Source organism: Hevea brasiliensis, chromosome 17, assembly GCF_030052815.1.
Source record: "Hevea brasiliensis isolate MT/VB/25A 57/8 chromosome 17, ASM3005281v1, whole genome shotgun sequence".
In the NCBI taxonomy this organism is placed as follows: domain Eukaryota; kingdom Viridiplantae; phylum Streptophyta; class Magnoliopsida; order Malpighiales; family Euphorbiaceae; genus Hevea; species Hevea brasiliensis.
In genome coordinates this window covers 43,076,619-43,220,797 of record NC_079509.1, presented here as the reverse complement: position 1 = coordinate 43,220,797, position 144,179 = coordinate 43,076,619, and the positions used below count along the sequence as shown (strand labels likewise).

The following is a 144,179-nucleotide window of genomic DNA, read 5'->3' as shown; positions in this document are numbered from 1 at the left end:
AACAAATCTAGATTATTGGATGTACAATATAAGTTAAATTTATATTTAAAGTGCTTAAATATGAATTTAATTAATGAGAAATTAATTAATAAAGATTAATTAATTGATTTATATTTGATATAAATTGATTAGAAGAAGAGAAATAATTATTTTGGATTGAGAACTCAAAATCAAGACACAGGGGCATTTTGGTCATTTCATAGGGTGACATGTGGCACCATGAGATGGTAACACATGGCATTACACGTAAGCTTTCCAAATATCTTTTAATCATGTAAGATGATTAAAATTAAGATTAAATATAGGTTTGACACTTGGCACAATGTGATTGGGTCAATTAAACCTGGAGCCAATCAGAAGGTGACATGTGGCAAGAGTTTTAAGTGGTGACCTAGCTATATAAGAGAAAGGATGAAAAGAAAAATACCTAGCTGCTCTTTGTTTCATTGGTGCCTCCCCAAAGCACCTCTCCCTTTCATCTTCTTCATCTCCCATCAATTCAAAGAGACTTCCCAACAATCTCTTGAATTAAAAATACTAGAAATTGTTTCTAGTGGCCTGTTTACATCTTTAATCTCTTAAAAGGCAAAACTTGATTTTCTAATTAATAGGAAAAGCTTTAGAAGCTGTTCAAGGGCTATCATAGGTGAACTTGGTGTGGACAAGATAGAGGGACAACATCTGGTGTCCTAAAGACGCATCTCAAAGGTATAAATACGCTGTAGTGCATCAAGAGATTAGTGTATTTGTTCTTGATCTTATCTATAGTTCTAAAATTAATCTGATTAATTCTAAAATCTTAAATGGCAAATACAGATCCAAAAACATATTAAAAGAGTTTTAATATGTTGTTTATCATTGAAATCAAATAGGTAAAAATAAATCTTGCATGATGCATATGATCCTAGATGAAAAGTTTTGAATTTAATAGTATAAACTTGTGTTTTTCATGCTTCCCCTCCTTCAATTTGATGGGTAATCACATGTTGAAATCGGGAACCTTGATGTATATGAACAATTTGGGCAGCCTTATGGTGAAATTGGAAGGGTTTAAATTCATGAAAGGTTTGTTGAATTATGGTACTAAAAGTGGCAGCATATGTATATGATTTAGTAGAGAATGAATATGTAATTTGATGATGAAAGTTATGTGTAATGGTTAGGAGTATTATGTGTATATGTTATTATAAATGGACTTTGTAATTTAAGAATTGTATTTGGTGTATTTAAAGTCATTATATTCTGCCAAAGTGACTATAAAATGAAATGATAAATGGTTATGGTATGATACAAATGCAGAATTTGGTTTGGGAATGAAGTATGGTTAGTTGAATGTGTGAATGGTTAAGGCTTCAAAAATGTGTTAAAGGCAGTATGTGTTTTAGGCTATAAATGGAATTGTGTGACTCCAATTGGTATGAGGCTAATTGGAGGTGAAACAAGGCACAAAATGTGCCAACATTCATGAAGAAAGCCTACCTAAATTCTATCCAGAAAGTGACATGAGAATTGACCAAATCCGGATTAGTGACTTTGCAAACTTGAAAATTGACCATTTGAACAGCAGTCAGTATTTTGGCCATAACTCACTCAAAACATGTCCAAATGATCTGAAATTTATACCATGAATAGCTTAGAAATAGATCTACAAATCTTATGAGGACACCAAAACCCAGAAATGACCATAAGCAAGTCAAAATGCTTGCACAAGTTCGGGTATAAAAACTGCCAGAACCGGAAATGACCTAAAAATGACCTAAGTTTGCCATTTTAGTGCAATCTGTCCAACAATAGTAAAATGACCATAACTTGGCCTAGTAAACTCCAAATGACCTAAAATTTGTGGCAAAAGTTCACTAAGACATAGACCTACAAGTTTGTAATTCAGACCAGAACCCGAAAATCGAGGGAACTAGGTCATCCGGCTAGGTCAAAACAGCATACCAAAATCTGATAAATTGTAATAAAATGCAATACACTTTAAAATGAAATTAGTAACATATACCAACACTTGAGGACTATAAAATGTGACATATTGGTAACATTAAAATTAATTCACCTAGTATGCATTAAAGGTCAACATTATAGGTTGACTAATGAAAGGAGTAATATCAATAAAATTTAATTATGGAACCTTATGATTAGAAACAATTTAACTGAGTACTGAAACACTTTAAATTTTGTGTTTCAGTTGAAAAGGATTGTCACACCCTATGCCTCCGTAAGATGTAACATGATCCCGTAGTATACCTAATGAATTACCAAACTTTGTATACTGATAATCCATTAAATATACTATAAGGAATTTTAAACCTTTTCATATTTCTTTTTACAGTGGTGAGCACTTTTGACATGTGTTAAGAGATTTTTTTATCAAAGTTAAATTACATATTAGGTCTGAAATAGCCACAAATTTTATAAAAATTTCAGCAGAGCGCCGTCTATATTTGGAGCAAAACAGTTCTTCAAAAACCTGTAGAAAACACTTCCAATATATTTGTTTCTGTCCGAAACTCCAATATGGCTCAACACAAATCAATTTTCTCAAAAATAAGTCAAACTCAGTTCAACATCACTTTCAGTAGTTTCAAAAATAGAATGCAAAATGACTAAGTATTTCAAAGCTGAGATAAGCAAATTATAGTACAACATTTTTATAGGCCAAAATAATTTATAACTTTAGTTTACAACTGCTCAAGACCAAGTATAATATATACATACAGTGCACATACGTTACAATAATAATTACAAGGAAGTGGTATACTCAATATACCCGGCAAAGTCCCAAAAGCATAGTATAAGCAACCTACTCTGCTGCTTTATGTAACACCCCTCACCCGTCTACAGTGTAGCCGAGCAAGGCGTGCTACACGGCGTGCCAAAGCACCTGATCTTATCTGATTTCATTATAGTTCTAGATTTACTTGTTCAAAAACTTTATCTGAGGTTTAGGCTATTTTTACTTTTATCAAAATCTGACTAATTTGGAAAATTCAAAAATTTCAATGCTAATCCAGGAGAGTACTGGCAGTAATTTTGACTAACAGTTCTTCTGAACCTGCCAAAAACAATTTCAATATATACTCAAATTCACAACTCAGAATCAGTCTCAAAATTTTTCATACTCAATCTCAATCAGAATCATCATGATCAGATACCTAACTCATATATCAAAATTCTTACATTTTATTATTTTGCATAATTTGCCAACTAATTAAATAAATTTGTCAAGTACAGGATGTACAAATAATTTACATTATACTTAGAATGAACAAAATACATAACATGTATAAATATGAGCCCTATCTACATGCATTGCTGAGGAGGTGACAACCTTCAATTCTTCTGACACTTCTGCAGATCCGACTCCAAAAATCTCGATGATACCATCTGGTTTTACCTTCAGTACCTGCGCGAGGATGCAATTCCATCGCGCTAAGCATTTCTGCTTAGTGGTGCAATAGTATAACAAGAAATAATATATACAATTAAAGAAAGAAATAAATCATAATTCAGATACTCAAGAATCAATTTAATTTGGTATGGTATTTCTAGTATCAACGATCTTATATATTAGTTTGTTCCTCTTTGGAAGTGCTTAGTTTATAACTTTTCAGTAATACTACCCATTATACAAATTATTCTCACTGTATTGTATTTCAAGTCTCTACGGTTCTGCAATTTATATTTTTGTTATATTTCTTTTGCTAATTTCTTTTACTCATTCATTCTATACTTCATGTAATTGTACTAAAATTTCATTATACTTAACTTAACTTAGCTTCCCGAATTGAATAATGTTTTAAATGACTGCCCATATAGCCTATACACTGACCAGACTGGATAAACGGATATACTAGCACTGGGTACCTAGTACCTCGGGCCGTCACACCATCGGTCACAAAGTATCTCCCGGTGTGCAAACAGTGTGGCTAAAAGGCCATATAATCAATCAAGCATTAAGCCGAGGATAATAACACAAACTGTATAGCAATAGGCTATTAAACTCATAGTATGGCATAATAAGCCATAAAACACAGTATGACGTAAAGTCATTTATAGAACAGCTGTCAGAATCCTATTGGCATGCCAACCTATCCAAACTAGTCAACTAGGCAAACTAGGGCATATTACAAGATTAAATATTTATTTCTTTATTTTCAGGGTTTGCTGGTCATTACACAATTCACTAGTCAATGAAAATATTGACCTTTTTATACATCATGGATAAGTTGATTCAAGTATCAACATGTCACAATTTGCATTTCAATATGCTACTAATATAGTGCAATTTACCATTTTTACAAGTTGGCATTCATTGCCAAATTGCTTCAAGCATCATTGTATGTAAATGTCAAATTCTCAATTTTTGTGTGCTAGATTGGTCTAGCTTAAAGTCCTATTTCTCTTGGTTTTTAGCTTCTGGTCAAAGAAGCAAAATTGTAGCTCTATGTCTCATTGCACATGAGGAAAAATTTCAGGTCATTCCGAGTTGTATAGACCAAGTTATGGTCAATTTACTAAAGTTGGACAGATTGCACCTTTAGTGCAAAATTTGGTCAATTTCTCAATTTTTGTGTGCTATTTCTCTTGGCACTATCCCCTTCAATTCATTTCATTAGTCAACCTACAATGTTGACCCTTGATGCACTCTACGTGAGTCAATTCTAATGTTACCAATATGTCACATTTTATAGCCCTTTAGTGTTGGTATAAGTTACCAATTTCATTTCCAAGTGTATTGCATTTTATTGCAATTTACCGGATTTTGGTGTACTATTTTGACCTAGCCAGACGACCTAGTTCCCTCAGTTTTTGGGTTTTGGTCCAAACTATAAACTTGTAGGTCTATGTCTTATGGAACGCGGGGCAAAATTTCAGGTCATTCTGAGTTATGTAGACCAAGTTATGGTCATTTTACTATTGCTGGTCAAAATGTATCAAAATTGGTCACTTTAGGTCATTTTAGGTCATTTTAGGTTCGGCCAGTTTTTTGACCCGAACTTGTGAAAGCTTTTTGACTTGCTTATGGTCATTTCTGGGCTTGGGTGTCTTCATAAGACTTGTAGATATAGGTCTTAACTATTCATGGTCAAAATTTCAGGTCAATTGGACCTGCTTTGAGTGAGTTATGGCCTAAACACTAACTGCTGCCCAAATGGTCAGTTTTCAGGCCTTAAATGCACTAATCCGGATTTGGTCACTTTTTAAGGTCAGTTTCTAGGCAGAATTTTGGCAACATTTCTACATGAAAGTTGGCCTATTTGGTGTCTACTTTCACCCCCTATCGGCCGCATACCAATTGGGTTCACAGTTTGGCACTTATGGCCTAATTTATGTGCTGCCTTCAATACACAACCTGCACAAAGTTCATACACTCCCAATTTAATGCTCCTTCTCCTCCTCATTACTACAATATTCAATCAACAACACTTCCATACATCTATTGTACACAATTCCAGAAACAATTCTTGGCAGAATGTTCAAGTGCTCAATGCACACAATTCATCATTAAGTTCAACATTCACTTCCACCAAAATTCAACATACTTCAATGTCAATATTACACATACACTTCAACATTTTCATACTTCAATGTCACTTACACTTGCTGCCCAAAATTTAAGATTAGCATATACCATTAATAATCACATGTTCACGCACAAATTCATGCTATTAGGGGCTGCCAAACATGGCAGTTTGCTCAAGGCATCAAGGTTCCATTTCACACCCTTAATTTAAACACTACATGCACATACTTAAATACAAACTTACTACAACTTTCATTTAAATTAATCAACCTTCATTTTCATTCATTAGAAGTAAAAATAACTCAAGCTCAACAAGGGTTCATGGCTGCCCAAAATGAAGCAACAACACAAATCTCCAATAATTGTTTCAAACCATAATTTAAATTTCTCAATTTCAATCAATTCAAGTCTTATCACTTCCCATACATATACCCATATCAAACATCATCTTTAAACTTATCTACATCCTTTAAACACATCAAAATCCCATGATTGTCTTGGCTGCCAAAATGAAGGGCTCACCAAATATACATTAATTTACTCAATTTCTTCACAAATCAACTCACCCAAAGCTCAAAACAAGATCTAATGAAAGAAAATGGGGAGATTAAGTACTAACCTCAACTTGGGCTTGATTAAACTTCACCAAAACTCCTCTTTCTTGCTTCCTACATGCTGCCCATGATGTGTAGACCAAGTTTAATGAAGATACTTGCATGGAATCATGGCTTGATCAATGGTGCATGAAGGCTTGTATATGGGGCAGCCATGGATGAAGCTTGGAGAACTTGAATTCGGCCATGGGTGTTTGGATAAAGAAATGGAAGGCTTTTGGGTCATGAATTCTGTCCACTTAAGTATTTATACCCTCCACTAATGTAGATTAATGAATATAATATTTACCACTCACTTTAGGTTAATATTAGAATAATTAAACTTATGGTTATTTTAATCATGTCCCCATAATTTCTTTTAATTACATTATGTATAAAACTTCTTATTTTCATGACATTTTCAAATTTTAATACTACTTATTTTTCATGGATATTTAGGTCAAAGATCAACTCTAGGTGTCAATTGACCAAAATACCCCACTTCAGGTTATATTCCCGATTTTTCGGTAACACCGATTTTTGTTTGTTTCTTGAATTTTCGTTTTTCTTTGTACTAATTTATTAATTTTTCTTTAATAATTCTAGTGTCAATTATATTTCAATATACCTTTACTTACGTCCCGAAATTAAATTCCGAGGGTTCCCTGCGGTCCTGGGGTCGGCAACGGCCTTCCCAGTGCGGTCACCCATCGCTGCGGTGCCGGCTCGTTTAACTTAGTTTCATTTTCTCTCTTTCATTTTTCTTTAATTTTTCTTGTATTTTCTTTTTATTTATTTCATCATTATATATCTGTTCACTATCATCGAAGTGTAGTTCCAGACATCCTAACTTTCCTGGACTGTTATTTGACTATTGGAGCAATAGAATGTACAGAACACGTACAGTGGGGATGTTACAACTCTTCCCCTCTAAATAAAAATTTCGTCCTCGAAATTTACCTGATGTGAAGAGCTAAGGGAACTGTTGTCTCATTGTCTCCTCGCTCTCGCATGTTGCCTCTTCCGTGTTGTGGTGTCTCCATAGAATTTTCACTAGTGGAATTGTCTTATTTCTAAGCTCTTTTACCTCTCGTGCCAAGATTTTAATTGGTTCTTCTTCATATGTCAGGTCAGGTTGTACCACAATTTCTTCTGCTGAGATGACATGTGAAAGATCTGATCTGTATCTTCTGAGCATCGAGACATGGAATACATTATGTATCTTGTCTAGCTTAGGTGGTAAGGCTAATCTGTAGGCTACTGGTCCCACGCGTTCAATAACTTCATATGGGCCAATAAACCTAGGGCTTAATTTTCCCTTTTTTCTTGAATCTCAACACTTTCTTCCACGGTGATACTCTGAGAAATACTTTCTCGCCAACTTCATACTCAATGTCCTTTCTTTTCAAGTCAGCATAAGATTTCTGTCGGTCTGAGGCAATTTTCAAATTGGCCTTTATCAGTATCACTTTTTCCTTTGTCTGTTTTATCAGGTCTGGCTCCACTAGCTTATCTTCACCCAACTCAGTCCAACATACAAGTGTTCTGCATTTTCTCCCATATAGTGCTTCATAGGGTGCCATTTGTATGCTAGCTTGATAGCTATTATTGTATGCAAATTCTGCCAGTGGAAGGTATCTGTCCCAACTTCCCTCAAACTCAATAACACAACTTCTCAGCATATCCTCGAGGACCTATCACATATGTTCGGTTATTATTATCATTATCAATTCAATTATTATTTACAATAACTCAATGAGTTTCAAAATTTACCTGGATTATTCTTTCTGACTGTCCATCCGTCTGAGGATGAAAAGCCGTACTAAAATGGAGTTGTGTGCCCAAGGATTCTTGTAATTTCTTCCAAAATCTAGATGTAAACCTCGGGTCTCTATCAGATATAATGGAAAATGGAATTCCATGTAGTCTAACTATCTCACTGATGTACAATTCTGCTAGCTTTTCCAGTGAATAGTCAGTTCTAACTGATAGAAAATGTGCTGATTTGGTCAACCTATCCACAATCACCCATACTGCATCATGCTTCTTCTGAGTGAGAGGTAGACCACTGACAAAGTCCATAGTGACTTGGTCCCATTTCCATTCAGGTATGTTTATGGGCTGTAACAAACCTGATGGAACTTGATGTTCTGCTTTGACTTGCTAACATGTCAAGCATCTAGTTACATAGTCAACTATGTCCATCTTCATACCTAGCCACCAGTATCAGAGTTTCAGGTCATGGTACATTTTTGTGCTTTCTGGGTGCATAGCATACACACTGTTATGTGCTTCTTTTAGAATACTGGTTTTCAATTCTTTATCATCTTGAACACACACTCTTTCTTTATAGTATAGGCACCCATTTTCTTTCACTTCATATTCAGTTTCCTTCCCCTCAGTGATTTTGCCCATAACAGCCATTAATTTCCCATCTGTCTTCTGCCCATCCTGTATCTGTTGTAACAGATTCGGCTTCACTTGCAACTCAGCCAAAATAACTCCATCAATGGAAGGTATCTATTCTTGCTTCCGGAGAGAGCATCAATACAATTTCTAAATGTATTCTCAAATACCTACATCATTCCTTTCTGTCAAAAATATTAAAATACTGATAAGACTCCATATCAATGTCCAGATATCTTCATCCTCAAGGTGTTCTTTCTAATTTATAGCCATACTAGATTCTCTAAGCTCATAGCAATTTTTGTGGTAATGGTAGTCCACATTAGTGTAACCGAGTCACTTACTCTAGCTACCTTAGAAGTGTAGTCTTTCGATAGGCTAGTTCTGAAGTTTTAAATTTCTGACTAGAATTTTCACATTTATTTCCCGTAATAGTACTCTATTCGGGCGTAACTGTATCAAATTATAGATTACTTACAAATATTCTTAGTTTATTGTACCATGAGGAAGCACGTAGCTCTATACAATAATCCCATGTTGGTACTATAATCTGCAGCTTACAATACAAACATCGAGAATGTTACATAGTCACTACGTTATAACCTCATGATCTAGGTTTTCTACTTCTTTTTCTAATACCCTCTGCGACTCTGAGTCCATATCTTAACTTTGAATAATCAAAAGTAAACAGATCTGCATAGTGTCACCTCGACTCTTATAAATGCAATGCATGTATGCACACTAGTTCTTTCCACTTATCTTTGCCTAGGAACGCCTAAACCGTGCTCTGATACCACTAAATGTAACACCCCTCACCCGTCTACAGTGTAGCCGAGCAAGACGTGCTACACGGCGTGCCGGAGCACCTGATCTTATCTAATTTCATTATAGTTCTAGATTTACTTGTTCAAAAACTTTATCTGAGGTTTAGGCTATTTTTACTTTTATTAAAATCTGACTAATTTGGAAAATTCAAAAATTTCAATGCTAATCCAGGAGAGTACTGGCAGTAATTTTGACTAATAGTTCTTCTGAACCTGCCAAAAACAATTTCAATATATACTCAAATTCACAACTCAGAATTAGTCTCAAAATTTTTCATACTCAATCTCAATCAGAATCATCATGATCAGATACTTAACTCATATATCAAAATTCTTACATTTTATTATTTTGCATAATTTGCCAACTAATTACATAAATTTGTCAAGTACAGGATGTACAAATAATTTACATTATATTTAGAATGAACAAAATACATAACATGTATAAATATGAGCCCTATCTACATGCATTGCTGAGGAGGTGACAAACTTCAATTCTTCTGACACTTTTGCAGATCTGGACTCCAAAAATCTCAGTCGACAGTCTACTGGTTTTACCTTCAGTACCTGCGCGAGGAAGCAATTCCATCGCGCTAAGCATTTCTGCTTAGTGGTGCAATAGTATAACAAGAAATAATATATACAATTAAAGAAAGAAATAAATCATAATTCAGATACTCAAGAATCAATTTAATTTGGTATGTTATTTCTAGTATCAACGATCTTATATATTAGTTTGTTCCTCTTTGGAAGTGCTTAGTTTATAACTTTTCAGTAATACTACCCATTATACAAATTATTCTCACTGTATTGTATTTCAAGTCTCTACGGTTCTGCAATTTATATTTTTGTTATGTTTCTTTTGCTAATTTCTTTTACTCATTCATTCTATACTTCATGTAATTGTACTAAAATTTCATTATACTTAATTTAACTTAGCTTGAATAATGTTTTAAATGACTGCCCATATAGCCTATACACTGACCAGACTGGATAAATGGATATACTAGCACTGGGTACCTAGTACCTCGGGCCGTCACACCATCGGTCACAAAGTATCTCCCGGTGTGCAAACAGTGTGGCTAAAAGGCCATATAATCAATCAGGCATTAAGCCGAGGATAATAACACAAACTGTATAGCAATAGGCTATTAAACTCATAGTATGGCATAATAAGCCATAAAACACAGTATGACGTAAAGTCATTTACAGAACAGCTGTCAGAATCCTATTGGCATGCCAACCTATCCAAACTAGTCAACTAGGCAAACTAGGGCATATTACAAGATTAAATATTTATTTCTTTATTTTCAGGGTTTGCTGGTCATTACACAATTCACTGGTCAATGAAAATATTGACCTTTTTATACATCATGGATAAGTTGATTCTAGTATCAACATGTCACAATTTGCATTTCAATATGCTGCCAATATAGTGCAATTTACCATTTTTACAAGTTGGCATTCATTGCCAAATTGCTTCAAGCATCATTGTATGTAAATGTCAAATTCTCAATTTTTGTGTGCTAGATTAGTCTAGCTTAAAGTCCTATTTCCCTTGGTTTTTAGCTTCTGGTCAAAGAAGCAAAATTGTAGCTCTATGTCTCGTTGCACACTGGGAAAAATTTCAGGTCATTCCGAGTTGTATAGACCAAGTTATGGTCAATTTACTAAAGTTGGACAGATTGCACCTTTAGTGCAAAATTTGGTCAATTTCTCAATTTTTGTGTGCTATTTCTCTTGGCACTATCCCCTTCAATTTATTTCATTAGTCAACCTACAATGTTGACCCTTGATGCACTCTACGTGATTCAATTCTAATGTTACCAATATGTCACATTTTATAGCCCTTTAGTGTTGGTATAAGTTACCAATTTCATTTCCAAGTGTATTGCATTTTATTGCAATTTACCGGATTTTGGTGTACTATTTTGACCTAGCCAGACGACCTAGTTCCCTCAGTTTTTGGGTTTTGGTCCAAACTATAAACTTGTTGGTCTATGTCTTATGGAACGCGGGGCAAAATTTCAGGTCATTCTGAGTTATGTAGACCAAGTTATGGTCATTTTACTATTGCTGGTCAAAATGTATCAAAATTGGTCACTTTAGGTCATTTTAGGTCATTTTAGGTTCGGCCAGTTTTTGGACCCGAATTTGTGCAAGCTTTTTGACTTGCTTATGGTCATTTCTGGGCTTGGGTGTCTTCATAAGACTTGTAGATATAGGTCTTAACTATTCATGGTCAAAATTTCAGGTCAATTGGACCTGTTTTGAGTGAGTTATGGCCTAAACACTAACTGCTGCCCAAATGGTCAGTTTTCAGGCCTTAAATGCACTAATCCGGATTTGGTCACTTTTTAAGGTCAGTTTCTAGGCAGAATTTTGGCAACATTTCTACATGAAAGTTGAACTATTTGGTGTCTAGTTTCACCCCCTATTGGCCTCATACCAATTGGGTTCACAGTTTGGCACTTATGGCCTAATTTATGTGCTGCCTTCAATACACAACCTGCACAAAGTTCATACACTCCCAATTTAATGTTCCTTCTGCTCCTCATTACTAAAATATTCAATCAACAACACTTCCATACATCTATTGTACACAATTCCAGCAACAATTCTGGGCAGAATTTTCAAGTGCTCAATGCACACAATTCATCATTAATTTCAACGTTCACTTCCACCAAAATTTAACATACTTCAATGTCAATATTACACATACACTTCAACATTTTCATACTTCAATGTCACTTACACTTGCTGCCCAAAATTTAAGATTAGCATATACCATTAATAATCACATGTTCACACACAAATTCATGCTATTAGGGGCTGCCAAACATGGCAGTTTGCTCAAGGCATCAAGGTTCCATTTCACACCCTTAATTTAAACACTACATGCACATACTTAAATACAAACTTACTACAACTTTCATTTGAATTAATCAATCTTCATTTTCATTCATTAGAAGTAAAAATAACTCAAGCTCAACAAGGGTTCATGGCTGCCCAAAATGAAGCAACAACACAAATCTCCAATAATTGTTTCAAACCATAATTTAAATTTCTCAATTTCAATCAATTCAAGTCCTATCACTTCCCATACATATACCCATATCAAACATCATCTTTAAACTCATCTACATCATTTAAACACATCAAAATCCCATGAATGCCTTGGCTGCCAAAATGAAGGGCTCACCAAATATACATTAATTTACTCAATTTCTTCACAAATCAACTCACCCAAAGCTCAAAACAAGATCTAATGAAAGAAAATGGGGAGATTAAGCACTAACCTCAACTTGGGCTTGATTAAACTTCGCCAAAAATCCTCTTTCTTGCTTCCTACATGCTGCCCATGATGTGTAGACCAAGTTTAATGAAGATACTTGCATGGAATCATGGCTTGATCAATGGTGCATGAAGGCTTGTATATGGGGCGGCCATGGATGAAGCTTGGAGAACTTGAATTCGGCCATGGGTGTTTGGATAAAGAAATGGAAGGCTTTTGGGTCATGAATTCTATCCACTTAAGTATTTATACCCTCCACTAATGTAGATTAATGAATATAATATTTACCACTCACTTTAAGTTAATATTAGAATAATTAAACTTATGGTTATTTTAATCATGTCCCCATAATTTCTTTTAATTACATTATGTATAAAACTTCTTATTTTCATGACATTTTAAAATTTTAATACTACTTATTTTTCATGGATATTTAGGTCAAAGATCAACTCTAGGTGTCAATTGACCAAAATACCCCACTTCGGGTTATATTTCCAATTTTTCGGTAACACCGATTTTTGTCTGTTTCTTGATTTTTCGTTTTTCTTTGTACTAATTTATTAATTTTTCTTTAATAATTCTAGTGTCAATTATATTTCAATATACCTTTACTTATGTCCCGAAATTAAATTTCGAGGGTTCCTCATGATCTGGCCTGAACGGCCTTCCCAAAGGTGTCACCCATCGCCATGTACTGCTTTAACTTAGTTTCATTTTCTCTCTTTTATTTTTCTTTAATTTTTCTTGTATTTTCTTTTTATTTATTTCATCATTCTATGTCTGTTCACTATCACCGAAGTGTAGTTCCAGACATCCTAACTTTCCTGGACTGTTATTTGACTACTGGAGCAATAGAATGTACAAAACACGTACAGTGAGGATGTTACACTTTATCTGTCTGTCTACCTACGACAACAATAAAAAAGCTATCGCTGAGTAGAATTTACTCAGTGGTGCACAATAACAATTTAAAATGTGGTATATAAAAAATTTATTGACAATTTATAATACAAATAATTCACAATTTCTTATCACAATTTTCAAAGCTCATATAACACAAATTTGATCAAACAATTAAATAACACAGTGTTGCCAATCAATAACACAACTTAGGCCATGACACAAACTTTTTCGTGTTAGTAGTATGCCCTAGAGCATATCATTTAGTATGTATCTTGTACATATTTTTATTAATAAAAGTCATTTTCACTTTTTCGTTTACATAATATATTTATGTGTAATAGAAAAGGTCCATTGATATTTTATTAGAAATATTATTCTTAAGTTGTTAAGAATATGAGTGACAATATTTCTAGCACAAAGTATCATAAATAGGTTCACAATTGAGGATACTTCATAATAAGGACATGACTTATCCAGAAAGATTGTATTCATGTTTGTTCCCAAGTTATTTATATGAGATATAAATAAGATAGAATGGTGAGTCTCATGCCATATAACAAACATGATAGGCACTTATAAATGATAAGTAGGCCGGACCAGTGACACTTATGACAAGCACATGGAGTTTACTCTTGTCAATGTTTTGTCATAAATCATATCAGTGCATATAATCTTTAGACCTGAGATAGCACAGTTATCTTGTATATAGGTAGTTTGAGTTTAATACTGCTTTCATACTTGTACTGTGTATGGGTATATGGGCATGTGTTGGCTCCTACTAGTTATATATGGAGGTAGGTGTTGATCAAGATGGAATCTGTTCCTCTAAGTAAATAGAGATAAAATCCTATGTTCATTTAATTGTTCTTGATGTTTCAAGTTCCGAGACAGGACAGATAGATTTATTCATAAAAGAGTTTCTGATGAGAAAATCTTTTTAATCAAGAACTGGAATTAAAAGAGAACATAATATTCATAGCAAATGGAGTTTGACATAAACCATGACTCCAGCTTGAGTTGAGATTTTGTAACAGAGAGATTCTAGTGCATGGTAACATATGATTATAGGTTCATTTAAGGTAAACCTTATTAGTAATTGGGTGGCCATGGCATGCTATGCTAGGCGTTAACCATGGTCTATGAGGTTCATAAAATGATTTAGAGAAATCATTTATGGTAAGAAAGAGTTCTGATGATATTAAGAATTGATATCATGTCTCATTGCCAATTAGTGATGAGCCTAGTAAGTCACACACATACACAAGTTATCACATATTTAAATATGATTTAATTAATTAATTAAAGAGTTTAATTGATTAATTAAATAGGTTTGGTTTGCAATTAAATTGCAAAGTCCCTATCATGACTTGAAACCAAATTTAAATTATTGGATGTGTAGTATAAGTTAAATTTATATTTAAAGTGTTTAAATATGAATTTAATTAATAAAAAATTAATTAATAGAGATTAATTAATTAATTTATATTTGATATAAATTAGAAGAAGAAAAATAATTATTTTGGGTTAAGAACTCAAAATTAAGACACAGGGGCATTTTGGTCATTTCATAGTGTGACACGTGGCACCATGAGATGGTGACACATGGGATTACACATAAGCTTGCCAAATGTTTTTTAATCATGTAAGATGATTAAAATCAAGATTAAATATAGGTTTGACACTTGGCACAATGTGATTAGGTCACTTAAACCTAGAGCTAATCAAAGGGTGACATGTGGCAAGGGTTTAATGTGTTAACCTAGCTATATAAGTGTTGTTATGAAAAAGAAAAACAACCAGTAGCCACTCCTCTCCTTTGTCACGCCATTTTGAGGCTCTCCATCTATTCTTCTTCATCTCTCATTAATTCAAAGAGATTAGCCATCAATCTCTTGAATTAAGAACACTAGAAATTGTTTCTAGTGTCCTGTTTACATCTCTAATCTCTTAAAAGGCAGAACTTGAATTTCTAATTAATAGAAAAAGCTTTAGAAGTTGTTCAAGGGCTGCCATAGGTGTTCTTGGTGTGGACAAGCTAGAGGGACAACATTTGGTGTCCTGAAGACAAATCTCAAAGGCGCAGACACACTGTAGTGCATCAAGAGGTTAGTGTAATCGTTCTTGATTTAATCTAGGGTTCTAAAATTAATCTGATTAATTTTAAAATCTTAAATGGAAAATACAGATCCAAAAACATATTAAAAGAGTTTTAATATGTTGTTTATCATTGAAATCAAATAGATAAAAATAAACTTGTGTATAAACTTGAATTCAATGGTATAAACTTATGTTTTTCACGCTTCCGTTCCTTCATTCCGAACATGCCGTGTTGTACATCACGACAAGGCAAACTCACCCCATTAATCAAAATCAATGAGGGAGGTGGCTAGCTAGCTAATGAGAAATCATCCATACTCACCTCAGACTGGCAAGTCAAAGAGGGAGGAATATAGTGTACTTATCAAAGCACTTTTAGGCGTTACGTATCGCCGTCCCTGCAAGCTCCTGGGTAGAGAGTCATGCTTCACCACAGTTCATGCATGAGAGTTCCCAAGGATCGTAGGCGTTACGTATCGCCATCCCTACTTTGTTCTGATACCACTAAACACATTTTATCTCAAAATTTCTATTTACAAAGTAGGTAACACAATAATTCTCAAATAAAATTCCCAAACCCAAAACAATAAAAAATTATTCATAACTCATTTCTCCAAATAAAGTTTTTAGTAAAAACAGTGAATATAAAAAGTATTGTGCACAGACCTGGTTTGAGTCGCCTCTAGGCCTTGACTCAATGTTCCTTATGCTTTTCAATATCCTTTTCAGCTGAAACACATATTTTAAAGTATTTCAGTACTCAGTTAAATTGTTTCTAATAATAAAATCCAATATCTACTTTTCTTAGTACTATTCCCTTCAATTCATTTCATTAGTCAACCTATAATGTTGACCTTTGATGCACTCTAAGTAAATAAATTTTAATGTTATCAATATATCACATTTTTTATTTCAATATTCTACCAATATAGTACAATTTACCATTTTTACAAGTTGGCATTCATTGCCAAATTATTTCAAGCCTCATTGTATGTAAATGTCAAGTTCTCAATTTTTGTGTGCTAGATTGATCTAGCTTAAAGTCTTATTTCTCTTAGTTTTTAGCTTCTGGTCAAAGAAGCAAAATTGTAGCTCTATGTCTTATTACACTTGAGGCAAAATTTCAGGTCATTTTGAGTTGTATAGACCAAGATATGGTCAATTTACTAAAGCTAGACAGATTGCACCTTTAGTGCAAATTTTGGTCAATTTTAGGTTACTTTTAGTTCTGGCAGTTTTGGTATCCGAAATTGTGCAAGCTATTTGACTTGGTTCTGGCCATTTCTGGGCTTTGATGTCTTCATAAGAATTGTAGCTCTATGTTTAAGCTATCCATGGTAAATATTTTAGGTTATTTGGACCTGTTTTGAGTGAGTTATGTTCATCCTAATGACTACTATTTATATGATTAAAAATCTGAGCTTGCACTTACCAATTCCGGATTTGATCATTTTAAAGGTTAGTTTCTAGGCAGAATTTTGGCAACATTTCTATATGAAAGTTGGCCTATTTGGTGTCTAGTTTAACCCTCCATTAGCCTCATACCAATTGGGTTTACAATTTTGCACTTATGACCTAGTTTAGGTGCTGCCAACATACACAACCTGTATTTGAACATTACACTTCCAATTTTGACAATCCTCCTCCTCCCAATACTTCAACATTTAATCATGACACTTCTATATATATTGTACACAATTCCAACAAGCATTTTGGGTAGAACACTCAAGTGCTCAATGCACACAATACACCATTAATGTTTAATAATTACTTTAACCCAAATTCAATGTACATCAACACTTATATTACACATACACTTCCATGGCAATTACACAAACTGCCCACCATTCAACACCATCATATTTTATTAATAAATTTCATAAACTCACACATAAATTCATGATATTTAAGGCTGCCCAACATGGCAGTTTACTAAAGAATCAAAGTCCCACTTTTAAATCCTTACTTCAAACACATTCAATCAATTTCTAGCACAAGTATTTTCATCAATCCAAGTGTAACCCTCATTTGCTTACTTATCAACATCCCAAAACATCAATTAAATTCATGATATAATTAATCTCACATGTTCTCATGGCTGCCCAAAATGAAGCAACAATACAAATCCCCATTTCAAAAGCTCAATCACAAGTTACACAAGAGATTAACTTACTAGCATCACAAATTACTTTAATCCACACTAATTCCAATCAAATACCATCAATTACATATAAGAATAATTCACTTACCTTCCCTTTTCATGGCTGCTAAGAATTACACACACCAAATACTCACTCAATTCCTTAAATTTTTCAACCAAACTACTCACCATAACCTCAATACAAACTTTAATTAAGCAAGGGAAGAAAAACTAACACTAACCTTAATTTGAGCTTTAACAAACTTCACTAAAACTCTTTCTTTTTACTCCCAATACACTGCCCATGATGTGTAGACTAAGTTTAATGAAGGAACTTATTAAAATCAAGGCTTGAAGATGGGTAGATGAAGGCTTACATGAAACGACCATGGGAGGAGAGCTTGGAAGAACATTTGGCCATGGAAGAACTTGAGAAAGTAATTCGGCAAAGTGAAAAAAATGAGGGAGAAAGTGAATTTGCATGTTGTCCACTTGGTTTTATATGTCCACTAATCCCACATAGTGGAGCACTAACCATAAATTAATGATTTAATTACTTAAAGTTCCATAATTTGCACATTTGCCTCATTTCTTCCACTATTTATATAATGTACCTTATTTTTATTTTTTATAACATTTTCAAAGTGTAATTCCACTTATTTTTAATGGACATTGAGGTCAAAAGTCAACTCTAGGTGTCAATTGACCAAAATGCCCCTCTTCAGGTCAAGTTTAGACTTTTTCGGTAATACCGATTTACTCCTTGTACCATTGATTTTTTTAATTTTTGTTTTTCATTTATACTAACTTACTAATTTTTCATTGACATTTTCAATGTCAATTACACCTCAGTATACCTTTAATTATGTCTCCAAAATATTTTTTCGAGTTCCCTGCGGTCTAGGGCTAGTCAACGGTCCTCGCCGTAACTTCCCAGTGCGGTCACCCATTGCTATGGGTTTGGCTCGTTTAACTTAGTCACATTTTATCTCTTTTATTTTTCCTTAATGTTTCTTGTATTTTCTTTTTATTTATTTCATCATTTTATGTATGTTTACTATCACCAAAGTGTAGTTCTAAACATTTCGACTTTCCAGGATAGACATTAGCCGTCGGAACAGTAGGACGTACAAACTACGAAAATGAGGATGTTACAAGGATATTGAAGAGCATAAGGAACATTGATTCAAGGCCAAGAGGTGACTCATCCAAGGTTTGTGCACAATACTTTTTATATTCACTGCTTTTACTAGAAAATTTATTTGGAGAATTGAGTTATAAATAATTTTTTATTATTTTAACTTTGGGAATTTTATTTGGAAATTATTGTGTTGCCTACTTTGTAAATGAAAATTTTGAGATAAAATATGATTTGTGGCTTGTATGAAATATTTAAATATGGTGATTTGGAATTGTTTTGATTCATACTTGGCATGACAAGATTACCATGTTCCTCCTTCATTTATGGGGTGAGTAAGACTATATTCCTCCCTCTTTGACTTGCCAGTCTGAGGTGGGTATGTATGAGTTCTCATTAGTGGGGTGAGTATGCCTTGTCGTGGTATATAACACAGCATGTTTAGAAAAGTTTGTGTCATGACCTAAGTTGTGTTATTGATTGGCAACACTGTGTTATTCAATTGTTTGATCAAATTTGTGTTATATAAGCTTTGAAAAATTGTGAACTATTTGAATTGTAAATTTTCAATAAAAGTTTTATATATCGCATTTTAAATTGTTATTGTGTACCACTGAGTAAATTTTACTCAGCGATAGCTTTTTCATTACTGTCGCAGGTAGACAGATGGACAGAGCAACAGAGTAGGCTGCTTGTGCTATATTTTGAGATTTCGCCGGGTATATTGAGTATGCCATATTTTTGTAATTTTTGTTGTAATGTATGTGAACTGTATGTATATATTATACTGGTCTTGAGCAGTTGTAAACTAAAATTGTAAATTATTTTGGCCTATAAAAATATTGTGATATATTTCTCTTATCTTAGCTTTTGGAAACACTGGAAAATTTATGTTGAATTGAGTTGACAAATGTTGAGAAATTTATTGTGTTGAACTATTATTGGAGTTTGGGATTGAAGAAATATATTGAAAGTGTTTTTTACAGGTTTTTGAAGAAACTGTTTTATTCAAAATACAGACAGCACTCTGCCAAAATTTTTACAGAAATTATTGATACTTCAGATTTGTTAATTGGTTCACTTCAGATAAAAAAAAAAATTATACCTGTTAAAAGTGCTCACCACTATAAAAAGAAATAAAAAAAGATTTAAAATCCCTTGTAGTGTATTTAATGAGTTATCAGTAGGCGAAGTTTGGTAATTCATTAGGTATACTACGGGATAATGTTATGCCTTACGGAGGGGTAAGGTATGACATGTTTTAGTGGTATCAAAGCCTTGTTTTTAAATTCTGTTTTGACCTGTAATTTGAATATTCTTTCTTCATAGTACAACTGCTTAATGTCATGGTTTGATACATACAGTACATTACATTATAAATATGCACTAACAGGAGGAAATCTCCTTATGTTATTTGTTCAAGAGGTATAATATCCTCTAATTAACTATGGAAGAAGGGGACCGTTCAGTCGATCAATCAGTAGAGGCTAAGGTACAAGGGGAAGCCCTAGCCTTTCAAAATGTGAGTGGATCAGCTGCACTAATCCCCTCAATACCACAGTTCCCTGCTCAATTTGCTCAGCAGATGGGTGTGATGTTCCAACAGATGGCTGGTAACATGCCCACTCAAGCCCCACTACAGACACCAGTAGTACAACCACAGCCTTCAGCTAGGCAGTTTGACAAGTTGATTAAATATGGGGCTACTAAGTTCAAGGGGATAGTGGATCCGCTAGAGGCAGAACAATGGTTGGAAAGGATGGAAAGAGTTTTTAGGAAGCTGCACAGCACCAATGAGCTGAAGTTTGAATACTCGGTCTCACTTTTACAAGGGGATGCATATGACTGGTGGAAAACTATTCTCCACATTTTGGTGGAACCTCCAGTGCTGACATGGGATGACTTTCTCAGAGAGTTCAGACAAAAAAATATGTCCCAGATGTTTATGTGGACCAGAAGCTATGGAGTTCTTAAGCCTGAAGCAAAGGAACAGAACAGTGGCAGAATATGAGAGAAACTTTTCTCGATTGAGTCATTATGCAGGAAGCCTGCTTACCACTCCTAGAGACAGATTTAAACATTTTAAGGCTGGGTTAAGGCCTAGTCTAAGAATGCAAGATGTGGGATTCTGACACTAGAATTTCTCAGAGCTAATAATGCAAGCCCTAGAATTCGAAAGAATCGAGAATGAAGAAACAGTTGAAAAGGGTACAGAAGAAAAAGAGAAAATTAGAAAGACTACTGATCAAGTTCCTAATAGTGGGTCAGGAAAGAGAAAGCACTTTGGAGGATCTAGCTCACGCGAATCGGGTAGAGATAGATCTTCTGGACAGAAACCACCACAATCGGATCAGCAAACTCAGTAGAAACCCAGAAATATGCTGTCGGATCGACTTTGTGAAACTTGTGGTAAACTACATAGTGGGTTATGTTATAGAGCCATAGGAGCATGTTTTAATTGTGGAGAGACTGGTCATTTTGCTAAGGATTGTATAAATCCATGCCGTTTTGGATCATTTACTACACCAGAGGGATCAGCCCAAGTTTCTACCCCAAGGAGTTCACCATCAGTTAGTAGAGGCAGAGGTAGAGGTAGGGGTAGTACACTTGGAAGTCAGAGTACTGTGAATCAGCTTGAACAAGGTGATTCTTCAGCTAGAATATACACTATACGACAGAGGGAAGAGGCTGAGACTTCTGACATTGTTGCTGGTATTTTCTCAATTTTTAACTAAGATATATATATGCATTGTTTGACCCGGGGTCTGCATACTTTTATGTTAGTGCCAGCATTGTTTGCCTTCCTACTATCCCTCTTATAAAAATAAATTTTGATATGTTAGTGACTAGTCTTTTTGGAATTATTTTTGGAAGAATTTGCTAGCGAAAGATATTTCTTAGAATACAATAAATTATTGAAAATCGATAGATAAAAGAGTTGTGGAAGTAAAAATTTGAACAGTTGATTCAGATGTAACAAATAAATATTACGAATATGAGTAAGATTGTTAACTAGAATGGTCAGAGGACCAATGATTAGATAAATAATTTTAACATGACCTCAATGGTCATTCAATAAGGAAACATGAATCGAAATATTAGACAGAAAAATAGTAAGAGAAGATTGGTGTTATACAAACAAATTAAATATTGTATTAGATTGTTAAAAGTCTTATACAAATTCAAAGGAAGGAAGAATATACGATCATATAAAAAGGAGAAAATAAATGTATGACGATTGTACGACGACTGTTGGGTAAAATTTTGCGGACGAAATTTATTTTAAAGGGGGGAAAATTGTAACACCCCTATGTTCGGTAGTGTGTTCTACTGTTTCGGTGACCAGTGTCTATCTGGACAGCTAGAATGCTTGAAACTACACTTAATTGTTAGTGAGAAGATATGAAATAATAAAATACAATAGAGAAAAAGACAAGTAAAATAAAGAAAAAATAAAAGAGAGAAAATGTAACTAAGTTAAATGAGCCAAAAATCGTAGCGATGGGTGATCGCATCGGGAAGTTGCGACGTGGACCATTGACTAGCTCTGGACCGCGGGAAACCCTGGGAAATATTTTTAAGACTTAAATAAACTTCTATTGAAGTATAAATGATATTAGAAATATCAAAGAAAAATTAATTAATTAGTACAAAAAAAAAATGAAAAATCGAGAAATCGATAAAAATCGGTGTTACCAAAAAATCGGGAGTACAACCCGAATAGGGGCACTTTGGTCATTTGACACCTAGAATTGGCTTTTGACCTAAATGTCAATGAAAAATAAATAGTATTACATTTGGAAAATCTAATGAAAAATGGAATTAAAGATAAAAATGTAATTTAAGAGAAATTAAGGTCAAAATTGCAATTATTGAAACCTTAGAATATAATATAATTAAAGTATGTTTAGTGGAGCACTAAGTGGACACATAAATACTTAAAATGAGGACAGATTTCCCCACTCACTTCATCATCCTCACTAAGCTCTCTCATGGCTGAAAATGGTTTCTCTCAAACTCTCCCATGGCCGTTTCATGCAAAGTCCTCATCTACCATGATTCAAGCCATGATTCCTATAAGTGTCTTCATTAAAAGTGGTCTACACACCTTGGGCAGCCTTTAGGGAACAAGAAAGAAGAGATTTAGTGGAGATTTGAGGAAGTCCACAAGAGGTAAGTAACCATTTCTTCTTTCTTTCTTTGTTAAAGCTTGTGTGGGTGTTGTGGTGAGTTGATTTGTGGAAGAAATGTTGAGGTTTGATGAGTTTTTGAAGTGTACCATTTTGGGCAGCCACAGAAGTGAAAGGTAAGTGGTTTGTTCTTATATGAATTTGATGGGTAATGAAGTTAATTAGAGTTCTTAAATGTATAAGAGTTTGATTTTTATGTATATGTGTGAATTGTGAATGTAAAGTGAGATCACATGTTGAAATTGGGAAGCTTGATGTATATGAACAATTTGGGCAGCCTTATGGTGAAGTTGGAAGGGTTTAAATTCATGAAAGGTTTGTTGAATTATGGTACTAAAAGTGGCAGCATATGAATTTAGTAGAGAATGAATATGTAATTTGATGATGGAAGTTATGTGTAATGGTTAGGAGTATTATGTGTATATGTTATTATAAATGGACTTTGTAATTTAAGATTTGTATTTGGTGTATTTAAAGTCATTATATTCTGCCAAAGTGACTATAAAATGAAGTGATAAATGGTTGTGGTATGATACAAATGCAGAATTTGGTTTGGGAATGAAGTATGGTTAGTTGAATGTGTGAATGGTTAAGGCTTCAAAAATGTGTTAAGGGCAGTATGTGTTTTAGGCTATAAATGGAATTGAGTGACTCCAATTGGTATGAGGCTAATTGGAGATGAAACTAGGCACAAAATGTGCCAACTTTTATGAAGAAAGCCTACCTAAATTCTGTCCAAAAAGTGGCATGAGAATTGACCAAATCCGGATTACTGACTTTGCAAACCTGAAAATTGACCATTTGAACAGCAGTCAGTATTTTGGCCATAACTCACTCAAAACAGGTCCAAATGACCTGAAATTTATACCATTGATAGCTTAGACATAGAGCTACAAATCTTGTGAAGACACTAAAACCCAGAAATGACCATAAGCAAGTCAAAATGCTTGCAAAACTTAGGGTATAAAAACTGCCAGAACCGGAAATGACCTAAGTTTGCCATTTTATTGCAATCTGTCTAGCAATAGTAAAATGACATAACTTGGTCTAGTAAACTCCAAATGACCTAAAATTTATGAAAAAAATTTCACTAAGACATAGACTTACAAGTTTGTAATTGGGACCAGAACCCGAAAACTGAGGGAACTAGGTCATCTGGCTAGGTTAATATAGCATACCAAAATCCGATAATTTGCAATAAAATGCAATACACTTTAAAATGAAATTGGTAACATATACCAACACTTGAGGACCATAAAATGTGACATTGGTAACATTAAAATTAATGCACCTAGTATGCATTAAAGGTCAACATTATAGGTTGACTAATGAAAGGAGTAATATCAATAAAATTTAATTATGGAACCTTATGATTAGAAACAATTTAACTGAGTACTGAAACACTTTAAATTGTGTGTTTTAGTTGAGAAGGATATTGAATAGTGATACACTTGAATTGTATAGATATTTTTAAGCATATTTGTATTCTAAATCATAGCATTTAGACAAGTATTTTCATGCATAATAGTTGATTTTTCATTAGTTTTCATAAATTCAATTGCCAAGCCCTTAATTCCATGTTTTTTGCATTATTTCAGGTGTTTTGGTGAAGCCCCAAAGGATGGATGTGCAAAGGAAAGCCTGGAGAGGTAAAAAGACAAAAAAGAATTGTTGTTGATACAAAATACACAGGTCGTGTAAACCAAGCACTAGACCCGTGTAACTCCCTGCCAGAAGAAAGCCAAGAGAATCGATGAGAAACACAAAGTACACAGGTCGTGTAAGTAGACCCATGTAAATCTCTGCCGAGCACAAGCTTGAAGAACCTTATGGGAACAAAAGTACACGACCCATGTACTCAGGCTCGTGTAGTTGGCACAGACCCATGTAACTTTCTGTGCCAAAACAAGACCACGTGATTCTCCTCCAGCAATTTACATGGCCCTACTTTGCAGGAACCGTGTAGTGACACACGGGCCGTGTACTATGCTACAGCCTATTTTTTGACTCAAATTCCTCTCCTGTTTTCTGGTTCGAATGAGACTCCTAAAGCCTTTCGGACTCAAAATGACCTAACCCTATGGCAACCAATATAAATAGAAAAGAAAACACCAGGAAAGAGGGCGGCCACTGTCGTCAGGAATGCTGCTGAAGGTTGTTGTTGTCGTGCTCTACATTAGTACCAAAAGAAGTCTTTCAGCTGAAGCTCCATAAGATCAAAGCTGAAACTCTCTTTGGTTCCTTCGTTTCTTCTCCTTAGACAGAATTTTATTACTTTATTTCTTTTGCATAACTCACTTTTTTTATTATTTTTACTTTTTGTCATGATATTTGCTGAACTCACCATGAGTGAGTAGTTTTCTTATTCTGGATTTGGGAGAGTAGCTCTTGTAATTATTATTATGGATGAACACTGAGTTTTATTGATTGGATTTGAGATTTGTTTCTTGATTTAATTTCTTGTGATCTTAATGCATGCTATGTGTTGGTACCCACTTAGTTATGATTATAGATGTTAACTGAAGGACTGAAAGGTGAAGATTAACATTAGAAAATCGAGATCTTAAACCAAGGAATTCTGACCTAGACATAGGTTGATACCTTTGTGGAACCTAAAAATTGGTCAAATGTCTTAAAGGATTTTAATTGATTTGATCACCACGAAAGTAGGGTTCGAGTTAATTAGAATACACCCTAGATGCCTTGAGAGAGGATCTAGGATAGCTTAGGACTGATTTCCATCAAGGAAAATGACCCTTAATTCAGTAAATAAATGAGATAACATCCCTAGTATGATTAAAGTGTGAAATCTTAATTCCAAAATTGCTTCAAATAAATCATTTCGTTTTAAGTTTACCATTTTATTATTTAAAGTTAACAAACTTTATTCCCTAAGTATTCGATAGCCTAGACAGTCAAGATTTCTGTGTAGATTGGTACTTGCTAAACAAAAATTCCTCGTGGGAACGATACTCTACTTATCACTTTATTACTTGTTAGCGATACATGCACTTGTGGTAATTGCAAAATAGCGAAACAAGTTTTTGGCGTCGTTGTTGAGGAATTTTGTTTTTAGTAATATTAAGCGATAGGCGATTTAGCTGATTTAGGCAATTATATTTATTATTTTATTTTATTTTATTGGTTGTATTTCTTTTCTTTTCTCTCAGGTACCCGATCTGGTATATGACCAGAACAAAGCCAGAAGAAATTTTGGACTGTGATCCAAAAATAGACAGAACTCTGAAAGCCATCAGAAAGGAAAGGAAACATTAAGAGCACGATCAAGGAGATCCCAAAATCCCAACCATGGTCGATAATAATGACAGACCAAGACTCTTGAGAGATTACGGAGCTCCATCTGTCCAAGGATTTCAGCCCAGTGTCACTAGACCCACAGTGGAAGCCAACAACTTTGAATTAAAACCAGTATGGCTCCAAATGATTCAACAAACCCAGTTTGCAGGTTCACCAACAGAGGACCCACACTACCACCTCTAGTGTTTTCTTGCCTTATGTGATACATTCAAGATGAATGGAGTGTCTGATCAAGCAATTCCCATTCTCCCTTCGAGATAGGGCAAGGAAGTGGTTACTTTCTCAACCTGCTGGAACATTCACTACCTAGGAAAACCTCTCTCAAGCTTTTCTAGTAAGATATTTCCCACCTGCAAAGACTGCAAAGCTGAGACTTGAACTCAACACCTTCAGACAAAAGGAGGGAGAATCACTCTATGACACATGGGAAAGATATAAAGACTTACAAAGGGAATGTCCACACCATGGCATAGAAGATTGGCTATTAGTGCAAAATTTCTATAATGGATTACTACCCTCTACAAGGAGCATAGTTGATTCAGCTGCAGAGGGTGATCTAATGGAGAAAACAGTGCCATAAGCACTTGAACTCCTAGAAAGGATTGCATACCATAACTATGAGTGGTCAAACGAAAGAGGAAATGCAAGAAGAACTGCAGGAGTCCTGGAAGTAGATGCCCTGAGCAGGATAAATGCCCAGTTTGATCAGCTCACAAAGAAACTCGAAAGAATGCAAGCCAACACAGTTGGTACAAATAGTCAACATGAAAGCAGCTACAAAGGAGGGTACATGAATTCAGAATACTATAATTTCAACGAACCTATAGAACATATGAACTATGTGAATAATGGAGGAAACTTCAACCAGGGGCAGCCAAACAATCCGTATTCAAATACTTACAACCCTGAATGGAAAAACCACCCAAACTTCTCATGGTCCAGTCCGCAGAACCAGCCAATAAATAAGCAACAAGGGTACAAACCTCCACCACCCCCTGGATTTCAGAACAGAGGTCAGAACCTTGCACAGCCATCACTACCTCTCCAACCTCAATAACCTGAATCGAAAATAACCATGGAAACCATGATGAAAGGATTCCTAGTAGCTCAACAACAACAAACTGAATTGATTAAACAGCTGACTTCCAGAATGGACCAACTTGCTACCCAAAATAAGATGCTAGAGAATCAAATTGCTCAGCAGGCAAGTTCTTCAAGTAAGGCTACTGACAAACTTCCAAGTCAACCAGAAATGAACCCAAGGGAGCATTGTAAGGCAGTTGCACTGAGGAGTGGGAAAACTCTATTACAACCAGAGGTAGAATCGACAGAGGAAACCATAGAAAAATCTAAAGACCAAGCAGAGAAAAAGGAGGAAAAAGCTAAGAAAGATCAAGAAGAGGAAGCAAGGAAGATAAAGAAATTACCAGAACCATACCAGCCTCCTTTACCTTTTCCCCAGAGATTTCACAAAGTCAAATTGGACAAGCAGTTTGGGAATTTTTCGGAAGTTTTACAGAAACTTTACATTAACATCCCCTTCACTGAAGCACTTTTTCAGATGCCATCTTATGCCAAATTTCTTAAGGAAATTCTGTCAAAGAAAAGTAAGCTAGAGGACTATGGAACAGTAGCTCTAACAGAGGAATGCAGTGCCATTCTGCAAAACAAACTGCCTCTAAAGTTGAAGGATCCAGGAAGCTTCTCCATACCCTGTATCATTGGTAACAAGAAAATTGACAAGGCCCTCTGCGATCTTGGAGCAAGCGACAGCCTAATGCCTCTATCAATATGCAAAAAGCTGGAAATTGGGGAACTGAAACCCACAACAATCTCATTACAATTTGCTGATTGATCCATTAAATATCCTGGAGGGATGCTTGAAAACATCCCTATCAAAGTGGGCAAATTCTTCATTCCAGTAGACTTTGTTGTCCTTGAGATGGAAGAAGATGTCCAAATTCCCATCATCTTGGGAAGACCATTCTTGGCAACTGTCGGAGCCATCATAGACGTCAAAAATGGACGATTAACCCTCAAGATAGGAGAAGAAGAAGTGGAGTTCAACTTGTTCAACACAATGAAACACAAATTTGAACTTGATGAATGCTTCAAGGTTGACATAATTAACGAACAAGATAAAGAGGAATTTCATAAGACACATCCTAAAGATCCTCTTGAAGCATGTATTGTGCACAGCCACACAATGGATGATGAAAATACTGAAATAGCAGCATATGCACAATAGTTGGCAGCTCCTCCAACCCTACCTTTAGCTAAGGCTTCTGAGATGGAGGATTTAAAGGAGGAACAAACCGAAGGTAAGCTCCAGGAAAATGCCGAACAGGTAGAGCTTAAACCTCTCTCGTCTTTGTTAAGGTATGCATTTCTAGACTTAAATTCTAAATATCCTGTTACAATCAATGCTAGCCTGTCTAAGTTAGAAGAGGAAAAATTGTTAAGAGAACTTAGGATCCATAGCAAAGCATTAGGGTATAAAATAGAAGACCTGAAGGGAATCAACCCTTCGATTTGCATGCATAGGATACCCATGGAAGAAAACAGTAAACCCACAATCGAACACCAGAGAAGACTTAACCCAAACATGAAAGAGGTAATCAAGAAAGAAATTTTAAAACTTCTAGATGCAGGTATCATATACCCAATTTCTAATAGTAAATGGGTTAGTCCAGTACATATAGTTCCTAAGAAAGGTAGGACAATTGTTATCCATAATGCAAGCAATAAACTAATCCCTATTAGAGTAGTCACTGGTTGGCGAATGTGCATAGATTATAGAAAATTGAATGGTGCCACTACAAAAGGCCATTTCCCCCTCCCCTTCATTGACCAAATGCTAGAAAGATTAGCGAAACACTCTTATTTCTGTTACCTGGATGGGTATTCGGGATTCTTTCAAATTCCTATTCACCCAGAAGACCAAGAAAAGACAACATTCACTATAGAACATTGGCATATAGGAGAATACCTTTTGGTCTTTGTAATGCCCCTGCTACCTTTCAAAGATGCATGATGGCTATCTTTTCTTATTATATTGAAGATATTATGGAAGTTTTTATGGATGATTTTTCTGTCTATGGAACTACTTTTTATGATTGCCTGGCTAATTTATCTAAGGTGTTGCAAAGATGTGAAGAATCAAACCTAGTCCTAAATTGGGAAAAATGCCACTTTATGGTAAGGGAAGGTATAGTTTTGGGACATTTGATATCAGAAAGAGGAATTAAAGTAGATAAGGCGAAAATTGAGATCATTGAAAGCATACCACCACCAACATCAGTCAAGGGAGTGTAAAGCTTTTTGAGACATGCAGGATTTTACAGAAGATTTATCAAAGACTTTTCCAAAATAGTAGATTTGTCAAGGAGTTTTCCAAAATAGCTAAGCCACTTACTAACTTGTTAAACCAAGATGTTCCCTTTGATTTTGATGAAAATTGTCTTGTCTCCTTTAACAGAATCAAAGAGGCCATGATATCAGCACCAATAATGCAGCCACCAAATTGGGAGCTACCATTCGAGGTTATGTGCGACGCGAGCGATTTTGCAGTTGGAGCAGTGCTCGGGCAAAGAAAAGATAAAAAGCTCCATTCTATTTCTTATGCTAGCAAGACACTCGATGATGCACAAATCAATTATGCTACCACAGAAAAGGAATTCCTAGCAGTGGTATTTGTAATGGACAAATTTAGATCTTACCTCATCGGGTCAAAAGTCATTGTATTCACAAACCATGTTGCAATCCGGTACCTTATGAACAAAAAAGAAGCAAAACCAAGACTGATTCGATGGATTCTACTCCTGCAAGAATTTGACCTTGAAATAAAGGACAAAAAGGGATCTGAAAATTTAGTAGCTAACCATCTTTCTAGACTAAAACTGGAGTACATGGAAGATTTCGAAGATTTTCCAATTGACAATTCATTTCCTGATGAGCAATTTCTCCAAAGCTCCATGGTACGTTGACTTTGTTAATTTTCTTGTATGCAGGGTACTACCTCCAAACATGACTTATCAGCAAAGAAAAAAAATTCCTACATAATGTGAGATATTACTTATGGGAAGAACTACTACTGTACAAGAGATGTAATGATGGGCTGATAAGAAGGTGCATACCAGAGAAAGATATGGAAAATATCATTTATTACTACTATTCATCACTATATGGAGGACATTTAGGCACTTCAAAAACCACAGCCAAGATTTTACAAGCAGGGTTTTGCTGGCCACATTTATTTAAGAAAGTAAGATCCTTTGTGCTAGTTTGTGATCAATGCCAAGGAACAGGTAACAGTTCAAAAAGGAATGAAATGCCATTGCATGGCATACTTGAGATAGAATTGTTTGATGTATGGGGAATAGACTTCATGGGACCATTTCCCTCTTCCCATGGAAACAAGTATATCCTAGGTGGAGTTGATTATGTGTCAAAATGGGTAGAAGCTATTGCAACGCCAACCAACAATGCAAGAGTGGTCATCAAGTTCCTTAAGAAGAACATCTTCACAAGATTTGGCACACCACAAGAGATAATCAATGATGGAGGAAGCCACTTCTGCAACCAACAATTCGAAACACTACTGAAAAGGTATGGAGTGACTCACATGGTGGCCACACCTTATCATCCTCAAACCAGTGGTCAAGTAGAAATATCAAACAGGGAACTAAAGCAGATTTTGGAGAAAACTGTAAATAAATCCAGGAAAGACTAGTGCATGAAGCTAGATGATGCACTATGGGCATACCGCACTGCATATAAAACCCCAATTGGCACAACACCCTTCCGACTGATTTATGGAAAATCATGCCATCTCCCTGTTGAAATTGAGCATAAAGCCTACTAGACAATTCAGCTACTAAACTTTGACCTCAAGGCTGCTGGTGAAAAAAGGCGCTTACAACTAAATGAGCTGGAAGAAATCTGACAAGATGCATACGAAAATGCCAAAATCTTTAAGGATAAAACCAAAAGATGGCATGACAGGTGCATAGCAAGGAAAAAGATAAAAAAAGAAAAAAAAAAAGGAGATCTTGTCCTCTTATTCAACTCTAGATTGAAACTCTTTCCAGGGAAGCTGAAATCAAGATGGTCTGGACCTTTCAAGGTCACCCAAGTCTTCCCACATAGAGCAGTAGAGGTATGGAGCGAAACCTTAGGTGCATTCAAGGTAAATGGGTAGAGGCTGAAGCCTTACTTTCAAGGAGAACCCATAGAAACAGGAGTAAATTACACTCTCAGTCCTCCTACTGATAAACCATAAACAAGCGAAGTCCAGCTAAAGACTATAAACAAGCGCTCTTTGGGAGGCAACCCAAAACTTTTTTGAACTTTTCTTCTTTTCTTTTTATTCAATATTAAATTTTTATTTCGTACTCATTAGCATTTCATTTTGTAGGATTCTTAAAAAGGGCAATAGAGATCAAAAGAGGAAGGGAATCACCAAGTCAAAACCACAAAAGGGAAAATTGAACAAAACCGGGGAAGTAAATCTACTGTTAATCTTTGCATCCATTTCATATGTTAAAATTATAAACTTTTCATTTACCAAAGATTTGAGAAACCAAAAACTTACACAGGTCGTGTACTGATAGTACACACCCCGTGTAACTTTCTGGAAGTCTATAAATTTCATGCAATCTCAATCCTTTGGGAGGCAGAAAATTACACGGGTCCATATCCCAAATTACACGGACCGCGTAATGTCTCTAGCAGAATAACTGAGAGACAGAAAGTTACACGGGGCTTCTTGAATTTTACATGGGCCGGGTAACATATCCAATAAAGAAATCAGAGAGATAGAAAGTTACACGAGTCCCATAGCTAATTTACACGGGCCGTGTACTACGATAGATTTCAAAAATTCCAAGCAGAAATTTATACGGCCCTACATGTCAAGACCCGTGTAGTGATACACGACCCGTGTATCTCATCACAGATGTGACTCCTGGGGCATGAAATGCGTGAAACGAAGAGTCTTAATGGCTTTTTAAATACACCCCTAGCATTAAAACCCTTCATAAACACAAAACCCTTCATCTACTCCCTTCCTAGCCTATAAAAACCTCTCAAATCTCATCTTCTTTCACCAAAATCATACTCTTCTTCTCCCCAAAAACACACCCATGGCTCCTGCAAAGAGATCTGTAAGAAGAATCGGCTCTTCTTCATGACAAAGAGGAGAATCCTCACCTTCTCCACCCTAGCCTCCAACCCAATGCCCAAGAACAAGGGAAGCCACTCAACAACCATCTCAACAAGCCCCACCACCGCCACAACCACAGCCACAACCCACTCAACAACCCTAAATCTCTATTCCTTGGGGATTTTGAGATGATGCCCACAAAGCAATGTGCACCCGACTTCATTCACGAAAAATATCCTCCATCAAATACATAGATTTTTCACTTTTAGAGCAAATTGTGTTGCAAGAAGAAATCAATGGGCTACTTGATAGCATTGGGTGGACAAGGTTCGCCTAACTCTAATTTCCGGCCTACAAAGACACAACACTGGAATTTTTGGGCATCTTCAAGGCTAACTTATGGCCCACCGACAAGGAAGACAAGGGCAGAATTGAGTTTCGCCTACTTGGTGTAGACCGGGTAATGAATATGGACAAGTTCAACGCCATCTTCTGCTTTGACAGTACCGACCACCAAGAAATCCCAAGGAACCGATGCTGTACAATAACATCAACTTTTGGGATTCCATTGCACCAAACACAGAGCTCTACAACTCTAGCAAATCTGAATCAATGAGCATCACTAGTCCGACATTGCGATACATGCATCGGTTTGCCGCCCACACCATAATGGGCCGTGGCGACAGCCTCGGTGTTGTCAATGCCAGTGAATTATTTTTCCTATGGTGCATGGTCACTGGGCAGCGGTGCAGCACTGGCTTTTTCCTGTGTAACCATCTCCGATGCCTTTGCCATCAGCCTACTAGGCACATAGTGCTTGGAGGCCTTGTCACCACCATTGTCCTCGACTTTGGCTTTGTTCCAGGACATCACAGACTGCGCTTTGTTACTGGAATATCGATAATTGATCAGACTATTTGCATATCCATGGGGATATGTAAGAAGGTGGGCAACAAATGCTACTTAGTGGATGCCGAAGAAAACACCATCCCTTAGAGAGACGAGGCAAGGGAGGGACCCAGTGAGACTTCACAACCCTAAGAAGAAAGGCAAGAGAGGATGTTCGAAGAGTCCCCTGTCCGAGTGCTTCCATACACACCACACCAATAGACCCAGTCCTTGCATACCTGCAGTGCATGGAGACCATAATATACGGAGGGATGCGAGCTATCGAGGACAACCTCCAGGCAGCACATAACAAGCTGGACATTCTAATGGACAAACTAAATGAGGAGGATGAGGAGGAAGAGGAGCAAGGATCACCATCATCATCATCAGAGGCCTTTTAAAGATAGGACTATAGGATATGATCTTCATTGTAATATCTTACATGCCCTAGTCCTAACTTAAAACCATAGGTCTCTTTTATTTGCTTTATGTTCAAAAATTTTCCATGTTTAATAAATATTATGCTTCCTTAAAATTGTTGTATGCATCATCCAATCTTGCACATTATATTGACATCGAGGACAATGTCTGATTTGAGTTTGGGGGGGGCTACATTTGCACTTGCATATCATTACATGCAAATCATTGCATTATTTAAATTCAGCTACATTATTCATGTGTATCAAATTCAGCTACATGAAAATTTTTGGATTGTAAATTGTGAAACTTAGCACTATAATTGGACTCCACGGGATAGAGGAATGAACGTATCTAGATGGGCAAAAAGGGATTCTAACATGTTGTTTGTGAAGAAGCTAATCTCTTTTATGGAACTAGGCTGGCTAAACCTCTTCATAACTCTTAATTTATCACATTAAACTTACAAAATTAGGAGAACAAATTTTGAAATACAAGCAAACTCAAAAATTGCTTCACTAACTCTAAAACATATCTCTCAGACCTATCAAGGTGAAATCCTAGCATACGTTTAATGAAGAGATGATTAAGGCATTCTTTGATATAACCTAACTAAGCTTTAGCCACCCTTAATTAAAATATATCCCTTGTAGCCAACTTGAAGCCTATATTTATCCCTTAGAATTTATTGCTTACCCATATTATTTACCTAGCCCCTAACCTAAATACCTACCATACCCTTTGAGGAAGCAAAATGCATAAAGAAAATGAAGAGAGGATGTGGAACTCAAGAAAGAATGCGAGTGTGCAATTGATTTGAAAAAAACAATTGCCTTTCCAACCCAGCAAAAGCAATGAGTTTGGGGGAGAGGACAAAACAAAAAGGAAAAAAAAAGAAAAGAAGTCCCAAGATAAGTGTCATGGAAGCATGCTTAACAGTATAAAAAGCTAAAAGCCCTTCCTTTCCATACAAATTATGTAGAAATAAACTCAGTATACTTAGATTTTATGCATACATTTGCATTCCCTAAAATCCTTTCATTGGCAGCCAAGTCATTACCCCCTTAGCCCCATCACAACCCTTTTAAAGACCTTTTGATCTTTTGAAAAGCGCATGCTACACTAGTGGAGATAGAAATTTGAGATATGCATATGGAGTTAGAATTGAAACACTTCATCTCAATTACTTACGAAAGAGGCAGAATTGGTGGAGTTAGTGTTTCTTAATTCTACCCCAATAAAACAGGTTATTTGTGGCTTATTAATGGTCTTGTATAGAGGAATAATTAGTCGAAACACCATAAAATGAGGTGGAGTTCCAAACAGGCAGCTGTTAGAACCCTTATGCCTTGAAAGAGGGAAATCAGTATGAAGGTTGGAGGAGTTCAATTTCATGCTTATTAAATAGATGGTTGTATTCCTAAGTATCCCCTGAAATATGCTTTAAACCAAAGTTTTGTTTTGCTTGAGGACAAGCAAAAGTTTGAGTTTTGGGGTATTTGATACACTTGAATTGTATACATGTTTTTAAGCACATTTGTATTCTAAATCATAGCATTTAGACAAGTACTTTCATGCATAATAGTTGATTTCATTAGTTTTCATAAATTCTATTGCCAAGCCCTTAATTCCATGTTTTCTGCATTATTTTAGGTGTTTTGGTGAAGCCCCAAATGATGGATGTGCAAAGGAAAGCCTGGAGAGGTAAAAAGACAAAGAATTGCTACTGATACAAAGTACACGGGTCGTGTAAACCAAGCACCAGACCCGTGTAACTCCCTTCCAGAAGAAAGCCAAGAGAATCGATGAGAAACACAAAGTACACAGGTCGTGTAAGTAGACCCGTGTAAGTCTGCAAGGACCCGTGTAAGTCTTTGCCGGGCGCAAGCTTGAAGAACTTTATGGGAACAAAAGTACACGGCCCGTGTAGTTGGCACAAACTCGTGTAACTTTCTGTGCCAAAATAAGACCACGCGATTCTCCTCCAGCAAGTTACATGGCCCTACTTTGAGAGACCCGTATAGTGACACACGGGCCGTGTACTATGCTATAGCTTGTTTTCTGACTCGAATTCCCCTCCTATTTTCGGGTTCTAACAAGACTCCTAAAGCCTTTTGGACTCAAAATGACCTAACCCTAGGGCAACTAATATAAATAGAAAAGAAAACACTGGGAAAGAGGGCGGCCACTATCATCAGGAATGCTGTTGAAGGTTGCTGTTGTCGTGCTCTACTTCAGTACCAAAAGAAGTCTTTCAGCTGAAGCTCCATAAGATCAAAGCTGAAACTCTCTTTGGTTCCTTCGTTTCATCTCCTTAGACAGAATTTTATTATTTTATTTCTTTTGCATAACTCTCCCTTTTTATTGTTTTTACTTTTTGTCATGACATTTGCTGAACTCATCATGAGTGAGTATTTTTTTTATTCTGGATTTGGGAGAGTAGCTCTTGTAATTATTATTATGGATGAACACTGAGTTTTATTTATTGGATTTGAGATTCATTTCTTGATTTAATTTCTTGTGATCTTAATGCATGCTATGTGTTGGTACCCACTTAGCTATGATTATAGATGTTAATTGAAGGACTGAAAGGTGAAGATTAACATTAGAAATTCGAGATCTTAAACCTAGGAATTCTGACCTAGACATAGGCTGATACCTTTGTGGAACCTAAAAATTAGTCAAAGGTCTTAAAGGATTTTAATTGATTTGATCACCACGAAAGTAGGGTTCGAGTTAATTAGAATACACCCTAGATGCCTTGAGAGAGGATTTAAGATAGCTTAGGACTGATTTCCATCAAGGAAAACGATCCACAATTCAGTAAATAAATGAGATAACATCCCTAGTATGATTCAAGTGTGAAATCTTAATTCCAGAATTGCTTCAAATAAATCATTTCGTTTTAAGTTTACCATTTTAGTATTTAAAGTTAACAAACTTGATTCCCTAAGTATTCGATAGCCTAGACAGTCAAGATTTCTATGTAGATTGGTACTTGCTAAACAAAAATTCCTCGTGGGAACGATACTCTACTTATCACTTTATTACTTGTTAGCAATACGTGCACCTGCGGTAATTGCAAAATAGTGAAACAAAGAGCATAAGAAACATTGAGTCAAGGCCAAGAGGCGACTCATCCGAGGTCTGTGCATAATACTTTTTATATTCACTGCTTTTACCAGAAAATTTATTTGGAAAATTGAGTTATGAATAATTTTTTATTGTTTAACTTTGGGAATTTTATTTGGAAATTATTGTGTTGCCTACTTTGTAAGTGGAAATTTTGAGATAAAATATGATTTATGGCTTGTATGAAATATTTAAATATGGTGATTTGGAATTGTTTTGATTCATACTTGGTATGACAATATTACTATGTTCCTCCTCCATTTATGGGGTGAGTAAAACTATATTCCTCCCTCTTTGACTTGTCAGTCTGAGGTGAGTATGGATGAGTTCTCATTAGCTAGCTAGCCATCTCCCTCATTGATTTCGATTAGTTGGGTGAGTATGCCTTGTCGTGGTGTACAACACGGCATGTTCGAAAAAGTTTGTGTCATGACCTAAGTTGTGTTATTGATTGGCAACACTGTGTTATTCAATTATTTGATCAAATTTGTGTTATGTGAGCTTTGAAAAATTATGAATTGTTTGAATTGTAAATTGTCAATAAAAGTTTTATATACCGTATTTTAAATTGTTATTGTGCACCACTGAGTAAATTTTACTCAGCAATAGTTTTTCATTACTGTCGCAGGTAGACAGACAGACAGAGCAACAGAGTAGGCTGCTTGTGCTACATTTTGAGATTTCACCGGGTATATTTAGTATACCATATTTTTGTAATTTTTGTTGTAATGTATGTGTACTGTATATATATATTGTACTGGTCTTGAGCAGCTAAAAACTGAAATTATAAATTATTTTGGCCTGTAAAAATATTGTGACATATTTCTCTTATCTCAGCTTTTGGAAACACTGGAAATTTGATGTTAAATTGAGTTGACAAATGTTGAGAAATTTATTGTGTTGAACTATTATTGGAGTTTGGGATTGAAGAAATATATTGGAAGTGCTTTTTACAAGTTTTTGAAGAACTGTTTTATTCAAAATACAGATGGCACTCTGCCAAAATTTTTACAGAAATTATTGATACTTCATATTTGTTAATTGGTTCACTTCAAATTAAAAAAAAAAAATTATACCTATCAAAAGTGCTCACCAGTGTAAAAAGAAATAAGAAAACGTTTAAAATCCCTTGTAGTGTATTTAATGAGTTATCAGTAGGCGAAGTTTGGTAATTCATTAGGTATGCTACGGGATCATATTATGCCTTACGGAGGGGTAAGGTGTGACATTTGCCACAAGGTTTGTATACCCCTTTACCTACCCCTAGTGATCCTTGGGTTCATTTGTTTATGGATTTTGTGTTAGGATTACCTAGGTCTAAATAAGGCCATGATTCAATTTTTGTTGTTGTTGACAGGTTTTCCAAAATGGCACATTTTATTCCATGCCATAAAACTGATGATGTTACAAATGTTGCAAATTTATTCTTTAGAGATATTGTTAGGTTGCATGGCATACCCAAGAGTTTAGTTAGTGATAGAGATGTTAAATTCCTTTAGTCATTTTTGGAAGGTTTTGTGGGGAAAATTGGGCACCAAATTGTTATTTTCCACCACTAGTCACCCACAAACCGATGGTCAAACTAAAGTAGTAAATAAAACACTAACTACTCTTTTGCATGCTATGGTTAAGCAAAATTTGAAGTCATGGAAAGATTGCATTCCACTTGTTAAATTTGCATACAATAGAAATGTGCATTCTTCTACTAGCTATTCTCCATTTAAAATTGTGTATGGTTTTAATCCTTTAACTCCTTTGGATCTTTTACCTTTGCCTGTGAATGAGCTTGCTAGTTTAGATGGAAAAAGAAAAGCAGAATTGATGAAGAAAATCCATGAACAAGCCAAGCTTCAAATTGAAAAGAAAAATGAAAAATATGATAGTCAAGCCAACAAAGGAAGGAAGAAAGTTACATTTCAACTTGGAGATTGGGTATGGGTTCACTTGCGCAAAGAGAGGTTTCCCTCTCGAAGGAAATCAAAATTATAACCAAGATGTGATGGGCCTTTCCAAGTGTTGACCAAAATTAATGATAATGCCTACAAAATAAACTTGCTCGGTGAGTATAATGTCAGTGCCACCTTTAGTGTTGCTAATTTATCTCCTTGTGTTGATGCAGAAACAGATTCGAGGATGAATCTTTTGAAGAGGAGGGGAATGATGAGAATCAAGCTACATCCATGCCCAAGGATTTCATCCAAGGGCCAATTACTAGAGCTAGAGCTAAATCACTTCAGAATTTAATTTGTGAATTCTTAAGGAGTAAGGATTATAAGCTGAAATGGCATGAAGAAAATTGTAAAGGATTAAATTTGGTGAAAATTAAGCTTGGAAGTGAGCAAGTGCTATTAGGTTACATGGAATAACCTGTGGACATGCATGCACCAGATCCAACCCATGTACATGCATCTGTTCCACACACATGATGAGTGAAATATGCTGCTGGCACCTTTTTGAAGCATCTTTTTGAAGGAATATTCCTCGCTGTTATAACTTGTGACACCCCTTACTCGTCTACAGTGTAGCCGAGTAAGATAGGCCACGCAGTGTACCGAAACACCCTATTTTAATTCAATTATTTTTTTTATTCTTCATAATTTATTTTTTTCATAGTTATGAAGTACAATTTATGAAATATAATTCATTTAAGTCATTTATTGAAATTATAATTTAATTGAGGTTCCGAAAATTTTATAGAAAATTCGGTAGAGTACCGGCTAAAAATGGAAAAATAGTTCTTCGAAACCTGTGAAAAACACTTCCAATAATCATTTCCAATCATTCTAAAACTCCAATAACCATCAACATGGTCTCAACATTAGCAATCATTTCAAGTTCTCAACATTAATCCACAATTTCATTCAAATTCAAAATCAACTAAAATTTTATGAAGATATTCTAAAATTATATTAATTAACAAAATTCTTCAAAATATGTACATCAACATATGATTACATAAATTTACTATTTACATGAGTTCATAATTTACAAATCACAAACTACTACCTATTACAAAATGCAAAAACATAATTTCAAAAGGGGCCTAAAGGTCCTACCACTAATGCACTGTAGATGAGAGGTGACTCTGACTCTAGGCAGATCTGTGACCTCACCCAGTCTGTGGTCTGCTGGGCTCTCTGTCTGTCTCTCCAGAACCTACGCATGGCAAAAAGCGACGCGCTAAGCAATAATGCTTACTGGTGCCAATAATAAAATAAAAAAAACTAATAAAAAAAATAAATATGCAGTTAGTATATTGATGTCTCATGCAGACAAATTTTTAATAATTATTGGTAGTCTTATTTATTTGGTACTTTTTATATTCATTATTTCATTAAATTTATCAACTTTCATTTTTGGTTGTCCAAGTAACCCATACTAGATGACTGGACTGGATAAACGGGTAAACTGGCACTAGGTATCTAGTACCTCGGGCCATCACACCATCGATTACATATGCATCTTCCGGTGTGCAACAGAACAGCTAATAAGCTGTAATAACATTAGGCACAAGGCCAAGCATCAACACAATGTCAGAATGGCTAATAGCCATGAAATCACAGAATGGCATAATGCCATGTGCAGTACTACTAACTAAACCCTATTGGCATGCCAACCTATCCAAACCAATCTTGCAAGGTGTACTAGGGCATGTTACTATTCATTTCATTAGTCAACTAAAATGTTGACTTTTGCATGGACAATAGGTACATTGGTTCTAATACTCCCAACATACCACATTTTGCATTCTAAAATTGTTGGTATTAGTTACCAATACCATTTCTAAGCTTAGTGCTAGTTGTTAAAAATTTTCAGATTTCAAGCCTTATGTTTACTGTTTGTCTTCATGAAAGTTGTTCCTTATTTTGTCTAGTTACATTTCCTTTTTTGAATCACTCCATTTGGAGTTTTGTAGCTCAAGTTATGGCCTAAACACCATAACTGGCCAGATTGGATAGAATCCAAAATTTTGGGCAAAACTGGTTCTGCTAGATTTGGTAACCTAAGTTTGGTTTATGATTTGACTAGGTTATGATCAGAATTTGGATTTGTGTTCTTCATGAAAGTTGTAGGTCTATATCTCAGTTTTATGTTGGTAAAATTTCAGTTCAATTGGACCTTTCTACATTGAGTTATGACCAAATGAATAAACACTATTCATTTGGTCATTTTGCCCAGGCAGAATGCAAGTCACCCGGATTGGGGCAATTTTTAGGTCAACTTGGTTTGGTTTTTTGGGCAAGGTTTCTATACCAAAGTTGTGCCATTATGTGTCTATTTTCATGTCCAATTGTCTTTGCACCAATTGAACCTACATAACCCAAGTTATAGCTACCCAAATAGGCTGGACTCACATCTAGACCTACAGATCACACAAGGCAGCTCAGCCAAACTCAAATCCCAAGCTACAACTCACTTCAATTCTTCATCATACATAGCCAAATGGTCACTAATTGACATTTAAACTTTCATTCACCATCACATGAACAAGATCTAAGTTTTTGTGTCCAAACCCTAGCTCCAATTCAAGGTTGACACAACACATGTCAATTAGGCATACTAATCCATTTCAAGTTTATGTCTACACATCAACACCATTTATAAGCCATTTAAAATCGATCAAAACCATCAACTACCACTCCAATAAAGCTAGCCAAAATTCCATTCTCAATTTCACACATGATTTAACTCAATTTCTTAATTATTTGTTCATATTCAAACTAAATTTTAAGGAATAAACAAGATTAAGTAATTAACATGCACTAACCTCTTTTGATCTCTCTTCCAAGTTCCCAAATCTCCCTTTTTCCTTCTTCTTTTTTCTAGCTAGATGTTGTTTAAGGTGTGAGGAAGAGGTTTTGTGAAGCAAGATTAAAATCATATGGTGGTTTATTAAGGAATTCTAGTGAGAAGTTTTGATCAACAATGGTGGAAGGAGTGAGAGGAAGGAGCACGGTTGAAATGGGAAGAGAATTGCAGAATTTGTGTTTTTTTTTTTACTTCATTTTAGTCGTATTTATCTCATTTTAATTGGCTTGTCAATTTCTAATTGGTGGGAAGCTTTTTAATGATGTCATCCTATGCCATAAATCTAATTTAATTCCATTTTCTTTTTCTTTTCTTTTCTACTCAATTTCAATTTAATTTGTAGCAATATTTATTCATATTTTATGTCATAATAATTATTTACTTAACTGGACAAGTCGGCCAAAAATCATCTCTGAAGACGAAATGACCAAAATGCCCTCCGATTGGCTTAACAGACCAAAATTGTCTGTACCGATTGAAAAATTATTTTAAGCATTTTCTTGGCATTTTAATGCCATAGAAACCTCCATGACTCTTCTCTGAAGTCCCAAAAATAATTTATGAATTTTCTCTCGGGTCTAGGGCTCCTAGTTGCAAGAACCGTAACTTCCCACCGGGTTACCTATCGCTAGGGCACTGGCTCATTTAACTTGGTTGTATTTTATTTCTAAAATTTTTCTTATTAATATTTGAGTTAATTATGGTTCCTCACTTTAGTTTAAATATTTTTTCGGACGTTCTAGCTGTCTAGATCGACACTAGTCACCGGAACAGTAGAATGTGTGGAGTTGCTACAGGGAGGGTGTTACATAACTATCTCTCTTTTGGACTTAAATGTACTTATTGCTACTGTATTAAGTTTGCTTTTTGTTGGGACTTTTCAGTCTTTTGGTAGATTAATTTTTGTTTGGACTTAAAGCTCCTTGCAACTATTACTAAAGTAGGAATATTTTTATCTTTAGCTTTGGGGCCAAGAGGCTATAAATACAAGTGTAATGAGAGAGGTGGAGGACACACTTTGAATATTAATGAAAGATTGTTTCTACTCCATTAGTGAGTAAATTGGCTATTGCCTTTGTTCTTGTGAAGCTCATTAACTTGCTGAGGTTTCTATCTTACAGTTTTAGTGTGTATAATATTCTTGGTTTCTTCATTCTCCATATGAATTAGGCCAAGGATCTCATTTCTAATATTTTCTTTGAATTATACATCAATCTGATTGTGCTGGTTCAAAGAATCCAATTCGTACAGCTTGAATTTGGTTTTTTCCATTTTGAGTTCATTGTTTATTGAATATGAGTTTCAAGTTGCTCATTACTTGATGTTCATATCCAAACAGCTCAAGGATTCAATTCCATCTGATACTATTCTTTGAATTGCACATCACTTTTGTGCTGGTTTAAAGAATCAAATTCATACATCTTGATTTAGTGCTTTCCATATAACCTTTAATTCTTGAATGTGGGTTTTCAAGTTACCAATTACTTGAGGGTTTACATCATGATGGATAAGTTAAATTTTGAGACTTATGTTTATTATATCTTTAAATACATTATTCTATAAACAGAGTTTACGTTTGCAAAATTAATGATATCACTAAAAATAATTTTAGATATTATAATAAATGCATAATTTTTTCTAGCAATGTCATTTATGACACGTATTTTATACATGTACTAAATAAATTACAAAGAAATAAAAATAAAAAATGGTCATGTGCCACATCCTAGACGCCTCCTCTGTCCTGCATGACGCAACGCATCAGCCCACCTCCCATGTCTACGATGTTCTCCTTGATCTTCATGTTCATCAACATCCTATGTCAACATCAGTAGAAGTTCTAGTCCAGTTTGCTGCATGCTTGAAGATGGACCTGCCTCATTCTGCATTGAACCACATTCATAATGTCCAAAGAGTCCCCCCCCGGATGCAAAAGTCTCAAGCCTAGATCATGAGGTATAAAATACATTTCTAAAGCTTTTGCAGCATTGAATCCATATCGTGATGTCGAAGGTACATCTGTGTATGGTTGAGAGAAAGGAGCAAACATTGCATCGAATGGTGTCCTCTCATGTTGAGTTAGAATGAACTCAAATGATGTCCTTTCTTATTGTATTGTATGATGTGAGGACGAAGGCATCCACTATTCAGAAGGGCCTAGCATGGATGGACTAGGGGTCCAATCCGTGTACTACCTTTGTAAATATTCAATAAATGTTGGAATGGATGTTGACGAACCATCTTTGGGAAATTGGGTAAGAGGTTGTGCCCTAGCATCAAAACTATCGAAGGGATGGTAAAAAATAGGGTGTGGCACCACTTCAGTTATTGGTGTTGTAGACAGATGAGATGGCTCCCTTTGTCTTGCTTGTCCACCCCTACGCCTTCTCTGTTGTTACTGCGATTGCACAATCAGTGGATCTTCTAACAACTCCTCAAAAACACGTGCTGGTGGGGCCGGATCTGGATATGGTGGTCGTTGATTAATAAGACGCTTCTCCTCCTCCAGGGCTCGTAGCATGTTTAGGACTAATCTTTTACTATATGTAATATTTTGTACGGACGGATCTTCCAATGTAATAAGCAATTCTTCCAGGCCATCCTTCTGTGAAACATAATGTTGAATATAATAAAATTACACACTTAATTTATTACTTAATAACCAAATACACTATTAAAGAAACAAAGGTAAAAATGATACTTTACCACAGAACCTATAGCAGCTCCTGTTACTGAGATCCATCATCTAAACACGCAGCGATACCACCCCATGTACTGCAAATGATGGTGGAGTGGCCTCATTGTTAGTAGTATGCCCTAAAGCATATCATTTAGTATGTATCTTGTACATGTTTTATTAATAATAAAGGCAATTTCACTTTTTCATTTACATAATATATTTATGTGTAATAGAAAAGGTCCATTGATATTTTATTAGAAATTTTATTCTTAAGTTGTTAAGAATATGAGTGGCAGTATTTCTAGCACAAAGTATCATAAATTGGTTCACAATCGAGGATACTTCACAATAAGGACATGACTTATCCAGAAAGACTGTAATCATGTTTGTTCCCATGTTATTTATACGAGATGTAAATAAGATGGAATGGTGAGTCTCATGTCGTATAACAAACATGATAGGCACTTATGCATGATAAGTAGGCCGAACTAGTGACATTTATGACAAGCACACGGAGTTTACTCTTGTTAATGCATTGTCATAAATCATATCAGTGCATACAATCTTTAAACCCGAGATAACACAGTTATCTTGTATATAGGTGGTTTGAGTTTGATATTGCTTTCATACCTGTACTGTGTATGGGTATATGGGCATGTGTTGGCTCCTACTAGTTATATATGGAGGTAGGTGTTGATCAAGATGGAATATGTTACCCTAAGTAAATAGGGATAAAATCCTATGTTCATGTAATTGTTCTTAATGTTTTAAGTTCTTGGCCAAGACAGACAGATTTAATCAAAAAAGAGTTTCTGACGAGAAAATCTTTTTAATCAAGAATTAGAATTAAAAGAGAACATAATATTCATAGCAAATGGGGTTTGACATAAACCATGACTCCAGCTCGAATTGGGATTTTGTAACAGAGAGATTCTAGTGCATGGTAGCATATGATTATAGGTTCATTTAAGGTATTCCTTATTACTGATTGGGTGGCCATGGCATGCTATGCTAGGTGTTAACCATGGTCTATGAGGTGCCTAAAATGATTTAGAGAAATCATTTATGGTAAGAAAAGTTTCTGATGATATTAAGAGTTGATATTATATCTTATTGCCAATTAGTGATGAGCGTAGTGAGTCACACACATACACAAGCAATCACCAAGTTAAATGTAATTTAATTAATTAATTAAAAAGTTTAATTGATTAATTAAGTAGTTTAATTGATTAATTAAATAGGTTTGGTTTGCAATAAGATTGCAAAGTCCCTAGCATGGCTTGAAACCAAATCTAGGTTATTGGATATATAGTATAAGTTAAATTTATATTTAAAGTGTTTAAATATAAATTTAATAATGAGAAATTAATTAATAGAGATTAATTAATTATTTTATATTTGATATAAATTGATTAGAAGAGAAGAAATAATTATTTTGAGTTGAGAACTCAAAATTAAAACACAAGGGTAATTTGGTCATTTCATAGGGTGGTGACACATGGCACCATGGGATAGTGATTCATGGAACCATATAAGCTTGCCATTTGTCTTCCAATTATGTAAGATGATCAAAGTTAAGATTAAATCTAGCTTTGATACTTGGCTTAATGTGATTAAGTCAATTAAAATTCAAGATGCAATCAGGTGATGACATGTGGCAAGGGTTTTAAGTGATGACCTAATTATAAAAGGGAAAAAATGAAAAATAAAAATATACATTCTGATTTTTCTAAAGAGGTGCCTCCACTCATAAAGCTCTCTTCCTCTCTTCTTCTTCTTCTCTCATTAATTCAAAGAGAATTGTCCATATTCTCTTGAATTAAAATTGCTAGAAATTATTTCTAGTGTCCTATATGTTAGTAGTATGCCCTAAAGCGAATCATTTAGTATGTATCTTGCACATCTTTTATTAATAAAATACATTTTCACTTTTCCGTTTACATAATATATTTATGTGTTATAGAAAAGGTCCATTGATATTTTATTAGAAATTCTATTCTTAAGTTGTTAAGAATATGAGTGATAGTATTTCTAGTACAAAGTATCATAAATAGGTTCACAGTCGAGGATACTTCACAACAAGGACATGACTTATCCAGAAAGATTGTAATCATGTTTGTTCCCAAGTTATTTATATGAGATGTAAATAAGATGGAATTGTGAGTCTCATGCCATATAACAAACATGATAGGCACTTATACATGATAAATAGGCCGAACCAGTGACACTTATGACAAGCACATGGAGTTTACTCTTGTCAATGCATTATCATAAATCATATCAGTGCATATAATCTTTAGACCTGAGATAGCACAATTATCTTATATATAGGTGGTTTGAGTTTGATACTGCTTTCATACTTGTACTGTGTATGGGTATATGGACATGTGTTGGCTCCTACTAGTTATATATGGAGGTAGGTGTTGATTAAGATGGAATCTATTCCTCTAAATAAATAGGGGTAAAATCCTATGTTCATTTAATTGTTCTTGATGTTTCAAGTTCCTGGCCATGACAGATAGATTTAATCAAAAAAGAGTTTCTGATGAAAAAAATCTTTTAATCAATAATTGGAATTAAAAGAGAACATAATATTCATAGCAAATGGGGTTTGACATAAACCATAACTCCAGCTCGAATTGGGATTTTGTAACAAAAAAATTCTAGTGCATGGTAACATATGATTATAGGTTCATTTAAGGTAAACCTTATTACTGATTGGGTGGCCATGGCATGCTATGCTAGGTGTTAACCATGGTCTATGAGGTGCATAAAATGATTTAGAGAAATCATTTATGGTAAGAAAGAGTTCTGATGATATTAAGAGTTGATATCATGTCTCATTACCAATTAGTGATGAGCCTAGTAAGTCACACACATACACAAGTAATCACCAAAATAAATAGGATTTAATTAATTAATTAAAGAGTTTAATTGATTAATTAAATAGGTTTAGTTTGCAATTAGATTGCAAAGTCCCTAGCATGGCTTGAAACCAAATCTAGGTTATTGGATGTATAGTATAAGTTAAGTTTATATTTAAAGTGCTTAAATATGAATTTAATTAATAATAAATTAATTAATAGAGATTAATTAATTAATTTATATTTGATATAAATTGATAAGAAGAAGAGAAATAATTATTTTGGATTGAGAACTCAAAATTAAGACACAAGGGTATTTTGGTTATTTCACAGGGTGACATGTGGTACCATGAGATGGTAACACATGGCACTACCCATAAGCTTGACAAATGTCTTTTAATCATGTAAGATGATTAAAATTAAGATTAAATATAGGTTTGACTGTAACACCCCTATGTTCGGTAGTGCGTTCTACTGTTCTGGTGACCAGTGTTGTCCGAACAGCTAGGATGCCTAGAACAACACTTAGAGATGAGTGAGGAGACATAAAATAATGAAATAAAAGAAAATAAAATACAAGAAAAACAAAGAAAAAATAATAGCAATGAAATGTAACCAAGTTAAACGAGCCGAGAACCCCAGCCATGGGTGACCGCACCGAGAAGTTGCGGCGTGGACCGTTGACTAGCCCTAGACCGCGAGGAATCCTAGAACATATTTTTTAAGACTTAAATGAACATCTATTGAAGTATAAATATTATTAAAAATATCAAGGAAAAATTAATTAATTAGTACAAAGAAAAACGAGAAATAGAGAAAACGACAAAACTCGGTGTTACCGAAAAATCGAGAATGCAATCCGAACAGGGGCATTGGGGTCATTTGACACCCCGAGTTGTCTTTTGACCTAAATGTCCATTAAAAATAAATGATATTACCCTTGGTAAATGTCATGAAAAATTAAATTGGAGGTACCTAATTCAAATAGCAAAAGATAGGAGCTTAATGTGAGAATTTGGAACTTTAGAATAAATAAATATTTAACCCTCACTTAGTGCTCCACTTACTCCACTTAAGTGGACTACTACACCTTCATTTGGATAGAAACTTCATCTTCTTCAACCCTCCCAAAAAAATCAACCGAAAATTTTCTTGAGAAAATCCTCCATGGCCGTCTATGCCCAAGCTTCCATTTCCCATGATCCAAGCCATTTTTCCACTTGATTCCTTCACTAAAATTGTTCTACACAACTTGGGTAGTAGATAGGCAGTAAGAAAATCAAGTTTTGGTAAGGTTTTGAAGAGTTTCAAAAGTGGTAAGTATGTATTTTTGATGCTTGTTTCATTAAACTTTGTATGGATGTTATGGGTAGTTGAATTGTGGAAGGATTTTTGAAGTTTGATGAGTTAAGGGAGAGGTATATTTTTGGCAGCCATGGAAGTTCAATAAGGGCAGTTTATCTTTGCATGTAAATGGTAGATTAAAGTGTTGATGTAAGTATTTATGTGTGTAGGAATAAATTAGATCATATATACTAGATATATGTGATAGTACACTTGAGTTTGGAAGCTTGGAAGTTAATTGAAAGGGATGTACAATTAGGCAAACTTGAAGTGTGAACCAAAATGTGTTGTTTCATGGTTTGGTTTATGGAATTATATTGTTGAATTATAGTGCTTGTTATGGCAGCTTGTATATGTGTATAAAGGTTTGAGTTTGAACATGTAAATGAGCTTGTCATGTGGTTAAATTTTTGTAATTTGAACTTGAAAAATTCTGGACAATAATGTGCATATTGAGTGTGGTTATAAGCTGCCAAAATGACCAAAATGTGTTGCTAAATGTGTTTATATTATGGTACAAAACAGAAATGGCATGAAGAAAGTGACTTGGTAAGTGTTGAATGTGTCCTTTGGTATGTGATGAAGAGTATGTTGCAGGGCAGTGTGTGTTTTGGCTTAGAACCTTAAGTGTGTGACTCCAATTGGTATGAGACCAATTGGAGGTGAAACTAGGCACAAAATGTGCCAACTTTTATGAAGGAAACTTACCAAAATTCTGCTTGGAAGGTAACTTGAAAAATGACCAAATCCGGATTAGTGCATTGAAAGCCTGAAAATTGACCATTTGGGCAGCAGTTAATGTTTTGGCCATAACTCACTCAAAACAGGTCCAATTGACCTAAAATTTTTACCATGAATATTTAAGACCTATATCTACAACTCTTATGAAGACACCAACACCCAGAAATGACCATAAGCAAGTCAAATAGCTTGCACAAGTTCGGATCCAAAAACTGGCCGAACCAAAAGTGACCTAAAAATGACTTAAAGTGACCATTTTGATGCATTCTATCCAGCATTGGTAAATTGACTATAACTTGGTCTACATAACTCAGAATGACCTGAAATTTTGCCCTACTTGCAATAAGACATAGACCTACAAGTTTGTAATTTTGACCAAAACCCGAAACTGAGGGAACTAGGTCATCCGGCTAGTTCAAATTAGTATACCGGAATCTGACAAATTGCAATAAAATGCACTATACATGAAAAAGAATTGGGTAACATGTACCAACACTGAAAGGCTATTAAATATGACACATTGGTAACATTAAAACCTAATTCACCTAAATTGCATCGAGGGTCAACATCTTAGGTTGACTAAGGAAATAATAGTATTCAATAAATTAATTATTAAGCATTATCGTTAGAGACAGTTTAAATGAATACTGAAACACTTCAAATTATGTGTTTCAGTTGGCAAAGACTCAGGGAAGGGGAAAGAAACACTGAGTCAATGCCAAGAGATAGTTATCAGAGGTTTGTGCACAACTAGTTTTAACTGATTTTGTTCTAAATATTTCATATGATTAAATGAAATATTTTTCTTATGTATTATGTTTAACAAGCATTGGATTTAATTCAATGATTATTGAAATTGTTATAGTATGTATGAATTTAGCTTTGTGAAATGGTGTTTCCATAAGTATTAAGCATTGTTGTGAATTGAATAAATTATGTTTTGGAAAATTTTGATAGAACATGTTTTGAATTGTGATGGGTAATTTACATGGAAAAATGCAAATTTATGATTTGAATTGTGATGAGCATAAAAATTATTGGATATTGGAATTGACTTTGAATCGAATTGTATTGTAATTTATGCTCACTAAAAGGATTATGATATTGTCGCAAGGTGTTTTGCGGTCGCCTGGACGAACCCTCACCGAAGTGGGAAAGAGTGAGGAGTCGCCACTTTAATTTTTAGGGAAATTAAAGAAAACCATTTGTGAAATGCAAATTAAAATGAAACCACTTCAAATACAGAGATTCTAGGTTCGGGGTCCGTAAACGGGTGGGAAAGGTGTTAGGCACCCCACCTCGTCCCTCAATGAGGGTCAGCAGATTTAACCTTACGTTCTTTATAAATTAGAATCGATAGTTAGGGGGGTTCGAATGGAAATGTTAACCCTTTTGATAAAAAGGAATATTTGATTTTTTACTAATTCGGATTACCCAGATACATAAGTAAATGAGACAACCTTAGTGAATTGGTGTTGTGTTGCGGTTTTCGTTTGTGGGATTACTTTGCATATTTGTTAGAATTCGATTTGAGAATCAGATAAGAACTCTCCTCCAATCTCTTTTAGATTAAAATTTCGATTGGAGATCGAATATGAACTCTCCTCCGATCTCTTTTCGATATTTATGAGAATTTTTAGTGAGAATCGGATAAGAACTCTCCTCCAATCTCTTTTAAATATTTATTAAAATTTTGGATTGAGAATCGGATAAGAACTCTCCTCTGATCTCTTTTAGATATTTATTAAAATTTTTGGTTGAGAATCGGATAAGAACTCTCCTCCGATCTCTTTTATTTGCATGGGAGTCGGATAAGGATTTTTTCGACCTCTTAAAATTTGATTACAGCTACACATCATAAGAGCCTAAGATTAAGGGTTTTGGCATCCGACGATGCCGGGGGCCTGAATGAGGCTTCTTTTAACTCATTGGTACCTCATGACTATATAGGGGACATCATACTGAATTTGACCGACCTCCTATGTGATCGCCTTACTAATACCTTCTGGCAGGCAATATTTGTTCTATTTCATTTGCTAATTTGAAATTCAATTTTATTCTGACACTCCACCTTACCCAGTCACCTTCTCGAGCTAGTCTAGTGGTTCGACTTCATAACTCTTTGATTTATTATCAGAAAGTTTATAAAAAAAAAAACTCTTATGTTAAGATACTGCTTCCAACATTTTATCAAACTACCTATACGTTACCCGTAACCCGAACACCCGTGTTAGGAGATAAATAAAGATCGAGAATAAATGAATAATGAATAACATGAACTATTGTATCAAAAGATAAACTCATGAGAATAACTACCTACGAGGGACCTTCTGACATAAGACAAACTTTAACGAAAATTATGAGCATTAATAAAAAGAAAATAAAGACGAACACTGGATAAAGCAACGGTTCAAACACTCACCTACAGGAAGTTGAACCTATTAAACTAACTATGGAGTCGCGAATGTTGCAGAGTTTCGGGCTAATAGTCTGGGGACTAATGCTTGCCTTGAAATGACGAATGCCCAGTTAGCATATAATCGAACCGGAATGATAGTGAATGAGATTGAAATCAGAAAATAAAAGTGAATATAAAGGTAGTGAAAACAGAACTGAAACTTAAAAAAAAAAGGGTATCACTGAGCAACGAACAAACTGAAAATCAGGAGTTCCAGTGTTCAACACTTCTTCAGAGAAAATACTTGAGAAAACTGGTTTCTAAAGTCTTTTCTAGTTTAAAAATAGCAGAATAGCGAAACTGAATTAATTTTCAGAGCTTTTCCATTATAATTAACCCCCTTTTCTTCCTTCCCCTTTGAACAGTTTTCATGCAGGTATTTATAGGGACTGGGTGCTCCCTATGAAGGGTCAGGATTTATTTTGAGGGAGATGGAAGGTTTAGATTTTGAAGGACATGATCTGACATTTGGGAATTAAAGAGAATCAGAATGAACGGCTGAGATCCTTTTCAGAAATTTTGCCCTTTTTCCCTTCTAATCTGATGGTTCCAAATTTTCTTATCCAGGGCGATCCAAGGGCTGGGAATAGAAGGCACCGGTCTTGTCGTCTTGTTCTTTGATCCAAGGGCTCTGGACTTGTCTTTACAAGCAGGATCAACGGTGGAGATTGGGATGTACAGCACTATCATGACATACTCTAGCACCTGTCAGTAATGTGGGTGATTCTGAGGCGTGCTGTGGAGATTTCGTCTGCAACGCTTTAACTACCTCGGCTCTGATTATGACGATAGTTAACGGAAGTTGTCTTATTCCCTTTGTCTTCCGACCTCCCCTCCCTTCTGATCTTTCTAACACAATCCTTTTCCGATCTCTCCTGCTGGGCTCCCCTCTTCCGACCTCTCCTATTCCGATCTTCTCCTTTATTCGGTCCGATTAGTCAAAGCAATTATTCCTCCGATTTCCGAGGCATCCTCTTCGTTTTCTGCTTGCAATAAATGCTTAGACTTTCCCTATATATATACCTTCAACGGGAAACCCCTCCGCATTTGATTTTCTCCTCTTTCCTTCCCACATTTCCTATTCTAACCGCTCCGGCAATAATCCCGGCCATGATAGTTGCTTTTGATCTTTTTCCGATTGTCCTCTTCATTCCTCAACTAAAAATTTACGATCCCGGTGATCGAAGAATTATGATAACCTTATTTGATGACAGTGAGAGAACCGGACTAATTTACCGACCTGGATCGAGGACTTCGATCATGTCGATCTCGAATCGTTCGACCGATATAATTGGCGAACTGATTTCGGGTGAGAAGACTGCTAATATTCCCCTTAACATCGGTGACTGTCCCTTGAAGTTCATTTGGCTCCTTACCACATTGGCGTCCCGACTACAGCTCGGTTCTGGTCGATGACAGTTGAGATGACTCTCCATCCTCATGAGAGTCATAATCACCCCATCTGAGCTGTACGTTTATCAGTTGTCTATGGCCGGACAAATCTTTTGATTTAGCCACGAAACTAGGCTTTGACATAGGCCTTTATTAGATAGGATGTTCCATCGATCTCTAAAGATCGCCCTTTGATGTAATCAGACCTTTAACGTAATCCGATCTCTAAAGATCGCCCAAATGATGTAATCAGACCTTTAATGTAATCTGATCTCTAGAGATCGCCCCAAATGATGTAATCCGACCTTTTCAGAAATAAAATTTTATTTTGACAACTATCATTTTTATTATTATTGCATTGATTATTTTTCGATCTCTGATGTGTTTATCCGATCCGGTTCCTAACTAAACAGCCCTTGACCGATCCGCACTTCCAAACATTCGCCTTAATTCACTGATCTCTAACTAGCCGTTCTCTCCTTATAATGGAATTTCTGGAATATTCATGAGACGTGTCAGAAAAAGCTGGCGAATCCTGCTAACCGATGCGCCGCTTGGGACACCATGAGCATTAAATGCTCAGACTAGTATAAATAGGGGATGAGTCCGCCAGTTGTTCCCTTATGTCATTTTCAGCCTTTTGCGAGTGATTCCAAAATCCTCTCATTCTTTCAAGTTCTTCCGACACCGATCACACTCCGGTAAGGGTTTTGATCTTTCTTTTAGTTTAAATTTCCTCTTTTCTTTGAAAATGAGCGGCGCCGAGGGTCAGAGAGCGGCAAGCCCCCCTTCTATTTAGGTTTCGTGGTCGTCAGATGAGGTAGAGGTAATCGGAACAAGTGGGCGATCTGAACCCCCTAGGACCTCCATTCCAACCCACGATCAAGCAGCATCCTCGAGGCAAACACATTCTTCAGGGAGAGAAAATCTTCACATGGATGAGCTGCCATCAATCCTTCAAGAAACCGACCTGCAGTCGTTCAGTCAAGAGTATAACATTCAGCCCGATTCGTACAAACTCATTAAGTGTCACGGCGATCTTCGAGCTGATCACTTCTTTTAAAAGAATGATATGATCATGGTATACGAAGAGCGACTAAAAGCCGGGCTGTGGTTCCCTCTTGATGACTTCTTCAAGGAAGTTTTGAAATTTCACCAAGTGTGCATAGCCCAAGTTCACCCGAACTCATGGTGGATCTTAGTGGCCTTCAGAGGCCTTTGTTGAGCCAAAGGATTCAGTCCAACGGCGAAGGTATTTGCCGAGCTACATAGGCTGACTCGCCGAAAGGACGATGAGTACTGGTTCTTTTAGGCAAAGCCACATTGCGGGCTCTTTACCGATCTGCCCTCCTCCCTGAAGAATTGGAAGAATCAGAAGAATCGCTTCTTTATTCTGAGGAGTAAAATTTCGAACGGCTTTGAGGGTTTCCCCCGTAGCCGGCTACACCAAGGCCCGTTAATTCCGAAGAGCATCACCTTAAATAGAGAAGATGGCCTAATGGTGATAGAACTGAAAGATCAAGCAGCCAGACAGAAATTCTCTTGTTTAGATGCAGTGACAGCTGAACTGCATCATTGGACTATGCAGCTGGTCACCGGCCAAGAACGCGGGCTTCAGCTCTCTGACCTTGGCTTTGGTACTTTCTACATCTCTGAACTTTGGGCCTTAGTGATCTCACTGACCTTTTCTTTGTGCAGGTATGGCGAGCGACGAGGCTTCTAAAGAGAGCCGGAAGCGAAAAAGAGAGGTCTCCCGGAAAGTGCCGGAGATGAAGCGGGCCGAGCTGCTTCAGATGCCCAGGCATGATCCTGGGGAAATGCAAGGAGGCTCGTCTCAACCCTCGAGGCAGCCGATCCTCGACGTAGAAGTAGTTCAGTCTCCTCCTCGTCAAGAAGAGCTGCCACCACCCCCTCCAGTTGCTTCGAGTGCGGAAGGGGGTCCTTCCCAACCACGTGTGAGGACCCTTTCCCGCGGCGCCCAAATCTTGATCCACTCGCTGGAGAAGAACCGCACTGTTTGAGAGAACCCGGGTTTTGCTAAGGTCTTGGGGTCCTCCATCTGCCTTCGGGAGGATCGAGATAGGCTAACCCCGAACAGCCTCGATGATATTCTGACGCAAACCATGAGCCTGAGCTTGGAGACTCTGGTGAACCAACATATTATCCGGGAGAAGGCTCACCGCTTGAGGCAGGATGTCGAGAAGGTGGGTCAGGAAGCTGCTTCCCTCCGATCTCAACTTTCGTCCGCCCAAAACTACATATCTGAAATTGAAGAGCGGATGAAATTTTATAAGGATAAGCTGGCCGAGCAGGCTCATGTTCTTGAAGAGGTTCGGGAGCTCCGAGCTGCTAAAGTTGCTCGCCTCACTGAGGAGCTTAAAGAAAAAGAAGAAGAGGCAGTGCGAGGGAGGCCGGTGCTTATGTGAATGCTCATGGGGATCTCTTGGCCGAGCTCAGGAAGCGATATCCCGAGGAGGACTTCTCTTGGATGGTGGATCTGGCTCCCCAGGATGAAGGTGAGGATAGCGAGGAGGAGGCTGAAGGTGAGAGAGGAAGCGAACAAAATGTAGAACAGGCTGGGGGTGATCCTCCGGCCGAATGACTTGTATAAATTTTAATTTGAAATAAAATGAAGCTCCCCTTTTTGTTCAATGAATAGATGGGATCGGAAAGTATCTGAATTGCATAAGCACTTGATTGTTTGAACATATTATGAAAACTAAAAGTGATTATTAATCCAAGTGTAAAAGGTCGGAAAACACTATAAGCATGAGATCGGCTGAGAACAAATGCTAAACGGGACTTGGTTAAAATTGGAAATTTGATTTGAACACTTAAGATCAGAAATCATCATTAAACCGGATTGGAACCTTAACTTTATTAGTCGATTATCCCTAAACTTTTAAATGGGAGATCGGCAATAAGACTGGTGGCACAAAAGCCTAATGTTGGTTCAATCTCGTTTGACAAGAGAGATCAAAAATATAATTGACTGGTCAGGGAACTTGGCAATTGGTTTGAGAGATCGGTGAGGCTTTAAATGATATGGGGACTTAGTATTGATTCGATTCCTTTTGAGGAGAGATCGGAAATGTGATTGGCTGGCAAAGGGAGACTCAGTGCAGGGGATCAGCTTCAAATTTTATTGATTTCGGGGATCAGCCAAAATATGGTGTCGTCAGCTGCCCCTCTTTACATAATTCCTACTGAAAAAAAATTTCCGTGTAGGGATTATGTAAAGATTCAGACCCATATTTTGGACAATTAAAATTTGAAATTTGAAATTAAAGTCAGGAAACTAAAACCCACCTGGGTCGGCACCCTGAGGTTGATAACAGGAAATTAAAATGCTAGAAAATTAAAATCAACTTAGATCAAGGAACCAGAGGTTGATTAACAGGAAATTTAAAATGCAGGAAAATTAAAATCAACTTAGATCAAGGAACCAGAGGTTGATTAACAAGAAATTTAAAATGCAGGAAAATTAAAATCAACTTAGATCAAGGAACCAGAGGTTGATTAACAGGAAATTTAAATGCAGGAAAATTAAAATCAACTTAGATCAAGGAACCAGAGGTTGATTGACAAGAAATTTAAAATGCAGAAAAATTAAAATCAATTTAGATCAAGGAACCAGAGGTTAATTATGTAGGAAAATTAAAATCAACTTACAAAGCAAGTCTAATCTCGACACGAGGAGTTCCTCCACGATGAAGTGTACTTAACAGGATCCCGAAGGCCAATGATTAATGGAGGACGATTTACAAGACTTGACCTACGACCTCATTTCTTCGGATGCCCCTTTTCTGTTCTCGACTTTCTTCTTATTTTGTGAAAAGCGCCCTTGCGGGTTTTCACTTTCCTTTCGCCCATTTGACTAGAAGCGCCTTTCCAGGTTTTCACCTCTAGTTTTTTTTTTTTTTTTTTTTAGGCCATTTCCTGCAAATCTCATAGCAAAGTACGTGAGGTTATCAATTTCCAAATCCTAATCTTATGGCAAAATTTTGAGTGATTAATAGCGCATTAGATAAAGAGATTGAAGAAGGACAATATTAAAGAGTGAGTATATGGGAAAGATAAAAGCAAAGAGACAAACACGAAGAAAGTATGACTTTATTATGGTTTTAAGAAACAAATGTACAGTTTCAAAGAAAAAGGGTACAAGGATAGATCTCACATATTCCTTGTAGTTAGCTTTGAAGTCTCTTAACTGCTATTATTTCAAGTACTCTGAAGCCTCATGCCATGACGGTTTATTTCCATCCTCGGTTTCATGCCCCGTTCCTTATTTCTCCCTTTTGGTTCTTGGGATGCCCTTTCGGGTTTTCACCCCTAGATTTTTTTTTTACTCGCTCTTTCAGGACGCCCTTTCGGGTTTTCATCCCTCACTCATTTTACAGAAAGTGCCCTTCCAGGGTTTTTGCCTTCTTTCGCACATTTTGCTAGGAGCGCTCTTTCAGGTTTTCACCCCTACCCCATTTTTTTTTTTTTTTAGGCATAGTATCTTTTGACAGTGTCGGCATTCACAGGTCTTGGAAATTCTTCACCGTCCATGTGGGTTAAGATTAATGCCCCACCAGAAAATGCTTTTTTAACCACATAGGGTCCTTCGTAGGTTGGTAACCATTTTCCCCGGGGATCGTTTTGATTCAGAAGCACCTTCTTCAGGACTAGGTCCCCTAGTTGAAATTCACGTGGGCGAACCCCTTTGTTAAACGCCCTGGCCATTCTTCTTTGGTATAACTGCCTGTGACAAGCCACCGCTAGCCTTTTCTCATCTAACAAATTTAATTGGTCCAACCTTGACTGAATCCATTCCGACTCATCAATCCCTGATTCTTTTAGAATTCTTAGAGAAGGAATTTCTACCTCAATAGGTAGTACAGCTTCCATCCCGTAAACCAGCGAGTATGGGGTTGCCCTAGTTGATGTCCTTACAAAAGTTCGGTATGCGTGAAGGGCGTAGGGAAGCATATCATGCCAATCCTTGTAAGTGACTGTCATTTTCCAGATTATTCTCTTGAGATTTTTTTTTGCAGTTTCCACTGCTCCATTCATCTGGGGACAGTATGGTGAGGAATTGAGATGTCGGATTTTGTATTGATCACATAATCTTTGGATCTTCGGACCATTCAAATTCTTGGCATTGTCAGTGACGATTTCATTGGGGAGGCCATGTCGGCAGATGATATTATTTCTGAGGAATTTGAGAAATGTGTTCTGTGTAATATAAGCATATGATGTCGCTTCGACCCATTTAGCAAAGTAATCAATAGCCACCAGGATAAATCTATGCCCATTGGATGCCTTAGGGTTGATGGGACCAATCACATCGATGCCCCACATTGCGAAAGGCCATGGTGAAACGAGGTAGAACAATTGGTTAGGCGGAACATTTATCGGATCCGCGTAGATTTGACACTTATGGCACTTTTGAAAATACTCGACGCAATCCTTTTCCATGGTAGTTTAAAAATATCCCCGTCTCATGATTTGCTTAGCCATCATATGCCCATTTACATGGGTTGCACAATTTCCCTCATGAGTCTCGAAAAGGATTCTCTTTGCTTCTTTTGCATCCACACATCTCAACAATTCGCTATTGGAGCTCCTTTTGTATAGAGTTTCTCCACTGGGGAAGTATCCCAATGCTAATCTCCGAATCATCCTCTTTTTGTTTTTGCTCGCCCCTGAGGGGAATTCTCTGGTTCTGATGTAAAGTAAGATGTCATGGTACCAAGGTTTACCATCAGGTTCTTCTTCGATCATGAAGTAGTATGCCGGCTCACTCCTTGCTTTAATCTTTAATACCTGAGTCGTCTACCCTTCTTCCATGTGAGCCATAATAGCCAGGGTGGCTAAGGCATCTACAAATTGATTCTTGTTTCGACTAAAGTGAGTGAAAGAGATTTCTTCAAACTTCTTAATCAGCTCCAGTAAGTACTTCTAATATGGGATTAGCTTCGGATCCTTAGTTTGCCATTCTCCCTTGACTTGATAAATGATTAGGGCTGAGTCTCCATATACCTCCAACTTCCTGACTTTCATTTCGATAGCAGCCTGTAAACCCATCACACAAGCTTCGTATTCTGCAACGTTGTTGGTGCAGTCAAATCTCAACTTGATAGCTATCGAGAAGTGTTTTCCATCCGGGGATACCAATACAGCTCCAATTCCACTACCGAACAAATTGATAACTCCGTCGAAATACATTTCCCATACATCAGCTGGCTCTTCTTCTCTGCAGTCTACTTAGTTAATATGCTCATCAGGGAACTCAAAATCTAGAGCTTCATAATCCTGGATAGGGTTTTCTGCTAGGAGATCGACGATCACGCTACCTTTGACTGCTTTCTGGGTCATACATACAATGTCATATTGGGAGAGTATGACCTGCCATTTGGCTATCCTTCCTGGCACGAATGGGCTTTCAAATACATACGTAATAGGATCCATCCTGGAGATGAGCCATGTCTTATGATTCAACATGTAGTGTTTGAGGCGATTTGCTATCCAAGCTAACGCGCAGCAAGTTTTCTCTAGGAAAGAGTACCTTGACTCACAATCATTGAATTTTTTGCTCATATAATAAATAGACCTCTCCTTTCAGCCGGCATCATCATGTTGCCCCAAAACATATCCCATTGAGCTTTGTTGGACTGCCATATACAGAATCAGAGGCCTTCTCGCCACTGGCGGAACCAATACTGGTGGGTTGGACAAGTACTGCCTGATTTTCTCGAAAGCCTCTTGACAAACTGAATCCCATTGAGTGGTGTTGTTATTTCGGAGTAGTCTAAAAATTGGCTCAGCTTTAGCAGTGAGATTGGAAATAAACCTTGATATGTAGTTCAACTTTCCCAGGAAATTGCGCACCTCCCTTTCTGTTTTTGGGGATGGCATCTCTTGAATGGCTCGGACTTTGTCTGGATCAACTTCTATTCCCTTCTCACTCACTATGAATCCCAACAATTTCCCAGATCTAGCTCCGAATATGCATTTGGCAGGGTTCAGTTTCAATTGATATTTCCTAAGTTTCTCGAATACTTTCCTCAGCACTTGCACATGGCTCTCTCCTCCCTTGGATTTGATGATCATATAATCCACATACACCTCCACTTCTTTATGCATCATATCATGGAATAATGTGACCATAGCACACTGGTAGGTGGCACCAGCATTCTTTAACCCGAAAGGCATGACTCGATAACAAAATACCCCCCATTGAGTGATAAAAGCAGTTTTCTCCTTGTCTTCCTCATCCATTGGGATTTGATTGTACCCCGATGCCCCATCGATACACGAACACCTGCCCAATCCCGCAGCATTGTCTACTAACACATCAATGTGAGGGAGAGGGAAATCATCTTTCAAGCTTGCTTTATTAAGATCCCTGTAATCAACGTACACCCTGACTCTCCCGTCCTTCTTTATCACCGGGACAACGTTAGCTATCCATTGGGGATATTTGACTACTTCCAGAAACCTAGCATCATACTGTTTCTTAACCTCATCCTTAACTTTGAGTAGTGTGTCAGGATTCATTCTTCTTAATTTCTGCTTTACCGGGATTATCCCCGGAATTAGGGGAATTTTGTGCATCACTATATGAGGGTCCAAACCAATCATATCATCATAGCTCCAAGAAAATACTTCTAGGAATTCCTTGAGCAAACTGATCATATCTTCTAATTCTTCACTCTCCACAACCTTAAGTTCCCTTTTCACTTCTTTCGTGCCTAAGTTTACGGTGTGTGTTTCATCCCCACAAGGCACTGGGGAAGGTTCATCTCTTTCATCTCTTTCATCTCTTTCTTTTGTGAGTTCCACCTCAGAATCACTTGAAGTAATGGCAGTTATGGGGATTTCAAAATTAACCAGAGGAATTTATGAGTCTATTGAATTATTAGGTGTTAATTGATGGATGGTCCTGAATAAACAAAAATGGAATATATTATAAGAATGGATTTCAAAAGGAAAGAAAAAGAGAATTGGATATAAAATGCGCTATTAATTCATTAACATTTATGACATAAGAAAAGGGTCCATTTACAATATTACACTTGCCACCATGGACAAAATGATCAAGTGTAGATAACCAAAAGTACTTTACTCGAAATTAAGTACAGGGATGTCCTCTGCTGTCCAGTTGTCTAGTTCTTGCCCTTCAGCTATTGGCGAGACCAGAGCCTCATACAAGGAATTAAGATGGATGACATCGATGGATGGTTCATCGGGTGATTCTTCAATCTCTGCCAGATTTTCAATGACCGGTTTAGTGAATACCTTCGTGATTCTCGGGACTACCTTCATTTTCCCGATTTTTTGATCAAATCATTGATCCCGAAGCATATTCCTCATCCAGAATCGCCCATCCATTAGGGCGTCTTCCTCATAACCCAAACTGCAACGGCCAACCTTCTGGATAGCCAGTATAGGTTCGACAATCCCTTGCAATGCGGTGCCTAACCCTTTGCCCTCTTCATACCCATTCCTCAACATCACCTTGGCTACCATAGCCATAGCCCCTTCATTTCTTGAGATGGTTTCTTGTAATTCGAGGCCTGGAAAGAGCTTTCCAACGACTCCTCAGCAGCTTCCACATAAGGAAGTGATTGTGGCTTGGTGACCAATATGGCTTCTTCCCCTCTCACAGTGATGATTTTTCCGTCCATAATGTACTTAATCTTCTAGTGCAAAGTTGAAGGAACGACATTCGCTGAATGGATCCAAGGCCTCCCCAGCAACATAGTGTACGCAGGTTCGATGTTCATCACTTGGAATGTGACGTTGAAGGTGCATGTGCCAATTTGGAGGGGCAAGTCAATGTCTCCCAGCACTTCTCTTCTTGTACCGTTAAAGGCTCTTACCACCATAGCACTCTGACGTATATTTGAACGGTCAACCGGCAGCCTAGCCAAGGTGGTATTAGGCAGTACAATGAGCGCGGATCCATTATCAATAAGGACCTTGGCTACTATGCAACCTTTACACTTAACTGTCACATGTAGGGCCTTAGTGTGCGCTAAGCCTGCAGGGTCTATCTCTTCTTCTGAGAAAGTGACAAAACTGGACGCCTGGATTTGTCCCACTATCTTCTCGAACTGCCCCGGTGTGATGTCGGGGTTCACAAAGGCCTGATCCAGAATTTTCTATAGGGCTTGATGGTGCACCTCAGAGCTCAGAATTAGCGACAACAGTGAAATTTGAGCAGGTGTCTTTCTTAACTGTTTCACCACATCGTACTCACTTTGCTTCATTATTTAAAGCAACAGCTCCTCCTCTTCTTTAGGTCCAGCAGGTTCTTCTCTCTCTGCTTTCTCAGCCTCCTCTTCTGTATTTTCTCACGGTTCTCCCATTTTTACTTTCTCTCTCTTCTTTTCCTTTTCCTCATTCCCGTAACACCTCCCACTTCTGGTTATAAACTCAACCAGCTCAAGCAGGAAGATTTTGTGTGTCAGGTGAGGATTAGCTTAGGGAGTAGTACTGCTGGTAGGTCTGGCATAAGTCATTTTGAAATGCTCATGAGGAGTGAAGCACGGTTTTAGAGGTGCCGAAGGTGAAGCAAGATTAGGAGCCGATGTACTGCTTGACGCTCCTTGGGTGAAAACTTAGAAATTATAATTCCAAGGTATGGCATGGGTGTTTGTGACAGGGAGTTGAGGCGGGGTTCATATGATTGTTACTGGTGGTGACGATGCTGGGGGGTGAGAAAGTGATTCTGTGATTAGGGGTAGAGGCGTTTTGGCTGAGTCGGGCTGTATTTACTCCGCCCTCCATTTTTTACTTTGCCTGGCATCTCAGAACTTTGAGGGACAGTAAGTTCTGGACCTCTTGTTTGAACTCTTCACAATTTTGCAGCTCGTGGTTAGTTGCCCTACCATGATAGGGGCATCCCGTCCTATCTTCAGGTTCTGTTATTTTGGGGGTGGAGGTAACCTTCCCTTACTACCATTGTCAAAATTTCCCCAAAGTGAGGAATTAGTTGATCCACTTCCAAGGTTGACCCTTCTCCTTCCAACTCTATCATATTTGCACTATTGCTCGTACCATGATTGGGCAATGGGTTTGAGGTAACATTGGGGAGAGAACCATTCCCTTCAATCTTCAACCACCCATTCCTGATTAGGGCGTGCACCCTTCCCTGAGTGCCCTGCAGTTATCGGTTGAATGCCCTTGTGCCCCTCCATGATACTCACACCGGGCCGTGGCATCATACCACCTGGGGTATAGCGGCTGAATTGGGTCAAGGGGAATCGGCACTATTTGGTTTATACTGATGAGGTATCGATATATTTCGCTAAGTGGCAGGGGAAGAGGTGGATTGGGATTTCTTAGTGGTCTTGGGTTATTTTGAGGTGGTCCCAGTTGAGTAGGTGGAGGGGGTGGTCTGGGTTGGTAATTTGTAGGTGGTGGATACTGTGGGCGTGGGTGAGGATAATTTGGAAAAGGAGGTGAAATGTTTGCAATGGTTTGGCAATGAGGGGGAGGATATGGCTGGTAGTTGCTTTGAGGAAGTGGGGAGTGATTGTTCTTCCAGGTGATGGAATGCACATCACCCTCCTTCTTTTTGCAAAAACTGGCATTTTTCTTTGCAGGGTTCTCAGTCAACTCCTGCAATCGTCCCATCCTTAAGTTGGCTTATATCCTCTCACCAGCTTGGATGATGTCTGAGAAGCTGTTAGAGGTATTTCCGATCATCAGATTGAAGTAAGGGGCCTTCAATGTCTCAATGAACAAGGAGCATAGTTCATTGTCAGTTACTGGAGGATACACTTCTGTGGCTTTCTCTCTCCATCTTTGGGCATATTCTTTGAAGCTTTCCCTGTCCCTATGCACTAAGTTTTGGAGATCTCTCCTTGTGGGGCCCAAGTCGCAGTTGAACTTGTATTGCTTCAGGAAAGCATCCGCCAAATCTTTCCAGGAGCGCAATTTGCTCCTGTCCAACTGAATACACCATCTCAGGGTGGCCCCGGAGAGACTCTCGTGAAAGAAGTGAACCAAGAGTCGATCGTCCTCTGTCAGGGTGGACATTTTGGCAATATAAGTGGCCAAATGAATGCGAGGGTCTGAGTTCCCGGTGTACTTGTCGAAGTCCGGGACCTTAAACTTAGGCGGCACCACCACATCAAGCACCAATCTCAGCGACGCCACATCAACTGAACCATACATGTTCAGCCCCTCTATTGCTCTTAGTCTCTCTTCTAGAGCGGATAGCTTCTCATTTTCTCTCGTCTTATTTTCTCCTCCAACTGCAAGAGATACTCCCCCAGTTGGGAAATAAGGGGTGGAATGAATTGGAGGGATCAGGACTGAAGGATACGGTTCGGCATTCGAGATAGCCGGATAATAGGAAAAAGGTGGGTCATTATTCAGTGGGGCCGGATTGACGGTGATTATCGGATCCGAGATCGATGGCTGAAAGGTGAAAGAGGTTGAAGCATGGTGAGAATCAACCATTGTAGGAGGTGGGGGAGGTAGTGATAAGTTAGGCTCTGAAGCAGACTTATTATGGGACATCTCCCTCATTAGTCTCATGAGCTCTGAGACCTGGTATTTCAATTCAGACACTTGTCCTTGTAGGTTTTGGACTTGTTCCTGGTCTTCCATTATCATTTTTGTTCCTGATCGTGTTAAGTACACTCGTCTTGGATGAACTGCGTGTCTGGTCAGGCTTGCTTTATTTGAAGCAATGTTGATTTTCTACAGGAAGTAAAAAAGTTTTTAATGAATTTGGAATTTCGTAAAAAAAATTAAAGGTCCTGGTTCGGACAACGGATACAGTGGCATTTGGGAGCCAAAATGAAATCTGCAGAAAAATGATTGCATCAATTTTATCATGGCATTGTTCGATAGTCTGACTGTGAATAACTGGATTGAATGCGCATCTATGATACCTGTCCATAAGGCACATCCAATTTTTCGCATAACCCTAGCGAGGGGGTTCCTACGGGAGTTATACTATTCATTCACAATTTTGCTAAACAATGGCCCAAAAGTTATTCCATTAACTGAATAATTCATACACAGCATTCTTTACATCGGCCTAGGCTCAGGGAGGTTCTTTATAATGTAATGACATTTCCTGAGGTACTCATATAGCCTTTCTTCTTGTCTGGCAGGATTGAACACTTTCAGGGCATACTCGGATTCAGGTAGGAGTTCTTGTTTCCCCTGTGCTATCATTCTCTCCAGCTGGTCAACATTCTCTTTCAGCTCCTGATAGAGAGCGGCTTGTCTTTCTTTTTCCTTTCTTTCTTTAGCACATTCCTTCATAATATCGTTGATAAGCAGTGCCTGTTCCTTCAGTTCAAGCTTCTTCTTTTTGCTTTCTTGTTTATACTCTTCCATGAGTATCTCCTGATATTTCATTTTCTCCTGAAGCTTGCTATTCTGTACTTCTGCTTCTTTTTTTACAGCTTGGAGAGAGCTTTTTTCCTTTTCCCACCGTGTCTCTTGCTCTTGGAACCCCATCTTTTCGGTCCTTGCCTCTTCCCTGAGCCTTCTTACTTCTCTTTTGAGGATCTGCTGTTAGTCCTCCAACTTTTTTATTTTTTCTTGCAGTTGCGAGTTTTTGGTGTTTGCCTTTTGTAGGGAGTCAGCCAAACCAGCTTCTTCTAAAAGGATGTTTCGACGAGGGTTGCTGTCTTCGAATTTTGTTGGATCTGCAGTTAAGTGTTCTTGATCCCTGTCGGCCCTCCATTTAAGATAATCGCCCGTGGCACTCGGACCTTTAGGCGACCTTTCCATCATAGTGATGTTTTCCCAGGATCTGCGAGCTATTTTCAACCCTTCCTCCTCCTTGAGCTCATGGTAGAAATGACCTCGGTGGTATTCTTCAATGTTGATTCTGAACTGTGTTGAGCCGAACTATCTCATTACTAATGCCGAAGTGTAACTTGTGTATCCAGTCACTGCGATTAGGGATACTGATTGATTACCCCCCATGCTGACCAAAATGGATTGACCCGACGTCCACAATTTCCTCCAACGGTAGTCATGGCTGTTGAAGCTCAAAATCCGTTCTTGCCACTACGGCTCATCCTTTGGGCTGATTACTAATCTGGTCATCTTCTCGATGAGAGGCTGGTCAAGGTACCAAGTCAATCCCTTTGTCTCTATAGGACACATGTGACTGATGATCCAGAGGTGCAACAACTGAGAACAGCATTTAATGGATCCCTTGCCTTGTTGTCTACAGTAAGTAAGGGTTAAGAAAGTCTCGGCAAGAATTGCCAGTACTGGATTGACCTTCTGTTTTTCTACTGCCCATAACATCTCTGTAATGTTGCAGGTTATAATTCCTGAAGGTCCAGGGAACAAGATCAAGCTGTAGATCCCTAAAGCGAGCGTCAATGAAGCTTCATCCCACTATTCATCTTGGATGTATTGATCCAACCACTTCTTGAGATAAGTCCAATACCATCCATGCATGCTCCCTTTGACAGTTTCCCTCGTCTTTGCTTCTTCTAGTGGAATCTCCAGCATATGTGCGAACCGTTTCCAGGTCTGCCTATGCTCAAGGTGTAGGTAAATCCGATTCTGCGCCGCATAAGGAATTTCTAGGAATGCCTGATATTCTTCCATAGTGGGAGCAGTATCGATATCGTTGAAAGAGAACACCCCATACTTAGGATTCCAAACTGACAGCATGGCCTTTAATGCCGGGACTTGGACTTTGACTCGTATCAAGGTTGCAATCCTCCCATATCTCTTCTCAAATTGTGCTTTGACCTGATCGGGAAATGACTTCCAACCATTAGCCAGACCCTCAAGACTGTTCATTCTGACCTCAATTTTGCTCAGGTCCAATGGAGCTAATAAGCTAGTATCACTTTGTGGGGGCACTGAACTATGAGGCGGTTCAGGCCATGTTTTAGCATTCTGTTCTGGTCTAAGAACTTCTTCTGCCGACTAACTCGAGGATGCCATGTTAAAAATGATGCTTATCCTTTTACAGACCTTAATTTGGTGACGCCTGCAGGAAAAACTTATTAGCAGGATAAATTTAGGTAATTTTGAATTATACTGTTGGCTGAGCAACACCTACACATTTATCAATGTATGAAAGTGTGTAGGTTTTCCTAACAGTATGATTCAAGATTACCCTCAAAAATAAGAACAAAATAAAACAAACAGAATAGGGTAAGAGTAAGTATGCCCCTTTTGTCCTAAAATAGGGAGAGTCCTGGTACCGGATGGGTACTGCCTAATTGGATAGTTCTATCTTATAAGGTAGCTTGCTACGGCCTCCAGCTATCGTGATAGTTTAGCTCAAGGTCTAATTTTCTAAAAGCCACAGGTTCCCAAATTGCCTCTACTGTAAACAGTAGAGCCCCATTCTATCCCCCATGATACTTTCGGGAAAGTTCCACGGGTATCACAGTAGATAGAATGAGTTTCAATCTAAGCAGAAGCCTTCACGGATACTAACGGGGTAAAACCCACAGGTACCGCTACATGACCCCCTCCTACTTTCCTAAAAGGGTAAGAAAGCCCGGGTATAGGGCTGAAGTGTGTGAGGACATTATGTAAGTGTTCAGTGTGTGAAGGGGCACCTTTACCTCTTCCCAATACAGGGGGATTCTTATTTTTCTTTTTTAGATGGAGAATGCTGTAGGATATAAAACAAAAAATAAACAAAGCGATTAGAGGAAATAGCAAACATTAATAGACTAAGGTTTTCGAATTTCATAAATTCAACCCATCTAAATATAATTCTAGTTTATAGGAACATAAAATTAAATCTGCTTTTGGACCTCTGGGCAAGGGGTTTAAGGAAAATCAAGATCCCCAGTGGAGTCGCCAAGCTATCGCAAGGTGTTTTGCGGTCGCCTGGACGAACCCTCACCAAAGTGGGAAAGAGTGAGGAGTCGCCACTTTAATTTTGAGGGAAATTAAAGAAAACCATTTGTGAAATGCAAATTAAAATGAAACCACTTCAAATACAGAGATTCTAGGTTCGTGGTCCGCAAACGGGTGGGGAAGGTGTTAGGCACCCCACCTCGTCCCTCAATGAGGGTAAGCAGATTTAACCTTACGTTCTTTATAAATTAGAATCGATAGTTAGGGGGGTTCGAATGGAAATGTTAATCCTTTTGACAAAAAGGAATATTTGATTTTTCACTAATTCGGATTACCCAGATACATAAGTAAATGAGACAACCTTAGTGAATTGGTGTTGTGTTGCGGTTTTCGTTTGTGGGACTACTTTGCATATTTGTTAGAATTCGATTTGAGAATTGGATAAGAACTCTCCTCCGATCTCTTTTAGATTAAAATTTCGATTGGAGATCGGATAAAAACTCTCCTCCGATCTCTTTTAGATATTTATGAGAATTTTTAGTGAGAATCGGATAAGAACTCTCCTCCAATCTCTTTTAAATATTTATTAAAATTTTGGATTGAGAATCGGATAAGAACTCTCATCTGATCTCTTTTAAATATTTATTAGAATTTTGGATTGAGAGTCGGATAGGAACTCTCCTCCGATCTCTTTTAGATATTTATTCAAATTTTTGGTTGAGAATCGGATAAGAACTCTCATCCGATCTCTTTTATTTGCATGGGAGTCGGATAAGGATTTTTCCGACCTCTTAAAATTTGATTACAGCTACACATCATAAGAGCCTAAGATTAAGGGTTCTGGCATCCGACAATGCCGGGGGCCCGAATGAGGCTTCTTTTAACTCATTGGTACCTCATGACTATATAGGGGACATCAGACTGAATTTGACCAACCTCCTATGAGATCGCCTTACTAATACCTTCCGGCAGGCAATATTTGCTCTATTTCATTTGCTAATTTGAAATTCAATTTTATTCCGACACTCCACCTTACCCAGTCATCTTCTCGAAATAGTCTAGTGGTTCGACTTCATAACTCGTTGATTTATTATCAGAACGTTTATAAAAAAAAACTCTTATGTTAAGATACTGCTACCAACATTTTATCAAACTACCTATACGTTACCCGTAACCCAAACACCCACGTTGGGAGATAAATAAATATCGAGAATAAATGAATAACATGAACTATTGTATCAAAAGATAAACTCATGAGAATAACTACCTACGAGGGACCTTCTGACATAAGACAAATTTTAACGAAAATTATGAGCATTAATAAAAAGAAAATAAAGACGAACACTAGATAAAGCAACGGTTCAAACACTCACCTGCAGGAAGTTGAACCTATTGAACTAATTATGGAGTCGTGAATGTTGCAGAGTTTCGGGCTAATAGTCTGGGGACTAATGCTTGCTTTGAAATGACGAATGCCCAGTTAGCATATAATCAAACCGGAATGATAGTGAATGAGATTGAATAAAGATGGTGAAAACAGAACTGAAACTTAAAAAGAAAGGATTTCACAGAGCAATGAACAAACTGAAAATCAGGAGTTCCAGTGTTCAACACTTCTTCAGAGAAAATACTTGAGAAAACTGGTTTCTAAAGTCTTTTCTAGCTTAAAAATAGTAGAATAGAGAAACTGAATTAATTTTCAGAGCTTTTCCACTATAATTACCACCTTTTTCTTCCTTCCCCTTTGCACAGTTTTCATGCAGGTATTTATAGGGACCGGGTGCTCCCCATGAAGGGTCAGGATTTATTTTGAGGGAGATGGAAGGTTTAGATTTTGAAGGACATGATCTGACCTTTGGGAATTAAAGAGAATTAGAATGAACGGCTGAGATCCTTTTCAGAAATTTTGCCCTTTTTCCCTTCTAATCTGACGGTTCCAAATTTTCTTATCCAGGGCGATCCAAGGGCTGGGAATAAAAGGCGCCGGTCTTGTCGTCTTGTTCTTTGATCCAAGGGCTCTGGACTTATCTTTACAAGCAGGATCAACGGTGGAGATTAGGATGTACAGCACTGTCATGACATACTCTAGCACCTGTCAGTAATGTAGGCGATTCTAAGGCGTGCGGTGGAGATTTCGTCTGCAACGCTTTAACTACCTCGGCTCTGATTATGACGACAGTTAGCGGAAGTTATCTTATTCCCTTTGTCTTCCGACCTTCCCTCCCTTTCGATCTTTCTAACACAATCCTTTTCCGATCTCTCCTGCCGGGCTCCCCTCTTCCGACCTCTCCTATTCCGATCTTCTCCTTTATTCGGTCCGATTAGTTAAAGCATTTATTCCTTCGATTTCCGAGGCATCCGCTTCATTTTCTGTTTACAATAAATGCTCAGACTTTCCCTCTATATATACCTTCAACGGGAAACCCCTCCGCATTTGATTTTCTCCTCTTTCCTTCTCACATTTCCTGTTCTAACCGCTCCGGCAATAATCCCGGCCATGATAGTTGCTTTTGATCTTTTTCCAATTGTCCTCTTTATTCCTCGACTGAAAATTTACGATCCCGGTGATCGGAGAATTATGATAACCTCATTTGATGACAGTGAGAGAACCGGACTAATTTACTGACCTGGATCGAGGACTTCAATCATGTCGATCTCGAATCGTTCGACCGATATAATCGGAGAACTGATTTCGGGCGAGAAGACTGCTAATATTCCCCTTAACATCGGTGACTACCCCTTGAAGTTCATTTAGCTTCTTACCACATTGGGCGTCCCAACTACAGCTCGGTTCTGGTCGATGACAGTGGAGATGACTCTCCATCCTCATGAGAGTCCTAATCACCCCATCTGAGCTGTACGTCTATCCGCTGTCTATGGCCGGACAAATCTTTTGATTCAGCCATGAGACTAGGCTTTGACATAGGCCTTTATTAGATAGGATGTTCCACCGATCTCTAAAGATCACCCCTTTGATGTAATCAGACCTTTAATGTAATCCGATCTCTAGAGATTGCCCAAATGATGTAATCAGACCTTTAATGTAATCCAATCTCTAGAGATTGCCCCTAATGATGTAATCCGACCTTTTCGGAAATAAAATTTTATTTTGACAACTATCATTTTTATTATTATTGCATTGATTATTTTCCGATCTTTGATGTGTTTATCCGATCCGGTTCCTAACTGAACAGCCCTTGACCGATCTGCACTTCTAAACATTCACCTTAATTCACCGATCTCCAACTAGCCGATCTCTCCTTATAATGGAATTTCTGGAATATTCGTGAGACGTGTCAGAAAAAGCTGGCGAATCCCGCTAACCGATGCGCCGCTTGGGACATCGTGAGCATTAAATGCTCAGACTAGTATAAATAGGGGATGAGTCTGCCAATTGTTCCCTTATGTCATTTTCAGCCTTTCGCAAACGATTCCAAAATCCTCACGTTTTTTCAAGTTCTTTCGACACCGATCACACTTCGGTAAGGGTTTTGATTTTTTTTTTAGTTTAAATTTCCTCTTTTCTTTGAAAATGAGCGGCGTCGAGGGTCAAAGAGCGGCAAGCCCCACTTCTGTTCAGGTCTCATGGTCGTCATATGAGGTAGAGGTAATCGAACCAAGTGGGTGATCTGAACCCCCTAGGACCTCCATTCCAGCCCGCAATCAAGCAACATCCTCGAGGCAAACACATTCTTCAGGGAGAGAAAATCTTCCCATGGATGAGTTGCCATCAATCCTTCAAGAAACCGACCTGCAGTCGTTCAGTCAAGAGTATAACATTCAGCCCGATTCGTACGAACTCATTATGTGTCACGGCGATCTTCGAGCCGATCACTTCTTTGAAGAGAATGATATGATCATGGTATATGAAGAGCAACTAAAAGTCAGGCTGCAGTTCCCTCTTGACGACTTCTTCAAGGATGTTTTGAAATTTCACCAAGTGTGCATAGCCCAAGTTCACCCGAACTCATGGCAGATCTTAGTGGCCTTCAGAGGCCTTTGCCGAGCCAAAGGATTTAGTCCAACAGAGAAGGTATTCGCCGAGCTACATAGGCTGACTCGCCGAAAGGATGATGAGTACTGGTTCTTTCAGGCGAAGCCACATTGCGGGCTCTTTACCGATCTGCCCTCCGCCCTAAAGAATTGGAAGAATTGCTTCTTTATTCTGAGGAGCAAAATTTCGAACAGCTTTGAGGGTTTCCCCCGTAGCTGGCTACACCAGGGCCGTTAATTCAGAAGCGCATCACCTTGAATAGAGTAGAGGGCCTAATGGTAATGCAACTGAAAGATCAGGCGGCCTGACAGAAATTCTCTTGTTTAGATGTAGTGACAGCCGAACTGCATCATTGGACTATGCAGCTGGTCACCGGCCAAGAACGCGGGCTTCAGCTCTCTGACCTCGGCTTCAGTACTTTCTACATCTCTGATCTTTGGGCCTTAGCGATCTCACTGACCTTTTCTTTGTGCAGGTATCGCGAGCGGCGAGGCTTCTAAAGAGAGCCGGAAGCGAAAAAGAGAGGTCTCCCTGAAAGTGCAGGAGATGAAGCAGGCCAAGCTGCTTCAGACGCCCAGGCATTATCCTAGGGAAATGCAAGGAGGCTCGTCTCAACCCTCGGGACAGCCGATCCCCAACGTAGAAGTGGTTCGGTCTCCTCCTCATCAAGAAGAGCTGCCACCACCCCCTCCAGTTGCTTCGAGTGCGGAAGGGGGTCCTTCCCAACCACCTGTGAGAACCCTTTCCCGCAGCGCCCAAATCTTGATCCACTCGCTGGAGAAGAACCGCACAGTTCGAGAGAACCCGGGTTTTGCTAAGGTCTTGGGGTTCTCCATCTGCCTTCGGGAGGATCGGGATAGGCTAACCCCGAACAGCCTCGACGATATTCTGACGCAAACCATGAGCCTGAGCATGGAGAGTCTGGTGAACCAACATATTATCCTTGAGAAGGCTCACCGCTTGAGGCAAGATGTCGAGAAGGTGGGTCAGGAAGCTGCTTCCCTCCGATCTCAACTTTCGTCTGCCCAAAACTACATATCTGAAATTGAGGGGCGGATGAAATTTTACGAGGATAAGCTGGCCGAGCAGGCTCATGTTCTTGAAGAGGTTCGGGCGCTTCGAGCAGCTAAAGTCACTCGCCTCACTGAGGAGCTTAAAGCAAAAGAAGAAGAGGCAGTGACAAGGGAGGCCAGTGCTTATGTGAACGCTCATGGGGATCTCTTGGCCGAGCTCAGGAAGCGATATCCCGAGGAGGACTTCTCTTGGATGGTGGATCTGGCTCCCCAGGACGAAGGTGAGGATAGTGAGGAGGAGGCTGAAGGTGAGAGAGGAAGCGAACAAAATGTATAACACGCTGGGGGTGATCCTCCGGCCGAATGACTTGTACAAATTTTAATTTGAAATGAAATGAAGCTCCCCTTTTTGTTCAATGAATGGATGGGATCGGAAAGTATCTGAATTGCATAAGCACTTGATTGTTTGAACATATTATGACAAACTAAAAGTGATTATTAATCCAAGTGTAAGAGGTTGGAAAACACTATAAGCATGAGATCGGCCGAGAACAAACGCTAAACGGGACTTGATTAAAATTGGAAATTTGATTTAAACACTTAAGATCAGAATCATCATTAAACCAGATTGGAACCTTAACTTTATCAGACGATTACCCCCAAACTTTTGAAAGGGAGATCGGCAATAAGACTGGTGGCACGAAAGCCTAATGTTGGTTCAATCTCGTTTGACAAGAGAGATCGGAAATATAATTGACTGGTCAGGGGACTTGGCAATTGGTTTGAGAGATCGATGAGGCTTTAAATGATATGGGGACTTAGTATTGATTCGATTCCTTTTGAGGAGAGATCAGAAATGTGATTGGCTGGCAAAGGGAGACTCAGTGTAGGGGATCGACTTTAAAGTTTATTGATTTTGGGGATCGGCCAAAATATGGTGTCGACACTCACTAAAAGGATTGTGATATTATTTTACATCTCACTATAGATGCTTGACTAGGTTATTACCCATCTCTCTCATTTGTTGAGAAGACAATGGAGTTAGTTGTGTTTTGATTACCATGGTACATGCACAGGCTTAGATTCTCCTCTTATTAGAGGTTAGATCTAAGTTTTATGTTATGCCCCTTTCGGAAGATTCATTATTATGATGTGTACTGTGCACGATGATTCGACCTCCCCGACCATAGGGAGTTAGAATCTGATTCGACCTCCTCGACCATAGGGAGTTAGAATCACCCCGAAATGGTCCTTTCGGATTAGTCTTGCATAGTTAGTGAGATAAAGAATGGTTTTTGAGATAAAGAATGGCTTTTGAGATAAAGAATGGTTTTTGAGATAAAGAATGGCTTTTGAGATCAATAATGATTTTTGAGATAAAGAATTGTGATTTCAATTATAATTTATGTATAATTAATTTTGTTGAAATTACCTTAAATGTTTAGTTTTGATTTGATAAATTGAATTTTGTGATCAAAGCCATTTTATACAAATGATTTATATTATTGGCAATGAATATTTTGAGTTTTGGAATTTGATGAGTATCTAGATTTCCAAATTATTTGCTGTAATTTTGTTAAAGTATATTGTATTATGTTTTAAATTATAGTTGTGCACCACTGAGTTCATCACTCAGCGATAGCTTTGTATGCTGTCGCAGGTGAAAAGAGCATAGAGCAATTGAGTAAGCTTCTTTGAAGAGACATTCAGACGCCTCGTGTTTACCCATGTACACAGGTTTTGATGTATGCATGTAATAATATGTATGTAGATTATTTGAGTAGTTGTATAAAAACTCTTGTAAAATATTTTGATATGTAATTAAATGTAAATTATTGTAAATGTAAATTTGAGATTTCATTTACCTGAATAGTTTTGTAATATAAATTTTAAGTCTTATAATCAATGAAATGTTTCTTTTGTGATGAGATTGGTTTGAAAATGAATTGATTTGATTATTGAGATTTGAATTGTGAGTTGAAATGAAGTTATTGGAGTTGTATTTGAGAAAGCATATTGGGAGTGTTTTCCTTTTCAGGTTTGAAGAACTGTTTTCTCAAAATACAGTCGGCATTTTGCCGAAATTTTGAAAAAAAATTTATAACACCAGATTTTAATCGATGATTTAAATTTCACGAAAATTGTTTTAAAATCCCTTGTAGTATATCTAATGGGTTATCGGTAGGCGAAGTACGGTAATTCATTTGGTGTACTACGGGATCATGTTACATCTTACAGGGGAGTAGGGTGTGACATGTTGATTGGTATCAGAGCGATAGTTTTAAAGTAAATTTCAAACTATGAATTTGAAATCTTTTTGTCGGTAACTACAACTGCTCAAATGTTTGATACATATAGTACATTTACATCATAAATATGAACTAATGGAGAGGAATCTCCTTATGTTAGTTGTACAGGAATAGAAAATCCTGTGAAAATATATGGAAGAGAAGAATGAGACAATAGAACAATCTGTGATAGCAGAAGTACAAGTTGAGGCTCCAGCCCCACAAAGTGTCGAAGACCCAATTGTACCAGTTTTATCGGTACAAATTATTACATAAATGGCCCAGCAAATGGCCACTTTCTTTCAACAAATGGCTGATACACTGTCAGCTCAAGCTCAAACACAAACCCAACCCCCATAAGGGCAGTGTGAAATAGAGAAGAGGGAGAAATTTACGAGTCAAAACTAGAGCAGTAATTTAGGGAAGAGAAAAGAATTTGAGGAGCCCTGAGCTCAGGAATATGACAGAGGCAGATCATCAGGGCAGAGACCACCAAGACCTAGTTGTCGAACAACTAAAAGTTCCTATCCTCCTCGTATCTGTAACTCTTGTGGCCAGCTACATGTAGGTATTTGTCGTAAGGCCTCTGGAGCCTACTACAGCTGTGGAAAGCTTGAACACTTTGTTAGAAATTGTACTAGAGTACCTCGATCTGCTCTCAAAATTTCACAGACAGTCAGTAGAGGTCGAGATAGAAATAGAGTTGGTACTCCTCACAACCATAACACAGTGAATCAACTCGAACATAGTAATGCATCAGTTAGAGCGTCCACTATGCGCCAAGGGTAAAGAGCAGAAACTTTGGATGTAGCTGCTGGTAAGTTCTTAATTTTTGAAAGAAATAATTAGTTATTATTTTATCCCAGCACTACTTAGTTGTATGCTAGTGTTAGAACTATATGTTCTGTTGCTACTCCTTTACATGGGAATGAATTTTGATGTATTAGTGACTAGTCCTTTAGGATAAAAACTATAATAACAAGTATGATTGACATTAATTTTGGAAGAATTGTTAGCTAAAAGTATTTTCTAACACACCATAAATTATAAAGCTAATTGGCAAGCCTACTTAATGTAAGGCAAGAGGACCTAAAAGTAAGTTACAGTAATAGAATTGCTCTAGATGAGGGCAAAGATGTTATTATTAGTAATTGTCAAGGGATATTGTAATCAGAATCGGTTTAGGATATTAGTGGATTCGAGAAAGATAAGATGTTAGAAAACCTAATCCATGAGGTTATAACGTAGTGACTATGTAATGTTCTCGATGTTTGTATTGTAAACTGCAGATTACAGTACCAATACGGGTTTATTGTGTAGAGCTACGTGCTTCCTCGTGATACAATAAAATAAGAATATTTGTAAGTAATCTATAAATTGATACAGTTACACCCGAATAAAGTGCTATTACTGAAAATAAATGTGAAAATTTTAGTCAGAAATTTAAAACTTCAGAACTAGGCCGTCGAAAGACTACACTTGTAAGGTAGCTGGAGTCAGTAACTCAGTTACAATAATGTGAACTACCTGTACCATAATAATTGCTATAAGTTTAAAAATATTGGTACAACTTATCATCCTCAGACGGATGGACAGTCGAAACAAGTGATTCAGGTAAATTTTGAAACTCATTGAGTTTCTATAAATAATGAAATGAAATGATAATAATAACCTATAAAAGGTAATAAGCCCTCGAGAATATACTGAGAACTTATGTCCTTGAATCCGAGGGAAGATGGGACAGATACCTTCCACTAATAGAATTTGTATACAATAATAAGTGTCAAGCTAGCATACAAACAGCACCCTATGAAACACTATAAGGGAACGAATAACCATAGATTTTATGATGAGACTTTCGAAGACACAGAATAGTCATGATGCAGTATAGGTTATAGTTAATAGACTAACCAAGTCTGCTCACTTTTTGCTAGTCCAGATGGACTATAGTTGGAGAGATTGGTCAGATTGTACATAAATGAGATTGTAAAACTACATGGAGTGCCAGTATCGATTGTATCAGACAGAGATCCTAAGTTCGCTTCCAGATTCTGGGGTAGTCTTCAGAGAGCCCTAGGAACTAGATTGAACTTCAGCACGGCATTCCACCCACAGACAGATGGCCATTCTTAGAGGGTAATTCAGATATTGGAAGATATGCTACGAGCTTGTGTGATTGAGTTTGAAAGTAGTTGGGATACACACTTGCCTTTGATTAAGTTTGCTTATAACAACAGTTACCAATCAAGCATTGGAATGCCTCCATATGAAGCTTTATATGGCAGAAAGTGCAAAACTCCCCTATGTTGGGATGAAGTAGGTGAAAGGAAGATGATTGGGCTAGAAATTGTTCAGCAGACAGAGAAAAAGATCAGATTGATCAGAAATCGACTCAAGGCTGCATCAGACCGTTAGAAGTCCTATGTTAATCTGAAGAGAAGAGATATTGAATATGCAGTGGGTGATAAGGTATTACTCAAAGTTTCTCCTTGGAAGAGGATTATGAGATTTGGCAGAAAGGGGAAATTGAGTCCTCATTTCATCAGACCATATGACGTTCTGGAAAGAGTGGGTCCTTTAGCATATCGGTTGGCATTACCTCTAGAGCTAGAAAGGATACATAGTGTCTTCCATGTGTCTATGTTAAGGAGGTACAGATCTAACCCATCTCATGAACTATCAATTGAAGAGATTGAGGTAAATCCAGACCTCTCATATGAGGAAGAACCCATAAAAATTCTGGCATATGAGGTGAAGCAGCTGAGGAATAAACAGATACACCTGGTTAAAGTGCTGTGGAACCATCATTCAGGCCAGGAGCCTACTTGGGAACGTGAAGAGGACATGAGGAGACAACACCCACAGCCGTTTAGAAACTGATGCTAGGTAAAATTTCGAGATGAAATTTATTTTAAGGGGGGGAGAATTGTAACACCCCTATGTTCGGTAGTGCGTTCTACTATTCTGGTGACCAGTGTTATCCGAACAGCTAGGATGCCTAGAACTACACTTAGAGACGAGTGAGGAGACATAAAATAATAAAATACAAGAAAAGAAAATACAAGAAAAACAAAGGAAAAATAATAGCAATGAAATGTAACCAAGTTAAACGAGCTGAGAACCCTAGCGATGGGTGACCGCACCGGGAAATTGCGGCGTGGACCGTTGACTAGCCCTAGACCGCGGGGAACCCTAGAAAATATTTTTTAAGACTTAAATGAACATCTATTGAAGTATAAATATTATTAGAAATATCAAAGAAAAATTAATTAATTAGTACAAAGAAAAATAAGAAATCGAGAAAACGACAAAACTCGGTGTTACCGAAAAATCAGGAATGCAACCTGAACAGGGGCATTGTGGTCATTTGACATCCCGAGTTGTCTTTTGACCTAAATGTCCATTAAAAATAAACGATATTACACTTGGTAAATGTCATGAAAAATTAAATTGGTGGTACCTAATTCAAATAGCAAAAGATAGGAGCTTAATATGAGAATTTGAAACTTTAGAATAAATAAATATTTAACTCTCACTTAGTGCTCCACTTACTCCACTTAAGTGGACCACTACACCTTCATTTGGACAGAAACTTCATCTTCTTCAACCCTCCCAAAAAAACTAGCTGAAATTTTTCTTGAGAAAATCCTCCATGGCCATCCATGCCCAAGCTTCCATTTCCCATGATCCAAGCTTCCATTTCCCATGATCCAAGCAATTTTTCCACTTGATTCCTTCACTAAAATTGTTCTACAAAACATGGGCAGTAGATAGGCAGTAAGAAAATCAAGTTTTGGTAAGGTTTTGAAGAGTTACAAAAGTGGTTAGTATGTATTTTTTATGCTTGTTTCATTAAACTTTGTATGGATGTTATAGGTAGTTGAATTGTGGAAGGATTTTTGAAGTTTGATGAGTTAAGGGAGAGGTATATTTTTGGCAGCCATGGAACTTCATAAGGGCAATTTATCTTTGCATGTAAATGGTAGATTAAAGTGTTGATGTAAGTATTTATGTGTGTAGGAATAAATTGGATAATCTATACTTGATATATGTGATAGTACACTTAATTTTGGAAGCTTGGAAGTTAATTGAAAGGGATGTACAATTCGGCAAACTTGAAGTGTGAACCAAAATGCATTGTTTCATGGTTTGGTTTATGGAATTACATTGTTGAATTATGGTGCTTGTTATGGCAGCTTGTATATGTGCATAAAAGTTTGAGTTTGAACATGTAAATGAGCTTGTCATGTGGTTAAATTATTTGTAATTTGAACTTGGAAAATTCTGGACTATAATGTGCATATTGAGTGTGGTTATAAGCTGCCAAAATGACCAAAAATGAGTTGTTAAATGTGTTTATATTATGGTACAAAACAGAAATGGCATGAAGGAAGTGACTTGGTAAGTGTTGAATGTGTCCTTTGGTATGTGATGAAGAGTATGTTGCAGGGCAGTGTGTGTTTTAGCTTAGAACCTTAAGTGTGTGACTCCAATTGGTATGAGACCAATTGGAGGTGAAACTAGGCACAAAATGTGCCAACTTTCATGAAGGAAGCATACCAAAATTCTGCTTGGAAGGTAACTTGAAAAATGACCAAATCTGTATTAGTGCATTAAAAGCCTGAAAATTGATCATTTGGGCAGCAGTTGATGTTTTGCCCATAACTCTCTCAAAACATGTCCAATTGACCTGAAATTTTTACCATGAATAGTTAAGACCTATACCTATAACTCTTATGAAGACACTAACACCCAGAAATGACCATAAGCAAGTCAAATAGCTTGCACAAGTTTGGGTCCAAAAACTGGCCGAACCAAAAGTGACCTAAAAATGACCTAAAGTGACCATTTTGATGCATTCTATCTAGCATTGGTAAATTGACCATAACTTGGTCTACATAACTTAGAATGACTTGAAATTTTTCCCCGCGTGCAATAAGACATAGACCTACAAGTTTGTAGTTTTGACCAAAACCCGAAAACTAGGGGAACTAGGTCATCTGGCTAGGTCAAATTAGTATACCGAAATCTGACAAATTGCAATAAAATGCACTATATATGAAAATGAATTGGGTAACATGTACCAATACTGAAAGGCTATTAAATATGACACATTGGTAACATTAAAACCTAATTCACCTAGAATGCATTGATGGTCAACATCTTATGTTGACTAAGGAAATAATAGTATTCAATAAATTAATTATTAAGCATTATCATTAGAGACAGTTTAAATGAGTACTGAAATATTTCAAATTGTGTGTTTCAATTAGCAAAGACTCAGGGAAGGGGAAAGAAACACTGAGTCAGAGCTAAGAGACAGTTATCAGAGGTTTGTTCACAACTAGTTTTTAACTGATTTTGTTCTAAATATTTCATATGATTAAATGACATATTTTTCTTATGTATTATGTTTAACAAGCATTGGATTTAATTCAATGATTATTGAAATTGTTATAGTATGTATGAATTTAACTTTGTGAAATGGTATTTCCATAAGTATTAAGCATTGTTGTGAATTGAATAAATTATGTTTTGGACAATTTTGATAGAACATGTTTTGAATTGTGATGGGCAATTTGCATGGAAAAATGCAAATTTATGATTTGAATTGTGATGAGCATAAAAATTATTGGATATTGAAATTGACTTTGAATCGAATTGTATTGTGATTTATGCTCACTAAAAGGATTGTGATATTGTTTTATATCTCACTATAGATGCTTGACTAGGTTATTACCCGTCTCTCTCATTTATTGAGAAGACAATGGAGTTAGTTGTGTTTTGATTACCATGGTACTTGCACAGGCTTAGATTCTACTCTTATTAGAGGTTAGATCTAAGTTTTATGTTATGGCCCTTTCGGAAGATTAATTATTGTGATGTATACTGTGCATGATGATTCGACCTCTCCGACCATAGGGAGTTAGAATCACCCCGAAGATGGCCCTTTCGGATTAGTCTTGCATACTTAGTGAGATAAAGAATGGTTTTTGAGATAAAGAATGGTTTTTGAGATAAAGAATGGCTTTTGAGATAAAGAATGGTTTTTGAGATAAGGAATGGCTTTTGAGATCAAGAATGGTTTTTAAGATAAAGAATTGTGATTTCAATTATGATTTATATATAATTGATTTTGTTGGAATTACCTTAAATGGTTAGTTATGATTTGATAAATTGAATTTTGTGATCAAAGTCATTTTATACGAATGATTTATATTATTGGCAATGAATATTTTGAGTTTTGGAATTTGATGAGTATCCAGATTTCCAAATTATTTGCTATAATTTTGTTAAAGTATATTGTATTATATTTTAAATTATAGTTGTGCTCCACTGAGTTCACCACTCAGCGATAGCTTTGTATGTTGTCGCAGGTGAAAAGAGCATAGAGCAATTGAGTAAGCTTCTTTGAAGAGACATTCATATCAGCTCCAGGTTTACCCATGTACACAGGTTTTGATGTATGCATGTAATAATATGTATGTAGATTATTTGAGCAGTTGTATAAAAACTCTTGTAAAATATTTTGGTATGAATTAAATGTAAATTATTGTAAATGTAAATTTGAGATTTCATTTACCTGAATAGTTTTGTAATATAAATTTTGAGTCTTGTAATCAATGAAATGTTTCTTTTGTGATGAGATTAGTTTGAAAATGAATTAATTTGATTATTGAGATTTGAATTGTGAGTTGAAATGAAGTTATTGGAGTTATATTTGAGAAAACATATTGGGAGTGTTTTCCTTTTCAGGTTTGAAGAACTGTTTTCTCAAAATACAGCCGGCACTTTATCGAAATTTTGAAAAAAATTTTAATCGGTGATTTTAATCGATGATTAAAATTTCACGAAAATTATTTTAAAATCCCTTGTAGTATATCTAATGGGTTATTGGTAGGCGAAGTACGGTAATTCATTAGGTGTACTACGGGATCATGTTACATCTTACGGGGGAGTAGGGTGTGACATTGACACTTGGCACAATGTGATTGGGTCAATTAAACCTAGAGTCAATCAGAATGTGATATGTGGCAAGGGTTTTAAGTGGTGACCTAGCTATATAAGTGTAAGGATGAAAGAACAAACATAATAAGCTACCATTCATCTCTTTGTGCCGCCACCCTTGGCTTCTCTCCCTTCTCTTCTTCTTCATCTCTCATCAATTGAAAGAGATTAGCAAACAATCTCTTAAATTAAAAATACTAGAAATTGTTTCTAGTGTCCTGTTTACATCTATAATCTGTCAAAAGGCAGAACTTGATTTTCTAATTCATAGAAAAAGCTTTAGAAGCTGTTCAAGGGCTGCCATAGGTGATCCTGGTGTGGACAAGCTAGAGGGACAACATCTGGTGTCCTAGACGCATCCCAAAGGTGTCAAATACACTACAGTGCATCAAGAGGTTGGTGCACTTATTCTTGATCTAATCTAGGGTTCTAATAATTAATCTGATTAATTCTAAAATCTTAAATGGAAAATGTAGATCCAAAAATATATTAAAAGAGTTTTAATATGCTGTTTATCATTGAAATCAAATAGATAAAAATGAATCTTGTATGATGCATGTGACCCTAGATGAAAAATTTTGAATTTCAATGATCTAAACTTGTGATTTTCATGCTTCTGCTCCTTCAATTGGTATCAGAGCCACTATGTTTGCCATTTAGATTGTTGATTATATGATTTAATTGTGTGATTTGATCATGAGATGATTGTTTCATTACTGGTTGGACCACCAAAGGTGGCGGCTTGATGAACTACACCACCATGCACAGGGTTTGATTCATTCAACCATGGGCATGGCTGTTTGGGCATGTTTGTGGGCTTTGTTCCAAGGCCCATAATTAGGCCCATGACTAATTAAAGTGTTTAATTAGGTGTTTTAATCACACAATTAAATTTTGATTCATATCTGAATTTTAAAAATTATTTAAATGTGATTCAAATCTGAATTTTAAAAGTTGTTTGAATGTGATTCAAATCTGAATTTTTAAAGTTGTTTGAATGTGATTCAAATATGAATTTTTAAAGTTATTTAAATCATATTCAAATCTGAATTTTTAAAGTTGTTTGAATGTGATTCAATTCTGAATTTTAAAAATTGTTTGAATATGATTCAAATCTGAATTTTTAAAGTTATTTGAATGTGATTCAAATCTGAATTTTTAAATTTGTTTGAATGTGATTCAAATCTGAATTTTTAAATTTGTTTAAATCATATTCAAATCTGGATTTTTAAGTTGAATATGAGATATTCAATTTAATTTAAGTATGTATGTTTTATTTAATTGTTAAATAGTGATATGCATGACGGATGATCATGGACCAATGTGATTGGATTTTTTTCTTTTATGTTTTCTTTGGGTTGTAAATTGATTAATTTATTTTAATTTATTTTTAAGCATGTATTATTAAGGTTGTAATAATTTTGGATTGTAATTTCATTTATTTAGTTCTTGTAAATTCGCCTTGGTATGCCAAGGATTACTATGTAATTAGATTGCAAGAAGATCAAGGAGGTCAAGAGGGACCAGTGGGAGGAATTCAAGATCAAGTGTTGATTATGTACTCCTTCAGTAACTCTTGTAAAATGAATGAATGAAATACACCTAGTAATGCCCTGATTCAATTCTTGGTGGCTCAGAGTTGAATTCCCTTAAAAGTCCATGATCATACCATATTTATTATTATCCATGAATGCATGAGATGTATGGGAATGTATGCAATTATATATGCATGCTAATTGGATAATGTGCAAAGTGAGACCATAATAGTAATTAGGATGACCACAAAATCTTCCAAACAAATGATTAAGTTGGATATGTTATAATTAAAGTAATTATAACATAGGCCCTCCATTGGGGCAATTATTTTAAAAAAATTTAAATAGTTGCATATGATGCAATTAATTAAAGAGATTTTTTTAAGAGTAATTGTTAAGCATGAGATGCTGTAAATATGTAAATGGTTTGGTGGCCAATAATGGATGTGCCTGAGGACATTAAAATTATTTGCATATTTACTGGCTCAATGGGATCAACTTAACTAATGCAAGATAAGTCAATAATGGATGTGCCTGAGATTTTGAGCATTAGGGGCTAGTAAAGGATTGAACCACACATGAGATGTGATGGGCAAGGAGTTGCTCACTTATAATTTATTGTTATTCCAATAATGGATGCGCCTGAGGATGATCAATAGGATTATAAGAATTCAATCACCCACTAGAAATCCATCCAATTAGGATTTTCGTTTTCTACTTTGGAAGTGTAGGATTTGCTAAGTTAGTGAGAGGACCAATTTGATTAAAAGACCATAATTATTTTGGTTAATTACATGATACATTTACTAATTAATCTTGTTATTTTCTACAGTTAATTTTCTGATAATAATGAGCACAGAATAACCACCACCATCCAATATCCTTGCAAGCATACTTGATCGCAATAGGTTGACAGGACCTAATTTATCTAATTGGCTAAGAAATTTGAAACTTGTCCTAAATATTGAACATATAGGATATGTTCTAGACTCAAATGTTCCTAGTCCCTTACCTCCAGAGGCCACTCAATAGGAACATGAAAATTTGGACAAGTGGAAGGAGCATGATATGAGAGCTAAGTGTTACATGCTTGCTTCCATGAGAAGTAGCATGAGAACATGCAGAGTGCGAGTGAGATCCTCCTTTACCTACAAGAGTTATATGGTGAGCACAGCAAGAATGTTAGGTATGAGATATCTAGACAGCTATTTCGCATGAGGATGTCTGAGGGACAGAATGTTGGGGATCATGTCCACAAGATGATTCGGCTGACTGAGTAGCTGGAACATCTTGACTTTAACATGGATTTCCAACTACAGACGGATTTGATCCTTCAGTCCCTTCCTGAGTCATTTGGTAATTTTGTGACAAATTTTCATATGACTAAACAGGAATGTACCTTGGCTGGTTTACTCAACATGCTGGTTATTGCCCAAAAGAATATGCCGGGCAATAAAGGAAAAGAGGTAGCTTTGATTGCATCTTCTTCTGCTGGAAAGTCTAAGAAGAAAAAGGGCAATAAGAAAAAGAAATCTCAGATTCCTAGTCCTTCCAAGAAAATAGCCAAACAGAAAGGGAAGACTAAAGCTGATGGAGGCAAAGGAAAGTGTTTCCACTGCCAAAAGAATGGGCACTGGAAAAGGAACTGCCCAGAGTATCTTGCTTCTCTGAAGAACAAGAAGGATGCACCTTCGAAAGGTATGTCCATATCTTGTTATTTAGATTCTGATGATATTCATAGTTTATCTACAGCTTGAGTTTTAGATACTGGTGCCAGTTCTCACATTTCTTATGATATGCAGGAACTAGCAAATAGTAGCAGCTTGCATTCTCGATATGTTAGAGTCTGGATTGGCAATAGCTCAACTGTTGAAGCTTTAGCCATAGCATCTAAATCTTTTTACATGTTTGGATATGTTATGTGTTTGGATAATATTTTATATGTACCTGATGCTTTTAAGAACATAATTTCTATATCTAGTTTGACTAGAAATGGTTATGAATTTCAGTTCACAGATGATGTTTGCAATATTTATTTTGGAAATAAATATGTTGGTTTGGGTTATATGAATGATGGTCTTTATTATTTGGATAATAATGACAAACACAAAATGAATGCAAGTGATCTAAATGAATGCAATGCCATGGTGAAAATCAACTCTAGTTCAAAATATATTTGGCACTTAAGGTTATGTCACGTTGCAGAAGATAGGATTGCAAAAGTGGAGAAAATGGGGATTCTATCCTCATTGGGTTCTGAGCCTACTCCAACTTGTGAATCTTGCCTTCAGGGCAAAATGACTAGATCACCCTTTGTAGGACAAGGGCTATGAGCTGAAAATATTTTGGAGCTGAAAATATTTTGGACCTAATACATAGTGATTTATGTGGTCCATTTAAAAAAATGGCTAGAGGTGGTTTTCATTACTTTATTACCTTTACTGATGATAAATCAAGGTTTGGGTATTTGTATTTGATGAAATACAAACATGAATCCTTTGAAAAGTTCAAAGAATTTAAATCTGAAGTAGAAAATCAAACAGGAAAGAGTATTAAAGCTCTTCGATCAGATCATGGAGGTGAATACTTGAGTACTGAATTTGATGAATACTTGAGAGAGCATGGCATTGTTTCCCAGCTGACTCCTCCAGAAACACCACAACTGAATGGTGTATCTAAAAGGAGAAATCGTACCCTATTAGATATGGTACGTGGTATGATGAGCTATACTGATATGCCAATCTCCTTTTGAGGATTTACATTAGAATCAGCTTTATATATTCTGAATAGGATTCTATCAAAATCAGTTTCTTCCACACCTTATGAGATATGGCATGGAAGAAAACTAAGTCTTAAGCATGTTAAGATTTGGGGTTGTCTAGCTTATATCAAAAAGCTGAACACTGATAAATTGAAAACCATATCAGAAAAGGGTTGATTTGTTGGATATCCAAAAGATAGTTTGGATATTATTTTTATTTGCCTACATCACAAAAGGTTGTGGTAAGTAGAGATGCCACATTTCTTGAACAACAGTTTGTTCAAGAAGGAGGCAAAGGAAGGCAAATAGAGTTAGAATTGGAGAATTCTGACCAACCAATAGATCAGATGGATATAGATCCATCTAGTCAACCTACACCTATTAATGAAACATCTACAGCTATTCCTCGTAGAACAACCAGGGTATCTCACCCACTAGTGAGATATGGTTTCCTTCATGAAGAAGAATAAGAGTTGTCCACTCATGAAGAAGTTGATCATGGAGATGATCCACTTACCTATGAAGAAGCTATATCAGATATAGACTCTTCAAAATGGATTGATGCTATAAAATTGAAAATTGATTCCATGTATAAGAATCAAGTTTGGGATCTTGTTGACCCACCTGAAGGTATTATATCTATAAGGAATGAATGGGTTTTCAAGAAGAAAATTGGTTCTGATGAAAAGATAGAGACCTATAAAGCAAGGCTAGTAGTGAAAGGGTTTCACCAAAGGCAAGAAATCGATTATGAGGAGACTTTCTCGCCTGTTGCCATGCTTAAATCAATTAGGATTCTATTAGTAATAACTTCATACTATGATTATGAGATTTGGCAGAAAGATGTCAAAACAGCTTTTCTCAATGGATACATTAAAGAAAACATTTTCATGGAACAACTTAGGGGTTTTGAATCCCAAGATGGTTTCAAAGTATGCAAGCTAAAGCGATCCACTTATGGGTTGAAACAAACTTCAAGGAGTTGGAACATCCATTTTGATGAAGCTATTAAATCATTTGGTTTTATCAAAAATGAGGATGAGCCATGTGTATATAAGAAGCTTAGTGATACTGCTGTCACTTTCCTTGTCTTATATGCAGATGACATTTTTTTAATGGGTAATGACATAGGTATGTTGACAGTTGTAAAGGTATGGTTGTCAAATACATTCTCCATGAAAGACTTAGGGGAGGCAACCTATATTCTTGGAATTCGTATCCATAGAGAAAAGCAAAAAGAATATTTGGTTTATCCCAAAGTTTATACTTGGAAAAGATGTTAAAGAGGTTTAACATGCTTGATTCCAAGAGAGGATTGTTACCAGTGAGACATGATATCCACCTTTCTAAAGAGATGTCTTCGAAGACACCTGAAGAAAGAGATAAAATGGCTAAGATTCCATATGCTTCAGTTATTGGAAGTTTGATATATGCAATGATGTGTACTAGGCCGGATATTGCACATGTTAATTTTTCTAGCAGGTTTCAATCCAATCCAGGTTTGAAACACTGGATAGCTGTCAAGAATATCCTTAAGTACTTGAGAAGAACTAAGGATTTATTCTTGATATATGGAGGTGGTGACTTGCAATTGGATGGTTATATTGATTCTGATTTCCAATCAGATATCCATGATAGAAAGTCTACCTCTAGGTTTGTGTTCATTTATAATGAAGGTGCAGTCAGTTGGAAGAGTTCCAAATAGAGTACGACTATAGATTTCACTTCAGAGGCCGAGTACATTGCTGCATCAGATGCTGCAAAAGAAGCTATTTGGATAAAGAAGTTCATGACAGAACTTGTAGTAGTTCCTTCTATTGAGTCAATAGTTCCACTCTACTATGATAACAATAGAGCAATCATACAGGCTAAGGAACCCCGGTCTCATCAGAAATCCAAACACATAGAAAGGCGCTATCACATTATCAGAGAGATAGTTGGGCGAGGCGATTTAGCCATGCAGAAAATAACATCAGCTGAAAATCCAGTTGATCCATTCATTAAGCCTATGTCACAAGGTCAGTTACACTAATATCTTGAGAAGATGGGTCTAAGGTATTTTAATGAATGGCTCTAGTGCTAGTGGGAGATTGTTAGTAGTATGCCGTAAAGCATATCATTTAGTATGTATCTTGTACATGTTTTATTAATAATAAAGGCAATTTCACTTTTCCGTTTACATAATATGTTTATGTGTAATAGAAAAGGTCCATGATATTTTATTAGAAATTCTATTCTTAAGTTGTTAAGAATATGAGTGACAGTATTTCTAGCACAAAGTATCATAAATTGGTTCACAATCGAGGATACTTCACAATAAGGACATGACTTATCCAGAAAGATTATAGTCATGTTTGTTCCCAAGTTATTTATATGAGATGTAAATAAGATGGAATGGTGAGTCTCATGCCATATAACAAACATGATAGGCACTTATACATGATAAGTAGGTCGAACTAGTGACACTTATAACAAGCACATGGAGTTTACTCTTGTCAATGCATTGTCATAAATCATATCAGTGCATATAATCTTTAGACCTAAGATAATACAGTTATCTTGTATATAGGTGGTTTGAGTTTGATACTGCTTTCATACTTGTACTGTGTATGGGTATATAGGCATGTGTTGGCTCCTATTAGTTATATATGGAGGTAGGTGTTGATCAAGATGTAATCTATTACTCTAAGTAAATAGGGATAAAATCATATATTCATTTAATTATTCTTAATGTTTTAAGTTCCTGGTCAGGACAAACAGATTTAATCAGAAAAGAGTTTCTGATAAGAAAATCTTTTTAATCAAGAATTAGAATTAAAAGAGAACATAATATTCATAGCAAATGGGGTTTGACATAAACCATGACTCCAGCTCGAATTGGGATTTTATAATAAAGAGATTCTAGTGCATGGTAACATATGATTATAGTTTCATTTAAGGTATTCCTTATTACTGATTGGGTGGCCATGGCATACTATGCTAGGTGTTAACCATGGTCTATGAGGTGCCTAAAATGATTTAGAGAAATCGTTTATGGTAAGAAAAGTTTCTGATGATATTAAGAGTTAATATCATATCTCATTGCCAATTAGTGATGAGCCTAGTGAGTCACACACATACACAAAGTAATCACTAAGTTAAATATGATTTAATTGATTAATTAAAGTGTTTAATTGATTAATTAAATAGGTTTGGTTTGTAATAAGATTGCAAAGTCCCTAGCATGGCTTAAAACTAAATCTAGGTTATTGGATGTATAGTATAAGTTAAATTTATATTTAAAGTATTTAAATATGAATTTAATTATGAGAAATTAATTAATAGATATTAATTAATTAATTTATATTTGACATAAATTGATTAGAAGAGGAGAAATAATTATTTTGGGTTTAAAACTCAAAATTAAAACACAAGGGTAATTTGGTCATTTCACAGGGTGACATTTGGCACCATGAGATGGTGACAAATGGCACCATGAGATGGTGACACATAGCACCATATAAGCTTGCCATTTGTCTTCCAATTATGTAAGATGATCAAAGTCAAGATTAAATCTAGCTTTGACATTTGGCTTAATGTGATTAGGTTAATTAAAATTCAAGATGCAATCAGGTGATGACATGTGGCAAGGGTTTTAAGTGATGACCTAATTATAAAAGGGAAAGAATGAAAAATAAAAATATACATTCTGATTTTTCTAAAGAGGTGCCGCCACCCATAAAGCTCTCTTCCTCTCTTCTTCTTCTTCTCTCATCAATTCAAAGAGAATTGTCTATATTCTCTTGAATTAAAATTGCTAGAGATTGTTTCTAGTGTCCTATATACATCTACAACCTCTCTAAAGGCAAATCCCTAATTTCTAATTGGTTGGCAAGGCTTGAGAAGCTATTCAAGGGGCTGCCATTGGTGATCTTGGTGTGGACAAACTAAAGGGACAATATTTGGGGTCCTAGGTGTTTCCCAAAGGTATCAATCATATCTACAGTGCATCAAAAGGTTAGTGCACATATTCTTGTATTAATCTAGGATTCTAATTAATTAATTTGTTAATTCAAAAATCTTAAATGGCAAATGTAGATCCTAATACATATTAAAAGTATTTTAATATGCATTTGAACATTAAAATCAATTAGGTATATAATGGATATTGCATGATGCTTGAAACCCTAAAAGAAAATTTTTGAATTCAATATTCTAATCTAAAAATTTTCATGCTTCCGCTCCTTCACTCGTAGCAGCTTCACCTGGTACAATGAATCGGTGGCATCTATTCCATCTATTAATAAATTGGGCATGAAATGTTGCCCACTCACCATCACCTTGTCGCAGTGAAGTTTGATGCAGGTCGTCTGTTTGACGAGAGGGCCGAGGAATCGACTGTTGTAATCCAAATTGCCATAATACCCTATCATGTTGGTGCCACTCAACAATGTGAAAGCAGATTAGTGGCACCATCGCCTGCCACACACCCTCCCCTTGCATGCAATACTCAGGTAAACCATTTAGTACATCCTAGGTGAATGGTTCCCATATAAACTGCAAATATAAATCATAGAAAAAATTATTGTTAGATGAAAATCATGAAAATAAGATTAACTCTTATAATTAATTTAATAGAAATATGTTATTATGTATCTTACATCATTATCCGCCATTCTATCAATATTATCTCTCATTTGGATTAATACATGCGTGGTAACTTGTGTCACCTGTCGCATATTACTCCACCTGCAAAGTAACACATAAATTTATTTCTTAATTTATAAATGTTTGAATTTTGTATTACATATAAAAAAAATCAATACTAACATGCGTACTTACTACCCAATGGAGCATTATCATGTAGGGCTAGATCTGGTAATGATGGAGCAACCATCTTAATTCTCTCTCATGCCCAAATCTGTAAGATGAAAAGGGCACGGGATATCTCTTTAGTTTTAGGATCTGCTCCACGACAAAGCTCCCTATATAGATATGCAAGGCATGTTGAACCCCAACTATATTGCCCAGCCTGTCTCATATCTGCAAGCAATGGTAGGAACATCAAATTAACACGAGCGTTTGATTTGTCATTGAAAAGTGAACCTCCAATTAGACGCATTATATATGTTCATGCGTGTATAAGTAAAGTGGCATCATCAGCTCCTTTAGGAATAGCTTCAAATTGACCTATAAGCCATGACATATATAATCCCTATCCCTTAAATACATGTGGAGGTGGCCTTATGTGACACCCCTTACCCATCTACAGTGTAGCCGAGCAAGCTATGCCACACGGTGTACCGGCACACTCTATTTTATCTTGATTAATTTTCATCATAATTTTGAATATAACTTGTGAAATATAATTTATTTAAGTCATTTTTTGAAATTATAATTTATTTGAGGTTCTGAAAATTTTATAGAAAATCCGACAGAGTACCGGCTAAAAATGGAGAAAACAGTTCTTCGGAACCTGTTAAAAACACTTCCAAATAATTTCCAAACAATCCCAACTTCAATTCATCAACAAAATCTCAATATCAAGATATCCACAACATTTCTCAATTTCAGTTCTCAATAACCTTTTCATTTCTCAAACATCCATTTCTCATAATACTCATATACAAACAATAAATAAATGCTCAAATTTTGCATTCATAGCCATAACTTTCATTATTTACATGAACATCAGAATACATTACATAAGTTCAAATACATATGAGAAAGTAAAAATTAGCTACAAAATATCAAAATGACACCTAGTGTCCTACCAATGCACTGCAGAAGTTGAGGTGACACGGACACTGTGCAGAACTGCCGGACAGACTCACCCAGTCTGCGGTCTACTGGGCTCACGATCTGTATCTCCAGTACCTACGCGTGGCAAAAGCAACGTGCTAAGCAATAATGCTTAGTGGTGCAATAGTATAATAAAAGAAAATAGCAAAAAAATAAGTATGTATAGAATGTGTATGATTTCTTTGTTTAGTATTGGTGTATCCGTTATTACATTATCTTTGTCCACTTTCATTCATTTGGTTGCCCAAGTAACCTACACTAGACGACTGGACTGGATAACGGGTAAACTGGCACTGGGTATCTAGTACCTCGGGCCGTCACACCATCGGTCACATATGCATCTCCCGGTGTGCAACAGAACAGCTACCAAGCTGTAAATAATCTCAGGCACAAGGCCAAATCTCGATGCAAGGTCAGAATGGCTAAAAGCCATGAAATCACAGAACGGCATATTGCCATGTGCAGTACTGCTAACTGAACCCTATTGGCATGCCAAACTATCCAAACCAATCTTGTTAGGTATACTAGCGCATTTGAAACTTTTAAATTCTTCAATTTGTGAATTTCAAGTTTTGGTGTTACTATTCACCTCATTGGTCAATAAAAATGTTGACTTTTGGATAGACAATATGTACATTGACTTTGGCACTCCCAATCTACCACATTTTACATTTAAAACTTGTTAGAATTGGTCACCATTAGCATTTCTAACTTAAAACCAAGAGGGCAGAAAATTTCAGTTTTTGAAGCATAAGTTTACTGTTCCATTAAGCACTGTTGCAGTGGGAATTTGAAGAAATGAAAAACATGAAAGTTGTTCCTTATTTTGTCTAGTTGAATTTCTTTTTTTTGAATCACTCCATTTGGAGTTTTGTAGCTCCAGATAGGGTCCAAAAACCACAGCTGGCCGGATTGGCAAAACTGCAGAATTACCAAATCTACAGTAACATGAACAGTGACTGTGACTGCCATTTGGGTTAGGTTCTGGTCATAATTTGGGGTAGGTTTCTTCATGAAAGTTGTTTTTCTATGTCTTAACTTGTTTCTGTAAAAATTTCAGGTCAATTGACCATTTCTACAGTGAGTTATGGCCAAATGAACAGTTACTATTCATTTGGTTATTTCTGCAGGTGCTGTTGCAGGGTATCCGGATTGGGGCCAACTTTTGGTCCACTTGCTTTGGTCTTTTTGGCATGGTTTCTTCAGCAAAAATGTGCCATTATAAGCCTAGTTTCATGTCCAATTGGCCAAACACCAATTGGACCAACACAGCCAAAGTTATGGCTGTGTAATTGGACAGGAATCTCAGTCACCATTGCTGCTGTCCCTAGGCAGCATAGTCAATCTCTTTGCCATGCTATTTTTCAGTCCATATTATGGTCAACTTACCTAAAATGGTCACTAATTGACCCTTAAAATTTTCTCTAACAATTTCCTAAGCCAAGCCAAATTTTCACTTCTCAAAACCCTAGCTTCACATTATGTTTTCTACAAAATGCCTTAGTTATCATACCAATTTATTATCCATGTAGATATATATCTTAAACATCATTTCTAATTCACTCTAAGTCCAACAAAACACTCATTCCTATTCCTTCATTAGGGCAGCCGAAATTCATGTACACATACACATGAGTTTTGTTCATTTAAATTACATTTTCTTACTAAGTTCAAGTCCCTATTCATGAAATTAAAGAGTTTTAGGTATATAGTGCACTAACCTTTAAGTGGCAGAATTTTCCCAAGCTCAAAACTTCACTTTCTTTCCTTTTCTTGGCTGCCAAACACTCTCCCAAGATGAGTGGACAAATTTTAATGAAGAGAAGAAGGGATTTTATGGTGGAATGAAGAGGGGAAATGGAGCTTGATGGAGTGTTAATGGTGGTTTAGGGCAAGGGCATGGGTGCGGCTGGTTGGGGAAGAAGAATGGCAGATTGTATTTTTAATTCTTTGGTCTTGCTTGTCTCTTTTATTGGTTAATTAAAGGGTTGTCTAATTATGATTGGTGGAAGCTTTTAAATGACATCATAATGATGTCATATTTGGCTTTTTATTGATTTTTCTTTTCTTTTCATCACTACTCATTTTCAATTTCATTTTTAGTAATATTTATTCATATTTTATGTCATATTAATTATTTACTCAACTGGACAAGTCGGCCAAAAATCACCTCTGAAGGCGAAATGACCAAAATGCCCTCCGTTTGGCTTAACGGGTCAAAATTGTCTGTACCGATTGAAAAATTTTTCTAGGTATTTTCTTGGCATTCTAATGCCATAGGAACCTCAATGACCCTTCTCTGGGGTCCCAAAAATTATTTTATGAATTTTTTTCCCGGGTCTAGGGCTCCTCGTTGCGAGAACCGCAACTTCCCTCTGGTTACCCATCGCTAGGGCACCGGCTCGTTTAACTTGTTTGTATTTTATTTCTAAAATTTTTACTAAATTTTTCTTACTAGTATTTGAGTTAATTATGGTTCCTGACTTTAGTTTAAATATTTCTCCGGACGTTCTAGCTGTCCAGACCGACACCGGTCACCGGAACAGTAGAATGTACAGAGTTTATACAGGGAGGGTGTTACACCTTATGCCTAGATATTCTTCACAAACAGATAGCCAATCCAATCTAGAATTGCCAATTACTGCATGACCATCTATAGGCAATCCAGTAATTATGCCAATATCTTCTAGAGTGATAGTATACTCTCCTATTGGCAACATGAATGTGTGTGTCTCAGGTCTCCACCTTTCAATTAGAGCTGATATGAGATGCCAATCTAATGCAAAAAATCTCATTTGAGATACTCCAATAAAACCACTTTCCATCAAATGAGGAACAATCAATTGTGGAGGGCATTCAAGTGAAGAACATATGCATGTCTTCTGCAAGTTATCACATCTTCCTGCATTGTACCTTCCCAGATAGACTCTGACCGATGAAGTCTCTGGTGTCTGAGTATTGAAGGATCAGATGGACCTGGCCGTAGGTAACTTCGACTATGCATTTGTTCTCCTTCCATTCCTATTAAGGGTAATAATCAACTTATTAATCTTTCACTGCACCGTATTATTACTCTTCTATTATAAAAATAAATGAACAAACAATCACTCTAATTATTAGTCTTTTAATCTATTAATATGTATTATAACATGTTATATAAAAAAACTTAACAAATACAATATTGTATTTACATCTAATATATCAATTTCTATTTAGATTTTCATATAACAGCAATAATACAAAAATTAATGTCAAAATAAATATTACCTAAAAATTTTCCACTATAATCATAAAATGTCATATATGAAAAAAAATGTCACATGAATAATAATAAAAATTACCTCAAAATAAAAATTAACTCAAGATTCATAACAGTAATTTTATAGAACAGTTATTTTTATTATAAAAATATTATTTAACAATAATAATTAAAAAAAATTTACTTTTACACTTACAAAAAATTATTTTTTTTAGAGTGTGCAGGAATTTTAATTAATAGTATTTTTTTATATTATTATAAAAAATTATATTATAGAAATTTTTATTATAAAATTGGTATTTAACATCAATAATTAAAAAATATATATATAATATGAATAATAAAAAAATTAGCTCAAAGTAAAATTTACCTCAAAATTCACTACACCTTAATTTCTCTATAGAGAGAGAGAGAGAGAGAGAGAGAGAGAGAGAGAGAGAGGGAGAGAATACAGTATTATAAAAAATTATAGTATAATAATTTGTAATATGGCATCAATAATTAAATAAATACGTCAAAATACACTGGAACTTACTTTCACTACAAGCTGAGAGAAAGAGATATTGATAGAAAAATATAGAGGGAGAGGAAGATTAGAGTGTTACAAAAAATTATATAATAGTAATTTTTATTATAAAATAATTATTTAACAACAATAATAAAAAAAATTTACTGTTTGACTTACAAAATATTATTTTCTTTTACAGTGTCTATGAATTTTAATAAACAGTAGTTCTTTATAGTATTATAAATAATTATATTACACTAATTTTTCTTATAAAGTTAGTATTTAACATCAAAGAAAAAATCTCAAAATAAAAAATTACCTCAAAATTCACTGCACCTTTAAATTCTCTACAGGTCGAGAGAGAGAGGGAGAGAGGGAGAGATTAGAGGGTCATAAAAAATTATACTATAACAATTTATAATATAACATCAATAACTAAAATAATATCTCAAAATGCACTGTACTTTACTTTTTTTTCCAAGCTGAGAGAAAGAGATACTGACAAAGAGAGGGAGAGGGAGATATTAGAGTATTACAAAAAATTATGTTACTATCATTTTTATTATAAAAATATTATCTAACAACAATAATAATAAAAAATTATACTATTACACTTATAAAAAATATTATTTTCTTTATTAGAGTGTGCAAAAGTTTTAATAAATAGTATTTTTATTGGAATATTATAACAAATCATACTATAGTAATTGTTATTATGTCATTATTATTTAACATTAATAATAATAAAATTATCTCAAAATAAAATTACCTCAAAATTCAATGGGCTTTAATTTATCTATAAATAGAGAGAGAGAGAGAGAGAGAGAGAGAGAGAGATAGAAATATTATTAGCATATAAAAAAATATATGAGATATTATTAGATAAATATATTATTATATAATATTTATTATAGCATGAATAAGAAAAAATTAACTCTAAATATATTTATTTACCTTTTGTTTCCTCTATAATCAAAGAGAAATAAGCAAATAAATGATTACTAAATTTCTTACACAAAGTTGATCTACAACAAAATTTTAGAGGGAGAGCAGAGTAGGGTTGAAATTTTTTTTTTTTATAGCTGATGGGTTGTTGGAGGACATGGTGGAGGGTGGTATAAATAGTGGACTTATACGCTACTACTATTCGCGTCTACCTGCAGGACAAGACCACTCTTTCACGGGTTCTGACGCCACACGAAATGAGATCTGACGCCTTGCGAAATGCGAGGCTGATGGGTATCTGGGCGCTACCTTTGGTAGCAACTAGCTGCTAACACCACGCGAAACGAGATCTGACGCCATGCGAAATGAGAGGCTGATGGGTATCTGGGCACTATCTTTGGTAGCGACTAGCAGTCGTGTCTGATAACATGGCAACTAGACGCTACCATGGGTAGTAACCAGCTGCCCACACTTCTTCTTTTTTTTTTTTTGATGTTTTCCTTTTTCATAAAATGAGATTCTTTTTCACAAAAGGAGAGAATCTGAACTATTGAGTGTAGCCAGATTCTAGTATGGGTAGCACCAAGTTGCATATAACCTTTTAATTTATTTTTTTTTTTACATTTCAGTCCAAAAGGAGGTTTTTTGTTACAAGTTGGTCCTTAGTCGCTACTCATGATTGAGTCTACCTGTCTCTTTCCTCGACGTCACCAAAAATATCCCCTTTTGGTAAATAATTTTTCCCTCAACCCCTTTTGGTAATTTAGTTTTTAAATTAAACCATCTGGGTAATTTACCCAAGGATGTTGGAATCAAGGGCAACACTCAACTTCTTATGACAACTATTGCTATTGGATTTACAAACACTATATTCATTTTGGTAGCTATATTTCAAATCGACGTATGTAGTGGGCAGAAGACATTTTCTTTTCATAAGCATAATTGGGATGACCATCAGCATACTTGTTTTGAGTTTGTCTTTATTCTTTTTGGAGATGGAAAGCTTGGAATTGTATCTGTCTTAAAACTCTGCTTTTTTTTTTTTTAATCTCAATTTGGCATGTCCTTTATGATGAAACTTGTTGCTTGTATAGGCATAAATGAGCTTTGTTGAGTACTGTTGATATTGTATGTCACACCCTACTCCTCGTAAGATGTAACATGTTCCCATAGTACACCTAATGAATTATTGTACTTCACCTACCGGTAACCTATCAAATATACTACAAGAGATTTTAAAACCATTTTCTTACATTTTGGAAGTGGTGAGCATTTTGGTAGGAAATAAAAACATTTAATTGAAGTTTGAAAACTAGTTAAGATTTTTGTCCCATTTTATTTTTTCGCAATTTTTATAAAAATTTCGGCAGAGTGCTGCCTGTATTTTGAGAAAACAATTCTTCAAAACCTGAAAATAGAAATACTCCCAATATATTTCTCAATCACCACTCCATTTGCAACCACCAAACTTCAAATCAACAGCAATAGCAACACTTCAATTCAAAATCCAAATTTCAAATCAAGAATTAATATCTCAAAACATTTCATAACTCATGCACATTGCATTTTAAATCATTAATTTATAATCATAAGTTAATTTACAGATGCAAAATCTCAAAAATAATATTATTACAAATTTATCTGTACAACTGCTCAAATTACAGAGATACATATGTATACTATCATATTTACATCAAACTAAACTACCAGGGTATAGACAAATACCCATATAAAAATTCTTCAATTGTACTCCTCTCTAATCAGAGTACGCTTCACTTGCTATGTCCTTTTCTCTATCTGCGACAGCAAGTTAAAGCTATCACTGAATATATAAATACTCAGTGGTGCACAATAAAGCATAAAATGCATAATATAAAACATTTATGAACAAATCATCATTCAAAAATCTCATAATCGCATTTCATAACTTTCTTTCTCAAATCATATTTATAACAAATCATAATTTTCAAAGCTTAATATAGCACAACTTGATCAAACAATTTAATAAATATAGTGTTGCCAAACAATAACACAACTTAGGCCATGACACAAATTTTTTGAACATGTCGTATGTACATCACGACAAGGCATACTCACCTGACTAATCAAAATCAATGAGGGAGGTGGCTAGTTAGCTAATGAGTACTCATCCAAACTCGCCCCTCAGATTGGAAAGCCAGAGAGGGAGGAAAGTGATCAAATATCATACTCACCCCACAAGTGGAGAAGGAACATATTAGTATTGCCATGCCAAGTGTGAATTAAAAATAATTTAAATCAAGTTATTCAAATATTTTATACAATTCACAAATCATATTTCACTCTAAACTTTTCATTTACAAAGTAGGCAACACACTATTTTTCAAATAATATTTTCAAAGCCATAACAATCAAAATTATTCATAACATTTATTTAAAGAATTGTCAAGTAGAAACAAAGAATTTTAAGTTTATTGTGCACAAACCTGACGTGAGTCACCTCTAGGCCTTGACTCAATCCCTTATACCTTTCGGGTCTTTTTCAGCTGAAACACAACATTTATAGTGTTTCAGTATCTTATTTCACATTAAATCCAATAATTAATTCATAAATACATCATTCTAGCCCAAATATGCTTAAACTAACATTCTTGGAAATTTTCATTTTGGAGTTACTATTCATGGTACTATTCAAGTCAATTTATTGACTTTCTAAGGCTTAATAGGTATGGGAATTCCAACTTTACCCACATACCATATTTTGGTCAGTAAATTTATTGGTTTTGGTTGTTTACTCAAATTCTAAGTCTTTTAGGCAAATTTGATAATTTTCAATTTTAGTATCTAAGGTTGCACTGTTCCATTGGTCATCTTGCTGTTGGAATTTGGAAAAACTTTCTTCATAGAAAATGTTCCCTATTGTCTTAAGTTTATTCTCCTTTTTGAATCACTTCAATTGGAGTTTTTTAGCTCAAGTTATAGCAATTTGAACCATGGCTGCCGGATTGCACTTAACCCAAATTTTTGAGCAAATTTTGGCTCTAGCAGTTTTAGGTCACCAACTTTGGGTGGCCAAATGACCTGGTTAATTGCATAATTTGGGTTAGTGTTCTTAATGAAAGTTTTAGGTCTATATCTCATCTGTCCACTGGTAAAATTTCAGATCATTTAGACCTCCCTAGCTCAAGTTATGGCCAAATGAACAAACATTGTTTATTTGGTCAGTTTGTACAGGTCAGACTGAGAATTTCTGGATTTGGTCAATTTGTTCACTAGGTTTGGTTCATTTTTTGGGCATGATTCCTAAATGAAAATTGTGTCATTTTGTGTCTATTTTCATTCCCAATTGGTTTCATACCAATTGGACCTATAAATTTTCATTTTTGGTCCCTCAAAGGGACCTTGGTCATGCTGCCAGCAGCATGACCACATTGAGTCCGAATTTAACCTTAACTCCAACACTTCCAACACACTTCATTTGGTCGAAAATGACCATTTCTCACCTCAAACTAGGTCAACTACATCATTTCACCATTTCTCACATTTTTGCCTCTAAACCCTAGGTCCAAAACCCTAACTACACTAGTAATTACATTTAATCACATCCAAGTATCACAATATCACCTCTACATTCATATAAGCTTGCCTACACTTATAATCCAATCAAATTCATGCACTACCATAGCAAACCCTAGCTGATCAAAATCCATTTTTAGTCAACCAACAATTAATTTCATTTCATTTTAAGTTTTTTTCTAAGTTAATTAAGCTATAAACACAACAAATTCAACTAGAAAATCAAATTTAGTTTACTAACCTTAGTGCAGAATTTTCTTTTCCTTCAAACCTCTTCCTTTCTTCTTTCTTTATTCTTCAATCACCTCTTCTAGTTGCCAAAACAAGCTTTAACCGTGGTAGATTAATTTTCTATGGTGAGATTTTTTGTTTTTCAAGCTCAAAGATGAGCTTTCATGGAGGTTTTAAGGGTGAGAGAGCTTTGGGAGAAAGAGAGAAAGAGAGCTACGGGAAAGAAGAAGATGGATCTTTTTATTTTATTTTTTTTTTCATTTTATGTGTATTTATGCAAAATTTGACTTAGTCAAATTGGTTAATTAAATTAAAATTAATTTTGATGTCATATCTTATGTCATTTGGTGATGTCATTATTCAATTTTCTTTTTTTTTCTTTTTCTTTTATGTGTTTTTTAAATATTTAGTAAGATAAAATTATCCTAAAATTTAAATTTTTAATTATTAAGTTTATTGCATCATGCATGATGTCATGCATGATGTAATAAGCTTTTTCACCTTTTCCAAAGTTTTTTTCTTTTTCTTTTCATATATTTTTCTATTAGTTCTTTAATTTAATTTGTGATCCCAAAATTTTCTTTTCTCCCATTTTATTGGACAGTTAGGTCAGGAGTTAGCTCTCAGGGTCAATTGACCAAATTGGCCCACGCAGGTTCAATCCGGTTTGCAAATAATTCAATATTTCTTCCGGCTCCCTGACCTAATTATTTGACTGGCTTAACAACCTTTTTTCGTGATTTTCTCTTTTCCACTGTGTTCGCAATAGTCTTAAGGACCGCAGCGTCACATTTTACGATTCGAAATTTGAGTTTAAATCAACTTCGCAGTCGTTCCCGAGAAGGTCACCAATCGCTGTGATTCTCAGCTCGTTTAACTTCTTATGTTCTGTTTTTCTTATTTATACTTAACTAATTGACATTTACTAATTATTTGTATTTATGGCTTATCTAGTTGTCTTAAGTGTGGTTCTAATCCCCTTAATTGTCCGAACCGACTCCGATCACTGGAACAGTGAAATATACCAGGTTATGCAAATAGGGACGTTACAATTCTCTCCACCTTTAAAATAATTTTGTCCTCGAAATTGTGTCTACTATCTGTCCTCAAATAGTCATTCATGTTGTTTTCTCATGTTTTTCTCACATTTCTACATAGCTTTATAATCGGAATAATGGTCCATAACCATTATCTTACCATCTCCATTTATGACCAAAGCCGATGTGCCATTTTGCACTATCTTGTTTGCTTTGGTTTAACTTATTTCTTTCTTGATAAAATAGTTCGGAATATCTTTACGCATCTTAAGTAAATTGCTTGCCTTGGTGGCAATTCCTCATCTAGTATTTTTCTCATTTCTTACTGTTCTATTTATTTTTATCTATCGATATTCTATCGCTTATTTTGCACTGATGTGTAGTCATTATTTTTTTTTGCGCTGAACTATAACCTTTCAATATTCTAACTTTAGAGTTTTAAATCCCAGGTTAGGATTTTCAAACTCCTTTCCAATAAGAAAACTTTATCTTATCATAACTGTACCAAAACAGATGTCGTTTGCAACTATTCTTATTCATGTGTACTATTGGGTAGTACGTAGCTCTACATAATAAATCCCAAGTCAGTACTGTAATCTGCAGCTTACAGCACAAACATCAAGAATATTGCATAGTTACTACGATACATCCCAATAGATCAAACTTCTCTGTATCTTATTTCTTTTAATTTCACTAATATCTTGAACGTATTTTGATTATGGTACCCATTGACATTTATCAGCAGTAATACCCTTACCCACATCTATGGTAGCTATATTACTATAACTTACTTTTAGGTTCTCTTTCCTTACATAATTAGGCTTACTAATTAACTTTACAAATTCTTGTGTGGTAGCAAATACTTTTCACTGACAAACTCTTCCAAAATTAATTTTAAAAAAACTAGTCACTAACATATCAAATTTTTTTTTTTTTTACACATACATATCTCAGTTAAGAATTAAGAAAATACCAGCAACCATACTAGAAGTCTCATCCTCATCCCTTTGTCACATAGTGTATACTCTCACTGGAGCATCACCTTGTCCTGGTTGATTCATAGTACTCTAACTTCCAGGTGTACTACCCCTACCTTTGCCTCTGCCTCTACCAACTGTTGGTAAACTCTTCGAGGTAGAAACTTGGGCTGATCCTTCTGACGTGGTGAATGATCCATAACGGCGTGGACTTATGCAATCCGTGGCAAAAATGACCAGTCCCTCCACAATTGAAACATGCTCCTACAGCTCTATAACATACTCCACTATGTGGTTTACCACAAGTCTCACAAAGTCGATCCGGTAATGTATTTTTGCATCTCTGTTGAGTTTGCTGATCGGATTGGGATGATTTCGGTCTAGAAGATATACCTCTACCCAATTTGCGCAAGCTAGATCCTTCAAAATGTTTTCTTTTCCCAGAGCCACTCTCAGTAGCTTGACCAGTAGCCTTTTCAGTTTTCTCTTTCTCTTGTGTACTCTTTTTTACTGCCCATTCTGATTCTATCCTTTCCAGTTCCAGGGCTTGTGAAATCAATTCAGAAAAATTCTGGTGTCGGAACCCTACCACTTGCATTCTCAAGCTAGGCCTTAACCCAGCATCAAACCTCTTACACCAGTCTATGGGGGTGGAGACTAAGCTTTCAGCATAATGGCTTAGCCTTGAAAAGTCCCGCTCATACTCTGCTACAGTTCTACCCCTTGCTTCATCCTTAAAAACTCTTGTAGCTTCATGTCTACATAAGTATTGGGGACCCACTTTTGCCGAAATTCCCTTAAAAAGTCTACCCATGTGAGGACTGGTGGCTCTACCAGACTGTAGGGGATGGTCTTCCACCACTCATATGCATCCCCTTGCAGAAGTGATGCTGAATATTCGAACTTCAACTCTTCAGCACACTGTAGTTTTCTGAAAACCCGTTCCATCCTCTCTAACCACTATTTTGCTTCCAGTGGATGCACTGTTCCTTTGAATTCTGTAGCCCCAAATTTCATCAATTTTTCATATTGCCGAGCTGAGGGCTGTGGTTGTGCTACAGGTGCTTGCATCTGAGCCTGGGGTGGCACATTTCCCGCCATTTGCTAGAAAAACGCAGCCATCTAATGTGCAAACTGAGCAGGGAACTGCGATGCTTGAGGAGGAGCTGGAGTGGCCGACCCACTCACATTCTGGAGTGCTGAGGCTTCTCCTCGGGCCTTAGCCTCGACAGATTGCTCTACGGAATGATCTCCCTCTTCCATTTCATTTTTCAGAAATTTTCTACTCTCTGATAACAAACACAAGGAGGTTTAGGGTATAAATTATACCTGATAACTTCAAGCTGATAAATCCTCACACCTCAGCAGCTCAGTCTGCTGCTCCTCTAGTCTCTAAATCTGTGACAGTAATAAAAGCTATCGCTGAGTACTAGGACTCAGTGGTGCACAACATACTAAAATAATCTTTATGCAGAACTTAAATCACATTTATTCAAAAATTTAACTGAACATGAGAATTAAATACAAATCATGCATTATGAGATTTTAATCCCAAACAATTTCATTTTGAATTATCAAATCACATTTCATAAAATCCACAATTAGATCATGCCATTCGAAACAAATAGAATCTCAATAGCCAGAGGCTAAAGAGAAATCACATCACAAGGCTAGATAGCTCAAATATATGGATATCCATTCACATCCTCTTCTACTGGCACACCTCAACACTTCTCTAGAGAAGGAATCAAAATTTGAAACTAATTACCCCCACTAGTCATGCTAGTGAGGTGTTCAAATATATGGTCATGACACTGTGGTTTCAAAACTTATCTTAACAATTTGCTAAACATTGCTATTTCAAATATACACAATAACTTTCACAATTTAAATCAAAACACCATAAATAATGTCACAAATAAACTTTCAACAATTCAAAGCAAAAGTAAAATGCATATTTCATTCACTTTATCAATGAATTTTAAAGCATAGTGATGTTGTGCACAAACCTCAAGCGAGTCACCTCTTGGCCTTGACTCGATTCCTCGGGTTCCTTCCCAGTATTCTTTTCAACTGAACACACAATTTTATAGTGTTTCAGTACCATAACTTAGCATAAATCCAAAAATAAATTTAACTTCACTTTTACCTAGCTCTAACGTACTAAACTCGACATTCTTGAAATTTTGTGTTTTGGGTTACTATTCACTATACTATTCAAGTCAAATTGTTGACTTTCTAAGGCTTAATAGGTATGGGAATTCGAACTTCACCCACATACAACATTTTGGTCACTAAATTTGTTGGTTTTGGTTGTTTATTCAAATTCTAAGTCTTTTAATCAAATTTGAAAATTTTTAGTTTTGGTATCTAAGGTTGCACTGTTCCATTGGTCATCTTACTGTTGGAATTTGGCAAAACTTTCTTCATAGAAAATGTTTTCTATTATCTTAAGTTTATTCTTCATTTTGAATCACTCCAATTGGAGTTTTGTAGCTCAAGTTATAGCCATTTGAACCATGGCTGCCGGATTAGATTCAACCCAGATTTTCTGGGCTATTTTTGGTGCTGGCAGTTTTAGGTCACCAACTTGGGGTGGCCAAATGGCTTGGTTAATGGCACAATTTGGGTTGGTGTTCTTCATGAAAGTTTTAGGTCTATATCTCATCTAACCACTGGAAAAAGTTCAGGTCATTTTGACCTGTCTAGCTCAAGTTATGGCCAAATGAACCAACACTGTTCATTTGGTCAGTTTGTATAGAGGCAAACTGTGATTTTTCAACTTTGGTCAATTTGTTCACTAGGTTTTGGTCACTTTTTGGGCATGCTTCCTCAATGAAAATTTTGTAATTTAGTGTCTATTTTCATCCCCAATTGGTCCTATACCAATTGGACTTGTAAAATTTCATTTTTGGTCCCTCAAAGGAAATTTGGTCATGCTGCATACTCCATCAGAATTTGGCCTTAACTCCCACCATTCCAACACACTTCATTTGGTCACAAATGACCATTTTTCACTTCAAATTAGGTCAAAGACATCATTTATCACTTACTTACATTTTTGTCTCTAAACCCTAAGTCCAAAACCCTAGTTCACAATTTCTTTGCATTTAACCAAATCTAAACATTTCAATCTCACTACCACATTCACATATGCTTGCCTAACATATTAAATTCAATCAAAACACATGCTTTTCATCACAAACCCTAGCTGCCAGAATTTTCATCTAGTCCTCCAACAATTAATTTCCTTTCATTTTAAGCATATTTCCATGTTCTTCATGCTATAAATACTTAAATTAAACTATAATTTCCAAGTTTAGCTACTAACCTTGAATGCAGAATTTTCAATCTCCCTTTTCTTAATTTTCTCCTTCTTTCTTTCCCTTGAATCTTTTTTTCTAGCTGCCCAAATAAACTTTAACCATGATAAGACAATTTTCTATGGTGGGATTTTGTAGTCTTCAAGCTCAAAGATGAGCTTCAATAGTGGTTTTTGGTGAGGAACGGAGGAAAGAGATGGGTCACGTTTTTTTTAAGAAGAAGATGACTTTATTTTTTTTTCTTTTCTTTTCTTTTCTTTTCTTTTCTTTTATGTCTTAGGAAGACCCAAAATGTAATTAATTAAATATATTAATTATTATTTTTATGGCATCATGCATGATGTCATGCATGATGTCATCACCTTTTTAACTTTATTATTTTCTTTTTTTTTTCTATTTATTTTTGTATTAGTTCTTTAATTTAATTCTCGATTTCAAAATTTTCTTTTCTCTGATTTTATTTGACAGTTAGGTCAGGAGTCAGCTCTCGGGGTTAATTGACCAAATTGCCCCTTTTCGGTTCATCCTGGTTTGCAAATAATTCTTCTTCCGGCTCCCTGACCTAATTATTTGACTGGCTTAATAGTTCTTTCTTGTGATTTTCTCTTTTCCCCTATGTTCGTAATGGTCCTAAGGACCGCAGCGTCACATTTTATGATTTGAAATTTGAGTTTAAAATGACCTCGCAGTCCTTCCCGAGAAGGTCACCCATCGCTGTGACTCTCGGCCCTTTTAACTTCTTATGTTATGTTTTTTCTATTTATACTTAACTAATTGAACACTACTAATTATTTGTGTTTATGGCTTCTCTAGTTGTCTTAAGTGCGGTTCTAATCCCCTTAATTATCCGGACAAACACCAGTCACCGGAATAGTAAAATATACCAGGCTATGCAAATAGGGTGTTATAATTCTCCCCCCCTTAAAATAAATTTCGTCTTGAAATTTTACCTGATATCAATCTCCAAACAGCTGTGGGTGCTGTCTCCTCATGTCCTCCTCTCGTTCCAAGTAGCCTCATGGCCTGAATGATGGTTCCACAGCACTTTTACCAACGGTATCTGCTTATTCCGTAGCTGCTTCACCTTATATGCCAGAATTACTATGGGTTCTTCTTCATATGTGAGGTCTGGATTTACTTCAATTTCCTCTACTGGTAGTACATGAGATGGGTCTGATCGATATCTCCTCAACATAGACACATGGAAGACATTATGTATCTTCTCCAACTTTGGAGGTGGTGCCAAACGATATGCCAAAGGACCCACTCTTTCCAGAACCTCATATGGCCCGATAAAACAAGGACTTAGTTTTCCCTTTCTGCCGAATCTCATAATTCTCTTCCAAGGAGAAACCTTGAGGAATACTTTCTCACCCACTGCATACTCAATATCCCTTCTCTTCAGATCAATGTAGGACTTCTGACGGTCTGATGCAGTCTTAAGTGGATCTCGGATCACCCTGATTTTCTCTTTAGTTTGCTAAACAATTTTGGGTCCAATCATCTTTCTTTCATTCATATCATCCCAACACAATGGGGTTCTACATTTTTTGCCATACAAAGCTTCATATGGAGGTATTCCAATGCTTGATTGGTAGCTGTTGTTGTAAGCGAACTCAATCAAAGGCAAGTATGTATCCCAACTACCCTCAAATTCAATCACATAAGCTCGTAGCATGTCCTCCAAGATCTGAATTATCCTCTTAGACTGGCCATCTGTCTGTGGGTGGAATGCAGTACTGAAGTTCAATCTAGTTCCTAGGACTCTCTGAAGACTACCCCAGAATCTAGAAGTGAACCTAGGATCTCTGTCTGATACAATGAATACTGGCACTCCATGCAGTCTCACTATCTCATCAATGTACAACTTGGCCAATCTTTCTAAACTGTAGTCCATCCAGACTGGCAGAAAATGAGAAGACTTGGTTAGTCTGTCAATAATGACCCAAACTGCATCATGACTCTTCTGTGTCCTCGGAAGTCCCATCATAAAATCCATTGTTATTCTCTCCCATTTCCATTATGGTACTGGTAGTGGATGTAACAACCCAGCGGGTACTTGATGCTCTGCCTTTACTTGCTGATAAGTTAGGCATTTAAAAACAAACTCTGCCACATCTCTTTTCATACCCATCCACCAGTAATGCTCCTTTAGCCCTCTATACATTTTTGTGCCACCAGGATGCATGGCAAAAGGAGACTCATGTGCTTCCTTCAAAATGATCTGCCTTAAATCAACATCATTAGGAACACACATTCTGCCCTGGTGTAGTAGTAGACCATCATCTCTTATTGAGAATTCTGGTTTCTTGCCCTGTCGGACTTCTTCCATCAGCTTCTGATACCTTTCATCATTCTGAGCAGCCATACTGATTAATCAATCAACACTGGCTGTACATGCCATGTAACTGCTGTCTGCCCATCATCATTAATCTCTAAACTGGCACGCAATGATCTTAACTCATGTACCATAGACAAAGGAGTAACACGTAGACTTGCCATAGTCTTGCGACTTAAGGCGTCAGCCACAACATTAGCTTTCCCTGGCTGATAGTCTATCAGACAATCATAGTCTTTTATCAATTCTAACCATCTCCTCTGTCTCAAATTCAGCTCTTTCTGAGTGCCCAAATACTTCAAACTCTTATGATCTGTGTAGATGTAACACTTTTCCCCATACAAATAGTGTCTCTAGATCTTAAGAGCAAACACAATAGCTGCAAGCTCCAAGTCATGTGTCGAATAGTTCCTCTCATGCGGTTTTAGCTGGCGTGATGCATAGGCAATGACATTTCGATCTTGCATCAATACATAGCCTAACCCATTGTGAGAAGCATCACTGTAAACTGTGTATTCTTTACCTAGGATAGGTAAAGTCAGGACTGGAGCTTCAGTCAAACATTTCTTCAATTCATCAAAACTCTATTGACATTTATCCGTCCACTGAAATTTTACATCTTTTCTAAGCAGTTTGGTCAATGGAGATGCCAACATGGAGAATTCCTTCACAAATCGACTGTAGTATCCAGCTAAACCCAGAAAACTGCGAATCTCTATGACATTTTTGGGTGGCCTCCAATTAAGGACAGCATCAATCTTACTTGGATCTATCTTGATGCCCTCTTCTGATACTACATGCCCCAAAAAGGATATCTCCTTCAGCCAAAATTCACACTTCGACAATTTGGCATATAGCTGTTTCTCCCTCAAAGACTGCAATACAATCCGCAGATGTCTATCATGCTCTTCTGCATTCCTCGAATACACCAATATATCATCTATGAATACCACAACAAACTGATCGAGGTATGGTCTAAAGATAATGTTCATCAGATCCATAAAAGCAGCCGGAGCATTAGTTAACTCGAATAGCATGACCAAGAACTCATAATGGCCATAGCGGGTTCTGAAGGCAGTTTTAGCAATACTCTGCTCTTGTACTTTCAACTAATAATAACCTAATCTCAGGTCAATTTTGGAGAACATAGCTGCACCCCTCAACTGATCAAACATGTCATCAATGTGGGGCAATGGATATCTATTCTTTATTGTCACCTTATTCAACTGTCGATAGTCAATGCATAACCGGAGAGTGCCATCCTTCTTCTTAACAAACAACACCGGCGCTCCCCAAGGTGACACACTAGGGCGGATAAAGCCCTTATCAAGCAATTCTTGCAATTGCACTTTCAACTCTTTCAATTCTGCTGGTGCCATTCTATATGGCGTTATGGAGATTGGATCCACACCAGGCATAATATCAATTTCAAACTGCACCTCTCTTTCTTGAGGTAATCCTAGCAATTCATCAGAAAACACATCCGGAAAGTCACATATAGTAGGGATGTCCCTCAGTGCTGGGCTCCCCACTTGGGTGTCTATCACATGTGCCAAGTATGCTTCACAACCCTTTCTGATCTTTTTTCTGGCTAGTGCAGCCGAAATGATGTTTGATGGCAATAAATGCCTCTCCCCATGTATTACCACATCACCGTACAAAGGGAGACCAAAAGTGATCTTGATCTCGATCAATCATGGCGTGATGCCTGGCTAACCAATCCATGCCCAAGATGATATCATACTCTCTGAAGGGCATTTTAATCAAGTCTGACAGGAAAACATGTCCTTGGATCACCAAAGGACAGTCTCTATAAATTCTGTTGACCCAGACCTCTTGTCCTAATGGACTAGTTACTAGCACTTCAAAACCCATTTGCACACATGGAACAACAAGTGAACTGACTATGCTAGCACTAACATATGAATGGGTTGAACCCGGATCAAACAATACAAATACTTCTTGATCAGAGATAGAGAATGTACCAGCTACCACATCAGAAGTCTCAGCCTCTTCTCGCTGTCTCATCGTGTAAACTCTAGCTGAAGCACTTCCTTGTGCTGATTGACCAACTGTGCCCTGACTGCCTGAAGCAGTGCCTCTACCTCTGCCTCTTCCTCTTCCTCTGCCAACAGACTGTGAATCTCTGGGAGCAGGACTCTGAATAGATCCTTTGGCAGTAGTAGGAGCTGGACCATATCTCGGAGACAGAGCACTAGTGTAGTCTTTAGCTATATGGCCCTTGCCTCCACAGTTAAAACAGGCTCCAGTGGCCCAATAGCATTCCCCTCATGAATCTTGCCACAAGTCTCACAGGGGCGGGCAGAATGTGAACCCTGCCGATCACGACTGGACCTAGGGGTCTGCACCGGAAAATCTGCCCCTACCAAATCTTCCACCTCAACCCCTACTGGGTCCACTAAACTTCTTCTTTTTCCTAGAAGTCCCACCAGAACTCTGTTCAACTGATTCTTTCCCCCTTGTCTTTCTCTAATTTCTCAGCTTTCTCTTATTTTTCTTTCACTAGGGTTGCTTCTGATTCTATTCTTTTCAACTCAAGTGCTTGAGACATGAGCTCTGAGAAGTTACTGTGTCGGAATCCCACAACTTGCATCCTTATCCTGGGCTTCAAACCCGTCTCAAATCTCTTACATCTTGCCTTGCTGGTGGAAAGGAGACTCCCAGCATAATGAGTTAAGCGGGAGAACTCCCTCTCATACTCTACCACTGATCTATTCCTTTGTCTCAAACTCAAAAATTCTTGCAGTTTCTGATCAACATATGCATATGGGATGTATTTACATGCGAATTCTCCGATGAAGTCATCCTGTGTCAAGATCGTGGTTCACCAAGGCGTGGGGATGGTCTTCCACCAATCATATGCATCCCCTTGCAATAGAGACACAGAATACTCAAACTTCAGTTCATCTTGGCAGTGTAGCTTCTTAAATACTCTGTCCATTATTTCAAGCCATTGCTCTGCCACTAAAGGGTCCACTGTACCCTTAAATTCTGCAGCCCCATACTTCAGTAATTTATCATACTGTCTAGCTGGAGGCAGTGGTTGTGCCAAAGGTGTCTGGGGTGGAGCTTGAGCAGGCATACCCCCAGCCATTTGTTGAAACATCGTAGCCATCTGTTGTGCAAATTGTGTAGGAAACTGCGGCATTTGCGGGGCTGGTGCTACTGATCCACTAACATTCTGCAAAGCTAGAGCTTCCCCTTATGCCTCAGCTTCAACAGATTGCTCGACTGAGCGATCTCCTTCTTCCATTTCAATCTGAAGTTAAGGTATCTCCTGAACAAGTAACACAGGGAGATTTCCCTCTGTTAGTTCATATTCATGATGTAATGCACTGTATGTAACAATTATGGACATTGAGCCGTTGTACTTAACAAGAAAGACACAAATTCTCAATTTAAAATATACTTCAAAAATTTTGCTCTGATACCACTAAAACATGTCTCACCTTACCCCTCTGTAAGGCATAACATGATCCCGTGGAATACCTAATGAACTACCGAACTTCACCTACCGATAACTCATTAAGTACCCTACAAGGGATTTTAAAACAATTTTCTTACTTTTGTTAAGTGGTGAGCATTTTCTAATAGGTATTTAAAACATTTAATTAACATTAAAACTAGTTAATATTTTGGGTCCATTTTATTTCTCTGCAAATTTTATAAAAATTTTACCAGAGTTCCGTCTGTATTTTGAGAAAACAGTTCTTCAAATACCTAAAAGAAAGCACTTCCAAAAATTTTCTCAACCACTACTTCAATTTCACAATCAATCTCAACAATTTCTCAAATCTCAAAATTCAACAGTCAACATTTCTCAATTTTCAAAATTCAATCATCAGTAAAATAATATCTATCAATGTCATTCAAATTAAAATAAAACATTTATATTCATTAAAAACAACAATCTATATATATACATCATACCAAAATTTACAGTATGAAAATTCAAACTAAATTTTATTTCAACTTTATACAAACTTTGTACAAACTGCTCAAGACCGATTTACATGTCCATACATTTATGTGCAATACATACATCAAAATAAATATTTACAAGCAGGGTATAAATTATACCCGATAACTTCAAGTAGATAAATCCTCACACCTCAAAGCTCATCACGCTTCCTCCGCTTCTATAAATGCATGATAATAAAGCTATCGCTGAGTACTAGGACTCAGTGGTGCACAACATACTAAAATAATCTTTATGCAGAACTTAAATTATATTTATTCAAAAATTTAACTGAACATGAGAATTAAATACAAATCATGCATTATGAGATTTTAATCCCAAACAATTTCTTTTTGAAGTATCAAATCACATTTCATAAAACCCATAGTTAGATCATGCCATTCGAAACAAATAGAATCTCAATAGCCAGAGGCTAAAGAGAAATCACATAACAAGGCTAGCTAGCTCAAATATATGGATATCCATTCACATCCTCTTCTACTGGCACACCTCAACACTTCTCCAGAGAAGGAATCAAAATTCGAAACTAATTACCCCCACTAGTCATGCTAGTGAGGTGTTCAAATATATGGTCATGACACTGTGGTTTCAAAACTTATCTTAACAATTTGCTAAACATTGTTATTTCAAATATACACAATAACTTTCATAATTTAAATCAAAACACCATAAATAATGTCACAAATAAACTTTCAACAATTCAAAGCAAAAGTAAAATGCATATTTCATTCACTTTATCAATGAATTTTGAAGCATAGTGATGTTGTGCACAAACCTCAAGCAAGTAGCCTCTTGGCCTTGACATGGTTCCTCGGGTTCTTTCCCGGTATTCTTTTCAACTAAAACACACAATTTTACAGTGTTTCAGTACCATAACTTAGCATAAATCCAAAAATAAATTTAACTTCACTTTTACCTAGCTCTAACGTGCTAAACTCGACATTCTTAAAATTTTGTGTTTCGGGTTACTATTAACTATACTATTCAAGTCAAATTGTTGACTTTCTAAGGCTTAATAGGTATGAGAATTCCAACTTCACCCACATACCACATTTTGGTCACTAAATTTATTGGTTTTGGTTGTTTATTCAAATTCTAAGTCTTTTAAGCAAATTTGAAATTTTTTAGTTTTAGTGTCTAAGGTTACACTGTTCCATTAGTCATCTTACTGTTAGAATTTGGTAAAACTTTCTTCATAGAAAATGTTCCCTATTGTCTTAAGTTTATTTTCCATTTTGAATCACTCCAATTGGAGTTTTGTAGCTCAAGTTATAGCCATTTGAACCATGGCTGCTGGATTGGATTCAACCCAAATTTTCTGGGCAATTTTTGGTGCTGGTAGTTTTAGGTGACCAACTTGGGGTGGCCAAATGACTTGGTTATGGCACAATTTGGGTTGGTGTTCTTCATGAAAGTTTTAGGTCTATATCTCATCTAACCACTAGAAAAATTTCAGGTCATTTTGACCTGCCTAGCTCAAGTTATGGCCAAATGAACAAACACTATTTATTTGGTCAGTTTGTACAGAGGCAGACTGTGATTTTTCAACTTTGGTCAATTTGTTCACTAGGTTTTGGTCACTTTTTGGGCATGCTTCCTGAATGAAAATTGTGTCATTTAGTGTCTATTTTCATCCCCAATTGGTCCCATACCAATTGGACTTGTAAAATTTTATTTTTGGTCCCTCAAAGGAAATTTGGTCATGCTGCATACTCCATCCGAATTTGGCCTTAACTCCCACTATTCCAACACACTTCATTTGGTCACAAATGACCATTTTTCACTTCAAATTAGGTCAAAGACATCATTTACCACTTCCTTACATTTTTGTCTCTAAACCCTAAGTCCAAAACCCTAGTTCACAATTTCTTTGCATTTAACCAAATCTAAACATTTCAATCTCACTACCACATTCACATAAGCTTGCCTAACATGTTAAATTCAATCAAAACACATGCTTTTCATCACAAACCCTAGTTGCCAGAATTTCCATCTAGTCCTCCAACAATTAATTTCTTTTCATTTTAAGCATATTTCCATGTTCTTTATGCTACAAATACTAAAATTAAACTATAATTTCCAAGTTTAGCTACTAACCTTGAATGCAGAATTTTCAATCTCCCTTTTCTTAATTTTCTCCTTCTTTCTTTCTATTGAATCTTCTTTTCTAGTTGCCCAAACAAACTTTAACCATGGTAAGACAATTTTCTATGGTGGGATTTTGTAGTCTTCAAGCTCAAAGATGAGCTTCAATGGTGGTTTTTGGTGAGGAAGGAAGGAAAGAGATGGGTCACGTTCTTTTGAAGAAGAAGATGACTTTTTTTTTTCTTTTCTTTTCTTTTCTTTTATGTCTTAGGAAGACCAAAAATCTAATTAATTAAATATATTAATTATTATTTTTATGGCATCATGCATGATGTCATGCATGATATCATCACCTTTTTAACTTTTTCATTTTCTTTTTTTTCTATTTATTTTTCTATTAGTTCTTTAATTTAATTCTCAATTTCGAAATTTTCTTTTCTCTGATTTTATTTGACAGTTAGGTCAGGAGTCAGCTCTCGGGGTCAATTGACCAAATTGCCCCTCGCCGGTTCATCCCGGTTTGCTAATAATTCAATATTTCTTTTGGCTCTCTGACCTAATTATTTAACTGGCTTAACAGTTCTTTTTCATGATTTTCTCTTTTCCACTATGTTCGTAATGGTCCTAAGGACCGCAACGTCACATTTTATGGTTCAAAATTTGAGTTTAAAACGACTACGCAGTCCTTCCCGAGAAGGTCACCCATCGCTGTGACTCTCAGCTCGTTTAACTTCTTATGTTCTGTTTTTTCTATTTATACTTAACTAATTGAACATTACTAATTATTTGTGTTTATGGCTTCTCTAGTTGTCTTAAGTGTGGTTCTAATCCCCTTAATTATCCGAACAAACACCGGTCACCAGAACAGTAAAATATACCAGGCTATGCAAATAGTGGTGTTACAAAAACCTTGCTCTGATACCACTAAACATGTCACACCCTACTCCTCGTAAGATGTAACATGTTCCCGTAGTACACCTAATGAATTACCGTATTTCACCTACCGCTAACCTATCAAATATACTACAAGGGATTTTAAAATCATTTTCTAACATTTTGGAAGTGGAGAGCATTTTGGTAGGAAATAAAAACATTTAATTGAAGTTTGAAAACTAGTTAAGATTTTTGTCCCATTTTATTTTTTCACAATTTTTATAAAAATTTCAATAGAGTGCCGTCTGTATTTTGAGAAAACAGTTCTTCAAAACCTGAAAATAGAAACGCTCCCAATATATTTCTCAATCACCACTCCATTTGCAACCACCAAACTTCAAATCAAAATCCAAATTTCAAATTAAGAATTAATATCTCAAAACATTTCATAACTCATGCACATTGCATTTTAAATCATTAATTTACAATCATAAGTTAATTTACAGATGCAAAATCTCAAAAATAATATTATTACAATTTTATCTGTACAACTGCTCAAATTACAGAGATACATATGCATACTATCATATTTACATCAAACTAAACTACCAGGGTATAAACAAATACCCGTACAAAAATTCTTCAATTGTACTCCTCTCTAACTGTAGCAGCTCGCTCTGCTGCTATGTCTTTTTCTCTATCTACGACAGCAAGTTAAAGCTATCGCTGAGTATATAAATACTCAGCGGTGCACAATGAAGCATAAAATGCATAATATAAAACATTTATGAACAAATCATCATTCAAAAATCTCATAATCACATTTCACAAATTTTTTTCTCAAATCACATTTATAACAAATCATAATTTTCAAAGCTTAATATAGCACAACTTGATCAAACAATTAATAAACATAGTGTTGCCAAACAATAACACAACTTAGGCCATGACACAAATTTTCCGAACATGTCGTGTGTACGTCACGACAAGGCATACTCATCCCACTAATCGAAATCAATGAGGGAGGTGGCTAGCTAGCTAATGAGTACTCATCCAAACTCGCCCCTTAGACTGGAAAGCCAGAGAGGGAGGAAAGTGATCAAATATCATACTCAACCACAAGTGGAGGAGGAACATATTAGTATTGCCATGCCAAGTGTGAATTAAAAACAATTTAAATTAAGTTATTCAAATATTTTATACAATTCACAAATCATATTTCACTCTAAACTTTTCATTTACAAAGTAGACAACACACTATTTTTCAAATAGTATTTTCAAAGCCATAACAATCAAAATTATTCACAACATTTATTTTAAGAATTGTCAAGTAGAAACAAAGAATTTTAAGTTTATTGTGCACAAACCTGACGTGAGTCGCTTCTAGGCCTTGACTCAGTCTCTTATACCTTCCGGGTCTTTTTCAGCTGAAACACAATATTTATAGTGTTTCAGTATCTTATTTCACACTAAATCCAATAATTAATTCATAAATACATAATTCTAGCCCAAATATGCTTAAACTAACATTCTTAAAAATTTTCATTTTAGAGTTAATATTCATGGTACTATTCAAGTCAATTTGTTGACTTTCTAAGGCTTAATAGGTATGGGAATTCTACCTTTACTCACATACCACATTTTGGTCGCTAAATTTATTGGTTTTGGTTGTTTACTCAAATTCTAAGTCTTTTAGGCAAATTTGATAATTTTCAGTTTTTGTGTCTAAGGTTGCACTGTTCCATTAGTTATCTTGCTGTTGGAATTTGGCAAAACTTTCTTCATAGAAAATGTTCCCTATTGTCTTAATTTTATTCTACTTTTTGAATCACTCCAATTGGAGTTTTAGAGCTCAAGTTATAGCCATTTGAACCATGACTACCATATTGGACTTAACTCAGATTTCTGGGCAAATTTTGGTTCTGACAGTTTTAGGTCACCAACTTTGGGTGGCCAAATGACTTGGTTAATGGCATAATTTGGGTTTGTGTTCTTTATGAAAGTTTTAGGTCTATATCTCATCTGTCCACTGGCAAAATTTCAAGTCATTTAAACCTGCCTAGCTCAAGTTATGGCCAAATGAACAAATACTATTCATTTGGTCAGTTTGTACAGGTCAGACTAAGAATTTCTGGATAAATAATTAATTCTAGCCCAAATATGCTTAAACTAACATTCTTAAAAATTTTCATTTTAGAGTTACTATTCATGATACTATTCAAGTCAATTTGTTGACTTTCTAAGGCTTAATAGGTATGAGAATTCCACCTTTACTCACATACCACATTTTGGTCGCTAAATTTGTTGGTTTTGGTTGTTTACTCAAATTCTAAGTCTTTTAGGCAAATTTGATAATTTTCAGTTTTGGTGTCTAAAGTTGCACTGTTCCATTGGTTATCTTGCTGTTGGAATTTGGCAAAACTTTCTACATAGAAAATGTTCCCTATTGTCTTAATTTTATTCTACTTTTTGAATCACTCCAATTGGAGTTTTGGAGCTCAAGTTATAGCCATTTAAATCATGGCTGCCATATTGGACTTAACCTAGATTTTTGGGCAAATTTTGGTTCTGGCAGTTTTAGGTCACCAACTTTGGGTGGCCAAATGACTTGGTTAATGGCATAATTTGAGTTTGTGTTCTTTATGAAAGTTTTAGGTCTATATCTCATCTGTCCACTGGCCAAATTTCAGGTCATTTAGACCTGTATAGCTCAAGTTAAGGCCAAATGAACAAATACTATTCATTTGGTCAGTTTGTACAGGTCAGACTAAGAATTTATGGATTTGGTCAATTTGTTCACTAGGTTTTGGTCACTTTTTGGGCATAATTCCTAAATGAAAATTGTGTCATTTTGTGTCTTTTTTCATTCTCAATTGATTTCATACCAATTGGACTCGTAAATTTTCATTTTTGGTCCCTCAAAGGGACCTTGGTCATGCTGCCAACAGCATGACCACATTGAGTCCGATTTTAACCTTAACTCCAACACTTCCAACACACTTCATTTGGTCAAAAATGACCATTTCTCACCTTAAACTAGGTCAACTACATCATTTCACCATTTCTCATAATTTTGCCTCTAAACCCTTGGTCCAAAACCCTAACTACACTAGTAATTACATTTAACCACATCCAAGTATCACAATATCACCTCTACATTCATATAAGCTTGCCTACACTTATAATCCAATCAAATTCATGCACTACCATAGCAAACCCTAGCTGATCAAAATCCATGTTTAGTCCTCCAACAACTAATTTCATTTCATTTTAAGTTTTTTCCTAAGTTAATTAAGCTATAAACACAACAAATTCAACTAGAAAATCAAATTTAGTTTACTAACCTTAGTGTAGAATTTTCTTTCCCTTCAAACCTCTTCCTTTCTTCTTTCTTTATTCTGTAATCACCTCTTCTAGTTGCCAAAACAAGCTTTAACCATGGTAGAGTAATTTTCTATGGTGAGATTTTTGGTTTTTCAAGCTCAAAGATGAGCTTTCATGGAGGTTTTAAGGGTGAGAGAGCTTTGGGAGAAAGAGAGAAAGAGAGCTACGGGAAAGAAGAAGATGGATCTTTTTATTTTTTTTTTTTTCATTTTATGTGTATTTATGCAAAATTTGACTTAGTCAAATTGGTTAATTAAATTAAAATTAATTTTGATGTCATATCTTATGTCATTTGGTGATGTCATTATTCAATTTTCTTTTTTTTTTCTTTTTCTTTTATGTGTTTTTTAAATATTTAGTAAGATAAAATTATCCTAAAATTTAAATTTTTAATTATTAAGTTTATTGCATCATGCATGATGTCATGCATGATGTAATAAGCTTTTTCACCTTTTCCAAAAAAATTTTCTTTTTCTTTTCATATATTTTTCTATTAGTTCTTTAATTTAATTCTTGATCCTAAAATTTTCTTTTCTTCGATTTTATTGGACAGTTAGGTCAGGAGTCAACTCTCGGGGTCAATTGACCAAATTGGCCCTCGCCGGTTCAATCCGGTTTGTAAATAATTTAATATTTCTTCCAGCTCCCTAACCTAATTATTTAACTGGCTTAATAACCTTTTTCGTGATTTTCTCTTTTCCACTGTGTTCGCAATAGTCCTAAGGACCGCAGCGTCACATTTTACGGTTCGAAATTTGAGTTTAAATCGACTTCGCAGTCATTCTCGAGAAGGTCACCCATCACTGTGACTCTCGACTCGTTTAACTTCTTATGTTCTATTTTTCTTATTTATACTTAACTAATTGATAATTACTAATTATTTGTGTTTATGGCTTATCAAGTTGTCTTAAGTGTGATTCTAATCCCCTTAAAAGTCCGGACCGACTCCGGTCACTGGAACAGTGAAATATACCAGGCTATGCAAATAGGGATGTTACATTGTATTGATAAAAATATTGTTGCATCAAATTTTATATATATATATATATATATATATATATATATATATATATATATATATTGCTGCATCTGGATTCTGTATTTGTTATTATGCAATGCTATTGATAAAATAACGTGTGTTTAAATTCCACTTTGTCCTGAGCAAGAGAATTATTAGACATCAACGTTGTATTCTCCTTTATAGGATTCATGATTTTTTTTTTAATTTTTTCTTAAAAATAAAAGGAAATAAAGAAAAACTCAAATATTGAGCAATAGTTATTTGAAATGAAGTGGAGGGGGATGATGGAAAAGCGTGGGAATGAGCAACAATTGTTTTAGATGGAATGGAGGTAGTCAATGGAGAAAAATGAAAGAAAGATTAATTATTGGGCAAGCTTGGAGTGAGAGGGAATTAAAGAACATAAATGGATAAGAGAAGAAAGCATATTAAAGAGAGAGGGACAAAGTTGTTGAGCTTTTCTACATGTATATGTATATATTATCTTTCATGGAAAATAGGTTTGACCATGTTTTTGAATATTCAGCATGTATGTTTTTTTGACATTTGGCATAAAATAGACAAGTAATCGCCAGCATAGTTCATGTTTATTAAACTGTTTAAATTTGTAATTAAGTATAATCAATTTAAGAAGTTTAAGTGTTTAATAGGTTAAAAAAAATTAGTTTAAGTGTTCTATGAGCAAATCCCATATAGCATAGTTGCATAATGACGTATTTGACCAATAAGAAGTTTTATATAATCTAAAACTATACAAATATAAAAGTATTCAAAGCTTCTTAATGCCTATCACAGAAGGGAGGCAAAGAAAATTAAAAGTCGTCCCAACTACTCGAGTTTGAGTAGCTTTGCTATTAAAGATGAATCGATAGATGAAGTAAAAATAGCCTAATTATTAATAACTGTTAAAGAATGAAAAGAGTAGCTCCACTACCAGAATTTTAAAAAGCGACTATATTACTCGAGATTTTAAAATTAGAGTCTTCTATTAGATGTGTAAATAGCTTTACAGCTAGAGAATTACAAAAATTTGCTTCCACATGCATCCCCTCAATTCTATGGTTGGCATAAAAGTTTAAAGATAATGAACTCTATAATGTCTCAGTGATTTTTTTTTTTTTAGATATATAAAGATTTATGAGATTTTAAGTAGAAATGTCAATACACTAATTATGAGATTTATTATTTTTTATGAAAAAATTATTAATGGAGAGTGTTATAAGTCTATTAACTACTATTTGATTAATTTGGTTAATTGAATTTTCATAAATTAAAAATAAATAAGAAACTTGATGCAATTTTATAATTAAAAAATTGTGCAAAATCCATAACATCATCCAATTTATTATATTATAATATAAGGGGAAAAAATAATAAGATTAGTGGAAGATAAGAATGAGATGATTTGGCAATAAATAGGTTTTTAGTTAGGAGAACGCCAAACCAAAGAAGGGACAGGTAAGGCACCATGCATGCACAACTAAAATTCAGGTAATAGATTAATTTGGTATCACAGACGTCATGTGTTGCGTGAGCCTTTGCATATATATATATATATATATATATATATATATATATATACCAATAAATAATAATAAATAATAAAAGTTGTTAGACAACATTGCCCTTGCAACTATCAATAACAAAATAATGACACAGAAATAAAGAAAGTCAATGTTATGGTGCCAGGTGGCAGCAGATGGTCGGCAAACCGCTTTGCTTTTCTTGATTTTGATCTCTGTTTCTTTTCTTTCTTAATTCAGGGATATTTTAGGCATATCAATTTAGATTTTTCTTGGTCCACATCCATGCAGATTTTTGAAGCTTTGGTCGACATCCATTTAGATTTTTGGAGCTTAGTTAAGGAGTAACTATTGGTTTTACCATTTAGCTTATTTTAATATTATAATTTAATATTTTTTATATTTTATATTTTTAAAATCATACTAAAATTTTATGGAGGTTAAAATTTTTAATTAATTATGTTAAATGTAATTTAAATTTAAAATAAATTTTGAATAATTCTATAATTATTAAATTTAAATTAAATTTTATTTTTTAAATAATTGTTAATTAATTTTCTCTAAAATATTTCTTTATAAAAATATAACAAAATAATATCTTATATTTTATGAGCAATTGATAAAACTTTATATTTGATAAACATTATAAAGATATATATAATTTAATTTTATATTTTGAAATACCTCAAAATAAAAATTAACTCAAGATTCATAACAGTAATTTTATGTAATAGTTATTTTTATTATAAAAATATTATTTGATAATAATAATTAAAAAAAATTTACTTTTACACTTACAAAAAATTATTTTTTTTAGAGTGTGCAAGAATTTTAATCAATAGTAGTTTTTTTATAGTATTACAAAAAATTATATTATAGAAATTTTTATTATAAAATTGATATTTAACATCAATAATTAAAAAAATATATAATATGAATAATAAAAAAAATTAGCTCAAAGTAAAATTTACCTCAAAATTTACTGCACCTTAATTTCTCTATAGCCACAAAAAGAGAGAGAGAGAGAGAGAGAGAGAGAGAGAGAGAGAGAGAGAGAGAGATTAGAGTGTCATAAAAATTATATTACAACAATTTGTAATATGGCATCAATAATTAAATAAATATGTCAAAATACACTGTAACTTACTTTCATTACAGGCTGAGAGAAAGAGATATTGATAGAAAAATATAGAGGGAGAGGAAGATTAGAGTGTTATAAAAAATTATATAATAGTAATTTTTATTATAAAATAATTATTTAACAACAATAATAAAAAAAATTTACTGTTTGACTTACAAAATATTATTTTCTTTTACAGTGTTTATGAATTTTAATAAACAGTAGCTCTTTATAGTATTATAACTAATTATATTATACTAATTTTTCTTATAAAGTTAGTATTTAACATAAAAAAAAATCTCAAAATAAAAAATTATCTCAAAATTTACTGCAGCTTTAAATTCTCTACAGGTCGAGAGAGAGAGGGATAGAAGGAGAGATTAGAGGGTCATAAAAAATTATACTACAACAATTTATAATATAACATCAATAACTAAAATAATACCTCAAAATGCACTGTACTTTACTTCTTTTACAAGCTGAGAGAAAGAGATACTTGTAACACCCCTATTTGCATAGCCTGGTATATTTCACTATTCCAGTGACCGATGTCGGTCCAGATAATTAAGGGGATTAGAACCACGCTTAAGACAACTAGATAAGCCATAAACACAAATAATCAGTAATTATCAATTAGTTAAGTATAAATAAAAAAAAAACAGAACATAAGAAGTTAAATGAGCCGAGAGTCATAGCAATGGGTGACCTTCTCGGGAAGGACTGCGAGGTTGATTTAAACTCAAATTTCGAACCGTAAAATGTGACGCCACGGTCCTTTGGACTATTGCGAACACAGTGGAAAAGAGAAAATCACAAAAAAGAATTGTTAAGCCAGTCAAATAATTAGGTCAGGGATTCGAAAGAAATATTGAATTATTTGCAAATCGGGTTGAACCGGCGAGGGGCAATTTGGTCAATTGACCCTGAGAGCTAACTCCTGACCTAACTGTCAAATAAAATTAGAGAAAAGAAAATTTCGGAATCGGGAATTAAATTAAAGAACTAATGGAAAAATAAATAGAAAAAAAAAAAAGAAAATGAAGAAAATGAAAAAGTGAAAAGAGATGACATCATGCATAACATCATGTATGATGTCATAAATACTATAATTAAAAATTTATTTAATTTAATTTGTGGCCTTCCTAATACAAATAAAAGAAAAGAAAAAAAAAAATAAAATTCATTTATCTTCATCTTGTTGCCGTCCCTCTCCCTTAGCTCTCTCTCTCTCTCATTTTTCTTTCTTGAAACCACCATGGGAGCTCACCTTAAGCTCTCATAAACCCTAAATTCAGCCACAAATTCCCTAACCCCCTTAAGCAAACCTTGCAAGTGGACCTTGATATGAAGCTTGGATGCCATTAAAACCAAGAAAGTGAGGAGAACTGAAGATTAAAATTCTGCACTAAGGTTAGTGACCCAACTTGAATTTTTTTGGTTTGATTCTAGCGTTTATGATTGCATGAACTTGGAAATAAACTTAAAATGAAATGAAAGTAAGTATTGAGGGACAAGTTAAATTTCAGCCAGCTGGAGTTTGATGGGTATATACATGTGCTTTGATTGAATTAAAAGTGTAGGTAAGTTTGTATGAATGTGGAAGTGATGTTGGTATGCTTAGAATTAATTAAGTGTAACAAATTGGTAAACTAGGGTTTTGGCATCTAGAGTTTTGGAGAAAAAAATGTGAAAATGTGTTAAATGGTGTGTTGGACTTGGTTTGAGGCGAGAAATGGTCATTTATGACCAATTGGAGTATGTTAGAAGTGTTGGAACCAAATGCAAATTCGGATTGCTTAGGGTCATGCTGCAGGTAGCAGGACCAAGGTCCCTTTCAGGGACAAAAACTGAAAATTTACAAGTCCAATTGGTGTGAGGCCAATTGAGAATGAAAATAGACACAAAATGAAACAATTTTCATTTAGGAATCATGCCCAAAAAGTGACTAAAACTTAGTAAACAAATTGATCAAATCCGAACTTAGGCAATCTGACCTGTACAAAAATGACCAAATGAACAAGTGTTTGTTCATTTAGTCATAACTTGAGCTAGGCAGGTCTAAATGACCTAAAATTTTACCAGTGGAAAGTTGAGATATAGACCTAAAACTTTCATAAGAACACAAACCCAAATTATTCCCTTAACCAAGTCATTTAGCCTGTAATGGCCCGTCCCACTAGTGATATTGTCTGCTCTGGGCTAAAGCCCTCACGGTTTTAAAACGCGTCACTAGGGGTTACGAACCACCAACTTATAAACCCAGCATCTCTCCCGTGTTTTGTCGATGTGGGATTTGCCTAGGGTGTTACAATCCACCCCCCTTATGGGACTCAGCATCCTCGCTGAGGTTTGCCCCACCATCGTTCAAGGTTGCACGCGGAGCGGCTCTGATACCACAAATGTAATGGCCCGTCCCACTAGTGATATTGTCTGCTCTGGGCTAAAGCCCTCACGGTTTTAAAACGCGTCACTAGGGGTTACGAACCACCAACTTATAAACCCAGCATCTCTCCCGTGTTTTGTCGATGTGGGATTTGCCTAGGGTGTTACATAGCCACCCAAATTTGGTGACCTAAAACTGTCAAAACCAGTTTGGTGGCCAGAAATCTGGGTTAAGTCTAATCCGGCAACTATGATTCAAATGGCTATAACTTGAGCTACAAAACTCCAAATGGAGTGATTCAAAAAGGAGAATAAAGTTAAGACATTAAGGGACAATTTCTATGAAGAAAACTTAGCCCAATTCTAACAGCAAAATGACCAATAGAAGAGTGCAACATAAGACACTAAAACTGAAATTTTGTAATTTTGCCTAAAAGACCTAAGTTTTGAGAAAACAACCAAAACCAACAAAATTGATGACCAAATTGTGGTATGTGGGTGAAGTTGGAGTTCCCATACCTATTAAGCCTTAGAAAGTCAATAAATTGACTTGAATAGTACCATAAATAGTAACCTCAACATAAAATTTGCAAGAATATAAGTTTAAACATTAGAATTATTTATTGGAATTGTTATGAAGTAAAGATACTGAGACACTATAAATTTTGTGTTTCAGCTGAAAAAGACTCAGAAAGTCTAAGAGACTGAGTCAAGGCCTAGAGGCGACTCACGTCAGGTTTGTGCACAATAAACTCTATTTAAGCATTTTATCCTTGAAAATTTGATTTAGTACGCATTATGAGTTTAAGAACTTTTGTATTGTCACTTTGTGATAAAATTGTAACTTTGGAAATTGATTTGATTTTTGTATGCAATAATTGAATAAAATGTTTGAAATAGATTTCTGATTCACACTTAGCATGATAGTGTCTTATTATTCCTCCTCCATTTATGGGGTTGAGATCGATTAATTTCCTCCCTCTTTGGTTTACCAATTGATGTTGTAGATCGCATGAGTACTCATTAGCTAGCTAGCCACCTCCCTCATTGATTTCAATTAGTGGGGTTGTAGATTACTTTGTCGTGGTGTATAACACGGCATTGATCGAAAATTTTGTGTCATGACTTAAGTTGTGTATGAATTGGCAACACTGTGTTTATTAAATTATTTGACCAAATTTGTGCTATAATGAGTTTTGATAAATTGTGAAATGTGATTATGAAATATTCCAATTGTGAATTTGTCAAGAAATATTTTATGTACTGCATTTCAATTTTTATTGTGCACCACTGAGTATTTTTATACTCAGCGATAGCTTATTTTGCTGTCGCAGATAAGGGCAAGGAAAAAGTAGCAAAGTGAGCTGCTGGATTGACAAGAACTTCTTTGATCACTTTTGTACGGGTATTTATTTATACCCTTGTAGTTAATTGATGTAAATATTGTAATGTTTTATGTATCAATGTAAAGTCGAGCAGTTGTATAATAAATTGTAATAATATTATTTTTTTATTTTATATCTATAAATTAAATTTGTGAATATAAATTAGTTTTATTGAATGAAATGATGAAATATTTTGAGATGACAATTTTTTGTTGAACTGTGGAATGAAAGGGAATTGAGTTGATTTGGGTTAGGAGTTGTGAAAAATTTATTGGAAGTGTTTTTCTCAGGTATTTGAAGAACTGTTTTCTCAAAATACAGATAGCACTCTGCCGAAATTTTTATAAAATTTGCGGAAAAATAAAATGGGCAAAAGTTTTAACTAGTTTTGAAACTTCAATTAAATGATTTTAATTCCTACTAAAATGCTCACAACTTCCAAAATGTAAGAAAATGGTTTTAAAATCCCTTATAGTGTACTTAATGAATTATCGATAGGTGAAGTTCTGTAGTTTATTGGGTATTCTACGGGATCATGTTATGCCTTACAGAGGGGTAAGGTGTGATAATACTGACAAAGAGAGAGAGAGGGAGATATTAGAGTATTACAAAAAAATATGTTTCTGTCATTTTTATTATAAAAATATTATCTAACAACAATAATAAAAAAAATTATACTATTACACTTATAAAAAATATTATTTTCTTTATTAGAGTGTGCAAAAATTTTAATAAATAGTATTTTTATTGGAGTTTATAACAAATCATACTATAGTAATTGTTATTAGATCATTATTATTTAACATTAATAATAATAATAAATTATCTCAAAATAAAATTACCTCAAAATTCAATGGCCTTTAATTTATCTATAAATAGAGAGAGAGAGAGAGAGAGAGAGAGAGAGAGAGAGACAGAGATAGAAATACTGTTAGCATATAAAAAAATATATCAGATATTATTAGATAAATATATTATTATATAATATTTATTATAGCATGAATAATAAAAAATTAACTCTAAATATATTTATTTACCTTGTGTTTCCTTTATAATCAAAGAGAAATAAGCAAATAAATGATTACTAAATTTCCTACACAAAGTTGATCTACAGCAAAATTTTAGAGGGAGAGCAAAGTAGGGTTGAAATTTTTTTTTTTTTTTTTTAATAGCTGATGGGTTGTTAGGGGACGTGGTGGAGGGTGGTATAAACAGTGGACTTAGACGCTACCACTATTCGCGTCTACCTACAGGACGAGACCACTCTTTCACGAGTTCTGACGCCACATAAAACGAGATCTGACGCCACGCGAAATTCGAGGCTGATGGGTATTTGGGCGCTACCTTTGGTTGCAACTAGTTGCTGATGCCACGCGAAACGAGATCTAACGCCATGCAAAATGAGAGGCTGATGGGTATCTGGGCACTATCTTTGGTAGCGGCTAGCTGCCGCGTCTAACAACGTGGCAGCTAGACGCTATCATGGGTAGCACCCAGCTGCCCACACTTCGTCTTTTTTTTTTTAACGTTTTCCTTTTTTGTAAAATAAGATCCTTTTTTGCAAAACGAGAGAATCTGTACTATTGAGTGCAGCCAGATCTAGTATGGTTAGCACCCAGCTGCGTCTGACCTTCTAATTTTTTTTTTTTTTTTTTACATTTCAGTTCAAAAGGAGGTTTTTTGTTACAAATTGGTCCTTAGTCGCTACTCATGAATGAGTCTACTTGTCTCTTTCCTCGACGTCACCAAAAATGCTCCCTTTTTGTAAATAATTTTTCCCTCACCCCCTTTTGGTAATTTAATTTTTAAATTATACCATCTGGGTAATTTCCCCAAGGATGTTGGAATTAAGGGCAACACTCAACTTCTTACTACAACTATTGCTATTGGATTTACAAACACCATATTCATTTCGGTAGTTATATTTCAAATCGACGTATGTAGTGGGCAGAAGACATTTTCTTTTCATAAACATATATGAGATGACCATCAGCGTACTTGTTTTGAGTTTGTCTTTATTCTTTATGGAGATGGAAAGCTTGGAATTGTGTATGTCTTAAAACTCTGCTATTTTTTTTTTAATGTCAATTTGGCATGTCCTTTGTGATGAAACTTGTTGCTTGTGTAGGCACAAATGAGCTTTGTTGAGTACTGTTGATATTGTCTTGATAAAAATATTGCTACATCAAATTTTATATATATATATATATATATATATATATATATATATATATATATATATATATATTGCTGCATCTGGATTCTGTATTTGTTATTATGCAATGTTGTTGATAAAAATAACGTGTGTTTAAATTCCACTTTGTCATGTGCAAGAGAATTATTAGACATCAACGTTGTATTTTCCTTTATGGGATTCAAGATTTTTTTTTCTTAAAAATAAAAAGAAATAAAAAAAACTCAAATATTGAGCAATAGTTATTTGAAATGAAGTGGAGGGAGATGATGGAAAGCGTGCGAATGAGCAACAATTGTTTTAGATGGAATGGAGGTAGTCAATGGAGAAAAATGAGAGAAAGATTAATTATTGGGCAAGCTTGGAGTAAGAGGGAATCAAAGAACATAAATGGATAAGAGAAGAAAGCATATTAAAGCGAGAGGGACAAAGTTGTTGAGCTTTTCTGCATGTATATGTATATATTATCTTTCTTGGAAAATAGGTCTGACCATGTTTTTGAACATTCAACATGTATGTTTTTTTGACATTTAGCGTAAAATAGACAAGTAATCGCCTGCATGGTTCATGTTTATTAAATTGTTTAAATTTGTAATTAAGTATAATCAATTTAAGAAGTTTAAGTGTTTAATAGGCTAAAATAAAAAATTAGTTTAAGTGTTCTATGAGCAAATCCCATATAGCATAGTTGCGTGATGACGTATTTGACCAATAAGAAGTTTTATATAATCTAAAACTATACAAATATAAAAGTATTCAAAGCTTCTTAATGCCTATCACAGAAGGGAGGCAAAGAAAATTAAAAGTCGTCCCAACTACTCGAGTTTGAGTAGCTTTGCTATTAAAGATGAATCGATAGATGAAGTAAAAATAGCCTAATTATTAATAACTGTTAAAGAATGAAAAGAGTAGCCCCACTACCAGAATTTTAAAAAGCGACTATATTACTCAAGATTTTAAAATTAGAGTCTTCTATTAGATGTGTAAATAGCTTTACAGCTAGAGAATTACAAAAATTTGCTTCCACATGCATCCCCTCAATTCTATGGTTGGCATAAAAGTTTAAAGATAATGAACTCTATAATGTCTCAGTGATTTTTTTTTTTAGATATATAAAGATTTATGAGATTTTAAGTAGAAATGTCAATACACTAATTATGAGATTTATTATTTTTTATGAAAAAATTATTAATGGAGAGTGTTATAAGTCTATTAACTACTATTTGATTAATTTGGTTAATTGAATTTTCATAAATTAAAAATAAATAAGAAACTTGATGCAATTTTATAATTAAAAAATTGTGCAAAATCCATAACATCATCCAATTTATTATATTATAATATAAGGGGAAAAAATAATAAGATTAGTGGAAGATAAGAATGAGATGATTTGGCAATAAATAGGTTTTTAATTAGGAGAACGCCAAACCAAAGAATGGACAGGAAATATATATATATATATATATATATATATATATATATATATATATATATATATATATATATACACCAATAAATAATAATAAAAAATAAAAGTTGTTAGACAACATTGCCCTTGCAACTATCAATAACAAAAAAAATACACAGAATTGAAGAAAGTCAATGTCCTGGTGCCAGGTGGCAACAGATGGTCGGCAAACCGCTTTGCTTTTCTTGATTTTGATCTCTGTTTCTTTTCTTTCTTAATTCAGGGATATTTTAGGCATATCAGTTTAGATTTTTCTTGGTCCACATCCATGCAGATTTTTGAAGCTTTGGTCGACATCCATTTAGATTTTTGGAGCTTAGTTAAGGAGTAACTATTGGTTTTACCGTTTAGCTTATTTTAATATTATAATTTAATATTTATTTTTTATATTTTATATTTTTAAAATCATACTAAAATTTTATGGAGGTTAAAATTTTTAATTAATTATGTTAAATGTAATTTAAATTTAAAATAAATTTTTAATAATTCTATAATTATTAAATTTAAATTAAATTTTATTTCTTAAATAATTGTTAATTAATTTTCTCTAAAATATTTTTTTATAAAAATATAACAAAATAATATCTTATATTTTATGAGCAATTGATAAAACTTTATATTTGATAAACATTATAAAGATATATATAATTTAATTTTATATTTTGAAATACCTCAAAATAAAAATTAACTTAAGATTCATAACAGTAATTTTATACAACAGTTATTTTTATTATAAAAATATTATTTAACAATAATAATTAAAAAAAGTTTACTTTTACACTTACAAAAAAATATTTTTTTTAGAGTGTACAGGAATTTTAATCAATAGTAATTTTTTTATAGTATTATAAAAAATTATATTATAGAATTTTTTATTATAAATTTTGTATTTAACATCAATAATTAAAAAAATATAATATGAATAATAAAAAAAATTAGCTCAAAGTAAAATTTATCTCAAAATTCACTGCACCTTAATTTCTCTATAGCCAGAAAGAGAGAGAGAGAGAGAAGGAGAGATTAGAGTGTCATAAAAAATTATAGTACAACAATTTGTAATATGGCATCAATAGTTAAATAAATACGTCAAAATGCACTGAAACTTACTTTTACTACAGGTTGAGAGAAAGAGATATTGATAGAAAAATATAGAGGGAGAGAAAGATTAAAGTGTTACAAAAAATTATATAATAGTAATTTTTATTATAAAATAATTATTTAACAACAATAATAAAAAAAATTTACTGTTTGACTTGCAAAATATTATTTTCTTTTACAGTGTCTACGAATTTTAATAAACAATAGTTCTTTATAGTATTATAAATAATTATATTATACTAATTTTTCTTATAAAGTTAGTATTTAACATAAAAAAAAATCTTAAAATAAAAAATTACCTCAAAATTCATTGCACCTTTAAATTCTCTACAGGTCGAGAGAGAGGGAGAGAGGGAGAGATTAGAGGGTCATAAAAAATTATACTACAACAATTTATAATATAATATCAATAACTAAAATAATACCTGAAAATGCACTGCACTTTACTTTTTTTACAAGCTGAGAGAAAGAGATACTGACAAAGAGAGGGAGAGGGAGATATTAAAGTATTACAAAAAATTATTTTACTGTCATTTTTATTATAAAAATATTATCTAGCAACAATAATAAAAAAAATTATACTATTACACTTATAAAAAATATTATTTTCTTTATTAGAGTGTGCAAAAATTTTAATAAATAGTATTTTTATTGGAGTTTATAACAAATCATACTATAGTAATTGTTATTATATCATTATTATTTAACATTAATAATAATAATAAAATTATTTTAAAATAAAATTACCTCAAAATTCAATGGGCTTTAATTTATCTATAAATAGAGGGAGAGACACAGAGATAAAAATATTATTAGCATATAAAAAAATATATTAGATATTATTAGATAAATATATTATTATATAATATTTTATTATAGCATGAATAATAAAAAATTAACTCTAACTATATTTATTTACCTTTTGTTTCCTCTATAATCAAAGAGAAATAAGCAATAAATGATTACTAAATTTCTTACATAAAGTTGATCTACAGCAAAATTTTAGAGGGAGAGCAGAGTAGGGTTGAATTTTTTTTTTTTTTTTTATAGCTGATGGGTTTTTAGGGGACGTGGTGGAGGGTGGTATAAATAGTGGACTTAGTGTAACACCCCTATTGGTATAGCCTGGTATATTTCATTGTTCCGGTGACCGGTGTCGGTCCGGACAATTAAGGAGATTAGAGCCACACTTAAGACAACTTGAGAAACCATAAACACAAATAATTAGTAATGTTTAATTAGTTAACTATAAATAAGAAAAAATGAACATAAGAGGTTAAACGAGCCGAGAGTCACAGCGATGAGTGACCTCCTCGGGAATGACTGCGAAGTCATTTTAAACTCAAATTTCGAACCGTAAAATGTGACGCCGCGGTCCTTAGGACCCTTATGGACACAGTGGAAAAGAGAAAATCACGAAAAAGAACTGTTAAGTCAGTCAAATAATTAGGTCAGGAAACCGGAAGAAATATTGGATTATTTGCAAACCGGGATGAACCGGCGAGGGGCAATTTGGTAAATTGACCCTAAGAGCTGACTCCTGACCTAACTGTCAAATAAAATCGGAGAAAAGAAAATTTCGGAATCGAGAATTAAATTAAAGAACTAATAGAAAAAAATAAATAAAAAAAAAGAAAGAAGTTAGAAAAGTCAAAGGTGATGACATCATGAATGATGTCATAAAAGATTAATTAAATTATTCTATTAAATTGGGAATTTTGGTCTTCAAAAAGGGATAAAGATAAAGAAAACAAAAGAAAAAAAATTTAGAAAAAGGTCTTCTTCTCCCTTGGTTGCCGCCCCATCCTTCCCCCATAAACCCTCCATGAAAATCCTTCATTTAAGCCTACATCTAAGCTTAAATTTATTCACCCAAACTACATAACTCCCTTAAATACCTCACTAGACCTTGCAATCTCAACTTAAGCGCAAGAAAGAAAGAAGAAAAGGAGAGGAAAATTGAAGATTTAGAATCCAAAGCAAAGGTTAGTGTGCTAACTTTCAATTTTCTACTTCAAATGCATGTTTAGGTATTTAAGTGAGCTTATAACTTGATTAAATGAAACAAATATGGGGAAGGACCATTGCTGAAATTTTGGCCTGGTTGAAGGGAGTATAAATTGCATGAATTAAATGAGTTAAAATGAGTTTAAAAGACTTAATTGGTTTAATGATGATAGTTTGGAATTTTGAATTTGTTAATGGCAACAAAGTAGTGAAATTAGGGTTTGAATGCTAGGGTTTGTAAACCAAATTTTGGAGAAATGCTTAAATGATGACTTTGGTCTATTATGAGATGAAAAATGGTCAATAATGACCAAAAGAGATGTGTGGGAATTGTTGGAATGAAAACCAAATTCGTAGGTCAAATGACCAAACCAACTTTGAAGGACCAAAACGGAAATTTTACAAGTCCAATTGATATACCACCAATTGGGGATGAAAATAGACATAAAATAGCACAATTTTCATTAAGGAACCATGGCCAAAACCAGACTAAAACTTGGTGAACCAATTGACCAAAGTGAAATGAGAGCAGGCTGCCTCTGCACCAAACTGACCAAATGAACAGTAACTGTTCATTTGGTCATAATTTGAGCTAGAGAGGTCAAATTGACCTGAAATTTTACCGAAAATTAGATAAGATATAGATCTAAAACTTTCATGAAGAACACCACCCCAAATTATGCCATTAACCCATTCAAATTATTGAGCAAAGTTGAGTTACTGTACCTGCGATTCTGCAGAATTCCATTTGAGCAGTAATGTTTGAAGGGCTATAACTCTCTCTAGGAAACTCGGATTTAGGTGATTCTTGAACCGATGGAAACCTAAGACATAGTAGAACATTTCATATGAAGAAAGTTAGACCAAATTATGAACTTAACTTGATCAAATTACTGAACAAAATTGGACCAAAAATCTGTCAGAACCAAAATCTTAGCATGAGCGATTGCATATGAGCGAAGCGTATTTTGGCTATAACTTGAGCTACAAAACTCCGATTGGGGTGATCCAAAAATGAGAATACACTTAAGACAATAAGGAACATTTTCTATGAAGGAAGTTTTGCCAAATTTCAACAGTAGATTGACCAATGGAACAGTGCAACTTCGGAGCACCAAAACCGAAAATTGACAATTTTGCCAAAATAACTTAAGCTTTGAGAAAATGACCAAAACCAACAAATTTAATGGTCAAAATGTGGTTTGTGGGTGAAGTTGAGTTCTCATACCTATTAAGCCTTAAAAAGTCAACAATTTGACTTGAATAGTGTAGTGAATAGTAACCCGAAACACAAAAATTTCAAGAACGTCGAAATTAGCACGTTAGAGCTAGGTATAAGTGAAGTTAAATTTATTTTTGGATTTATGTTAAATTATGGTACTAAAACACTATAAAATTGTGTGTTTCAGTGGAAAAGAATACCGGGACAGAACCCGAGGAGTCGAGTTAAGGCCAAAAGGCGACTCATTTGAGGTTTGTGCACAACATCACTATGCTTTAAAATGTGTTGATAAAGTGAATGAAATTTGTATTTTACATTTGCTTTGAATTATTGAGAATTTATTTGTGACATTAGTTATGATGTTTTGACTTAAATTGTTGGAAGTTATTGTGTATTTTTGAAATGACAATGTTCAACAAATTATTAAGATAAGTTTTGAAACCACAGTATCATGACCATATATTTGAACACCTCACTAACACGATTAGTGGGGGTAATTAGTTTCGAATTTTGATTCATTCTCTGGAGTAGTGTTGAGGTGTGCCAGTAGAAGAGGATTTGAATGGATATCCATATATTTGAGCTAGCTAGCCTTGTGATGTGATTTCTATTTAGCCTCTGGCTATTGAGATTCTATTTGTTTCGAATGGCATGATTTAACTGTGGGATTTATGAAACGTGTTTTGATACTTTGAAATGAACTTGGTTTGCATTAAAACCTCATAATTCATGTTTTGTGTTTAATGTTCATGTTTAGTCAAATTTTTTAAATAAACGTGATTTATATTTTGCATAAAAATTATTTTAGTATGTTGTGTACCACTGAGTCCTAGTACTCAGCGATAGCCTCTATTGCTGTCGCAGATACAGAGACTAGAGGAGCAGCAGACTGAGCTGCTGAGGTGTGAGGAGTCATCAGCTTGAAGTCTTTGGGTATAATTTATACCATAACTATAAATATTTCTTTTGATGTATATATTGCACATAAATGTATGGACATGTAAATGGGTTTTGAGCAGCTTGTACAAGAAAATTTTATATGAAATTTGTAATAAAGTTTAGTTGTATTTCTTTTGATGTAAAGTTTATAAGAATGTATATAAATTATTTTGTCTCTAATGAAATATGAGTACAACTATTTTATTTAATTTGAATGAAATGGATTGCTAATATCTTGATGATCGTTGGATAGTGGATTTGAAATTTGAAAGTTGATAAATGTGTTGAGAAATTGATTGGGATTGAGTATGAAATTGAAGTAGTGGTTGAGAAAAATTTTTAGAAGTGCTTTTTACAGGTATTTGAAGAACGGTTTTCTCAAAATACAGAGGAAATTCTGTCAAAATTTTTATAGAATTTGCGGAAAACTAAAATGGATCAAAAATATTAACTAGTTTTAATTTTAACTAAATGTTTTAAGTACTTACTAGAAAATGCTCACCACTTATCAAAAATAAGAAAATTGTTTTAAAATCCCTTATTGGGTACCTAATGAGTTATCGGTAGGTGAAGTTCGGTAGTTCATTAGGTATTCTACGGGATCATGTTATGCCTTACAGAGGGGTAAGGTGTGACATGTTTTAGTGGTATCAGAGCAAGTTTTTGAAGTACGTTTTAAATTGTGAATTTGTGTAATTCTTTGTTAAGTACAACTGCTCAATGTCCATAATTGTTACATACAGTGCATTACATCATGAATATGAACTAACGAAGAGAAATCTCCATGTGTTACTTGTTCAGGAGATACCCTACTCCAGACTGTTATGGAAGAAGGGATCACTCAGTTGAGCAGTCTGTTGAAGCTGAGGCACAAGGGGAAGCCCCAGCTTTACCGAATGTTAGTGGGTCAACAAAGCCCACAAATGCATGATTCCTCGCACGGTTTGCCTGATAGATGGCTGCGATGTTTCAACAAATGGTGGGGTATGCTGCTCAAGCTCCACCCCAACCACGTGGCACAACCACGCCTCGGCCGGACAATATGATAAATTACTGAAGTATGGGGCTGCAGAATTTAAGGGTACAGTGGACCCTTTAGAGGCAGAGCAATGGCTTGAAAGAATGGACAGAGTATTTAAGAAGCTACATTGCCAAAATGAACTGAAGTTTGAGCACTCTGTGTCGCTACTGCAAGGGGATGCGTATGATTGGTGGAAGACCATCCCCACGGCTTGTTGAACCACGGTGTTGACACAGGATGACTTCATCAGAGAATTCAGACAGAAATACATCCCAGATGCATACGTTGACCAGAAATTGCAAGAATTTTTGAGTCTGAAACAAGGGAACCAATCGGTGGCAGAGTATGAGAGGGAGTTCTCCCGCCTGAGTCACAATGCGGGGAGTTTCCTTACTACCAGTAAGGCAAGATGCAAGAGATTTGAGACGGGTTTGAAGCCCAGCATAAGGATGCAAGTTGTGGGATTCCGACACAGCAATTTTTCAGAGCTCATGTCTCAAGCACTTGAGTTGGAAAGAATAGAATCAGAAGCAACCCCAGTGAAAGAAAAATCAGAGAAAGCTGAGAAATCAGACAAAGACAAGGGGGAAAAGTCTGTAGAGCCGAGTTCTGGTGGGACTTCTGGGAAAAAGAAGAAGTTTAGTGGACCCAGCAGGGGTCCAGGTGGAAGATTTGGTAGGGCCGATTCTTCGGACAGAGACCCCCTAGGTCTAGTCAGCAGTTGAGCAGGGGTTCACATTCTGCCCGCCCCTGTGAGACTTGTGGCAAGATTCATGGGGAGTGCTCTTGGGCCACCGGAGCCTGCTTTAATCGTGGTGGCAAGGGCCATATAGCTAAAGACTGTACTAGTGCTCAGAGATATAATCCAGCTCCTACTCATCGAGGATCTATTCGAGTCCCTCTCGAGAGGTTCACGATCGGTTAGCGAGAGGAAGAGGTAAAGGTAGAGGCACTACTTCAGGCAGTCAGGGCACAGATGGTCAGTCAGGACAAGGAAGTGCTTCAACCAGAATCTACACAATGAGACAGCAAGAAGAGGCTAAGACTTCTGATGTGGTAGCTGGTACATTATCTATCTCTGATCAAGAAGTATTTGTGTTGTTTGATCCAGGTTCAACCCATTCATATGTTAGTACTAGCATAGTTAGTTTACTTGCTGTTCCATGTGTGCAAATGGATTTTGAAGTACTAGTAACTAGTCCGTTAGGACAAGAGGTCCGGGGCAACAGAATTTATAGAGACTGTTCTTTGGTGATCCAAGGACATATTTTCCTGTCAGACTTGATTGAAATGCCCTTCAGAGAGTATGATATTATCTTGGGCATGGATTGGTTAGTTAGGCATCATGCTATGATTGACTGTAGACTGAAGATAGTCACTTTTGGTCTCCCTTTGTACGGTAATGTGGTAATACATGGGGAGAGGCATTTACTGCCATTAAACATCATTTCGGCTGCACTAGCTAGAAGAATGATCAGAAAGGGGTGTGAAGCATACTTGGCACATGTGATAGACACCCAAGTGGGGAGTCCAGCACTAAGGGACATCCCTACTATATGTGATTTTACGGATGTGTTTCCTGATGAATTGCCAGGATTACTTCCAGAAAGAGAGGTGCAGTTTGAGATTGATGTTATGCCTGGTGTGGACCCAATCTCCATAACACCATATAGAATGGCACCTGCAGAATTAAAAGAGTTGAAAGTGCAGTTGCAAGAATTACTTGACAAGGGCTTTATCCGCCCTAGTGTGTCACCTTGGGGAGCGCCAGTGTTGTTTGCAAAGAAGAAAGATGACACTCTCCGTTTGTGTATTGATTATCGGCAGTTGAATAAGGTGACAATAAAGAATAGATATCCATTGCCCCGCATTGATAACTTGTTTGATCAGTTGAGGGGTGCAGCTGTGTTCTCCAAAATTGACCTGAGATCAGGTTATTATCAGCTGAAAGTACAAGAGCAGAGTATTTCTAAAACTGCCTTCAGAACCCGCTATGGCCATTATGAATTCCTAGTCATGCCATTCGGGTTAACTAATGCTCCGGCTGCTTTTATGGATCTGATGAACACTATCTTCAGACCATACCTCGACCAGTTTGTTGTGGTATTCATAGATGATATATTGGTCTATTCGAGGAATGCAGAAGAGCATGATAGACATCTGCGGATTGTACTACAGACTTTGAGAGAGAAACAACTATATGCTAAATTGTCGAAGTGTGAATTTTGGCTGAAGGAGATATCCTTTTTGGGGCATGTAGTATCAGAAGAGGGCATTAAGGTAGATCCAAGTAAGATTGAAGCTGTCCTTAATTGGAGGCCACCCAGAAATGTCACAGAGATTCGCAGTTTTCTGGGTTTAGCTGGATACTACCGTAGATTTGTGAAGGGATTCTCCATGTTGGCATCTCCATTGACCAAGCTGCTTAGAAAAGATGTAAAATTTCAGTGGACGGATAAATGCCAACAGAGTTTTGATGAATTGAAGAGATGTTTGACAGAGACTCCAGTCCTGACTTTACCTACACCGGGTAAAGAATACACCGTTTACAGTGATGCTTCTCACAATGGGTTAGGCTGTGTATTGATGCAAGATCGAAATGTCATTGCCTATGCATCACGTCAGCTAAAACCACATGAGAGGAATTATCCAACATATGATTTGGAGCTTGCAGCTATTGTGTTTGCTCTTAAGATCTGGAGACACTATTTGTATGGGGAAAAGTGTTACATCTATACAGATCATAAGAGTTTGAAGTATTTGGGCACCCAGAAAGAGTTGAATTTGAGACAGAGGAGATGGTTAGAGTTGATAAAAGACTATGATTGTCTGATAGACTATCAGCCAGGGAAAGCTAATGTTGTGGCTGATGCCTTAAGTCGCAAGACTATGACAAGTCTACGGGTTACTCCTTTGTCTTTGGTACATGAGTTGAGATCATTGCATGCCAGATTAGAGATTAATGATGATGGGCAGACAGCAGTTGCATGGCATGTACAGCCAGTGTTGATTTATCAGATTAGAATGGCTGCTCAGAATGATCAGAAGTATCAGAAGCTGTTGGAAGAAGTTAAGCAGGGTAAGAAACCAGAATTCTCAATCAGAGATGATGGTCGACTGCTACACCAGGGCAGAATATGTGTTCCTAATGATGTTGAATTGAGGAAGATCATTTTGAAGGAAGCACATGAGTCTCCTTTCGCCATGCACCCTGGTGGTACAAAAATGTATAGAGGGTTAAAGGAGCATTACTGGTGGATGGGTATGAAAAGAGATGTGGCAGAGTTTATTTCTAAATGCCTAACTTGTCAGCAAGTAAAGGCAGAGCATCAAGTACCCGCTAGGTTGTTACATCCACTACCAGTACCAGAGTGGAAATGGGAGAGAATAACGATGGATTTTGTGATGGGACTTCCGAGGACACATAAGAGTCATGATGCAGTTTGGGTCATTGTTGACAGACTGACTAAATCTGCTCATTTTCTGCCAGTCCGAATGGACTATAGTTTGGACAGATTGGCCAGGTTATACATCAATGAGATTGTGAGACTTCATGGAGTGCCAGTATCCATTGTATCAGGCAGAGATCCTAGATTCACTTCTAGATTCTGGGGTAGTCTTCAGAGAGCCCTAGGAACTAGATTGAACTTCAGTACTGCATTCCAACCACAGACAGATGGCCAATCTGAGAGGGTAATTCAGATCTTGGAGGACATGCTACGGGCTTGTGTGATTGAGTTTGAGGGTAGCTGTGATACACACTTTCTTTTGATTGAGTTTGCTTATAACAACAGCTACCAATCAAGCATTGGGATGCCTCCATATGAAGCTTTGCATGGCAGAAAATGTAGAACCCCATTGTGTTGGGATGATGTGGGTGAAAGAAAAATGATTGGACCCGAAATAGTTCAACAGACTGAAGAGAAAATCCGGGTGATCAGGGGTCGACTTAAAGCGCATCGCCGTCAAAAAGTCCTATGTTGATTTGAAAAGAAGGGATATTGAGTGTGCAGTGGGTGAGAAAGTTTTCCTCAAGGTTTCTCCTTGGAAGAGGATTATGAGATTCGGCAGAAAGGGGAAACTAAGTCCTCGTTTTATCGGGCCATATGAGGTATTGGAAAGAGTGGGTCCTTTGGCATATCGGTTGGCACTACCTCCGGAGTTGGAGAAGATACATAATGTCTTCCATGTGTCCATGTTGAGAAGGTATCGATCAGACCCATCTTATGTACTACCAGTAGAAGAAATTGAAGTAAATCCAGACCTCACATATGAAGAAGAACCCATAAAGATTCTGGCTTATGAGGTGAAGCAGCTACGGAATAAGCAGATATCATTGGTAAAAGTGCTGTGGAACCATCATTCAGGCCAAGAAGCTACTTGGGAACGAGAGGAGGACATGAGGAGACAACACCCACAGCTGTTCAGAGATTGATACTAGGTAAAATTTCGAGACGAAATTTATTTAAGGGGGGGAGAATTGTAACACCCCTATTGGTATAGCCTGGTATATTTCATTGTTCCGGTGACCGGTGTCGATCCGGACAATTAAGGAGATTAGAGCCACACTTAAGACAACTTGAGAAGCCATAAACACAAATAATTAGTAATGTTTAATTAGTTAACTATAAATAAGAAAAACAGAACATAAGAGGTTAAACAAGCCGAGAGTCACAGCGATGAGTGACCTCCTCGGGAATGACTGCGAAGTCATTTTAAACTCAAATTTCGAACCGTAAAATGTGACGCCGCGGTCCTTAGGACCCTTATGGACACAGTGGAAAAGAGAAAACCACGAAAAAGAACTGTTAAGTCAGTTAAATAATTAGGTCAGGGAACCGGAAAAAATATTGGATTATTTGCAAACCGGGATGAACCGGCGAGGGGCAATTTGGTCAATTGACCCCAAGAGCTGACTCCTGACCTAACTGTCAAATAAAATCGGAGAAAAGAAAATTTCGGAATCGAGAATTAAATTAAAGAACTAATAGAAAAAAATAAATAAAAAAAAGAAAGAAGTTAGAAAAGTCAAAGGTGATGACATCATGAATGATGTCATAAAAGATTAATTAAATTATTCTATTAAATTGGGAATTTTGGTCTTCAAAAAGGGATAAAGATAAAGAAAACAAAAGAAAAAAAAATTTAGAAAAAGGTCTTCTTCTCCCTTGGTTGCCGCCCCATCCTTCCCCCATAAACCCTCCATGAAAATCCTTCATTTAAGCCTACATCTAAGCTTAAATTCATTCACCCAAACTACATAACTCCCTTAAATACCTCACTAGACCTTGCAATCTCAACTTAAGCGCAAGAAAGAAAGAAGAAAAGGAGAGGAAAATTGAAGATTTAGAATCCAAAGCAAAGGTTAGTGTGCTAACTTTCAATTTTCTACTTCAAATGCATGTTTAGGTATTTAAGTGAGCTTATAACTTGATTAAATGAAACAAATATGGGGAAGGACCATTGCTGAAATTTTGGCCTGGTTGAAGGGAGTATGAATTGCATGAATTAAATGAGTTAAAATGAGTTTAAAAGACTTAATTAGTTGAATGATGATAGTTTGGAATTTTGAATTTGTTAATGGCAACAAAGTAGTGAAATTAGGGTTTGAATGTTAGGGTTTGTGAACCAAATTTTGGAGAAATGCTTAAATGATGACTTTGGTCTATTATGAGATGAAAAATGGTCAATAATGACCAAAAGAGATGTGTGGGAATTGTTGGAATGAAAACCAAATTCGTAGGTCAAATGACCAAACCAACTTTGAAGGACCAAAACGGAAATTTTACAAGTCCAATTGATATACCACCAATTGGAGATGAAAATAGACATAAAATAGCACAATTTTTATTAAGGAACCATGGCCAAAAACTGACTAAAACTTGGTAAACCAATTGACCAAAGTGAAATGAGAGCAGGCTGCCTCTGCACCAAACTGACCAAATGAATAGTAACTGTTCATTTAGTCATAATTCGAGCTAGACAGATCAAATTGACCTGAAATTTTACCAGAAATTAGATGAGATATAGATCTAAAACTTTCATGAAGAACACCACCCCAAATTATGCCATTAACCCATTCAAATTATTGATCAAAGTTGAGTTACTGTACCTGCGATTCTGCAGAATTCCATTTGAGCAGTAATGTTTGAAGGGCTATAACTCTCTCTAGGAAACTCGGATTTAGGTGATTCTTGAACCGATGGAAACCTAAGACATAGTAGAACATTTCATATGAAGAATGTTAGACCAAATTATGAACTTAACTTGATCAAATTACTGAACAAAGTTGGACCAAAAATCTGCCAGAACCAAAATCTCAGCATGAGCGATTGCACATGAGCGATAACTGTATTTTGGCTATAACTTGAGCTACAAAACTCCGATTGAGGTGATCCAAAAATGAGAATACACTTAAGACAATAAGGAACATTTTCTATGAAGGAAGTTTTGCCAAATTCCAACAGTAGATTGACCAATGGAACAGTGCAACTTCGAAGCACCAAAACCGAAAATTGGCAATTTTGCCAAAATAACTTAAGCTTTGAGAAAATGACTAAAAGCAACAAATTTAATGGCCAAAATGTGGTTTGTGGGTGAAGTTGGAGTTCCCATACCTATTAAGCCTTAAAAAGTCAACAATTTGACTTGAATAGTGTAGTGAATAGTAACCCGAAACACAAAAATTTTAAGAACGTCGAAATTAGCACGTTAGAGCTAGGTATAAGTGAAGTTAAATTTATTTTTGGATTTATGTTAAATTATGGTACTGAAACACTATAAAATTGTGTTTCAGTGGAAAAGAATACCGGGACAGAACCCGAGGAGTCGAGTTAAGGCCAAAAGGCGACTCATTTGAGGTTTGTGCACAACATCACTATGCTTTAAAATGTGTTGATAAAGTGAATGAAATATGTATTTTACATTTGCTTTGAATTATTGAGAATTTATTTGTGACATTAGTTATGATGTTTTGACTTAAATTGTTGGAAGTTATTGTGTATTTTTGAAATGACAATGTTTAACAAATTGTTAAGATAAGTTTTGAAACCACAGTATCATGACCATATATTTGAACACCTCACTAACACGATTAGTGGGGGTAATTAGTTTCGAATTTTGATTCCTTCTCTGGAGAAGTGTTGAGGTGTGCCAGTAGAAGAGGATTTGAATGGATATCCATATATTTGAGCTAGCTAGCCTTGTGATGTGATTTCTCTTTAGCCTCTGGCTATTGAGATTCTATTTGTTTCGAATGGCATGATTTAACTGTGGGATTTATGAAACGTGTTTTGATACTTTGAAATGAACTTGGTTTGCATTAAAACCTCATAATTCATGTTTTGTGTTTAATGTTCATGTTTAGTCAAATTTTTGAAATAAACGTGATTTATATTTTGCATAAAAATTATTTTAGTATGTTGTGTACCACTGAGTCCTAGTACTCAGCGATAGCCTCTATTCTTTGTCAGAATCTGAGAGACTAGAGGAGCAGCGTGATGAGTCTTGAGGTGTGAGGAGTCATCAGCTTGAAGTCTTTGGGTATAATTTATACTATAACTGTAAATATTTCTTTTGATGTATATATTGCACATAAATGTATGGACATGTAAATGGGTTTTGAGCAGCTTGTACAAGAAAATTTTATATGAAATTTGTAATAAAGTTTAGTTGTATTTCTTTTGATGTAAAGTTTATAAGAATGTATATAAATTATTTTGTCTCTAATGAAATATGAGTACAACTATTTTATTTAATTTGAATGAAATAGATTGCT

The 144,179-nt window shown here is 35.8% G+C and overlaps 1 non-coding gene across 1 annotated transcript; it reads right to left on the bottom strand.

The window, feature by feature from the left end:
* Positions 1–26,798: 26,798 nt before the first annotated feature.
* LOC131175684 (small nucleolar RNA R71) lies at positions 26,799–26,905 on the bottom strand. The gene has a single exon (XR_009145876.1). It is a non-coding gene; the product is annotated as a small nucleolar RNA R71 (small nucleolar RNA).
* Positions 26,906–144,179: the final 117,274 nt, after the last annotated feature.